This window comes from Rhamphochromis sp. 'chilingali', assembly GCF_963969265.1.
Source record: "Rhamphochromis sp. 'chilingali' genome assembly, chromosome: 18".
NCBI lineage: Eukaryota > Metazoa > Chordata > Actinopteri > Cichliformes > Cichlidae > Rhamphochromis > Rhamphochromis sp. 'chilingali'.
In genome coordinates this window covers 9572221-9689823 of record NC_137945.1, presented here as the reverse complement: position 1 = coordinate 9689823, position 117603 = coordinate 9572221, and the positions used below count along the sequence as shown (strand labels likewise).

Sequence of the window (117603 nt, the reverse complement as noted above, 5' to 3'; positions counted from 1 at the left end):
GTTTTAATTTGGTTTTGTCAGAGTTTCAGGTTGAGCAGACTATTTCTTTTTAAAATCAGTGTCACACTCTGTTTACTGCCAATCTCCTGACACCCACATGAAAAGACCAGAAGTCTCAGCCAGGATATAATCCATTTTAAATATGTCACCCTGAAAACTACTGTCATGTCCTGTCGGTGTGCTTAGGCAGTCTTTGTTAGCGAATATACCCAAGCTGTCAACTCCACCAGGAAGATGATATTTTCTTCTAAAGGACAAGACTAATGTCAAGTGCTAAGGTGACATACGCACATGAACAAAGCAAATCAGCAGTTACAAAGTGAACATACAAAAGAAACATTTCAAAATAGGATAACAAAGGTCATCAGGATTACGAGGTTATTAATGGTTAACCAATAAAAACCAGCAAGTCAAAAAAAATATTTCTTTTTTTCTGGAACTGTGGTTCTCTGTGCTCTGTGCTTCTTTTGGGGTCCCCCTTTCTGTGATTGGTTCCCTTTGGTCTCGCGCTTCCTTCATCCCCTGCTACGCCTCCATAACCTATTGTGTTGATCAATTGTTCTCTTAATTCTTCAAACTTGGTTCAACCTATCATGTTCGGGACTCTCTAATCAAAAGGATTAGCCTAATTATTATTTATGTGTGTAAGCGTGTTTTTGCATTTACCCCTCTGTACTATAAGCCATTCCTATAAGCTTTTGACCTCCACATGACTGAGTAGAAACTCCTATGAGCACGATTGCAATGTGTTTATAAACAATCATTTATACATATATAATCTTCAATGTTATTCACTTGGGTAAACAGCACTTTTGACACCCTTTTAAGAAGCTCTCTTCTTCTCTTATCTGATCACAAACAAGTGCAAAGTTTCCAAGCAAACTGTCTTAACGTCTTGTTATCTGTCTCTGCAAGCATTTTGTTTTTACATTGACCTTTTACTACACTCTGTCACCTTTCACTTATTCTACTAAAAAAAATCAAAGAGAAAACAAAACAAGGATTTTCAATCAATTAAGTTTAAGCATAAAAGCAATTACTTATGAGTAAGTTTTATCATAGCTAAATTATCAAACACCCAGAAAGTCCTAACATGATCATAAAGCCCCTTATTTCAACTTAAACCCCAAATCCCCCCTTCCTGACACACTTTATGTGTCACTAGCAAACACGTTAAAATGATCTGGTGGTTTGTCTATGCACTTAAAACACCTCATAAAAGTGTCATAATTTTTTTATTTCATCACAGTAACATTAAATTTATATCCATAAAACTTTAGTTGTGTATGATACATGGTTGCGCCTCAACATTTTAACAGTAACATTACAGTTATACTCTCAAAATCTATATTAGGACATGACATATTGGCCTAAACCCACTCAGCAATGGGCTAAAATTACCCTTGTCTTCATTTATCCAGCTGTAGGTCTTTAGAAATCTCATTTCTTATTACACAGTTGGTTAACATTACAAACAAACCAAACAATACTGTAGCGTCGGCATCTATCAGTAATATTAAGACACTTGCACTCCTGTTGTCTTTTGCTATAACAGATGGAGGCATAAGTGATAAACCGAGTTTGGACAGGATTTTTAGAACCTTTTTGATTTATTGCAGTGTTTTTTCAAGACATTTTGGGAAACATCACAATAAACAACAAACGTATGATTATTTCCCCCAAAAGCAGTACAGCTGACCTTAAACCCCACATACAACATTAACAAAGGAAACATTTATTATTGTATCAATATAAAGTATCAATATAAATCAGTGGTGAACAGCTGAAGTGTCGCCACAGAGTTTATTTGTTGCTGAGATGGATTCCTCGAATTTATATTCATTGTCAATAAAATGTCCTTTTTAACCATCTACTTAACAGAAAAGCAGATAATATGCTAAACAGTATGTTGTAATTGTAACACAAGTCACTCACTTCTAAAAGTCCAGGTAAATGGTATATTATCTGAAGCAAGACTGTCAAGAATATTTGAAATTGTTGTATAAATTATGATTTAATTGGAAAGATAAATAAATATTTCTGTTAAACTACTGATTGGAGGAGAGTTTATAAAAACTGAGGCATTAGTATCTCCAAACATGTTGGGATTGGGGTTGTATTTTGCCATTCTTCAGAGTCAGTGGGCAAGTCTGTGTCTATGAAGATTATCTGCTTTCCTCTCCGCCTGGCTGGAGAATCCTGGAAGAAAACAGGCAGATAAAGGCATGGTGAGCGATTTTCTTTGGCTGCTATCAGCCGTCTCAGAGCTGCCGACCTCTGACAGACTGTCTGTGACGTTCTAGACGATGAAGAGAAGGCCAGTTTACTACTGGTAGCTGAAATATAGAAACATTCTCATGCGCAATTAGCGATGCTGACCCTTCAAAAAGCCTGCCTCATATTCTTGAAGTAATAAACAAGAAATCCATTTTTCCAAGTTTTGCTTTGATTTTTTGTCTTCGGCTAATGTTGGTCAGAGATTTGCTTCTCAGCTCTTGGCCAAAAGTACTTGGACAGCCATACTTTTCTCTACTTCACATCTGGGGTTCTGTTTTGTAAATTGAGGCCCATTCGCTCCTGTAAAGGAAATTCATAATGCTGCTGTAAACAATGATAATTTAGTTAATAAAGTGATCCAACTCTGTGCCAGCAGTTTTGGGAAATTTCCGGCCTGTTTCAGCAAGGCAGTTTCCCCATGCATGAAGCCAAATTCATAAATAAAAGCGTTTGCCAGTTTTGAGTGGAATTTCGTGTCCACAGTCCTGTCCAATGCTTTTTGCACAGAGCAAATCCCTGCAGGCAGCTTCCAAAATCTTGTGGAAAACCTTTCGCCAAAGAACCTAGGCAGTTTTAGCAGCAGATTAATATCCACAACTCTGGGAAAAAATGGTAAACAAACACAGATGGGTTTGACTTTCAGGTGAACACTGGAATGAAAATTGCTAGAGGTGCTGTATCTGTGTCTCCATAGTGTGTTCTTTATAAACTGCATAAAGAACTGATAAACAATAATAACAATAATCATGATAACAGATGTATGAGGATAGTGTTTATATAGTTTATGTAGATGCAAGCTAATAAATATCTATGAACTTCTATTATGAAACCAGTTTAAATTTACATTCTTTTTCTTTTTCCCTTGTGCAGAATACTAAACAGCTAGTACGTGGCTGCTGTTGTTGTTGCTGTTTGGAATAATTTTCCATGTTAAAACTTAAACCAGCTTCTGCTTTTGTTATTCCATCTCTTCTCTCCCTCATTTAGAACACCTACACAGCACACCCACGTGGCTTGGGCTGGGCACAGCAGCCGCAGTGCTTGGATATTGTGGTTTCTGTGTCCCGCTGGGAAAGTTGCAGCACAGACTGCCACTCAGCGCTCACACTCATTTTCTAAAACACACACACACCCATAAAGTATAAATATAGCATCTGACTCAACCTGTCCAGCCCCCACACACACAGAGGCATCAACACACACGATGCTTGACCCAAAAGGCTGAGCGGCCCACACTGACTCCATGTGGTGAACTGCAACTACTGCAAGTAATTATTGCGTATCCTCACCAGCACCATACAAATGGCACACATTTACAGAGATATGAGTAGACCAATTTGAGTATCCGGTTAGGGTACGATGTAAAAGATATACAATAGCACCATTTGTTCTCTTACCATGCATCAAAGAGACATACTTTAGCTAATATCAGTGTGTGCAAAGTTGAGGTAAAAAAGTAAAAATAAAAATAAAGCAGCGCTAAATATTTATTAAAAGACACTATATCACAGACTGTAATTGTTGCAAGATGCCAGTGTGACTTTTTAACTCTACATATCTTTGCTCTAGACAAAGATGTGTTTGATATTCTTACAGGTGTCTCTCGTGGTCATTCATGAACTCTTCAAACAGTTTGGAGACATTGTCAACTCTGCACATAACCCTTCTTATATAGTGGTTATATAGTGAGGATTCTCATATTAAACACGGTCAGAGTTTCAAGTAGTAAGGGTCAGCATGAGTCCAAGTAAGCTCAGGCTTCAAACTGCTCTAAACAGTTGGCCTCCAGCTGTTTTTTTTTCTGCTCTTGGCCCTTTGTGATGTTAGTGAGAGTGGATCTCCCTAATATGGTTACCTCAGGCACATAGCTCCCATCCACCTGCTCCAACTGTGAAAGTTTGTTCACTGCTTATCCATTCTTTAATTAGCCGCAGTGACCGACAGCTGGCTACACTAGGAGGAGGTTAAAAAAGCGGGGATTAAACCCTAGAAACCTGAACTGCTTCAAGGAGAAGTATTTTGTTTAAAAACAAATCTCAGAATGCAGCTCAACTTTCAGCTAGGCTAATGCTAAAAGATGAAGATCTATAAAAAGCTATGTAGACAAGTGAATAGCTGAAGGTGTAATTAGCTTTATGTCGCTGAAATGATGTGTTGTATTAATATTCAGGCTGAATGGCTTGTGACCACTGTTTCATGGAAGACAAATAGCGTATTTAAATTTAACTAAGCAACTCTTGTAAGCTGATTTTAATATGGTAAAAGTGACCATGAGCACTTGGCAACTGCAGAAAAGCATTATGCTATACGTAACTCTGTATCCAGTGTTTTCAGGCCAGTCAGCATTTCAGAAAATTTCCCTCACCTATTAAAAGGGACGCTGTTTTATAGAGCTTGTGATTAAAAGACTAAATCCACTGTTTTATACCACAATTACAAGGTAATGAGCATAATATTTACCAAATGGAAAAAATCTCCTATCATCTTCATTTTTGTGGATGTTTGCGTTTTTCACTCTCATCTTCTGGGTCAGATTCTCAGAAGCTGCTGATTCAAGACTGCTTAATTATGTTTTCTAGGAGGTTTACAGTTTGTTTTATGACTCTACAAGAAGTAACTTTTGTTTGCAGAAACAAAGGCAGCCAAGTGCTGACTTCAAGGAAAGGTGGCATTAAAGGAAGAGGACAGTGGATTAACTGAGGAGTTGCACCAAGACAGATGTAAACCTACTCTGGTAGAGTCCAAGAATAAAAGTACAGAGCTAGAAATGAGGTCAAGTTTACCCTAACTTGCAAAACCACACTCAGTAACACTTTCAGATAGCCTCAATAAAACTGAATATTAAAACCCCAATGAATGTAGGATTTACTGCAAGACTTAGTTTTACCTAGATGTACCAAACAAAACAGTCTACTTCTATTAGATCTAATTCCAAAAGGATTGTACAAAGAAATCTTACCAATAATTGATGCATTCAAGGTAGCTGTAATGAAACCACTACTGTAAAAAGCCTTTACTTGACCCAGCTGTCTTTGTTAATTATCTCCAACCTTCCTTATTTCAAAAATTCTTAAATTGCAGTCCTGTGAGACCTCAGTGCAGCATTTGATACAGTATCACTGACCACAGTATTTTACTACCGAGATTAGGATATGTTAAAGGAAATGTACTGTCTTCACACACGAAAGGGAATTTTGGAGTTCCACAGGGTCCTGTGCTGGGTCCAGTATCATTTATCAAACATGCTTCCCTTAGGCAATATTTTACAAGGCTGTTTTCTTGCATTATTTAAGATTTAGGACCTTGCATAATCTAATCAGAAACAATTTGTCTCAGAGTGATACTGAAAAGCTAGTTCACAAATTAATTTGTAGATTGTTTTAAAATTTACCTGAAAAGACATTTGTTAATCCAAAACACTATAAGGAGAGTACTGACAAGGACACGTATATTTCTCCTACATTAGCTTATCTTCATTAAATTACAGTCAAATTTAAAATCATTATCCTTACATACAAAATCTTCAATGATCCCATCATATCTTAAACACCTCCTAGTACCATATTATCCTAACAGAGCACTTTACAGGCTTGCTTATAGTTTTAAAAGTAGAATGGGAGGCAGAGCCTTCAGCTTCCAGGACTCTCTTCTAAGGGAATCAGTTCCTAGTTTGGATTTGGGAGACAGACATCCTCTCTACTTCTAAAAATAGACCAAAAACTTTACTTTTGATAAAGCTTATTGTTAGGGCTGGATCTGAGCCACTACTGCTGCTGTGGGACTTTGTGTGGTGGACTGAGCACTTCTTCTCTCACGTTATTTCACTCCCCACATGTTTACATACCGCTGCAGTGTGTCAGAGTTTTGTCTTCTCTCTCTCTCTCAGCTTGTGTTTTCTCCTGTCTGCCTTTGCTTTTTTCTTTCCCCTCAGTCAACAACCAGTCACAGCAGATGACTGAGCCCGTTTGTATTGCAGGTTTCTTCCTGTTAAAAGGGAGTTTTTCCTTCACAGCTTCACAAAGTGCTTACTCGTAGAATTTTATGTTGGGTTTTCTCCAGAAATTTGTATAGTCTCTTCCTCCTATACAAAATGCATTGAGGTGACAGTTGTTGCAATTTAGTGTTATATAAATAAACTTGAATTAAATGAAAAAATCTGAATTGGACAGGAATTGTAGACATGTCTCACATGTTAACTGTGGAGGACTTTAACCTTAGTATTCTTCACTTTTTCTCAGTAACATCAAACACAGTATGCTTCTCTGTCTTTATATGTACACTTTTGTACATACATGTACACGTTTGTCACGTTAGCAAATGATTGACTTTTTTCTTGCACTCAAACTGGATTTGCATCCTCCACAAAGTATTTGCAGTATTTGTGCTTCCTTTCAGTAGTTTGGTTGCAATTTGCATCTTTTAGTCTGGACTTTATAAACCCAGCCTATCTACATCACGCATCACACAAAAGACCTGCATTAAATATCAAATATTAAAATAAGCAGCTGTTACATAGTATCGATGGAAACTTTAGTGCTGTCAGGAAAGGGTTCTGATAAGTACGCATATTACCAGGTAAGGGACAAGTAGAAATTGTATAAATGGCCCCTATTTTGAATTTAAGCTCCTTATAACTCAATGCACAACCATACTTGCAAGCGTGATTGAAATCAAACTTTTTACTGTTTTTAGGTACTGTGTACCTACTCAAAAACTAAAGCTACAATACTATTGGTACTGCATTTTATTTAAAATATAGTTTTAGTGTTTTTCTTCCTGGTTTTGGAATTTTTCCTTTTAAAGATTACATTAAAAATTTAACTTTATGGAAGTTTAGAGATTAACTTGCACATCCTATATAATATTTTTAGAAAATAATTTTCCTTTTTATAGTGTATTGATGAAGTTTTATTTTCTTTGGAATCTTGCAAAAATGAAGGGAACTACAATCAAACCTACATGTTACTCCTTGGTGACCCATCGTAGTTCACTCTTGGCGTTTTGTATCTCTGAAAGGTTAACAGCAGGCCCAGGTAGCTTCACTGCTCCTGGCAATTTCTTCTCCTCTGGTGACTGGGTTGCAGCGCTTGGAGGTGAAGGATCCTGATTTAAAAAAATAAATTGTGTGTGAGGTGATGGCAGCATTGCTTTTACCTATATTTAAAGAGAAACTTCATCATCTTATAAAGGGACAGATTGCAATGGAAGCTGCTGCTTAAGATGCCTATTCATAACAATGTGAGCTTTTAGGAAAGGCCTTAAAGAGACAGCAGCAAAAACTACCTGTGTCCGCTAGAGTATAAACTGAAGAGCCTCATAGAAGGCCAATATAAGATAAGTAAAATAAGAATAAAAAGGTGTAGCTAGAAAGTAGCTTTCTAGTTCCTTTTTAATGTCAATTAAATGCAGTTCTCAGGAAATTAATTTTGTAGTTTTTTGTTATATCTTATATTATACTATATTGTGTTATAAAGTGATCACAAAATAAAATCTGCTTAGAATAAGTAAACAAAGTTAAGGAAATGTTTCTTTTATTGCCATGCCACACACTATAGCATTTATAGCCCAAGTTAATTTGCAAAGCTATTCCCTAGATTGGCCTTTTAAATATGTAAAACTCAGCAACACATACACAGTAGTTAGTAAGAAATGCTAATTGTACAATAAAAGCTTACATTAGAAGCACAAAAGTGGAATAGAGCCAAACTAGGAAATGTCTGAGTTTATTTTTTTAGTTTTCAAGACGATATTAGCATACATTTGTATCCATATTCAGCTCATTTGGGTCAGGAAAATTCAAGTTGTAAATATATGCAGATCCCTGAGGTGGTCATGCGTATGTTGAATTTACAATTTAAATGTGACCACATTGTGGGGGGGGGAAAAAGCATCAGCTCCACAAGCTGGCACAAGCTGTGTCTGTCTTGCCCACTGGCATTAAGGTGTGGGTAGAGTGGGGATGAGGAAAATGCAGACCAGTGGACTGGGTGTGAAATGTGTTATCTCACCTCTTCTGTTTCTACTGTGTCCTCTCTTCTCTTGACAGGATGTCCCGCCCCTGGACGCAGAGCTCCCATCGGGATGTTCAAATTAGCCTGAATGACAGCAAAAACAGCCAATGAGACCCTTTCAACACTTGATACTCAACTGTCTGCGGTGTGTGTGTGTGTGTGTGTGTGTGCGTGCGTGCGTGCGTGCGTGCGTGCGTTCAGGCTTCTGCTGTTTCCTCAAAACCCAATGTTTTGATTATGACCACTGCTTCCTTGTTATCATCATGTCCCTAAAAAGAGACTTGTGTTTTTATGAAAATTGGGAGAGACATGCTTAAACATAGACAGACAGACAGACAGACACACACACACACACACACACAAACATACACACACACACAGATAAGAACGATCTACCTGCTAACTCGATGTTCTACTGCTGCCTGCCCCAACGTCCAACCACCTGGATTTGATGTGTTTTGTATTTGTACTGTAATGTATTGTATATAAGCTCACATTGTACAGCTGTACAGAGTGGGAGTGTGATGTGTGTTAACGATGTCTGTGGATGTTGTTCTATGAAAGAGTTATATATTTTACAGACGTTAAGGTTTTGAGATTGGTGAGGGAAGGTAAATCGCCTCATTCGCAGCATGTTTGCTGATATGTTTGTATCACTGTAACGTTGCTTTGGCTGGAATCGTTTGTTGTCTTTATGCTTGGCGTGCCGTCAGCATTCATGTCCTTGCACACCACTGGCACAACCCAAAGATTAAAGGAATATTTCACCCCAGAATGAAAATTCAGTCATTGCGCTTCAAAATCCATTTTCAAGAAAACAAAACCACATGCTGTAATTCAATCTGAGCCTCCCATGCATAGGAAGAAAATGTTTATTGCAGCTCAGGCTTTTATTTTTCCACCAGCCATTAAAAGATCATGAACTTTGAGAGCAAACCAGTAGATTTACCTGATTTATTTGGATACGAAAATGCCCAGTTGATCCCCATAAACCATCTCAGTTTCAGTTTATCTTTGTAGTTATGTAGTTTTGTTTATGTATTTGACAACAATAATTTTAAATGTCCACTAGTATCAGCTTTTCCCCCCTGACTTCCTGTGACAGTAAACTTAACAGCTTTAGACATTTGGGCAAAGCAGACCAAGCATACATATCTCAGTAACCTGATTTTCTCTCAAATTTTTAAAGAAAAACAACAAAACTATTAAAACTATTAATGATTCAAGTAAGTTACTCCCAGTAATTTGACGAAAGAAAGTAATACAACATGAAGTGACATAAAGTCAGCCAACTAGACTGAGCTCCTACATAACATGGGGACTGAAATTTTAAGGCATTTGCCACATTTGGCCAGCTGGAAAATCATTATAGAAACTCACGTTTAACTTTTACGATTAATGAATTGAGGTTTAGATAAACATGAATTAAATATTTATCTGATTGCAAAGTTAAGTATACAGAGTTCTAAGTTTAGAAAACATGTGATTTGGCATGTTCTCTTTTGTTCAATACCTCTTCAGTACAGCACAGAAACACATGCAAGATATAATATAACACTTAAACAGCTGATTAAGAGGTTAAGTCTGTGTTTTAACCTCATATGTTTCCCTGTGCATGTACAAGTCTTTCATTCATTCCTCATAAAGTTTAGATCCAAGATATTTTCTACTCATCATTTTAATAATTCTAATAGTCTTAGCAATAACCAGGCAAGAAAACACTGGTAAATTCCACATTTTGTAGGGGCACAGCTGTTGCATAAAGTAGAGTGTATGTGTGAACTTTCGCCAAACAGCTTATGCAACACACGTCAGACCATTTTTTATCTAAATAACAGCACCAACGCTCCAAACCTCTACTTATTTATCACCATTAACCTTGTTGCTAACCACATCCACATATACAGTATGTGAAGTAGAAGTGTGAGAGAAGCTGTCTGAGACGATACCCTATAAAGTCAACACTAGCTGTGAGTCTGGGAAGAGGCTGAGACTGAACTACAGTATACCTCCGCATTTTGATTGATTCTGTTAATGTTTTTTGAAGGTGAACTAATCCTTTAAGCTTGCCTGCTGACTAGCTGTTGTTATAACTTTATGTGAACATGAAAGGAAAGCCTAGATAAGAAGAAAGACCTCAGTATCTGACAGGTAAATGGAAGAAAAACAGACTCACAGACTAATCCTGTTGAGAGAAAAACAAACAAACATACAAATAAGCTCAATAGCCAGACTTCTTGTTACTTCCACATTGTAGTACCATTATGTCTGTATTATATAGGAATATGTTAAACTGAATTACCAAGCCGAGTTTAAGACTTGAACTACAGATTTGATTTAATTTACTTGACTGTCAACTGTTTTCAAAAGCTTAACAACTGAATTCCCTCAGACAGCCTCTGGTTTCCATTTCTTGCGTATGTGTTTTTAAAGTTGCTTTCTTAGTCAAACTGTTGCTGCTCTCTGAAGCAGCTATAAACAGAGCCTGTTGTGAAAACCTGCTTTTACTGATGCTCAGCTGACTTAGTACTTTACCCCTATAATATTCTCGCATTTATGCTGGCCTTTCTGATTCCACATCATCTTCTTCCTTTTACATGGTTGCTAATGCTCCTGAATCTCTGGCAACCCGTGAGGTTGAAATATTAGGGCAACATGGAAAACGAAGGTGCCAAAGCCACTTGAGGGTGGCTTCAAAGGTGATTCATTCCCTCATAGAGTTACATGTTTAACATGGTCAACTTTAGAGCACTAATAAACATTTGCACCCTGGTATAGAAAACTCCTGTAGTGTTTTGGGTCTTTCGAGCTAATTCATCCATTCATAAGAGCTGTACAGAGTTTTTTTATTTGTTTGTTTCTTTTTTCAAGTAATTCTAATATTACAGGTATAGGTAGCATGCCAGTCATAGATAGGCAACCAGATGCTTTCTGCAAGGCTGATCTCCATTAATTTAAGTCATGACAAGGACCTGTCCACTTTATTAGTGTTGTCGGTGCCTTCAAAGCATTTTAATTTAATAATGTGGTCCACTGTGTGCGGTACAACAAATCTGTTTGGTGAGTGAAATCTTAGTACTTATTAGTCTTTTATTTAACAATAATTAGCAGGTAAGTATGTCTGTGTACAGCTTATGAGGGAAGTTTGCTTTTGAGGCATTTTGTAATATAGATATCTAACAAATATTATGGTTTGCTATGTGGTTTATCTATTAATGGCCAATTACAAAAATGTCTTTGTCCCACTTTTTGTTAAGTTAAATTCTAGTGCTATATTTGTATTTTACTTGTATGCACCAATACAGCCTATGGTTGCAGCTTGAAGGGTGCAAATGTTTCTCTGTAACCATGTCTACCAAGGCATTTGTCATTATCACGCTTATTCTGTAACAATGCAAAATTTCCCTATGGGTTCATTTTAAATGTCTTTATTCAAAAAAACACAGAACATGTTTAATTTACAACCTTTTATCCTTATTTGCAAACTGATTTTGACTACATTGACTTTGTATAACCATCATCTTTACATGACTATCGTCCATGCATGTGTTGGCTCTTCCCAAGATCTTTGTTCCTTGACATTGAATTGGCAACAGGTTGCAAATAGACATCCTGAAAGTTCTAGACTTGTCTTACAGACTAAGAGGAGGCTAAGGACAAAAGTTGAATTAAAAAAAAAAAACCTAAATGCAGAAAATCATCATCTGATGGAATATTAAAGGGTATTTAGGCAATAATTAATAAATGGAAAACAATAGCTGTCTGCAACCACCTTTTGAAAATGTTTGAAGCTAAAGCAATTAAAAGATTTGTTATTGATGAGCTAAAACGTGCAAAGCTGCTGACACTGAAGTATAAAGAGGTTTTTATCATCCAAACATTTATAATGTGAAATCGCATTGCTTTTTTTCTTTGTGATAAAGTGATGATGGACTCTTTGGTGGAAACTGAACTGTGAACCTCATGGTTGTACTGTTAATAAAAAAAGAAACTCTGTTCTGATGCCTATCCCATGGTTAGACGTGAAAATGAGCACAATGAGAAGTGAGCTGATGGAGGAAACACACAGAAAGCCACCAACACAAAGAAACTGCTCTGCATATGTTCGCCTTGCTAAAACCCTGCACTAACAACGCCTTGATAATGTATATGCACAGTTTAAACTCAGCATTTGCCTTCGTGAATAAATACTTTAATGTGGAAACCTGAATTTGTCTTTATTGAGGAGCAGGAAGAGTTACTGTGCATTTCAGTTGTCTTCTATTCTGCCTTTACTTTTGTAAAGTTAATATCATGCAGGAGGTAACACACAACCTTTTGAAGACACATCCACCTTACTGTGCATACAGATGGAAAAAAACAAACTTTTACCTGAAGGGCCTTAACGTTGGTCGAAGGTTTGGACATAATCCCCCTGGTGAGTCCGCTGACCTGCAGGAAGCATAGATCACAGACATTCAGGTGTGTTGGATCTTTGTTCTGTGTACTTGTGAGCGTGTGTATGCATGTTGGGGGCACTGGTACTCAGTTCCTGTGGTTTTCACGGCCTGGGATACCATTTCAGTTGCTTAGCGACTCTTGGGGAGTTAAGCAGGCAGAGGAACTGTTCTCTGAATCATTCATGAGAGGGAGACAGAGTGACTGCCAGTATAAAAGTACCTCAATTTCACTTTTGGGATGACTTTTGGATTGATGTAAAGGTAAAATAGAAAAAAAAAGGCAAAATAGAAAAATTTCTACTACTACTGTCAAATTTCTTCTTGGAGATTCTGTAGTTTGGTAATGTAACACGGTACACAGCAGTGTGAATGATAAACGTCACTTTTGTACAGTTTTTATTGCTATAAAGTTGTAGCTGAAGAGGGAAACTCTTCAAAATTCCAGTGTGCTGCTTCACCACCTTTACTGCTATGAACTTTTTTCAGCCAAATGTATTTATATCACAACACGAGCAGAACCTACGACAGAAACAGCTGTTTTACCGGGGCGAGCAAGGCACGTATTGGTTATTTAGTGCAATCTAAAAATAGACATCAATTAAAGTGTAGGAAATTGAAAGCAATCTTGCTCCTTTCATCTCAAACAATGTTGTGTGTTATAAGCTTATCTTATTGTGTGTTTCCACTATCTTTTCAATTACTGCCATGTGTGGACATAGCTGTCACTGCGTCTTTAGTGGCTGGATTAACTCTAACTCATTCTTACAGTCAAGAAAGCTGCACCCCACTTACAAACCAAAAATTCCCATTGGTGCCACCAAATTGTTTGCGAAGTGGTAAAGCCAATGTGTGACCCACTTGACACTGCGACATAGACTGTAATATAGAGTGGTAAGTTTAGGTAAGAGTAGTGAGTAATATAAAAAACTAACCAGCACCTACCAGTTTTAATATAAAATTCTTTATTAATATAAAAATTGAAATAAAAATCACTTTTATATAAATGAATAAAAATATGGAAATATGAAATTGTACACATGGAGTAATTTCAAATTGAATCTTTATTACTGCAACCCATACAGTACCGTCCTGGCCCATTAGGGGCTGACATTTTTGGAATCTCTGCTCTAGGACATGGACATCTTCATGGACATGTCCATGTCCTGTTAACAAGGATTAACCAAAAGAAAATGCTAAAAACAATGTATGTCTATATCCTAATCAGTTAAACTGAAATTAAGACAAATCAAAAAGTCTAAAAGGAAGAAAATAGCCTGAATGTAGTTAACACTAGCAGTGGGTTTTTATCCCATGTAGGTCAGAGTCTATATGCTTGTACTGAACGAGGTTATGCTCCTGTCTAGTAGTTAGGGCCGCTTTGGAGTAAATGGATGCATATCTATCAGCAGCATAGACAGTTGCAAGTAGTGATGGTCTGACTGTGTAACCTTCCACTACAATAGTGCTGTACTTTGATGTCATTACTTATTCACAAACCAGTATTATTTGTTCACTAATAATTGGTTCACTAATATCTCACGTCCTCCAAAGTTGACTGACTCCTATAAGAAAAAACAGAGAAGTCACTAAAGCCTGTTTAGATGGGGTGAAACTGAGCACTCTGGTAATCTAGGAAGTGAAGCGTACTAGCGCATGTTTAATGTTGTATAAGGGAGTATGTTAACCCAGATGATGGTTTTCCAAACCAAATATGGTTGAGATTAGAAGTAAGCTAAACCAAAATTTCTTAACCCAACCAAACAGCAATTAAAAATAAAACTTTAGTCTCCTTGTCAAAGGTCAAAAATCTGTCTTTGTTTCCTCCACCTAACAATCATTCGTTCTTGAAGTAGAAACACGTCTGTGTGTCTTTTAAGGATCACTTACATGGGTCTTTTCAAATGGAACAAAAGTGTCTCTCACCACTTTGCAGTTATTTTTTACTTGCTCCCCTCCTTTTAACTATAAATAAACTACAAATCCACTCCAAGCAACAAGTGGTTAACTATCATTAAAGTTTCCACGGCCTATTTATCTTATCTCCTAGTAGCTACGAGGGCCAGATGTCGACTGGTTTCTCCAATGTCCTTGGTACAACAAAACGAAAGAAGGAAAAAGCTTTTCTGCCCTTGTGAGTAAAAACATGGACCCCGCTGAAATACACAGTACACACATTTCCACTACGTGATGATATTAATGTTGGCTGCCCGTAGCAGCCGCCTCAGTGACGCCACACTGCAGAGTCTGAAAAGCCCTTTCACTTTGCACACTCATGTCTGTCATGCAACGAGGCAAAGAGGCACAGGTGAATATATTATTTATGCTTTCAGGTTTTTTAAACCAGATGCAACACAGTGGTATGCCAGTTTATTTCATGAAACCTGTGAAAAAGTCTGTATGCCTGCATGTTTTTGCTTGAACATCAATAAAACTTTAAAGAGGTGCAGCTGTGCATATAGGTTTGTCTCACTTTGATTACAGATATGAAACACAAGAACAGTTTCAAACTCATGTGTGAAATACCAACATAAATAATGCATAAAACAATTCATTCTAACTTTAAATAAAATTCTTTCCTTTCTTGCCAAGAGTGTAACAGAAAGATCAAAGCCGCTCCTAAATCTGTACGCTTAATATTTAATAGGAGATGATTGGCTTAGCATAAAGTCTGATTCTGCAAAGTGAAAACATTTTGAGGTTTCATGGACTTTAGACTTTCATGGCTGGAAACCTAAGAATTTCCAGTGATTGCTAAGGTAGGCTGACCTTGGGACACTGACACTGTATCTTGCATCCCATTCAAATCCTTCAAATCCTCCTCTTTCTCCAAATAATGAATCACATAAGGTCATTTTATTTCCCAAGTTGCTGGCTGTTGATTTATTAAGAATAAATGCAGTACATCAATTGCTGAATAACCAAACTCAATAAAGAATTTGGCTTAAATTTTTCCCTGCCATACTCTGAGTTCTCCTTAGAAACTTACATAATAATCCTTTTAAAAGCCACAGAAAGCTGAATGACTTTGACAGTAATGCCATCAACTGTCATGCCAATAAAAACACAGCACATAGACATAACATTATGTAAAGGAGACTGAACTTACCAGTCGATGAAACAACTCTTTCTTCTGATGCTTGCTTTTTTACACCCACTGCTCTTGTTTATTTGACTCCTCACGCACTATTTGCCTGTCTTCTCTCCATCTCTTTCTCTTCCTTTCTTTTCTCTCCTTCTCCCTCTCCCTCTTTCACGCTCACTAACTCTCTCTCTCTTTGCCTTGTAAGTGGTAGGAGGATTCCTCTCATATCTGGGATTTGTTCTCACTATAAATAGACGAGTGATACACAGAAGGGACCTGCTTTCTATCTATGCTCACATGGACACACACAGCGACGGACCAAAACACAGTCAAACAGACGCACTGAACACTGGAAACAGCTTAATTTGCATAGATTTTAAAGGGTTCTTTTTTTAAAACTACATTTACAAGATTAGTCAGGAGCAGCAAAACACATTTAACTCCAAGACCATAGTGACTTTAACACTTTTTACATGTATTAATTCATAATCCACACTCATTTTAAAACTCTTCAAATAAGATCCAAAAGTTTTTAAAATTTTTAAATGCAGACCACTGAAATGCAGCACCGTCTGCATATATGATGTTTACATATTTTTAAGCTACAGTGAGATCTTTGTAAACTTAAAAAAGATGATTTTTCTCGTACCTGACTGGGCCAAACACCATTTAAAAATCTGATGCTTTAACCATGAACCAATCAAACACAATGTTGCCAGCTTCTGTTATGGCTGCTTTTATGATATTTGCTGATGCAAACATTTACTTAAGTTATATTTACAGGGAAATAATGCGAAATAGATTCAGGGCATTTCAGCATGAACCAGAAGCTCTCATATATTGTAATGTTCTGATTGACAAAAAATAAGGGACTCACGTTAGGATCAAACTTAATTTTTAAAAATTACGATCCAGCTTGTCTGCCAATGTAATTCAATCTCATTCAGCAATATTTATGATGACTTGATCCCTAATTTCAAATTGCTTTTAAGGTTTTAAACAATTGCAGAAAAATGCTCCAGTTAAGAATGAACCATGAAACTGTCTGCTAGATTATCGGATATTCATTCATTCATAATGAGAAGTGAGGTCACTGATTTAAGCATTTGGATTTTTTTTAATCTACTCATGTAGCAAAATGTTCCAAAGAGTAAAATAATTTCACTGCAGCTTCATTCAGAAAATAAAACATTTTACTCATGAAACTCAAATCTATCTGTTTATATGGCATTCAGAGATGAGATGCATGGTAATTTTTAGCTCTTCATCAAACCCTGACACTTGAGTCCCGAAAACACCCTTTCCTAATCTCAGTGACTAAAATGGGACTGGCCTATTTCTACCCCGACGCACACAAACACACAGAAAGAAGCAGTCATGCTGGTATATCTGCGTTTATACACTGATGTACAACCAGAAGCCCAGAGGAGACCTGTGATCCCACAGAGTTAAAGGTGCGCATGTGGCTATGAATGAGTGTGTGCTTTCTTACCTCCTGGTGTGCGTAGCTGCTCTGCCTTGCCTGTGCGCTCTCTGAGGTCCTCTTCGGCTACCTGACCTGTTTCCGCTTGTCCTGATTGGCTTGCGAGACAGAAAACTCCTCCCAGAGTGGAACCCGACCCAGCATCAGAGAAGTAAAATGAGTTTCAGCCTCTGTGCGTCTGTGTGTGTGTTTGTCTTTATTACATTGTGGGGACAAGGACCTGTTAGCACAGTCATGGGGTGGGAACCAGAATAAGTATGGGGACCAAAGAAAATAACTTTTATATTTAATCAAATTTTTTAATTACAAAATACCTGACAAGTTCCCAGAATGCGGTTTCTAGTCTGGTCTAATTTTTCAGTGCTTTACAACCAGCAGAAAAGTTAGATCCCACGATGCATGTTTTGGACAGGTGGCCCTATAATGTAACAAAGACAAGGATAGGTGTGTGTGTGTGTGTGTGTGTCCGTGTGTGTGTTTATGTGTGTGCACTTCTGTATGTTTGAAGTCATTATGACACATTCAACCTACCTTTCTCTCTGGATGTGTTCTTCAAATGAGGCTGTTCACATTTATTGCAGCAAAGCACAGCGATCGTCAGGCTTGTTACACTGACCTGTTGTGTCCCTGGGTAGTAAAATGAAGAGGCTCAAACTGAAAGCTTGTTATATATTTCAAACTATGCAAATGCAACCCACACACACAGGTCTCAACTGTTGGGAAGGACCGTCCTGGTCTATTATAGATAAACACTTTCATCACTGAATGTGTTTATTGTGTTGTTGCAGAGATCGGGTTGGTGGAGCCCAGAGGAGGGAAAATCCAAGGCATAACATTTCTCGACATGATCTGATTAATTGCAAATTGGCTGTATAAAGTACAAAGATCAAACATGACTGAATCTTGTGGTGCAGGAGAAAGTCAAAGAACTTTTTATGGATATGTAACGATGAGGTTTTTGTCAAGTTGTTTTTTCTGCCTTGATAGAGCAGTCTGTAAAAAGTTCTACAGTATTGTGAAAAAGAAAGTAGACCTAAAGGATTTAAAAGCTTGCAGAGAATTTTGGCCCACTAGTTTTTACAGTGTTGTTTCAGTTGATTGGGGTTTGTTGGGATTTGTTTATGCACAACTCTCTTAATAGTCACCACAGCATTTCATTCGGGTTGTATTCTGAACTTTGACTGAGCCACTGGAACACCTCGATTCTTTTCTTTCTCAGCCATTCTGTTATAGGTTTGCTGCTATGCTTCGGGACTGTTGAACTGTTGCATGAACCAGTTTCAGTCAAGCTGTGCCAGCAGTACTGCTACAGCTTGGCACATTTGAGTCTAGAATACATTAATTTTCGATTCAGTTGGTACAAGATGCCCAGTTCCTTTGGTTGAGACAAAACCCCGTATCATCACCCTTCCACAACTGTGCTTGTCAGATGAGGCGGTCGTGCTGATATACTGTGTTTGGTTTTCACCAAACGTGGTGCTGTGCATTATGGAAAAATATCTCCACTTCATTCAAAGGACATTTGAAATCTGGTGGTTTGTTGTAAACACAACCTTGCAACCAAGTCGTGCAGGTTTGTTATTTTTCAAAGTTCTTCTGCTTTTATAGATGTGCTTAAACTTGCTGATGATCAGTTAATCGAATGCATTTGATTAGCAGCTTCTGGCTGCTACTTACACACTCAATTCCTCTGGATTGTACTTAGTTTTCCAAAGAACTGCATGGAGTCCTGAGAAAATATTCTTTTGCACAAATCTATAATTGAAAGACTTTGAGTATTATTATAGAAAAAACAACTAGTAGCAGAGCACTGGGGTCATATTTCCTTTTTGTGTTGTAATTTTAGTTTCCGGATTTTTTTATCTTGGAGCTGGTCCAGCCAGTCACTAGTCGCAAGTCCCTCACTTTTAAACTTTTGACCAGCCACATGCTTATGAAGGCCATTAAGCTCAACACGGCAATATAAAAGCAAGATGGCACACACTGAAACCCCCCCCCCCCCCCCCCTCCCCGAAGATAACTGAAAAAACAAACAAGCAAACTCTACAGGTGGTAACTGCAGCATCTAATAGATATTCAATGTATTGCATAGAGCTAATTGTATTTGGGTGTTGCTTTTGGCTTTTGGTTATAAATGTATCATGAAGGAAGTGAGAAGGTGTGGCTAATGTGCTCATTTGTTTTGGTCTGTGCTGTGGCTCTGAAGTTGTTTATGCTGTATATCACCTTTAAAACAAAGAAAACCTGTGGAAAAGTATCATCATTCAATAATGGGAATACTGTAGAGCTCAATCAATCATTCATTTCACCTGAACAAAAACCCCATCAAATATGTTCTTTTTTTTTTTCTCCATTGAAAACATTTACCTTGTTGGAAATCCAGAATCATGCTCCCATAATAATACAGACTCTGTTGATATTTTTTTTAATGGGAAAAGTTTAAATGTTGTTTAAAAGGCATCTGCTAGTCCAGTGTAAGGTTCAAAGTCTGACAATCCAAGGTGACTTAAAGGTGATCGAGTTATTTACATAGTCCTGAGGAATAACCATTTACATAATCCTCAGGACTATGTAAATATCTTCCAAACTAACCTAGAAATGCCAAAAGGAAGTTTATTTCATAGGCAAATAATGAAAAAAGGAGCTTTACAAACAATATAATCTGCCTGTCTGTGGATAAAATAAATACACCATGGTGTGTATAATCGGTATCACTAAGCGCACAACCACAAACTGTTGCCGCAGGGCCTAAAAGGAGATAAATGTGGCTGTGGCAAAGTTTGATATTACTTACTTTAAGAGTAAAACCTCATAAAGGAGGAGGTAAACTGAAATTGGGGTTTAACCTTTTAGAGGGGGGTTTATTGCACCCAAATAGACAGTTTTCATCTGCAGCTGTGTCCTCATTAAGCTCAAATAACACAGTTATTCTGAAAGGCTGAAGGCTCTGTAGGAACTGATGTACAGCAACATGTTGGCCTTTATCCACAAGCAGTTTTATGTTCCCTTGGCCACATTTATGGCTTAATGAGTCAGACTGGGAGCTTATTTTCTTGTTGCGCCTGACTCTGGCAATCCACATTTATTGGTTTCCTTTTACCCCCATTGACCTTTTGGCAGGATGAAATCTAATATCCAAAAACAAACTTTCATTTTTGTGTCTGCAGCTGAGCCAACTGATTATGCAATTCTCCATTTTTAGGGTTACAGCTCTGTGCCCTATATATAGTAAGCACTGGGACAATCCACTGTGAATTGTTTTTTTGTTTTTTTTTTATTTACATTAAAAAAATTCTCTCTATCAATTTCTGCCATTTAATTTATTTCTTTTTATATGTAATTTCTATAATTATATTTTTTACTTCTTTACTGGTATTTAGAATTTGTGAATTTTTAAAAATACTTTTTATTTTTTACTGCAAATGTAATTATTTTTGTTTTAATTTTTTAAATTAGAAATTTGTAAAAACTACCCAAAATGAAAAGTGAGATGCTGCAGTTGAACACCTGATGGCGCAATATTGGCAGGGACAAAAGAAAGTGTCGAAGAAGAAGAAGAAGAAGAAGCCGGAGTTTTGTCGCGCAGTGCTGACACTCCTTCCGATTCACGGCATTCGTGAAATCAAACCTTTCTGTCTGTTTGCAGTTCACCGTAAGTGACGGCATTTTATGGCAGCGTTGGACGCTAATGACGGCGGCCAGCTGCGTGACAAACGGCGGGCAGAGAGAGTGATGAAGGCGGCGCGGTGTGGAGTCCTGTAACGGCTGCACCATGATCCCCGTGTCCCTGCTGGTGTTTGTGATGGCAGGCTGGTGTGCTGTCTATCTGGCGGACACGCTGCTCAGGGTGAATATTTGCCTTTTTGTTTTTCTTCCTGCTCAGCAGTCTGTCAGCTAACGCACGTGAATGGATTTAACCATTAGAAGGTTTGAGCTGTGGGCACTCGTGTAAACAGGCCAGAGCAGCCCTGGAACCGCTGGAAACCCCGCTATTAAACACATTACGGCCATTACTTCACAATGTCTGTCCATGAGATGCGTTTAATGCTTAAAGTGAGCAGAAAATGTGGGAAATATAAGACCCTGTCTATCTTTAAATGCTATCAGAGTAAACTATAAGCGAGTACCTGCAGTAGTGTAGAGTATAACTCAGGATTTCCATGTATCCTGGAAAACCTGGCAACCTAGAGATCTGCTCTCTAACCCTTAAAATTTCGTGGAATTACAAAGCAAAACACAAGTAAACAAGGAAGAAGAGAGTCCAAAGGTGCAGCGCAAAAATATATTAAAATCAGGTACAAACAAAGAGGAAACTGCCATTCACAATAAAAACAGCAGGGGATAATTATACAGTGGGGCAAAAAAGTATTTAGTCAGCCACCGATTGTGCAAGTTCCCCCACTTAAAATGATGACAGAGGTCAGTAATTTGCACCAGAGGTACACTTCAACTGTGAGAGACAGAATGTGAAAAGAAAATCCATGAATTCACATGGTAGGATTTGTAAAGAATTTATTCGTAAATTAGGGTGGAAAATAAGTATTTGGTCACCTCAAACAAGGAAAATCTCTGGCTCTCACAGACCTGTAACGTCTTCTGTAAGAAGCTTTTCTGTCCCCCACTCGTTACCTGTATGAATGGCACCTGTTTGAACTCATCATCTGTATCAAAGACACCTGTCCACAGCCTCAAACAGTCAGACTCCAAACTCCGCCATGGCCAAGACCAAAGAGCTTTCGAAGGACACCAGGAAAAGTATTGTAGACCTGCACCAGACTGGGAAGAGTGAATCTACAATAGGCAAGCAGCTTGGTGTGAAAAAATCAACTGTGGGAGCAATCATCAGAAAATGGAAGACATACAAGACCACTGATAATCTCCCTCGATCTGGGGCTCCACGCAAGATCTCATCCCGTGGGGTCAAAATGATCATGAGAACGGTGAGCAAAGATCCCAGAACCACACGGGGGGACCTGGTGAATGACCTGCAGAGAGCTGGGACCAAAGTAACAAAGGTCACCATCAGTAACACACTACAACGGCAGGGAATCAAATCCCGCAGTGCCAGACGTGTTCCGCTGCTGAAGCCAGTGCATGTCCAGGCCCGTCTGAAGTTTGCCAGAGAGCACATGGATGATACAGCAGAGGATTGGGAGAATGTCATGTGGTCAGATGAAACCAAAGTAGAACTTTTTGGTATAAACTCAACTCGTCGTGTTTGGAGGAAGAAGAATACTGAGTTGCATCCCAAGAACACCATACCTACTGTGAAGCATGGGGGTGGAAACATCATGCTATGGGGCTGTTTTTCTGCCAAGGGGACAGGACGACTGATCCGTGTTAAGGACAGAATGAATGGGGCCATGTATCGTGAGATTTTGAGCCAAAACCTCCTTCCATCAGTGAGAACTTTGAAGATGAAACGGGGCTGGGTCTTCCAACATGACAATGATCCAAAACACACCGCCCGGGCAACAAAGGAGTGGCTCCGTAAGAAGCATTTGAAAGTCCTGGAGTGGCCTAGCCAGTCTCCAGACCTCAACCCCATAGAAAATCTGTGGCGGGAGTTGAAAGTCCGTGTTGCTCGGCGACAGCCCCAAAACATCACTGCTCTCGAGAAGATCTGCATGGAGGAATGGGCCAAAATACCAGCTACTGTGTGTGCAAACCTGGTAAAGACCTATAGTAAACGTTTGACCTCTGTTATTGCCAACAAAGGTTATGTTACAAAGTATTGAGTTGTATTTTTGTTATTGACCAAATACTTATTTTCCACCCTGATTTACGAATAAATTCTTTACAAATCCTACCATGTGGATTCATGGATTTTTTTTTTTTTTCACATTCTGTCTCTCACAGTTGACGTGTACCTCTGGTGCAAATTACTGACCTCTGTCATCATTTTAGGTGGGGGAACTTGCACAATCGGTGGCTGACTAAATACTTTTTTGCCCCACTGTAGCATTATTAGTGTGGAAGCACATTCAAGGATTAGTGAGAAAAAAGAGAGAAAATTTGTTATTAACCTATTTTTTTTTAAAACTGAGACATCCATCAGGGCATCCGTCCACTTATTAGTTTTCATTAACTGGCTATCCTAATTAGTGTTGCAGGCCTGCTGGATCCTATCCCAGCTATTAGTCATATATTTCGACTTCAAAAAACTATAACTGGGTGAGCAAAATTGAATTTATTTAGGATTTTCTTGACTCGACACGGGGTTTGGTTAAATGACCCTTAGCAAGTTGCAGTTGAATCAGACACTTTTGCTAGCCAAAAGTATATCCCCATGTAAAAACATGTAACATCTTGTCAGATCTAAAGATACAGAGGAGCCAGTGAATGAGGCTTGTAATATCAACATCTGCTCAATTTCAGCTGCATTTTGAACAGTGTACAGATGAGTTAATGAAGACTTTGAAAGCCTTTAAATATCACTGCAAAATCAATTTTAATGTTCAGTGGAGTTTAAATCCCAGTTTCAGATTTGAGAAGCCTTCGTTTTATTTATAAAACATAAAAACCTTATTTCCTACCAAGTTAGAGGCAGTCTGCGGCCTCATTTCTGAGCTGTTTTGTGTGTAAACTATTTCAGTCGGTCCTCCTCCCTCGACTTTTCCTTTTCTTACAATGATTAAGCATTTGGCTGCTTTTATCATTACATGCATCGGTGGGCAATTTTTAACATTGTAACCCCTTGTAGCTTATATAAAGTTAGAGATGAATAGTGTAAAATTCTCCTTCTGATTGGGGGTTTCAATATGCAGAACCTTTTCTGATTACAGCTTATTGAGGTCCGGACATTGGAAATATGTGAACACTATAAGCTCTTACAGAATAACTCCAGTTAGACGTGCTTTCTAAATGTGGATGTGCTCGTGCGCTGACTTTGTTTCTGTCCTGTAGTCATCGGTGACGCATCGGATCAGCTATGAGTCATGGCTCGCCAGTCGTGGCCTGATGTTGTCTCCTTTTCACGTGAGATGGCAAACCACCATGTTCAACCGACTATTTGCATACTGCGCCCGCATCAACCCCCGGGCTCTTTACATGTGGTACGGTTTCTGTATATATAATCCACTCAGCTGTTCCTGTAGTCTTTCTGAACTTTAATCGAGTGCAGTTAGTGTCAAAAATGGTAGAAAATGTGTATGTTGTGACACACAAGCCTAAACTAACATTTACAAATGTGTACAAATGATTTGATTCAGGTGCTAGTGGAAAACCGGGACATCTGAGCTTCCTCATGTGTTTTTCAAATAAAACAACGTTTTGTTTTTGTTTTTTTTTCCTGAACAAACAAACAGCCCATCACTCCTCGACTACAAAACATACATTTACAAGTTACAGATACAGTACGCACAATAAATAAGTACATTTGCAAGTTAGTTTATGCTTATGGATCATAACACGCACGTTTGTAAAACATTTTGAGACTAATTTCCCTCTATAAACCTTGTCCACACCTTCAGATTCCTGCTTCCTTCCACTTCAGTTACAATAAAATTATACTTTTTTTTTCTTGTAAATGAGGCGCTGTGTTACTTTTGACTTTGATACTTGATGGTTTGGCTAAAAGCTTTCCTCAACCTTCCTTTTTCATCATAAAAGCATTTGGCAATTTAATAACATTTCTAAAAACGTCTTTTCTGCAGTAAATGGATTCAGAGAAGCTGTTGACTTACTTTCACGGGACATAATTTGTTTCCTGGAAGAAAAAGACATTTTAGAGGATTACATTTTAATTGCAAACTGAGTCTGCACTGACTTCCTATAACCAGCCGTATGACAACCGAGCCTTAAAAGCTAAAGTCGGCAGCAAATGTAAAAAATAAATAGCTTGAGATGTTAGCAGACATCTTTCCTCCTGCAGATGTCCTCTCTCTTTCTAAAGACTAAATGGACAGATAGACATGCATCATACATGCTGAAAGTAAGTCGATTTTTGACTTTTCAGTAAGCAAGTAACATTTACAAAGCACTTCTCAATAACATAACATCACATGGCTCTTCACAGTAAGATGAAGACAATGATGGAAAAAAAATAAAATGGGGATAAAAGCTGGTCTTAAGCTTCCCTTAAAGGTATCAGAAATGTCCACAGACCTCAAAAGCTCCTTTCTTCCTTAACCTGGACTGTGGGACAGCTAGCGGCACTGAACAATAAACTGTAATGTCTTGCTAGTTACATATGGATTTAAAGGCTGACTAATATAGAGGGGCATCTGACTGTCAGAGATTTGAAAGAATTTTGATTTGAATCCTAAGCTTTAATTCGAAGCCAATGTAAAGCCAGGACCATTTAGAGGACGTGATGAGAAGCCTCACAGCAGCATTCTGGACTGTTTGTAGGCGATGAGGTCCGGTCAGGATTTGGTCTGGATTGTAGGATTTAAACTCTACTCTCAAAGGTAAAGGTCCTAACGCTATCTGCGTCTGGTCAAAGAAGTTGTTTTCCCATGACACAGTTTAGGAAGGAACCTGAAGGACAGGCCAGTTTTTACATGTTTGTTTTATTGATTCATATTTTTTATGCTAACACCCCCAAACTTTTGGATTTATAGTAGATGACTTGTAGTAGTGACTGTTTTTAAAAATAATACTCTTAGTGTGGAACTGACTTGGTGTGGCATTTCTGAGTTTCTCAATTCCAGGTGTTTTTCCCGTTGTGTAGCTTTAATAATCTTTAGTTTTTTCACATTTATAAATGTGAAAAAAGTACAGCAAAATTGCACTTGTTGAATTTGCATCCCATCTGTGTTTCCCAGGTTCAACAGTGGTCTGGTGTTTGGCATCGCTGCCATGTTGGGCTCAGTGGTGCTGCTGATAAGGACTCTGCAGCAGACCATCGCTCAGATGACCACAGACAACCCACGGATTGGAGATCCACAGACCCTGCAGGTGGTGGTAGGTTGACTTTAATGTGATTTCTATACATAAGTTACATCAGCTGAATGAAAATGGCAAGTATTCATCAGATTTAAATCTGTAAGCTTTTGTGTCTCTTTTCTGTGTGTAACTGGATAAAAACATCCTTCAGAGTTGATCATAAGCGTGTGAAATTCAAATGTCTGTGCCATGAAAAAAAAAAAGACCCCTGCTTTTCAGAAGTGTTTCCCTGTTCACTTTTTATTCATTATGGTGTCAAATAACCGTGCATAAATGTGAGCCCTATCCCCAGTGGAGCTCTGTAGGTGATTCATGGGAAGCTATTAGTGGGCCATTTATATCCAAGAAACTACAGCTTATTGCACCAGCAGCATCTGCTCTTATATAACTATCATTAGCTTACAGCTTTAAGCTTTTAAGGTGCTAACTAAAAATAAAGACAAGATGATAGTTTATTCAATTTTAATGAAATTTGCAGATTGTTTCGGTAAAGTTTAATAAACTCCTTGCTATCTAAAATATAACAGGACACCGGAGTATATTCTCCAGCATCTCACACTTCTGATAATCAGCTGTCTGCTTGACGTTTATTCAGCTGTGTAAAAACTATAACTTTAATCTCAGCCAAACCGATTTACTCAGGAACAAATAAAATACAAAAAAAAAAAAAAAAAAAAAAAAAAAAGCCAAACAACAACATTTTTAATTTATCTAAGTGACTCATATATATTTAACCTGAGTCGCGAAAGACGGCGGTGGGTTTGAAAACAATTTGCCGGGAGTCCGGTGTTCTCACGGCGCTAGTGACCTAGCCCCCGGCTAGCTATCGAGCTAGTGGGTAACAGACGTCTCCGAAAACGTCGGAGCGCTTTTGAAAATATGTGGTGTCCTGATAAACTGAGCCGATATTTGAGGTTTACACAGCTACATTCTCGCCTGAAAATATGTTAAACGTTTATTTTGTGACCCAGAAAGAATAATAAGAGTAATATTAAAACTAACTAGCTACCGCCATTGTTGGAAACTAAGCTGGGCCGCGCTATGAATTCTGGGACACAGCTGCTTCTTCTTCTTCGGGGTTTAACGGCAGCTGGCATCCTTGTACATGCTGTGCTGCCATCTTCTGTTTCAGTCCGTTATTACACTCTTAAATCCTGCTATTATTCCTGCGTCTTTTGCGATCTTACAAAGCTTCAAACGACACGTCGACTATTAAATCAGTCGTCGACGATTTTGATAGTCGACGTAATCGTGACTAGTCGACAAATCGTGGCAGCCCTAGTGGTGATACAAATTAGAATTTTTTATTTGGGAAGATGTTACACTGTGGTTAAATTGGCTCTTCATTTTTAGGATAAAACTAACCATAAATGCTGATTTTTAACTCTGTGAATTATGTTTTATGTTCGTATCTTAGTCAGTTTCTTTTTTTTTTTTTTTTTTTTTGTCTCTGGTGTGTCTTTAGGTCCCCGGCGTTAATCTACCCACAAGTCAGCTGGCCTACTTCTTCATCGCCCTGCTGCTCAGTGGAGTAATACATGAGCTGGGCCACGCTGTGGCAGCACTGAGGTAATAACCACACCGCACCACATTGTAGTGTCAACATAGCATCCAGCATGAATCCATCATGATGAAGAGCATTTGTTTTGTTGGTGGATAATATATTAAACTCCAGAAAGGTGAAAGAATACAAAGACTCCAATACTACAAGTGTGTTTGCAAGGAGGACGTTGTAAATGTATGTCAGACTTCTGCTCAAAACGTTTGAAGCCTGGTCTTAAAAGTAGAGAGGACGTCTGTCTCTTGAAGCCAAACTGGGAGCTGGTTCCACAGGAGAGGAGCCTGATTTATAATCTTGTCCCTTGATAACCTTTCGGGATTAAGATAAAGGATTTATCTGAATCAGAGATAAAGGATTGTTAAAGATGGGACAATGTGCCTGCAGACATGAGCCAAATATAGAGCCCTTTGCCTTCTATTCTGCTTTAAGTAGAATGTGTTTCTGCTACTTTAGTATTTAAATTTGACCTTAAAACACCGGTTTGATAAAATTAGAGTGGCTTAGGCTGTCCAGGTACAGTGGAAATTAAATGTGTTTTTTGTATTAATCGCATGTTTGGATGTCAAATTCAAAACCACAAGTTGCTGGTGATTTTGTTTCATTGCGTTGTATTACTTGCTCACTTTGTGTGATTTTGATGAGCCCCAAAAAATCCCTTTAATTCATTCCTGATTTTTATTTCATGGTGCATTGGTTCTGATTACAGTTAATGATTAGGTGGATTGTGCAAATCCAAACTAATGAATTAGTGTGCATAGCACATGGTCCAGATGACCCCTCTGATCTGCTGCATCATCCTATTTTTCACAAAGCCACTGATTTCAGACAAGTGATTTTTAAGTGAGGAGCCTCAAAGACTTCTTTCATGTAAGACTGTGATTAACCTCTGCTGGAGGATTTTTTTTCTCAAAAGGGTTGCACTTATTTTAATACAGGATACAACTTGTGTACAGATAAACGTGAAGGCAGTAGGGGGCTAGGTTCCAAGTACAGTGGTATGTATTTATGACAAATATAGGAAAAGAATTAACATTTGAAAAATATGTACATCCATAAACAGTCAAGTCAGTATCTTGATTCAATCAAACAGGGGTTCAAGGAAGCCAAAAACTAGTAGTTTTTGTACTAGTTTCCACCACACCAAAGGGCAAGCCAAAGATTGTTTTGATTTTTTTTTAAAGGATGTTTATTGCAAATTCTGTTGCACTAAATTAACAATGAATTCTTAACTTTCAGTCCAATATATACTGGGTGTATCAAAAAGAGTTGTTTGATTTCAAAGTGCTGTAATTCTGCAGCTGTTCGCCTGTAACAATCGAAAGATGCGTTGTTACAAAGAGGGGATCCATGAGTTTCATGTGGTTGCTGGACATATGCTGTTTGTCTAGAAAGGGACATGCTGAGCAGTTGTGAAAATTGCAAGTTTTGTATATAAAACATCATATTCAGCCATGTATTTTAAAATGTATTTCAAGGTTCTATGTCTGTTACTTTAACAAATATAGCCTTTTGAAATTGGATGGTTCTTTTTGATGAACCCTGTATATTGCAGTCGTATTTAGTAACCCCAAGTGCTGCTGCACACCTGAGGCGAATAACGTTCCCTTACTGCACATTGGCTCTGCCCTAAGTACACCCCGCTTTAATTACATATCAGTTAATAACCACATAATCTAAAAAAAAAATTAGATTATGAAATTACTAGCAAAATGTTTACTGAGGTCAAATATCCAGTGAGCGCCAGAATAGATTTTCCCATAGCTTCTTATACAAGCCGGCTTCTGCTTGGAGCCAGATGTTTCCCCTTGCTTTCTATTTGAAGGTTTAAGGTACCTCCAAACTTCCCAGAAGCTACATCTATGTTTGCCTCTAAATATTCACAGACACAATAGTGTGTTTGTCTAAATGGTCTCAAGACTTCTTATACGTTTAGTGGAGTCTGGTGTGTCATTTGAGTTCAAGGGCAGCGAAGCCCAGTTTGATCTCACATGAGCTCTGCTCTTTGCCTTTTTCTAGTAGGTGTGCCCTATCTCATGTGCACATCCATGGTATGTCATGTACCCCCTAAAACACCTAATTACAAGCCTTCAAAAAAGAAAAAGCATTCTTACCACATGACTCCCATCAGGAAGTGGTCCAGTCTGTCATATGCTTGTCACCAGTCTATCTACCGTTGAGAGCGTAAATCAAGTCTGCCATTTCTTATGTATCTGTCATACCTTGGATTTTGAAGATTTTCCCTCACTGTGCCCAAAACCTGGAAGCTGCCCAGCGTTGCCCAGGAGCTTCCACCACTTCAGTTGTTGGAGTACCAGCTGTTAACAAAGATTCTCTCTTAGCAGGAGAGTTTACCCTCTGTTAAATTCAAGGACCAAAAATTGGCTTGAACATTTGATTCTAGGTGAAAATTGAATGAATAGTGCAATATTTTGCGCTGTTATTGTAAGTACAGTGTAAGTGCTTTCTTGAAGTGCACTGTTTTCTGTGCATTTGCTGTTCTTTTGTATGTTGTGGGCTTTTGTGGTAAATGGTAAAAGGACTGGGTCTTATATAGTGCTTTTCTACTTCACTTGAGCACTCAAAGTGCTTTATACAGCTTGCCTTGTTCACTTATTCGCACCCATTTATACAAGGACTTTTTTTCTATGCCTTCACACACATGACACTCCAATCAACACATCAGAGAGCAACCTGTGGTTCAATATATTGCCCATGGATACTTTGACATGCAGACTGGATCAAACTACAAAACTGATTAGTAGGTGACCTGCTCTGCCTTCTGAGCTCACCGGTTTTGTGTATACAATTGTAGAGACTGGCCTCAGGGCAAGTTCCTTTGTAGGGTGTCAGACAGGGCTAGACCAGTAAAACCACTTGATAATACGCTGTATGTATAAAGAAATACAAGTACTGTTGGAATATTTTCATTTGTATTGAATCAATCCAATCAATCCGATCCATGATGGCAAGGCTGAAATAAATAAAATGAGTGGGATTCCACTGTCGCTTCTTTCACTTTCTGGTAGTCTGCAAAGAAATATTTCCATCATAGCTGAAAGAAAGCTTTGGCATGGCTCCTTGTCTTCTAGGTCATGATAAAAATCCAAAAATGATGACCTCCTTTATCTTCCTTCTGCTCCGGCCCTCAGGCTGTATGTTTGACACCCCTCATAGAGTCTGTTTCCCTTTAAAATCTAATGTTTCTTTGTTTTTTTTTTTATTTCTGTTCTCACGCAGGGAGCAAGTGCGAGTGAATGGATTTGGGATGTTTGTGTTCGTAGTTTATCCTGGTGCATTTGTGGACCTCTTCACCACACACCTCAACCTCATATCACCGGCTCAGCAGCTCCGCATCTTCTGTGCCGGTAAGACTTTTTATCCTGAGATGTGCTGATAGCTCCTTACGGCAGCCTGATTGTGTTTCCAGCTATTAATCACAATTATTACAAGCATGTTGTTTTGCCAGCAAAGGTCACTCTGAGGAGTTTATTGCTAAGCAGCAGACAGCTGCATCGCATCAAATCATTTCACTCTGCAATTAAGAAAATTAGAGCTTAATGAATTGAATGGTAAGCTGGCAGTCATTCGCACATGAATGTGACTGATGTCTGCCATCGCAGATCATCAGAGGGAGCTGCTTAAAGCCTGAGTATTTTCTGTGTGTGGTCTGGTTTGGAAGAAAAGTATTGCAGTTTCATTAGAAAATAGTCAAGTAGTTAGTTTGGAAAATCCCCATGCTGTAAGAATTGCAGTAGAATTGTTATATGAAACATAAATTAAACGTCAAGCAGAGACTTGAACTTGATTTCCAAATTAACACAATGAAAAACAAAAAACAAAACATAATAGATTAACATTAGAAGTTTTTCTGCATACAACTTGTAAGTGTTGCTCTTAATATTCTTGTAAAGCAGAAGTTATGAGAGCAGCATCTTTTGCACTTTGATAATGTATACCCATGCCCCCTTACAGAAAGTATGAAAGGATTATGTGGACTTGTTAAGGCCCTGGTCATACAGGCCTAGAGTCTGGTTGTTGACTGCTTGGTAACCACTGGTTACTAGGGAAAAGTGAGTATTCCCAATTAGTTGCAAGTGGTTGCTGGCAATCTCTGTGAAATAGATTTTTTTTTTTTAAGCCACAGTCATGCACCAAGAGGCCAATCAGTGAGACTTGGAGTATCCACAGGTCTGTTTGATGAGTGGTTGCTGGAGGTTGCCTGCTGCTGTTAAGTGAAATTGGTCACAAACAGGTATACGGTTGCTAGCAGATTGCTTTGGTTAACTTTAGTTTGTATGAAAGATGCTGACTAGTCTGCAAACACTTGCCAACTACTCTCAACCATTCGCCTTAAAAGTAAAAGTTTATTTAAACGTGTTATTTTCAGTAGAGAGGCGAAACTTTCAATTTGAAGGCAAATGTTCTTAGTTTGCAGTTTGTATCGCACTTTAGTTTTAATACTTCTTTGTAGTAAAGTGTTTGCAGAGGAGTCAGCATCTTCTGTGCAAGCCACAGCAATCTGCAAGCAACCGTATACCTGTTTGTGACCAGTGTCACCCAATGACAGCAAGCCAACCTCCAGCAGCCACTCATCCACCTCGTTGTTGACTGGTGTCTAGGTCTATGTTACTCAGGCCTAAGGTACCGCATTCCCTCCATCATAATGCACTGCCAGGCAGATGATTTTTCAGATGCATGGTGGATCAAAATCTGCTGGTTTCTTTCTGTGTTCATCAATTTTGACAAGATCTCTGACATCACTGGCTGAAATGCAGCCCCAAACTATGACCGAGTCTCCACCGTGTTTTAGTGATGGCTTCAGATACTCACTATTATGTCCCCATGCACATGTTGATAACAAGTTTGAAGTTTGAACCAACAATTTCTGAATTTAGATTCATCACTTAATTAAACCTGTTGCTGCCGATTTTCAGTGCAGTTCTTGTATACTTTGGCAGACCTCACCTTTTCTTTGTTAACTTAAGAATACCTTCGTCACAGCCACCTTTCCACTGAAACCATTTCTGATGAGGCTTTGGGAGTTTTTCCTTCCCACTGTCGCCAAAGTGCTTGCTATTAGGGGGTCATATGATTGTTGGGTTTTTCTTTGTATGTATTATTGTAGGTTCTACCTTACAATATAAAGCACCTTGAGGCGACTGTTGTTGTAATTTGGTGCTGTATAAATCAAATTGAATTCAAATTGAATTGGACAGTATGGGAATCAACCATGATTCACACAATGCTGAGAGATGCTAAGTTTTCAGCTAGTAGTTCTTTAGGAGTCACCTAGGCTGAAGGTGATACAATTTAAAATGGGTTCTTTGCTAAATTGTCTAATATGTGTAAATGGAATGGGTTCATCACTTGAATTAGATGCCTTTTTGTGCATGAATTATTCACAGGTCAGTGTTAAATGGCTTATGAAATTTAAAATACAAACTATTAAATAAGATTCTCCTGGAAATGGTCCAGTACAAGGACTGGATTGAAAATGAGTGGAAATAGCAGCCAGTGTCTAACCCCCCCAAAAAACTTGGACAACAAGGTGAAACCTGCACAGTACTATACATGTGTAATAGCCTTATCAATACAAAGGTCTGGCTAATGTGTATTAAAAGTTAGCAGATTTAAATACTTACATTAGTAAAATTATGAAGGTATTATCAGTTGAATACAGTTGATGCACTCATTATGTAGAGCTGGGCCATGCATACTGTACTACATGTGATGTTTTATGTTGTGTTATAGGATTATTTATTCTATTGTCTTTGTATTGCTTCTGACTTGTATTTGGTCAATTCTGAAGCAATTATTCTGTCGGGCAGTTTAATGGAAAATCCCAATCACCCTATCTTAATGAAAGCATTTCTCAATATAATGAAGAAAGGTTGTAGCTATAAGAATGGGGGAATGAAGCCTGTTATTGCGGTAAAAATATAATGTAGGAAAAAAAAGGTTCTGACATTCTTCCTGCTTTGTGATATTTTGTCGCTTTATTAGAGAATTTTAATGATTCAGTCAAAGATGAAAATTGGATTAATTTTTTTAATTTATTTTTGCACTTAATCATTTCCACATTTTATAGATTGAAGACATGGAGTAAAAGTGCAAGAGTAGAACAGAACAAGACCACTCAGGTAAACAGAGCCACACCTTAATTCAGAGTGTGGCGATGCTATGAATAATTTTTCCAGCCTTGGAAATGTCACGCTGGTCTGGTCGAGGCTGAGCTCCATACAGATTATGGTACAGCTGGCAAAATTTCATACTGCTGGATTTCCCTTTGCTGTTTGCAGCCTTTAGAGGGCAGTGAAGAACTGTTGTGAAACAGTCTTTGTCTTTACCTATCAAGTGAAAAAAATTCCCTCAGGCTTTGCTGAGAAGAAAATAACTTGGTTGGGACTCCAGATGCAAAACTGAGATGTTCAGTCAGTTCACGTGACAAAGTGAGAGAGATGCTTTTCCCATTAGGAGGGTGGTGACGTAATAGCGTGCTGTGTTTATTGTTTTTTTCTCTCGCTGTCCACAGCCGAGATTGCCCTGCGTGCAAGGGGGGTTGTCAGACATAACATGTTTATTATTTATTCCTGTAGAGATAGGTGCTGAAACTTTAATAGTTTGTTTACTGCATATATCAATATTTGAAATACACTGCATGAAGATTTTCCTTTTTTCTTTTTTGCCTCTAGGGCAGACATTGACTTTTTTTAAGATGTAGTGCATTTTTTCCAGCTGTACATTAAAAATCTTTTTTTTTTTTCCTTTTTTGTCAAAAAGGTTTTTCCTCAAAATACCATGTTTTTAACTTCCCTCTGACCACAGAGTCTACCTCTGTCTATGTCACCATCACTATGTTTGAGTGATACCGTTGAGTGCTTTGACCTCATCAGGCCATGCAACGTTTCCTCCTGTGGTTTTTGGGAGACTGGCTTAGTTCTCTTGCATAATTAAGATGGTATAGACTGCTATTTTTAGGGAGCCGTGGTTACTGTTGTGGCATGAGATCCTACATTCAGAATATGTGGCAAACACGCAGGTGGTTATTACAGCAGCAGCAAAACTTTACCATACAATCCTCACATTACGAAGGATGTTTTAGTCTAAGCTTTTTGAAGGATGCGAAGGATGAAAAGACTATTGTTGTCCACAAAGTGATGTGCAGACTACATGAGCAAGATACTAGTATTTCTTCTTATATTTGGAGTTCTTCCTTTGTAGGTCAAAGAGAGACACTCGTTAGCCAGTCTTTTTAGTGCAGAGTGATTTTGTAAGGAAAATGAAATTGCATCACGTTTGCAATATTTTATGTGTTTTTTAAAACTGTGGTCTGTTATTCACATTTCCATTTGTGTATTTATAATCTTGTGTCCTGATAGAGTGGCATTTCAGCATTAGTAGACCAAATAATCGCTATTTTTATACTATCAGTTGATTAGATGTCTGAAATGAGCTGTGAAACCAAAACCTCCAGTTTCAATGTACTTTGCCATTGACAGAAGGGTTTAATCAGAATCAGAATACTTTATTGATCCCTGGGGGAAATTATTTTTTGTTACAGTGCTCCATTTTAAACCAACATTAAGACAAGACAGACAATACGCTAACTAAGAATAGTACAATATATACATATATATACATACATACATACATAAGTCACTTATAAATAAATAGTTGGAAAAGAAACATGTGTAGCTGTAGCAGCAAACGGCATGTGGGTGGGGCATCTGCACACTCAGCAACAGCTGTGATGACCATATATGGGATATCTGTCTCAGTGACATAATTAAGAGATCCCCCCCCCCCCCCCCACCCAAAAAAAGTCTGAAACTGAGCATACACTGACCTCAATATTTAAAATTTTTGTTCATAGAAAATAGCAGGTGCACTACAGTTTTCTTTGAACCATTGGACAAACAGAAACTTCCCTTTCTATGTACTTACATACTTTAAGATAACACGGTAAGAAATTAAAACGAATACAAGAGCTTGTAGTTATAGCCATTTAAAGTTCAGACACCGAGGCAATTTAACAGTCATATTTCCACTTGATTTGATTTAGAAGGAGTAATTACTGCAGCAGCTGGCTGGAAAATGTGAGAACCTGTCTTCCACCGCTTCCAATTCGAAATGGAGACTTTGGCTTCAAGTGTCTGCCAATACAGAGTTCCTATCAATAACGCTGTTAAATTAATAATCTGTATGCCTCACTGTGAGAAAAAGACTGGGTATTAGGGCTGTGCGATATGACCAAAATCTCATATCCCGATATAAGAATTCTATCGTCCCGATAACGATATAAATCACAAAAATGTAACATTTCCTGAAAATTCTGTGAATCTCAGCTGCGCGTCATGTACCTGGAGTCGAGTGTTTTAACAGATGTAGAATAACGTGAAAGAGCAGATTATTTATGGATGAGAAGTAAAAAAGAGCCGACAGGTGCAAAAAAAGAAACCTTAGACTCAAACGTTAGAACAGGCTTTTCCCCGCAGCACGCCGTGTAATAAATACTCACAAAGCAAACGGCGGCCGTTACAACTTATGTCTAAAAATGTATAGTTTCATGTTTATTTTGAAAAGTCTCAACAGGATCTTGAGCTTTATTGTGAAAGGTTTATGTGGAAGATAAACAAGCGGACACGCGATGGTGTTACCGTCGTTGTTGCTAACCACAACGCATAAAAACAGGCGCTTGTCCGTAGTGTGGTTATATAAAATATAAGAGAAAGAGAGAACTTTAAGAAATTCATATAGCCACTACAGTGACCATCAAAACGATGAAACAATAATGCCCTAAAGAGTTTATTTTGCGACACCACGAAACAAAGGATAGTGTAAAATGAAACGATAGACGTTTTTATATCGTCATCCGATATATATCGTTATATCGAACAGCCCTACTGGGTGTGTGTGTATATATATAGAGAGAGAGATAGATATATGGAAAAAAAACATCAAGTTCGACTTAAACAGTGAAATAATAAATGAAGACAGGTCCAGGAGAAATACAATGGGGGGGAAAATAATGTATTTGTCTTGTTCAACTAATTTATTTTCACTGATCTTATTTTGGATCAAAGTGAGAGTCATGAGGCCGCAAACTGCAGCAGGTGTGCAGCTGACAGGAGACAGCTGCAGTGGAATCATATTTAATTGCGGTGACAACAACATTTTATGTTAACATAAGTGTAATAAAAGCTTACTGACAGGTGTTACACCAACCCCTACTAGCTTCACGTGTAAAGACTCGAACATGACAAGAGTGAAAGTAAATGATAGTGAGCATAGTTGTCTCATCTTTTCAGCCATGTCTGCTTACTTTGATCACAGTTTGTATGTTTGCAGAAGTTTTTTATGTAAGTGGAAACAGCAGCTATTGGTGTAAAATGCCTCCAAAATGCCAATATCCTACTGTTAGCTTCCTCTGTGCTATGTTAGCTGTGTTGCTAGCTGATGGCTTGTTGGGTGAAGAAAAACCACAGCAGCACAGAACTGAAATGAACATCTCCATCTATAGATCGACTTGTTGTTGACAATATTGTTTTTAACGGGATTAAGATAAGATAAGATAAGATTTGCTTTTTAAACCCAAAGTTTTAAAAGCAAAACTACACAACTGAAATGAAGATAAAAATGAGGAAAAACAAAAAAATATTTTTTGTCTTCTCTTTCCAGGTGTGTGGCACAACTTTGTTCTGTGTTTGGCAGCGTTGGCCTTTCTCTTCCTGTTGCCTCTCCTCCTGTTTCCCATGTACGCCACCGGAGCTGGAGCGCTGGTCACAGAGGTTGTGCAGGTCAGTGCCTCAGTTTCACATATCAGGTAAAGGGGTAGGTCGACGTGATAGAAAATCCATTTTCCATAAAGTTACTTGTCGTTCCTCTACATGAATTAATTTTAGCTGAGCTTAGCAGAAAGCTGCCCTGCCTCTGTCCCAAACTGAACTGATGTGAAGCCTGTGAGCAACAAACCCGCTGAATGTTTCATTTTCTGTCTGAGGTGGGAATGTCATTGTCATAAATTAATCAAATAAACACTGAAATAAACCACTGCTTTAATGCTGCATAATGCTATTACATCATCAGCCAGATTACAATCGATGATGATGAGGATTGTTGATTTAAGATGAGAAAGGCTACAAAACACACCTCTGTTTACCTGTGGAGGTGAGGTACATCAGGTGAACAGCTTAATAATATTACTACTAATAATATTATCATCAATAATGTTATTTTTGGGTAATTGAGCCTTTATATATGTTTAAAAAATTCTCCGTGAATTGCTACCTTATCGTGGTGGAGGGGTTTGTGTGTCCCAGGGATTCCAGGGGCTATGTTGTCTGGGGGCTTTTGCCCCCTGGTAGGGTCTCCCATGGCAAATTGGTCCTGGGTGAGGGACCAGACAAAGAGCGATTCAGAAGACCCTTATGAAGAAAACATCGAGGGAAAAGTTTACCCTGCCCGGGATAGGGTTACCGGGGTCTTGCTCTGGAGCCAGGCCCGGGGAGTGTGCCCAAGGGCGAGCGTCTGGTGGCCGGGCCTTAGTCCATGGGGCCCGGCTGGGCACAGCCCGAAAAGGGGACATGGGCCCATCCTCCCGCGGGCCCACCACCCGCAGGAGGCGCCATAGGGGTCGGGTGCATTGTGTGCCGGGCGGTGGCCAGGAGCGGAGGCCCTGGCGGACTGATCCCCGGCTGCCAAGACTGGCAATTGGGACATGGAATGTCACCTGGAAATGGAAATCAGGGGCAGTACCCCTGGACTGGCAGACCGGGGTGGTGGTCCCCATCTTTAAGAAGGGGGGGCTGGAGGGTGTGTTCCAACTACAGGGGGTTCACACTCCTCAGCCTCCCTGGGAAAGCCTATGCCAAGGTGCTGGAAAGGAGAGTTCGTCCGCTGGTCGAACCTCGGATACAGGAGGAACAATGCGTTTTTTGTCCTGGTCGCGTAACACTGGACCAGCTCTTTGTCCTCTCAAGGATACTTGAGGGTGCATGGGAGTTTGCCCAACCAGTCTACATGTGTTTTGTGGACTTGGAGAAGGCATTCGACCGTGTCCCTCGGGGTGTCCTGGAGGTGCTGTGGGAGTATGGGGTGTCTGGCCCATTGCTACGGGCCATTCGATCCCTATACAACCGTTGCAAGAGCTTGGTTCGCATTGCTGGCAATAAGTCAGACTCGTTTCGGTGGGTGATGGGCTCCGCCAGGGCTGCCCTTTGTCTCCGGTTCTGTTCATAATTTTTATGGACAGGATTTCTAGGTGCAGCCAAGTGGCGGAGGGCTTTCTCTTCGGTGGCCTCAGAATCTCATCTCTGCTTTTCGCGGATGATGTGGTTCTGTTGGCTTCATCGGGTGAGGGCCTCCAGCTCGCACTGGAACGGTTCGCAGCAGAGTGTGAAGCAGCGGGAATGAGGATCAGCACCTCCAAATCTGAGGCCATGGTTCTCAGCTGGAAAAGGGTGGAATGCCCACTCCGGGTCGGGGAGGAGTTCCTGCCCCACGTGGAGGAGTTCAAGTACCTCGGGGTCTTGTTCGCGAGTGATGGGAGAAGGGAGCCAGAGATCGACAGACGGATTTGTGCAGCGGCTGCAGTGATGCGGACGCTGCACCGGTCCGTCGTGGGGAAGAGGGAGCAGAGTGTAAAAGCGAAGCTCTCAATTTACTGGTCGATCCCTACCCTCACCTATGGCCACAAGCTGTGGGTAGTGACCGAAAGAACGAGATTGCGGATACAAGCGGCGGAAATGAGCTTCGTCCAAAGGGTGGCTGGCCTCTCCCTTAGAGATAGGGTGAGAAGTTCGGCCATCCAGGAGGGGCTCAGAGTAGAGCCGCTGCTCCTCCACACCAAAAGGAGCCAGCTGAGGTGGTTCGGGCAACAATACATAATCCCCTGTAGTAAATAGTTAAGTAAAATATAGTTATAGCCAAGTCTGTAGTTGGAGTCTATGCTCTTTATATGTTCTTTACCACTGCTAGTGTCCCTTTATTAGCTCATTTAATCCACTTTAAAAATCCATGTAGGGTGCTTTATCTGCTCATCAGTGTAGCAGCATTTAAAATACTTGAACAATGACCAGAATACTGACTATCACTAATCTCCAACCAGGAAAGAAGGGTCAGAAAAAGCAAAACCAGGCTAAATTCATGTGTTAAGTTCTTGTAAACATCCACAGAGGGGGAGTAGAAGACTAACTGGAAGCTCTGCAGTCTGGAATGTACGCTTTGTACGGTCAGAACAGGAATACCCTGCAGTGGGTGACTAAAACCACCCAGAACGTCACTAGTTCCTGTGTGTCGCTGATACTGATGAAGCGAGGTGTTTGACCAGACTCCAAAGGAGATAATAACCAGCCCCGTTGCCATCTGACAAACAGCACAATAGTATCAGCTATATTACCACTAGATTTCTTTCCTTAGGCTATGTGACTTATGAGCTCATCCTCCCCACTTAAATCCACGGTAAATACTTTTTTAAATTTTATGACTTAATCATTTATTATTTCATTAATGTATTTATGCTGCAGCAGTGTAGCCACAGTTGGTGACTGTTGCTCAAGAGCTTATTGTATTTGTCAGAGTTTCCCAACTATTGCAAGCTTGCAGGACTGAAGCCATCAGATTTCACTTGTGTGACCTTTTGCCCATTTAAATCAAGATTTATGTCTGCGTGTGTATTTGGTCCAGAGCTCTGCAGCTGACGGTCCCAGGGGTCTGTCAGTTGGGGACATAGTGACAGGCCTGGAAGACTGTCCCGTCAGGGGAGTGGAGGACTGGACCAGCTGCCTGTCTCACCTCGCTCACACACCACAGACGGGATACTGCGTCCCTGTCGCCAGCCTGCAGCCCAGCTGGGCTCATGGACGAGGTGGGTGAGGAATTTGTTCAGCAAGGCCACCGGACTTGCTCTATCAAGACATAAGAAAGCCGTATTATTTCATAGTTTTGTATGTACGCCTCCAATAAAGAGCCAGCTGAGTACCTCTACCTGGAGACTTGACTGTATTAAATCGTAATAGCATCATAAATTAACGTCTTTCAAAAGGCAGCTATTAAACTACTTTATTAATCACTTGATTTAAACATTAATTGACCTTGTTTTGTCATCACTACAGTGGGCCACTTAAATATTAAACGGGGTCACAGTTACAGAGCAGCAACAGGAGCTCCGATTGGCCAAGTGTCAACTCATGTGGGAGGTAATTGTGTAACAGCTGGCCAATCCTAGCTCCTGCTGCTTCTCTGTGGTCTAGAATTTACTCAAGTGATTTAGGAGCAGATGCCCTTAATGTTAATTTTCTATTATAGTCCTAAATTTTTTTATTGACATAACAGCTTAGAGATCAGACATTTATGTCATTTTATTTGTCCTTTGTCTTTCAAAGTCTGTGTCTTGGATGGTTATCGAAAATAAGCTGAAACAAGTTATCACTGGGGATTTTGCTTATGATACTCTTCTTACTCTGGCATTAGTAATTATTGTCATATTAGATATGCAGAACAGAGTCTTTGGGGTTTTTCGCCTGAAGCACACCAGATTAATGTGCTTTTTACTATGCAGAGTTAAGCCAATGACCTTTTAAGGAGTCCAGAAGACTTTTTAGTCATCGAATAAATGGTGTGATATTGTGTTATTTTTATCTAATCATCCATTTCGAGTCCACCTACTAACAGAACATCTATTTTTAAGATTCTTTTCAGAGTTGTGCTATATTTTCCATTTGTTTCTCTCCCCCCTGTAGCTTTCAAGCGTCTGGATGGAACGATGGACTGCTGCAGCAACAACAGCCTGACCGACCTCTGCTTCTCTTACATTAAATCACAGGGCAGGAGCAGCAGAGAGAGAGAGGTGACACACACTCACTGACAGATGTGGGGGCTTTTTGTGGCTGGTTAGTCATACAAACAGGTCTCAAAACCTTTTAGACAGTCGCGGATATTTATATTACTTCCTTTGTTCACTTCCCTTTTATTTCCATGTGTGACTTTCCATGAGTTTTCAGCTGCGGTGCTGTGAAAAAAGTTTGACACTGTTCGAGTAAAGTTAGGATTTCTATTAGCATTTGGTGTGAGCACACTTTGTCTAAATCACCAGTTCTTCTTATCGCCTTATTTTCTTGAGTAGCCACAGTTCTTCTGTGGGTTTTTATGCCACTTCTGTTACGTTTTGTTCTTGCGATTGAAGATTACTCTGTGTCAACCTTACATGCTGAAGTGACCCAAATCTGATTGGTTTTGCCCCAGAGTGACAGAGCTTGAGCATCTGCATTCGAGGGCTGCTTTACATGAGAGAGCTGGTTTTATGACCCCTATTGGGACAATGAGATTGAAATTTTTCTGTTTTTTTTTCTTGCCTGTCACCACCCACAGCTCTGTCTGGGCTGATGTGCCACCAAATGTTGGCAACACAGCAGCGGTTAAGGCTTATTCTTGTCTTGTCTGCTTACCTCTACAGTAAATTATCCTGAATGTGTACAGTAACACAGTGGCGGCACGGTGGTTAGCACTGTTGCCGCACAGCAACAAGGTCCTGAGTTCAATTCCACCATCAGGCCGGGGTCTTTCTGTTTGGAGTTTGCATGTTCTCCCCGTGTTTGTGTGGGTTCTCTCCGGGTACTCTGGCTTCCTCCCACTGTCCAAAGACATGCAGTTTGTGGGGATAGGTTAATTGGATAATCCAAATTGCCACTAGGTGTGCAAGTGCGAGAGAATGTGAGCATGAATGGTTGTCTGTCCCTGTGTGTTAGCCCTGTGACAGACTGGCGACCTGTCCAGGGTGTATCCCGCCTCTCGCCCAATGACAGAGTTAAATGAAACCCCAACCACTTGTGGCTAAAACCTCTTTGGGTGGAGGTCGCAAAAATCTCTGTGTAGGAAAGCCCCTTCCCTGTCATCTCTACTTATGTTGTTACTGTTGTATAAATTAAGGTTTTGTTGATGTTCTTGTGGCTGTGGGGCATTTTCCAAACCCCCATCTGGAGGAAATGAACACCAACAATTAAAGTTTGAATTCTGATACATTTATTTCATAAATTCTGGTGAGTTAGAAGTGTCCCCCAATGACAGCTGTCAATTATCAGTACTGTTTTATTGTTACATAATCTTGCCTGACACTTGCAATGTTGCCTAAAGGGTAAGATGTTGCTTGCTGTAAAGGGACTTAATAAAATTAATAAAGGTTTTTCAGTATTCAAACAAATTTGGCTTCAAGGCCTGCAGTGTGAAGGATAGCCTCTGAGTCTGGCTGTTTGCTCACAATAAGAAAATTATGATTGAATACTTTCTGTTTGTATTTGCTAAAAAATTAAATTCCGCTTACAAAAAAACAAACAAAATACACGTAGCAGACTTCTAAGCGGAACAAACCGAGCTATCTTTTCCAATCTTCTGTTCTCCAATTTTGGTCAGCCTGTGCAAATTCTAGCAGACAAGAATAGGACTCCGTGTGGTCTTCTGCCCATGTGCTTCAAGGTATGCTCTTCTGCATACCTTGGTTCTATTAAGTATTTATTTGAGTTACTGTTGCCTTTTCTATAGATCAAAACACACTGGCCATTCTTCTCTGACCTCAAAATGTAATTTTTACCCAGAGAACTGCAGCTGAGTGGATGTTTTCTCTTCTTCAGATCAGAAAGTCATACAGATGGTTGTGTGGGAAAATCCAAGTAGATCAGCAGTTTTTGAAATACTCATACCAGCCCACCTGACCCCATAACCATGACACTTAAATCACCTTTCTTACCCATTCTGCCATATGATTGGCTAATTAGATATTTGCATTAACCAGTAGCTGAACTGCTCTACCTATCAAAGTGCCTGCTAGGTGTATTTCTGAAATGTCTGTGTTAGGGGATGTCATGAGTTGAGTTGTAGTCACCAAAAATAATCATCTCCTATTTTGCGCTGCTCTCTATTATCGCATTCAAGCTGCAATGCCAGTGTCTCCTCCCAGTCTCAAATGGGGGCGCTTTCATAACCTTGTAACCTTATTTACAGAAAAGAATAATTAGATATACATTTTGAAATACGAGCTGAAAGTGTTTGTGCAGTCGTGCTTTGTATGGAAAAAGACACCGTACCAAAATGAATGGGTGTTAATGGTGGAAACAGAAGCTAGCTAACATGGAGAAAAGCTGCATGTAACTGAACAAAACTGTAACTGAAAATCGGTTTTTTACTTCCTGTGTTTTTTGTGTAATCCTGTGGCTTCAGTACGCCTGCATGCCAGTACGTAAGATGGTGACGGGAACGCGAGTGTGTCATACAGATGACGACTGTGCTGCACATTCCCACACTGCCAGCATTTGCGTCACGCCTTCTCTGGAGAACCAGACTCGCTTCATCCGTGTCACACACCCTCCCAACACGCACATGCTGTTCGTGGGATATCCGCCACACCTGCAGTATGCAGGTACGTACACTTATGTCACCTCCATTTGTGAATGTAGGACATAATTAGCTGAAGCAACCATTTGTTGAACATATCATTTGTTTAAATCTTGTGTTTTCAGTTTCAAACTTGTAATAAGCAACTGCATTTACTGTAATAAGCAAGTAATTGGTGTTTACAGTGTTCTGTAGATGTTGAACTGACTCTGGGCAAGGCAGAGGGAGTAATCACGAAGAGCCTGGATGTTTTCTCAGCTCATATTTAAGATTCATAAAGTGTTCAGTGGATCAAACTGAGGACCTATATATCCTGTGTTTTCTTATTTCCACAGTGAGTCTGACTAACTTTGTCCCTCGCTTTGGATTCCTCCACCTGGACCTTCCTGTATTCCTAGAAACCTTCTGCAAGTATCCTTTCAGGTTAAAGGGACTACAGTCATAATCAAGGATGGGTGTAAGAAGAATGAACCCTACTCTTCTGTCACTTTAAATTATAACATGCAGTGCAACATTTTATCATGTGTTGCATGTTCTCAGTTTCCTCTTTTAGGATTATATAGCATAAAAGTTTCATCTTACTTGATTCCAAATGTCTTTTTCTGAATAAAAGACCCCTTTTTAACATCTAATCAGCACAGTCAAGAGGCCAGATGCACTTTAAGATTGCCTGAATGCAGCCCTTAATTGCATTGCTGTGCACATTTCTGATTGCAGTTCAACCCTTTTTAAGCCGTTTTTACATTTTTGTAGGTCTGTTTTTCTTTGTGACTACTTAACAAAGTAGTTATCTCTTGGCACTGCTGATTGGTACTTGGATTGATTGAAAACGATTTTTATTTGGGCTGAAAAGAACATGGTCTCATTAAGGTCATTAAGTTTATGTTAAGATGACGGTGAAGGCTAAAACTGTTTCTCGTTAATGTGAATTCACCTTTTTATTTGTAAGGGTAGGGTGAGTTGTTTCTTCTTGTTATGTAATGCTTTGAAAGTTAAAAGCATGCTCTTTGGTCTTGGGGCATTTTGGATGATTCAACGTTGATATGTTTTTAATGGTGATCTTTTGAAAACCAGCACTGCTCATATTTGACCAGGTGATTGTAGCGTGCCGCCTTTTCTGATTACTACTGGTGAGCAGCTACCTGCTCATCTAGTCATTTTCAGCTTCCAGTTCTTCCTCAGTAGGATTTTTTTCCCTAAAATCTAATTATATGTTTTATAGTTTTATATCCGTTGCTTACACGTGTACATGCAGTGCTAATTCAATTATGGAAAAAATTCTGTATATAAAGGATGAATGCGTCTTTGGTTTCTAAAAGGTGAAGTCAATGCAGACATGCCTTAAACATTCATTCATAATGATAAAAAGCCAGAGGGTGATTCCTTTGGTCAGACGTTCAATTGTACTAACATGCATTTGGGGAGGGGGAGCCTTTTCCACACTTGATCTGTGCTGTCCTTAAACACATCCCTGTTGGGTTTATGGGTTTATTTCTGACTGACTTGCTAGTTTTAGGTCATGTCAAATCCAGCATCTTGTTCGTTTTTCGAGTTATGTTCCCATTAATGTCAAAAAGGAAGATAAAGAATACAGTATATTTTATTTCCTTTTTCTTTCTTGTGTTCGACAAGAGTGTGCAGTGCCCTTCAGATTCACAGTCAGATTGACTTTGTGATGTACTGTTTCAAAAAGCCAACATGGCAACGGCCATAATGATTAGTTTGAGAGTTCAAACACCAGACTGCACAAACCACTGAGTAACGTCATGGTGGATCCCTTTATTTTTTTTATGGACAGACACTCCAAAGTAACAACTAATTGAGAGTATATTCTAGATAATGCTGTTTCTACTGGTTCTCACTGATGTGATATGCTTTGGCTGAATTAAATGACAGATGTTAAGAAGATGCAATGTAAAAACGTATCTCATTAATCTTTAATTAATAGTTTAATTCCCCTCTCCAACTCCAGTCCTCGAGAGCTGCTGTCCTGCAGCTTTTAGATGCATCCCTGCTCCGACACAGCCCTATCAAATGGTTTAATTGCTTCTTCAGCTTCAAGTTTGACAAAGGCCTGGTAACAAGTCATTCATTTGATTCAGATGTCCTGGAACAAGCATGAATCTAAAAGCTACAGGACAGTAGCTCTCGAGGACTGGAGTTGGAGTACCCAGCCTTACAATATAGATAGAAATGTCCAACAATCACAACCTGTGAACAAGCAGTTGGTGATGGTCAAGAACTCCTGTTTCACAGGAAGAGTTCTGGCAGAATCAACCTCATGGAGGCCACTGCAACTGGTTGAGGAATTAAGGGAAAGTAAAGAGTAATAATGAGAAACCACAAAGGGGAAAGTACTAATGGTATGCCTTTGGGAAGTGTAAAGTAGAGCGTCGTGGCAAAGGGCAACTTTTTTGTTCATCATCTGTTTATCATCAACAGCCAGAGCTTATAGTAGCATAACTATGGGACTGTTCAGGGCCTACTGAAGGGAATTTACCAAAATGGAAAGTTTAAGGTAGAGAGTGTGTCTGTGTCCTGAGCCCAAACTGGGAGCTGTCTCAACAGGAGAGAATATTTCTTTCAGACAATTAACCAAATTGGAGTTTTTGAGCTAACTGTAAAGAATGGACTGCTACTGTTTGCTAGCTGTCCAGCAGACAGAAGTAAACTTTCTCTGCTTCCATTGCTCGCTGCTTAAACTGACACTTAAATAATTGCCTGTTACTGTGTTTGTTTTCCTGAGCTGCCCTTCCTCTCAGATACGTGGTGTCCCTCTCTGGCGCATTAGCAGTAGTCAACTCTGTGCCGTGCTTTGCTCTTGATGGTCAGTGGATGCTGAACGCCCTGCTGGAGGCCACGCTGGCCAGTGTGGTAATAGACCGTCAGAAGCGTGAGCTGATTGGTTTCTTCCTGCTCCTGGCAGGCAGTGCCCTGCTGGCGGCCAACGTGGCGCTGGGCCTGTGGATGGTCACGGCACGGTAGCCACAGCGGTCAGCTGCCCCGGTGGACTGAGAGATGTTGTCTCAGGATGCGTTTGAGTGTTGTGGACCATTAAACTGTGAACAGACTGCATTACTCAGAAGCACTGCCCACCTTGTGGAGACTGTTGAGTATAACATCACTCTGCCTTTAAAATTGGACCACCAGGGAAAACAACTTTAATCCACCTTGTTGCTGCCATAAATCCAAAAGCACACAAACAAGTTAACAAATGCACTTGCTGTAAAGCACTGTCCTATGTGACTGTTTACAAAGACTGTACTGATGAAACATGTGTGTTTGTGTTTTTCATTACGTTGATTCCAAAAATGCCATATTTTCCTGAGGTATTGACTAAGCTAACCTGTGGACACAAAAACGTTTAAGGAGCTTTCTTTTGTTTTCTGGTGAATGCATGGCAATATAATAATCTTGAATTCCTTATCACTGTTGAAAAACTTTACTACCTACTGTTCATGAAAACATGAATTATTTAATTAAATGAATGGACTCCTATCAATTTGACCCTATTTAAATGGCGTCTATCCTTCAGATTGATCTGGCATTGCAGTGCGAAAATTGCTTTCTTTTTCACTCACCTTTTCTTTATGTGTACGTTTTATTTTTTATTATATGTCTGCCATATAGTTGCAAAAGTCAATTTCTAGAAATTGTGAAATAAAAATAACAGTTTTTCCTCTTTCTTTCCTTTTTCTTTTGTCTGTTGAAGACACTGTTGGTATGTCTGGCAAGTGTTTTCCCACTTTATACTTCTACTACACATGTCTTACTTTTATTCATCAATTTGTCATTTAGTGACAAAACATTAGATATCATAATTTATATTTAAGCAAAAAAAAAGATCATTTTGTGTAATATGTGCAATTTTCCCTATGAAGCAGTTAACATTACCTGCACTGCAGCAGTGACAATACTGTATACTGTCACAGTGATAATACTGCATTTACAATAAAACAGCAGCAACAAAGATATGACAAGAAAATTGATTATAATGAAACACAGAAGTGCTTAGGATAGAAAAGTCCTCACACTTCAGTAAGATTTAAACAATGAGAAATTAAACTCACTGACCACTAAAGCCATGTGCACATGTTCAGCTTCTTGTTAATGCTAACATCTAATCAGCCAATCACATGGCAGCAATTTGGTTAATTTAGGCATTTACATGTGGTCCTCGTGATGCTAAAGTTCAAACTTCAAAAGGGAGTTGATTTATATGACTTTACATGTGTTCTTGGTGCTGGTCTGAGTATTTTAGAAACTGCTGATTTACTAGGATTTTCTGGCCATCCCCAGCAGTAACTCAGATACGCACTTGTTGGCGAAGAGCATCACTGAACACACAACATTTAGATGGTAGCGCCAGAATTGTGCGCAAACAACATGAAAGCAAGTGGTGTAATGGTATGGTGTATATCTTATATGTATATCTTAGTACCCTCAGTACCAACTGAGCATTGTTAAATCACCACAGCCTACCTAAACATTGTTGCTGACCCTGTCTGTTTCTTTATGCCCATATTGACAACTTCTGAAAGCTGTTTCCAGCAGGATAATGCCCCATATCACAAAGCTCAAATCATCTCACACTGGGTTCTTGAACATGACAATGAGTTCACTGTACTCAAATGGCCTCCACAGTCACCAGTTCTAAATTCAATAGAGCAGCAGGATGTGGTGGGACTGCAGACTGGCTTCATGGATGTTCAGCTGACAAATGTGCAGTAACTGTGAAACGGAACCAAATTGTCTGATGACTTTTTCCATCACCTTGTTGAATCTGTAAGTGTGAAAAGAATATTAAAATAAAAGAATTTACATAGTGTGAGTTTAAGATTTAAGCTTGGAAGGCATGAACAAGTTGCCTTTTTCATTATTATGCTTTTGGCTATGATACGCGTTATCTTAATACAGGGTGTTCGCGTGCAATAAAACATTTTTCTTCCCCTTACATAGTTTGATGGAGCCAGTGGAATATAAAGTATTCAGATCTTTTACTGTAGTAAAAACAGCCATACCACTGTGTAGGAGTACTCTGCTACAAGTAAAAGCTGTGGTCGCTGTGGTCTGTCAGGGTTGCTAAAGGTCATACGCCTGATCTTTCTCTCAGGAGGCTGCAGAGCACCTTTCTAACTTTATACCCGGCATGTTCCCAGCATATTGGCCCATTGTATTCCTCAGATACTGTAACAAAAGCACACAAGCTACACTTTTAGTAACAGCGCCAAACCACAGTGTTTTCACAGAGCCGTGCAGTGATTATGTTTCTTGAGTGCGTGAGCGAGAGGATTGACACATTGTAATTTGGAAGGGTGTTTCCCACAGACTGTAAATACTGATTGGCCTTGAGCTTAGCCACAGAGGTGTGTTTAGTAAGATGAGCAGACACCTCTGTCAGCAGGTTCAACATTGAGGCCACTTTGGAGACTCTTATCACTGAATAATTAGTGCAGTGTATGTCTGTGGGAAGATCGGACCATGTTGCACGCATGAGTCTGAGGACTTGGCGTCTTTTGCGTGTGTACATTCGTCCTCTGATAAGGCACATTGGAAGCTTATTTTTTTTGCCAATCTATGCAAACAGATTGCTTATGTGCCCTTGTGTGTGTGCTTCTGTTGCTTATCTTGCACTAATGACAGCCTGCAGGGATGCTTGGGTAAACAGACATGGGAGGATGATGAACAGTAGTGAGGGAGAGGGCAGAAAAGAGGCATGTTCTGCCTGTCTGGTTTATAGTGAGAAATTGCCCCTAATTTAATGCTGCAATCTCCCCCATTTACCTATAATAAAGGGCTGCTGTCATATTTTAGTGTTATTATTCTTACATTTGTTTGATAGCACTAAATACAAATGTGGCTGCGACTAATGGGGATGTCATGGGCCATTAAGTATTTGGCTATGATCCAAATTATTGTACGAGTTGAAAATTTGACCCCATGATGAGACAGAATAAAATGAATGGATCACCAGTGTTTATTACAAATCATTTTCTATGGTCTTCACCAAATTCCATGACAAGCTATCATAACATTGTTCTGTTTTTTTTGTTTTTTCCCCCACTACAGCTCTATAAACTGTAGGCTTTAACAGAAGAAAGTCATTAAAGTGAGATCAAACTTAAATATCTGTGGAGTGTCTCTGTAACCTATCCTGTGGTTGTTTAAATTCTCCAATAAAAACACAAAGAACACTAGATGGTTAAACTAGAGGAAAAAATTATAAAATACCTCTGGGGGCTGAATGAGTAGCAACTCCCATCCAAATCTGTTCAGTAGTTGTCCCAATGTTTATGTAAACATGCACACAACATCATGTTGCTGCTAGGTTATTAATCCTGTGGGGAACACTGATATCTGTGCTAAATTTAATGATAATTCATCCTGTAGCTGTGAAACGACAACCACAAAAACAGCAACACACGACTGATCATTTCATAGTGACGCAAGAGGAAAGACCCTGCATTGCAATTTTGCAGTGCTTTTAATAAAAAATTAAGTTTTTAAACTTAACCCTCTCGGGAACACGTGTCTACACAAAATATCTTAATGGTTCATCTTGTGGGGCGATCGTGGCTCAAGAGTTGGCAGTTTGTTTTGTAATTGGAAGGTTGCCGGTTTGAGCCCCAGCTCGGACAGTCTCGGTCGTTGTGTCCTTGGGCAAGACACTTCATCCGTTGGCTACTGGTGGTGGTCAGAGGGCCCGGTGGCGCCAGTGTCCGGCAGCCTCGCCTCTGTCAGTGCGCCCCAGGGCAGCTGTGGCTACGATGTAGCTTGCCATCACCAGTGTGTGAATGTGTGAATGAGTGAATGTAGTGTAAAGCGCTTTGGGGTCCTTAGGGACTAAGTAAAGCGCTATACACACACAAGATGATGAACACACCCACAAGATGAACCATTAAGATATTTTGTGTAGACACATGTGTTCTCCAGAGGGGATCAGGCCATTTACAGGCCATTTATTCAAAAAACTCAAAAAAAGATACAATTGCATTATGCTGCTAAGACAATTGAAGGGTGCTTTGTAACAGTTAGTTTAGTGATTTAATCTGTTGGGGGACCATGAATATCTGAACCAATTCCACAACAATCCAAACAGCAGACGATGACTCTTTGCAGAAAAACCATAAATAATAATTTTATAGTAGCTTTAAAAGAAAGGTAAGACAGGCTCTAGATGAATGTCAGAACTAAAATTCTTGACAGTCTTTTCAAATTAAATTAAAAAAATACCCATAAAGACAGTTAATGGTGACACTAGAAGAAAAAGAGAGCTGATAATCAGAATCTGTAGACTAAGTGCTCTGGGGAGTATTAATATATCAATCAAATCTCACATTAGTCTATCCAGATTTTTCAGCACTTTTAATAGTATTTGTTGTAACTTAATCTTATGGGCAACACAAATATCTGTATCAGATTTCACACCACTCCTTAAAGTAGCTGATAATATTCAAAACAACTCCTCTGTGGACCACAAAGATGGCAAAAATATAGCTTTGACTGGTCATTCTGTATATGATATTTTAATTAAGTTAATTTAGATTTTTCTTCATATTAGTTACAAATTACAGCTCAAAGGCGTTTCAGGATTGGCTGCTATGTGTAGAGACTTGCATCTAGAAGAACTCTGATTTTTATTTCTTTTCTTTTGACAGTTTAGCATTGTCTTTTTTCACTTTTGGAGGTTGAAATGTCGAGCATGAAGTATCGGTTAGACAAATCAGCTCCACCGCAGTGGTGATGCCTCTGACAGCTTCTACAGTAATTTAAAACATATCTTTGTCACAAGTGAGTACAGCTCTTTTTAAATGTCCAAATCTTTAGATGTAATTTCTGCTGTCTTACACAGATACACAGATGTAGCCCTACCTGTGAATGGAATTTTCTTTAGGTTTATTTAGGACTCTTGGTTCAGGTTTCACTTCTGGAGATGGCTGCACATTCTGTTTGTAAGAGTAGATGGAGACTTCAGTAAGTAACCACAGGCTGCACCCCGCGAACTACTTCGCCTTGGTGATCACTTGCCCTCAAAATAGACACGTAGTAATGTGTATTTGTTTGTTTTGTATGTGAAAAGTAGAAACTGTACAGTGGCAGCTGAAAAATCCTGTTTAATGATAATTTCATAATCTCTCAACAACCCTCAAACTAGGAAACATTAAGTCAAAAAGATTTGACCCAAAAGGTTGTTGGACATTTGCAAAAAACACTACATTTCTTTTACTGTGTGTTTTAAGATGTTGATCTCTTAATTGTTTATTAACTATATTTTTGTTATTCTGTGTTTAGACATGTTTTGTGGACAGGAGTCAGGAAAATCAACGATGACAATCCACTTGTCATCTTCCTTCTTGCTAAGTTAGCGGAAAACTGTTTTCCTTAAAGACAGACTGTTACTGCTGAGTAGCATTAGTGATTTTGTGCTCAACACTAAGTGTACAAATTGCTGATTGATGTGAACCACAGGATATGCATCTGCTATTAGCACTGATGGTGAAGATAATATTGAGAATAAATTCAGATGACAGAAACAGGACGTTACTGGCTACTTGCGGGTGTGCTTGTACTGAGAAGTACATCTTTTGGATTTTTGGTTATCAGTTTTTTTAACTGTTGTGTAATTGTTATATCTCTTGTCCACGAAGGACTCCTCCCAGGATATCAGGTAATAGTTGTTTCTATGACCTTTATCTAGGTTTTAGGATTTAGTTAGACTATATTTAAGAGCATGATTAACAGAGGACAATCCGAACAAGGAGGTATAGCTGCCTCATGACTGTAGTTTGCTATCAGAGACCAGTAAAGTGGTCTGTGGGAAGGACAGACCTCTAAAGGGAAGTGGTCGTGGTTCTCTCTACACAACTTGATCTTTGGTAACTGATAAACTACCAATGGGAAGGGTGGTGGCTCGAGTCCAGTAACAGTAAATGGGAAAGAGACACCAAACCCACTGGGAAACACTTTATATTTAAGTGATGTTGCAGGCTTTTAAACCACATCTGGATTGGTATGTGCTAGCAAAAAATAACACTAGTTTATAGTAATATCTTGTGATATTTTCTACTCTATGAATATATAAACATATCAGGTACCATCAATGAAGATCATCCACAGTGCAGTACTTGAACAAGAGGGTTTGAGTGCTGTAGTGCTGTCAGCAAAGCTTGGGTGGTTAGCAAGTTGTCAGTTCTTTCAACGATTTCTTCCTGTTAAAAGGGTTATTTTTCCTTCCCACAGTCACCAAGTGCTTGCTTATTTGGGGGGTTTCTTCTTACTATTGTACAGTCTTTACAATATAAAGTGCCTTGGGGGGACTGTTATTGTGCATTAGTGCTATATGAATTAAACAGAATTTAATGGAAATTAATATTTTGTACAGGTACAATTCACAGACAGATACCTGCTAAATGGAAACCTGATAAATATCAGTCTAATAAAATACTAAAATTACACCTACACCAGTTCTTCTTGGTCAGTTGATTTTACAGAACAAGGCATATTATTTGTCAGATAAGTCTTTTAAGATGTTTAGGAGCTGTCAGTCAAAGCAGTCACACAGTTACTGTAGCTTTAAGCCTTTCCAGTATCCAAATGGTGCTAAAATATGTTATAAAGTGGTATACGATCAATATAAGGCAAAACTGTTTTTATTAGCAGGTTGTGAATACTCTTAGATGTTGGAGCCAATGGGATTCCTGCTTGACTTCCTTTTAAGGCCAGCTTCAAGTGGCCATTAGAGGAAGTACAGGGTTTAGTCACTTCTGAACTGCCCTCAGTTTTTAGTTCCAGAGGTTGCTGCTTGGTTGTTAGTGATATACTGTTCTTCACTTTTTTTGCTGCTATCGTGACTATTTGGATGATGTTATCGTGATCATACCTGCTTAAAAACTGTACAAGCTAATAGGCAAGCATACATTACAACTGAGAGATAGCCTGCAGCTCTGAAACTGTAATATTTGGAAGTTACGCTAGTTTATTGTTTTCTTATTACCTTCTGTTGAATATCTGTATTCCTCACAATTAGGTTACACGTTGCTAAGTTATTGATCTTATTTATGCAACTTGAGACTGAAGGATAACTGAAGGTTAATGCATTCTTGAGAAGGGCTTTACATTCAATGGATTCAATGGACTTCAATGGATTTTTGTTTTGTTTTTTTAATAGCTGGAGCAACAGAACCAGCTCTTGATTGCCAATCTGTAAAGCAACTGAAAAAATTAGAGACTAAAAGCGGAGCAGAGGCAATCAAAACACTATGAGTAGGGTCCCAGTTGAGAATTGAGACAATGAGATATAAACAGGACACAAGTGATTGTTAGTCAGAGGGGTGAACAATAGCATCGTGGTCTGTGTTTGATGAATGGGTGTTTTTAGCAGCACAGGAAGTCGTAACTATATAAGGGCTTTGTGGCCGACGCCCCAAACCCTAATGAGCACGTGCAGAAAGAGTTCTCACCACAGTGAAGGGGGTGAAGTTGAAGGCCAATCAGGAGTCTGCGTTGTCACGGTCATCTGCACTTCAAAGAGAGTGAGAAAGTAGACAAAAACAGTGATGTATTTTTACAGACAGCAGCAACACCACCTTCATCATCAGATTAATCTGCAATAATCGGTGTCCTGTGAGGATAATTTGGTTCTAGTTCACTGGCTGTCTGATCTGATAAATGTTTCAAGCAGAGCACCCTGCTGTTCTGTACATGAGGTTAGGCACACACGTTTCACATGTGCGCCATGAAGAAGATGTGCAGCTGCCAGTGCAGACACATGCACAGATAAGGTCCTGGTTCTGGCCAATGATTTTGTTTTTGTTTTTGTTTTTTTGTTTTAATATATGACCTTAGTTCATGTCACTGGGAAGACTGGTCTGTAGTTTTCTGCAGGGAAGGAGGAAGGACAGAAGGGAAGGTGGGTGCAAGGCAGGGAGGAGTGCTGGAGGAGAGGAGGAGGGATGGAGGGAGGAACAGTCTGAAGAGCCAGAGTGAAGTTTGAGTAGCTGCAGATAGACAGAGAGCAGCAGAGAGAGCAAGACAGATTGGGAAACTGATCCGAGTTCGGGCTGTTAAATTGAGGGAAATTTTAAATTCTCTGAAATTTTACAGAGATGTTTGTAAGACTTTTGGGCATTTAATTTTTGCCCAGATATTAGACTTTTGGGGCCTATTTTTCTATAGTTTGGGATTTTTATTTATTTTTTGCCAGTATTTAGATGATTAATGTCTACTTCACCTCTCAAGATTTTTAGACTGTAGGAGTAGTGTTTTATCTGTGTGTGTGTGTGTGTTTGTGTGTGTGATATAGTAAACCATGGAGCTGGAGCATTTAGGCGGCGGGGGGGTTAAACCCGAGAGGGATAGCAGTCGTCTCTACAAGATAGCTCTGGCCATGTGTGTGTTACTCTGCGCCGCTCTGCTTCTTGCTCTCATACTAGGTAAGTCCACCCCAAACACACACATATATTTATATATGCACACATTTTCCTTATCCTACATTATAATTAGTTAGGAATCCAACATATGAGAATGTATGCATGGTGTCCTCAGATTATAGTACATGCAGACTGTAAATAACACATGACCATGCGAGTGGGAGCAAAGGTCTTTGTGGAGGTCTCGCGGGTAACTTGTGTAGAACTATTTTAGGTTCATGTAAGGTTTCATACACGCCCACTTGCACACGCACAACTTTGTGCTCTCCGTAATGCACAGTGGGACACAAATCGGGACACTAGTGGAACAGAAAAGAATGTGTTTTTCACAGCTCTTCCTGCAGAGTGTAGTATTTTTTAGCAGGGACATGTGTAACGGTTTGCAAGTTATTTATTTACATCAATTTAAGCTGGTGCTGTAAAAGATGGTAGGTGCTGGTAGGTGTGCTAAACCAGTAATTTGCATGCTTTAGATTAGATCTCACACATATCCACATAACACTGCAATAAAGGGGGCAAAAAGGAGTAAGATGAGTTTAAACAAATATATTTAACACCTGTCGCTTGCATGGGAATATATAAAATATAATTAAAAAGACAATAAAGCGTGGGTAAACATGGGTTGACTATGAGGGCTGTTATTTTGATGGATCCCCATGGATTAACACAATCCTAGAGCTGGAGAGCTTCTTTGACTGTTCTTTTATTCTAGGAGTAGGTTTAATCCATGTCTGGGGACTGTGTAAGAGCGCTGTATGCACTCTTAGCTGGACTTTTCCAGATGTTTCCTCCTGACTACGTTCACACTGCAGGTCTTAACCTCTTAAATGCTCAAGGTTAACCGCTCAATTCCGATTTTTTGATCAAATCCGATTTTTTTGTCTGCTTGTTCACACTACAAATAAAATGTGACAGCAAACGCGCTCTAGTGTGAACCCTCAAAGTGGCCCACATGCGCAAAAGACGACGTCACACACAACGTCACACACAACGTGCTCTGTTTAGACCCAGAGCAAACAGTATTGTTTGACTGATGGCCTTAATATAAAGACTTGTTTCGGATTTTACGTTTCCCAATTTTGCTTTAAGTTATAAAGTTACTTTGTTATTTACAAATGGCCTAATAATTATCCTTATTGCTGTTTTAGAGAAGAGCGGTGCTTCAAAGGATAGTTGGAAATTTCTGTCAGAATCTGCAGATTATACAGTACAAATAAAATGTTCACGTTTCTCCAACGTAGTCTTCCCAACAGTTTCACTGGATGGCCAGGAAGCGTTCGCGATGTCTTCTCCGGTGCTGATAATTGCCGTCTGTCTTGTGTCAGTGATGTAAAAGACGGATTTAATGACATGACCATTCAAACAGCAGTCGCTTTCTAAAACATCAGATATGTATAGGATTCAGTACCACATATGAAAGTGACCCAGATCGGATTTGAAAATATCAGATTTGTGCCGTTCACACTGTCATACCATGATCAGATATGGGTCGTATAGGGTCAAAAAAGTCTGATTTGATGCGCTTTCGCCTGCAGTGTGAATGTAGCCAAATTGTTTGTTCTCCAATTCATTATTATTTATTCATTTTTTATTTCTGTTGAAACAATGCAGTCAGTTCCCTCTGCACAGAACATGTGGACCTTCTTTCTCAACAGTAAGATTAGTTACTACTCATAATAAAAAAAAATAGATTTTTATATGTATTATATTATATGCATTTCTATAATGGTAAAATTCTCAATTTTTGCTCAAAAGAAACAGTTTGGAGAATAAGAACATGCTCACTCTGATATTTAGAAATATTAGAAGTGGGCAAAAATACTGGGCAGCTGTAGCTCAGGAGGTAAAATGGGTGGCCTACTAATTAGACAGTAAATGGATTGATCCTCGGATCCTCAAAGTACCTTTCCGCAAGATATTTAACCTCAAGATGCCCCCAATGCACCTACTGGAGTGTGAGTGTGTGACTGTTAAAAGCACTTAGGCATGATGTGTGCGCTACATCAGCCCATTTACCAAATAGCTAGCTTGCTTTTGTCTGGAGTGAACAAATATGTCTATCTGCTGTTTGAAAGTTGTGGTTTTTACATTGTAGGAAATATTGCAGCATGGCTCCAGAGGAACTTTAAAGAGAGCCTGATTAGCTATATGCTCATTTTTTCCCAGTCTTTCTGCTATGCTCATAGTTTGGATTGGCATCACTCATGTGCAACTCTGCCTTCAAGATTTTGAGGAGAACATTTGAGTAATGTGAGTGTTGCATGGCTGTGAGGATGCTGTAGCAGGGAGGGGTGCGAGAGTAAGTATTGTTTTTTTTTTTTTAGTTGTTGAGGGAAGGCAGAATTCTTGTGGTTTCATTGAAGTGTAATTACATTACGAGCCCATGTATGCAGTCCCACACACCCACACTAATAGAACCCCCCCCCCCTTCCCCATCCATGTGAATGACCACACACAGGAATGCTGCTTTGATTTTTTTTTTCCAGATATTTTTAATGAGTTTAAAGAGTGTGAGTCTTAAATGTGTGCTTGTGTATCTGCATGTTTGTGTTGGTGGCTTGTTTGGTATCTCAGTAATGGACATAAGTTTGGTTTTAGCAGTGACACTGGAGCCTCAGTCGCGAGTGTGTGTGCGTGTTTAAACCCCTGTGTATGGGCTTCTGGGTGAGAGAGCGCCTTGTTGAGTTTGTTCCAGGCCAAGCAGTTCATGCAGGGTTGAAGCTGTTCTGAAAGTGGCCACAACTCTCAACAAGCAGCTCTAACTAGGCAACAAGGCTGGTGGACCTCAGAGGTCAGACATTGCGGCGCAGCACCGTAACGCTCCACTCATCCGTTCACAATGGGGATTTGGTTTCTAAATCTGTCCACGGATCCACATCACATAACAGCGGTTTCTGCCAGGAGGTTGGAAAGGCAGGTTTTTGCTCACCTTCTATGAAGGGAAGTGAATGGGTAAACCTCCAGTTACAATGCAAGTAGCTTAAACAATGGTGTGCCTATTCTGTTTGTTTTGTGGTGTTTTGATTGCCTTTCGCAAAAGCGAGCGAGTAATGTCACACTTATTGCATCTTTCAAGAGTGTGGCAAGCATGACTATTTACTCTGTCTGAGCGCTCTGCAGCTGTATCAGCTTTACTTGTTTATCTCGGTTTGACCCTTTTTCCTAAAGAGTGGATAGTAGAAATGTCCTCGACTACATCCTTCTCCAATAAGTACTGTCATTTTGGGGTAATTATTGCATAATCACTGGTGGGGGAGTATTCAGAGGCTGAAATATATGTAATAATGCTTCAGTATAGTAGTGCAGTGTTCCAAGGTGGAAGTCATGCAGTCAAAGTTTTACAGCCCCCGTAGGGAGGGGTAGACTGTATGTTTATACGGTTGAGAATATAGTAATTTTCTTTCTGTTGAGTTCATTTTCTAGAGCATTTTTTATGATATATATCATTACAACAAAGAGCATGAAAAGTCAAGTTTGCACAATATTTTCAAACTTATACATTTGCTAATAATTCATCCTTGCATTCAGGATATCTTGTGAGATGAGGCAGAATTTCAAAGAGACATTTATGCATCAAATACACAATAACAATAACTGTTTGAGTCAAAGTTGATTTTTTGACTCTAGAACTGGTTTTGCTCAAGGTGCGGCCTTGTGAAAGTCTCAACTTCCCCCAATCTGATGCAGAGCTGAACTTGTTCGACGTTTGTGCGCATGTCTTCAGTTCTCAAACTTCACCAGCAACTCTTTTCCTCTTCCTCAGTGTCTCAAAAATCCAGTCAGGAGGAGTTCTGTCTGACCCCAGAATGCATTGAAGCAGGTGAGAAGAGGCGCTAAACGGTCCATCTTGTACGTTTAGCGGGTTACATATGGACTGTCTTAATTGTGACCTAAGTACCTTATGCTTAAATGTCATTGATGGAGGTGGGTTTTTTTTTTTTTATCTCTGTAGCGGGGTCTATTCTAAGTAAAATGGATCAATCTGTAAACCCCTGCGAGGATTTTTATGCTTTCTCTTGTGGTGGGTGGCTGAAGGAGAACCCAATTCCTGAAGATTCGTCCTCTTACGGCATCTACCCCTGGCTTAGGCAGCATGTTGACATCCAACTTAAAGGTTTGAGAATAAATTCCTCATCGATGTCCTAATAAGCATTTTGGTTTTCTTACAAAGTTTCAGAAGTTTGGAATAATGAAGTATAGATGTAAAATGCACGTACTGAATGTAAATGTATTTCCTTTAAGCTAAATTCTTGGCTGCAGACTGCTCTGAATAGTTTTCAATTTTTTTCTACTTTTGGGATATTGCTGCAGTTTTCTTTATATGGTCGTCTGGTACAGACAGAGCACACACAGAGCTGCTCGGCATTCAGGAAGTTAGCCAGTCAGCAAAAAGTGCTCTTTTAGGGAGAGGTAGCTTAGCAAGACAGGACCTATAATGGCTTATTTCAGACAGAAGATAACAATAAGATCCAGTATAATAATAAATGAAAATATTGGAATTACAAAACAGAAAAGGAATAGTGCTAGATATTCAATTCAGTGCAATTTTATTTATATAGCACCAAACAACAACATTTGCCTCAAGGTGCTTTATATTGTGCCTTGAAAACAGGTGACTCCCTGTGAGCAAGCGCTTGGTGAAAGTGAGAGGGAAAAACAGCCTTTTAACAGGAAGAAACATCTGGCAGAAGTAGACAATGATGCAACCTTTTTCCTTAATAGGAATTTCATTAAAGGTCATGAACAAGGTTAAGTGTTTCCATTCACTGGACTCTTACTTTCAGAGTACGCTACTGAAATAGCATAGTGCTCCAACAACACTGCAAAGCTCACATCAAATTTAAAAAAAGGAGATCAATACAGCAAGCATGTCATCATTTTAAATGGTAAATGGTGGTTTACCATCATTTTAATCCATACATTCTTTTTTTTCAATTCTACATTAAACATCAGCCATTATGCATCCTGACTATATGGCTAAGTGTGTTATCCTAGTGACGGGTAATGTATCCCTGAGCGGTTAGCCTCTAGCAGAGATGATGACTGGGCATTAGAGGTTTCTTTGAATGATGACTCCAATTTGCTCCATCAGAATTACTGCAAGCTCCTTCTGACCCTGACGAACTTGAAGCAGTGACCAAAGCTAAGAGCCTGTACCGCTCCTGTTTGAATGAAAGTAAGTCACAACACAGACGTTTGCTCTGTGGATTTGTGGGGATTTTGTTTATATGAGACCCTCAAAATTCAGACCCTACAATTAAATGTCCTTACAAAGTCAATCATTTACACAAAGACACAGTGACTCTGAAAACAAATAAGGTAGGATGAGCTTTTATTGATCCACACGACAGATCTGGGGTAATGGAAAAGCAATAAGAAACATGGGTGCAGCACAAAGCTAAAAAAATAGCCACATGAGCTGTAAAAAGAGTACAAAAAAAATCAATAAAGTTGTGTATACCATTTGTTGTGTGTCTGTGTACAAAGCTCTATTGGAGGAGCTGGATGCCAGACCAATGCTGAGAACACTTAAACAGCCAGAGTTTCGGTGGCCTGTTGTGGGTGACGGGCGCGGTGGGGAATATCAGTGGTCAGAGAGTCAGTGGAGCCTCCTGAAGACGCTGGCAGCGATGAGGAATCAGCACAGTAAGAGCGTCCTGATTCGCCTGTACGTCTCCCCTGATGACAAAAACTCCTCTCACTACATTATCAAGGTCAGACATTTTTCCTTCATAGCCCATCACATAACTCCACTGTAAAGCACATTTTTATAGTATTGCACTTGCATTGTTGGATTCAAGAACTTGGAGAAATAGAAGTCCATTTCATCTCACTATCAAATTACATTAATCCCATTTTTTTAGTTGCTTGTACTGAAGTACAAAATCCACAATCCCATACACTGTATATAAAAGATGGACATCTAAAAAGAAAGAAAGAAAAGAAATCGAACGAGGCAAAAAGAAGCCTTCTTTATAGAATCCATGAGTTAAGGACAACATGACTCTGTTTATCTGTCATAAACTCATCTTTTCCCAATTATACTCTATGATCACAGTTGGTACTAAAGTTATACAGATGTTTATTTTTTAAGTTATAGTCCTGTTTAGTCCTTGTGGTTGGAAAGTGTCTACTATGTGTCAATTTCTCAGTTAGATCCACCCTGCAAAGTTGGCAACGGCCAAAACAATTTCTGTAAACCAGTTTGTAAGGTCAGTATTATATCCATCTTTTATATACAGCATTTGGTTCCAATTTTGTAGAAGGACTTAAAGTTTAGGTTTAGAAATTTTCATTGTTAAAAACTGTGGGACCAGACGGGAAAGTGAGACCAGACAGGATAAGTACCTTTTCAACAAAGAAAATTAAAAAATAATGCTGTTATTCATTTTTGTTTACTTCATTTTTGTAATAATCAATAATCGTGTGCTCAATCAAAAGGCACAAAAACAGTTCAAATGGGCCAATCATTTTTATTTTATTTTATAAGAATGATGTGTACATGCACAGGCTATTCTTATTAAAAGAAATCTCCCTGTGCCAAATTATGACATTGAAAAGTGAATAAGAGCAATATTTTTGAACATACAACCAGAATTTAAAAGCTAATCAGTCATGCGAACAGATCCAAGTTTCAAAGCCAGGTGAGTTATTATGTATCTAGCTTAGCTTCACTAGAATATAATGTATCTGAAACCTCTTGGAACTGTTTTGAAAGACAGCAGTGTAAAAAGCAGCAGAGGCTAACCAGCACTTTCTGTCTTTATGTAGCTCGATCAGGCATCCTTGTCTCTGCCTTCCAGGGAAGACTACATCACCAACACCTCCTCTGCCCAGGCGGTGAGTTTCCACTTTGCCATTTTTCCATCTTACCTTTTAACCAAAACTTTCCGTCCTGGATGAGTGGTAGCAAAAAAGACTTTTCTTCGGAACAAGAGTTTCTATTCAGACTCAATACGTCCCCCTCTGTGTTTTCCTTTAAAAAAAAGATTTCTTCCTCACCTCAGTCACAGAGTTCTCACTCAAAAGGGATTGTAAAGACCTCATAAAGCACCTTTAGAAGCTATAAATTTAAATGGAATTGAAGATATCAAATAAGGCTTTTTAGAATCTCTATAACTGTGAATTCCTTCTTATAACTTCAAATCTAAACATTTATGAGTGAAGACCTGTTCAAGCCTTTGAATTTAGAGTAGTTCAAGATATTCATGCAAAACTTAAAATAGCAGAAATGTAATTTAAGGATAACAAAATCTTTTTGAATAAAACCGCTCTTGTATCACTTTCTTTTTTTAATTGTTTCTAATTGTTTCTTTTTTGTACTGATCTGGCTTTAAATATTTCTGAACCACTGATAAATGGATACATTTACATTTATATATATTAGCATATAATGCAAAAAACCTCTTTTGAGCCGAAACATTCTTATTAATAGTTTATCTGATCTGCTAACTTTAACACACAAATATTTAAACTTTCTAATGCTTTATAAACATCATCAGCGAGCAACACAGATTGGATTCCCTTTTTCAGTCACCATGAAGCTATACATAAATGTCCCTTTAAACCACTGAAGATTTTTCTGCTGCTGTGTGTCTCTCCCTCAAAAAAGGTAATAATAAAAAAATACGTTTCACTGAATACTGATACAGTAGCACAAGGGTATGTGAGTGCAGATGCAGGCGCTTGATTGATGTCTGATGATGCCTGATAGCTCAGAGCAATGAAAGAATGAAGTCTCTCTGTCTCTCTCTCCAGTATCGTGCGGCGCTGCTCAGTTTGATGGTGGATGTGGCCATCATGCTGGGCGCCCCAGAGAAAGACGCTCTGACCCAGATGGAAAAGGCTCTCGCCTTTGAGACCAAAGTGGCTCATGTAAGGACGTCATGTCAGATAAATATAATCCCGCTTAATGTATGAAAATTATTAAATAGGTCTCTGTAGCTCCAAAGCTAATTAAAACTCTACATTATTCTCTGTGAAATATGGCGGCTGATTCATCAGCTTCGCCAACAGTATAACAGGAAATCGTTTTTTGGACAAATTTAGGATCAGTCATGCTGATGACAATTGCTCTCTGTGTCTGCAGATCCTGATTCCCTATGAAAACCGCACCAGCGAGAGCATGTACCACAAATACACGCTCTCTCGACTGCAGCGCTCAATACCTCAGGTACTTTAAAACAATGCAGAAAAACCGCCAGAGAGAAATCAACCTTAGCATCAGTTGAGACCGGTTCAAAACCAAGTTGTACACGATGTCCTTGTCCGGTTTTTCCTGAGAAGTCTTCCTACCAAGCAGGGCTTTCTTCAATAGTACCAAACATTCCTGTTTTTTTGTGGACTGTTTTGTTTCCAAGGTCAGAAGAAAGATCAGTACCGCTCTGATGGTGAATTTGTAGCTACTGAGAGCAGAAACTCAATCAGCAAGTCAAGGAAACTGCTTTTATTGGATTTGTCTGAAATGTAACTACAAGCTTCATGATATGTTTAACCTCTATACAAACCGAATTAGAAACGAGGACTGCTGATATTTTGTATTTACCTGTGCACAAAAATGTAGTTCACAAAAGTTGAAGTTGAACTCTGAAATTGAAAAAATACAATGCGTGCAGGTGTTGCGATGCACAGAAACTGAAGTAGCTGGCTTGGTGAATATACTACATATTTCTATATAGTGTTAAAGACCTTTCGTGCTCTTTCTCCCTCTCTCTCTATTGCTGTAGTTCGATTGGCTTAATTTCGTAAAAACTGTGGTGGAGTCTAAAGGTGACCCGGATCGATCCATCTCCTCCTCTGAGCCTGTCATCGTCAGAGTTCCACAGTACTTCAAGGAACTTATGAAGCTCATCGAGGCCACCGATCCCCGGTACAGACTCCCTTTCTATCGTGGTGCCTTGTTGACACAATAGCTTAAAGACACTCTTCATACACACCCTATTAATAAATACAATTGTTTGGTCCCAATGCGAGCTAAATAGTGTAGAAAACTGCCTCGGGCAGTTTACGTGCATCAGCAATGCAGATGCAAAATCTGCAAGCAATAGGCAATAAAAGGGTGCAAAAGCTACATAGCCTCAGAGTTCAGATGCTTGGCTTAATGGCAGGATGGCTTTAAAGAAAGAGCAGCTAAAACAGTGAGGGGCGCAGTAGGCTCTGTAAAAGAAAAATAAGGATTATTATGTAGTGTATATCAGGCAAAGCTACTCTCGTAGTGTCAAAAAATTGAAGAATTGGCACCTGAGATAAACATTCAACTCCCCTATAAACTCAACCCAGTCCTCATAAGGGACAGATATAATGTAAACACACAGGCACAGACATGAGCCCACACTGGGGCTCGAGGGCACCTGTCGCTCAGTACAAGTATTTTACAGTGTATAATGAGATTACATGTAGGAATTGAATTAATGTCCCCGTGTCTCTCGCTCTCCAGGACGGTAGCGAACTACGTCCAGTGGAGGACAGTCTTTTCCCGGATAACCGCTCTGAGCCGTCGTTTCCTCTACAGATACCTTGACTACGCTCGGGTCGGTACACAAATCTATGTCCATATATGATCACTTTTGAATGTTTTGAAAACAACTGTATTTTAGAAAAGCTTAAGAAATGCAATATTTTGAATGTTAACATTTAGCGTGCTAACCGAGGCCTGTTAAATCTCAGATGTAGCTCTTGGGTTTTTCACAGTTTCTCAGAGCAAAAGTCTGACCTCGGGGTGAATTTATTAGGACATTCACTCCTTGGAAGTCTGGCTGCTATCTTGAATGTCTTCCACTTGTGAATAATCTTTCTCACTGCAGAATGATAGACTTTAAATTGTTTGAAAATAACCTTATAACCCTTCCCAGATTGGCTGGCACCAACAGTTGCTTCTCTGAGATCATTTCTGATGTACTTGCTCCTTGGCTAACACCATTGTGCTAACACACTAAAATCTTCCAGACATACAAAACTGCCAAAAATCTCTGCTTTTATAAAGGTGCTCAAACTTGCTGATGATTAGTTAATTGGGTGCATTTCATTAGCAGCGGCAGCTGCTCATAATTCTCTTAACGTACACTTTTTTTCCCTTTTTAAATGTTTTACACCTAAACCTAAATAACTACACTTGAAGGTTTCTCAGCTTTTCTCAATCTCTGTTTTTAGGTCGCAAAATTCTTGTCACAGTACTTAGTGAGTTGGGGAAAGATTTTCTAATTTTACCAGTTGGTAGCTTCAAATGTTTTAAACAAATCATCCCCCCTCCCCGACTAAAGTGACTCAGCGTGAGGTCTTAAACACTCTCGTTAATGGAAACTTGTCAGTGGAAGTTGTTTTTTTGGAGCGATGTCACCTTGAATTTCCGTCTCTCTCGCCCCCATTAGGTAACCACAGGAACCACCTCTCTGACCCCGCGCTGGGATAAGTGTGTTAACTACGTGGAGAACTCACTTGTTTATGCCACCGGCCGGCTTTTTGTCAACACACACTTCCAGGAGGACAAGAAACACCTGGTGTGTGTGTTCCCATCATATCCTAAATCCTGGCTCAGCTGTTTGAGTTTTCTGTAGCTGTGTAACAGATGAGTGCTGAGCTGTGATGTCTGCATCACTGTAGGTGTGTGTGTCTGTGTTTAGATGGCAATGATGCTGGGCCTTTTTGCATTTTTTATAAACAGCCTCACTTTGCTATAAGTGAGAACGTTCTAGGTTTGCGTCTGAAAATCTGAACATTTAAACTTCTGTTTCATACTTGATTTGTTTCTTAGATGGAGGAGCTGATCGACGGCATCCGCTGGGCGTTCATCGACATGCTGGAGAAGGAGAATGACTGGATGGATGATTTAACCAAGAAGCGAGCTGTGGAAAAGGCACAGTTTATTCCATCTTTTCTAATCTAAACTGTAAACACCACCTGGGTCTGGGTGCAGTTCCCCCCTCCAGGGGCGGGGGCACCTAGACCCGGTTTGTAGAGTACGCTTGGGGAGTGTGATCGTGTGTACAACGTCTCTTTATGTCTGTCTCCACGTTGGTTGAGTGTGGAGTAAGTGCATATGAGAGCATGAGGGTGGGAATGGATGTTTGTATCTGTGTGTGCCTGTATGTCTGTGTCTATATGTCAGGTTGGGTGTCAGGCGCCACCTCTCTGGGGACATCTCAGGCCCTCCAAGGTTTGGAGGCCTATCTCCCCCTACCACCACTTCCCCTGCCAGTGGCGGACCCCCTCAGACATCGGTGCGTTGGTGGTTCTTTGTGTCCGGGGATGGGCGTCCAGGTACACACCGGCTCACTCCTTGGCGGCCGCTTATCGGGGCCTGGAGCCTGGGGCTCGCTCGGGCCACTTCGGAGGTGGGGTGCCCCCGGCCTCTCGGCCTGGGGCTCGGTCACTCAGGCGCAGCTGGCTGCCGGCGGAGCTCACGGGCGCGTCACTGCAACTCCCCCTGGCTTCTGCTCCGCGGCTGCTGAGTGAGCCCTCATCTGGGACTCTCCTCAGCTCTTTCCGGGACAGTGGCGCAGCTGCCCCTCTGTTGGTCTTCCTTGGTCTCTTGTGTTCTGGGGGCCTCTGGATGTCTGGAGTTTTGATCTCCTCCACACCTGCTTCACGCCCTGGAGGACGGGGCTGTGGCCCCCCCACACCCTCTAGCAGATTATTACATGAAGGAACCTTTTAAAAAACAAAAAACAAGCGCGTCCATGCTCACAGGTGTACACACGGGTGATCACACCCACAAACTACACCCTTTTTGGCTCCTACCTCAAAGCACACTGTGTTCTGTTGATCTTATGTGCTGCACAATAATGTTTAATATTTAGTATTTACTGTCATATTCCCATATATCATTGTGATGTTGTTACTCTTGTTCTCTTCTGCTTGCTTTCTTTTTTCTTTCTCAGCAGGTGATCCAGGTGATTGATATATGCATTTTTTTTTCTCTGCCCGTTCTGTTGGTTTTTGTCTTTTGCCCTTCTCCCCCGTCCCTCTTCTCAGCTGTTTCTCTTTCCCTCTTTCTTTCTCCCCTTCTTTCCCCCAGTCAAGTCTGTCCCGTATTCAGTAAGTGAAAATAAAATAAACAATAAAAGGTGAATCAAATGGACCATTACGGCAAGGCTGGGATGGTCAGTTTGGTAAAGTAAATCCGTTGGGCATCTTTCTTTGCCTTTAGACAACAATTCTGATGGCAAAAGAGCCAAACGGGACAGGCCAAAAAAATAAATAAATAAAAAATAAAAAAATAAAAAAATAAATAAACTGTAATATTAAAAAATATTTGGATTGGTGATGTGAATTTCAAACTGTTTAATCCAAAACTGGCCCAACAAATTGAATGAAATACAGCAGTGCATTAAATAGTGAAAACAACACCCTCTCTGAACAGCTGTGTTAGTCACATCTAACCGTTAAAACAAAGTCTGACCTTACTGTAGTTGCAGCAGCTGGAAACAGCTGCCAAGCTAGAACAGATACTATTGTTCTATCGGTTCGGGAAATCTGTTAGTATTTACTGGCACCACTAAAGAATATTTATACGCAAAAAAGAAGAAGTCCTTTACTCAACAACCCAACAACAGTGTCTCTTACGTGATCCACCATAATCCTTATTTATCTTATAGTCAGCCTTGGTGAGGTTCTTAGGCATAAGTCATACGGGCCAGAGACCCGTGGACAATCCCCTGGCAATACCATAGAAAAATGACTATTGCCTGAGCAGTTGGCAAGTGGTTGAAGGAGGTGGTTGATAGTCACTAGGTGAAACTTGTCACAAAGAGATATATGATGTTCAATATTTTTTATTTTTACCACTTAACGAGCAGTTGGTAAGTCTTTGTGGACAAGTCAGCATCTTCCCTACAGGCAACAGCATTGATTTGTTAGTGCCCAAAGCAGTTACAAGGATGTTTTTGGTGCTGCACACTCTTTGTGACTGATTTCACCTTGCGACTCAAACCACTCACCAGTCAGTCAAGGAATACAAATTTCCCCTAGTGACCAGTGCTTTCCGGGGGGTTGCTTCCTGCTCAAAAGCCTTTGTTAGTGATGCTTTAATCCATCCTTTTATCTCTTCCCTCTTAGAAGCCACGTCTCCTTTTATTAACTTTTAACTTTCTTCTACTTGACTGCCCCCAACCAAACTGTGGTTCGGGGCCTTTTATGCTGTGACCATAAAAGGATATCTTCTCTTGCTGACATCAAACTGAGTGAAAAAAGAGTGTTTAGAGCAGCGTGAGCTTTTGGCTGACAGGGATTGTCACATTCTCATTGATTGCAATTTTCATGTGTTCTCACTGGAACTGCAATGATTGAGAGAAAATACATTATCTTAGGTTTTCATAAAGTCAGACTCAAATGTGTCCAGGATCTTATTGCTAACACAATTGTTTTCAGCTCCACTCACTGTTAAAATGTTTTTGATGCCTCTCAGCTTGAACCGAGCTATTTATCATTCACCAGCTTTGCTCAAGCTACAATACTGAAACCATTTAAAGAAATTGGGTCCACTTTATGGCAAGCATATAGACCTTCATAATTAAAAAGGATTTTGCTGTAGGGGCCCGGCAATGTTTCTGTGAAGACACTTTAGCCTATGACTCTCACAGTGCTCTCTTTTTATTACTTTAATATCATTTAAACTTACTCATTCAAACTTATATTTGCACTCACTGCCAATTAAGTTTGACTGAGAGTCTGACACACCTTTTTATGTTTAATTTAGATTTTATTTAAATTCTCTTATCTCTCTCTATAGGCACATGCAGTCCTGGCTAAGGTTGGCTACCCAGAATTTATTTTGAATGACACCTACCTCAATGAAGATTTGAAGCAGGTCTGTTTAAATTAGCACAGCACCAGCATCATGTTCCTGCAATGTTTTTTTCCCTTTTCATTCTGAAAATGGAGGAATGTTGCTATTTAGAAGTAATGTGTAATGTGTTTGTGTCTGCTTCAGCTAGAGTTAAAAGAGAATGACTACTACGGCAACGTGATGCAGACACTGAAGTTCATCGCTCAATCCGATCTCTCCTGGCTACGAAAGAGCGTCCCACGCACAGAGTGAGTGGCAAGTGTGAATACTTAATTAGGCACTGTGACATCATCCGTTTGATAAGGAGATACATGTTGACATTAGGTCCGTCCTAAAGTATATGCAGCTTTACTGCTTTTTGACTCTAATGGGCATTATAATATATAAAATAGACATGGTGATGTATTAAATGAGACTTGAAATTAGGGATACAGCAACAGGAGTCGCCCCCTGTTGGCCACTGGAAAGAAGGAGGCACTTCCTTTCTTGCCTTTCTTGAAGCTCCAGCGATCGTTTATAATCAGGCTATGGTTTTATGTCCTTATTAATGCCTAATGTGTGTTTGTGTTTCAGGTGGTTTACAAACCCAACAACCGTGAACGCCTTCTATAGTTCATCCACAAATCAAATCAGTAAGATATACATTCATTACATTTTGTTTTTTTAATCACTCAGTTAAGTCCTTACCAGACAGATCAAAGCACCAATTCTGGGATTTCCATTTTTGTTAGCAAACATAAGATTGAAAAGCCTTGACCTTATGCAGTAAAATATCCTGTTTGGAAAGAACTAAAGATACACAAAAAGAAAAATTATTTTTGGTCTTCTTGTTTAGGATTTCCTGCTGGAGAGCTTCAAAAACCCTTTTTCTGGGGAAAAGAGTATCCAAGGTGAGTCATCCCACCCAAGAGCTGACTTTATTTTAAAAGAAAAACCTCCTATTAGAGAACCACAGCCTGGGCAGCATTATTGTTCTCAACAGATCTATAAACTGTCCTATATTAAACATTGGCTTGACAGCTTGATTTTATTTTGTAAAGCAATTTCCCACAGCACAGTAACATTTGTCCATGCTTCTTCTTCTTTTTTTTCTTTTTTTTTTACCATATCTGAGACTGGATGACAAGCTATGTAACAATCTGCCCAGCTGGAATGGTGCTGGCTTCCAAAGCTTCTATTGCTTTCTTTTTATTGTGTTCTTTCCTCTTCCTGGTGTGTTGTTCTCTGAGTGATACTTTACATCATTAAACTAAAAGTTACTGAATGAAGAAAGTAGCTCATTAACTGCCTGCTAGCTGTCAGTTTTAATACTCTTTAGCTTGGCCGCTAATAGAAAAATAACTGCACACAGTTTATGTATGATAGGATCCAGTGGTGTGTGACGACTTTTACAAAAGCTCAAGCAGAGACAATGACAAACAAAAAGAAATTATCTTCCACTGTTTAACAAGACAAATTGTTGTTTCAGACTATGAAACAACCGTTTCATGATTTAGTGTTGCATGTTATGCATCTTGCAGCACTCTGTGTGGTCATCTTCCCCTTTGTGCACTTCTTGCTGGCTGAAGAATTATTAAATGTTATTACTTTTATAGTTATCATAAAAAAAATATTTGCTCTTAGGTGACAATGATCTGTGCCGGAGGAACATTTAAGAACATTTAGTAGAAGTAATAACACACTTTATATGCCACACTGTACATAAAGCTGTAGTATTGTTATGTAAATTTGATTGGTAAAAAGCAATATTACTGCTGTTTATGTTTGAGGTTGGTTTAAATATTTAAATATATTCTACTTGGTACTCAATTATATACTTGTAATTGTTCTAAAGGACCATTATAGCTAAATTAAAAGGCCTGTGCACTGTCAAGATCTACAGGAAGATTCAAATTATTAATGAAGAAATAAGGTAGCGTATTAAACAAAACAGCTGTCTAAAGATGATACACTCAGTATAGACAGCTCTCGTGCATGCTAATCTGAAAGTATTGGTGAAGTCTGCAACTGTTAACTGTGTTCAGAGCCTTGAACGCAGAGCCAGCAGCAACTTGTTTAGCATTGCTAGTCTCCCTCAGTCTCCCATCAAAAACCAGAGGTTTATCCACAATGCACATTCCAATGGAATCATAGTCAAGCAGAGTCAAATGTGCTTCCAAAGACAGAGGCTGCAGCCTCAAGATGTCAATCATTTAAAGAATGGATACAGTGAAACCAGAATAATTATGACAGAATTCTGTTTGAGATGTCTGTGTTTAGACTTCATTGAACAGGCACTGCTTGCATACTTCCCCTGATCGAGCACCACTGATAGAATCTAATCCTCTCTTGAAATTCCACAAGACGTTGACTTGTGCCACACTAAAATCTGTGTTGTTTTCCTTCAATTTACAGATCTTTAAGTTACGGTGCCATCGGGGTAATAGTTGGACATGAGCTAACGCACGGCTTTGACAATAACGGTAAATAATGTTTGCTAATAATGATTTCAAAATATAACATTTGCGATTGAATAATAATGAATTATGTGGTCTGAACAGGTCGCAAGTATGACAAAAATGGCAATCTTGAACAGTGGTGGAGCAACTCGTCCATAGAGGCCTTCAATGAGAAGACCCAGTGTATGATTAACCAGTATAATGGTTATCACTGGAAGGAGGCGGGCCTAAATGTAAGGAAGCAGTCTGAATGTGCAAAAATTTATTTAAAAAAAGAAGAAAAAACTGCAGATGTAGTTTAAACCACTTTTCTAAGAAACTGTCTAAAAAATGCCTGTGTATAACTGGATAATTATCAAAGTCAAGAAATAACTGCAGACTGTTGTTCAGTTCAGATGTTTCTGATGCATTACTGCCTTTGTTACTCTTTTGTAAATGTTTTGCCCTGCAGGTGCGGGGTAAGAGGACCCTGGCAGAAAACATAGCAGACAATGGAGGAATAAGAGAAGCATTCAGGGTATGATCTATGATTTAAGAAATGGTTTTCTACAGGAGCTGTCTACTTCGGACATTGTGAGCTATTGTTTTTAAAAAAAAAAATTCCTAATCCTAAAGGAATTTGTTCCCTTAGCAAAAATGATGAAGAAGAATTAACGACGTCATGTAAAGCAATCCAGATGAGAGAATGTTTATTTCACTGTTCTTGTGTAGGCGTACAGGCGGTGGGTGGATGAGAGAAGAGGTGGTGTGGAGGAGCCTCTGCTGCCTGGAGTTGCACTGAACAACAACCAACTGTTCTTCTTGAGCTATGCACATGTAAAGACACTTTTGCACACTGTTTTTCACTACGCTCTAAATGCAGTTTTTCTGCCAGTGTGTGTTAGATCTGAAGACCTTCAGTTGATTTGCAGGTCTGCATAGTAAAGTGATGATAGACAGGTAATATTTGGGCATTTTCCTATGGGAAATGTAATGTTTGGGCACTTTAACATAATGGTTGAATATAAACCAAACCATATAAACCATTAAAGTGGATTACATAAAAATAGTATATACATTAAAATTGTACTTCAGTGAAGTACTTGAGTAAATGTACTCAGTAACCTTCTATATCTGGTTCTATCCATGCTGGAGAATCCAATTGTATTTCCCATGGCCCCCTTGTGGACATGGGTCCACTTTATGGACCCATGTCCTTCATTTCTTAACTACAGTTTTATGCAAATTTAAAGAGTCGGTTCTTGTAATTCCTAAAAGTGTCAGTAGGAGGCAATGTTGCTCCTCTCACGCTGTCATTTACTGAAACAAATGTAAAATATAGTTGAACATATCTATTTCTAATGCTATCAAAACCATAGAGATGAGAAAGGTTTGAAAATCTATCACAGGGCTTTCATGCTGTGTTCCACATCTTGGGTACTGCTCTTGTTGAGCTGTTAGAGTTATTTGTTCCCCTTTCATGCTGTCTAGCCAAACAGGATGTCATCGTGTTTTACTGTTTCCATGTGTGGAACATGTCTGGCTACTCAGAATTATTGCATTTATAGAAGCATGCATGTGTGATTTTGCATTCAAATGCATTCCTGTCTGTGGAAATAATGAAATGGAATGGCCTCAAATGGAATGCTAGACAGAAGTTTTCCTTTCGGATTTTTATTGTAATATTGCATGCAGTGGCACATGTTAAGTCAGAAACTTCTGAATACGCATACGTAATTTTGAGTATCTAGCAAAGCATTTAATCGGTGTGTTTGTAATGCGCAGGTGAGATGTAACACATACAGACCAGAAGCGGCCAGGGAGCAGATCCAAAGTGGAGCTCACAGTCCACCAAAATACAGGTGAAGCCCGCACACAGACACACACATGGACACACATAGCAAGAACCCCTCCAACCTGACCTTTATCGTCACTCATGTCCTGCAGAGTTATTGGAGCGATGAGTAACTACGAGGAATTTCGGAAAGCATTCAAGTGTTCCGAGTCGTCGATTATGAACAGAGGAGCACAATCCTGCCGGGTGTGGTAACCTTCGACCTCAGCGTGATATCCCTGAAAAGGCTGATAATGCTGGATTTATCCAACATAGTTTACATTATAAGGGAACAACATTAAAATGAAGTAGAGTTGTTCTCACTGAAACACACTAATACATACACAGCGTTTGGGTTAGTGTGGATCTTTGACCTGAAACCACTTTCAATTGGCTAACAAGAAAAATTTAACTTTTTACAGTCATCTTTCTTCCTTATGTCACATAAATTAAGGTTGAAGATTCTTATAAAGGACCACAGTTACAGGGTTGGAGACAAACATGTTTTTGTGACATTACAACAACACAGCTATATGTGCTGTACATGCAGCTAAATAAAAGCACTGCATTTACATGAACTGCATTTCTTCTGAGAATTTATGTAATGTAAATGTACAAAGATGAGAACTTTTCTACTGATTACAAAAATATATCCCAGGTTGTTTTTTGTGACTGTAGGATACAGATATATCAGCTCAGCTCGCATTTATTTGTCAGCAGCCCAAATTCTGAACACTGTACACCAAAGATTAGCTCTTTAAGTAAAGTTATGTTACTTAATATTATTTTATTTTGAAAACCAGTATTATAGAAGCAAAGTGATCTTAATGTAACATCTAGCAAACTAGATCAGGTACTTTGTCTGTGAGTTGGAATTTGAGTGTGTGTGAGTGTGTGTGTGGGCCCAGATTTTCCTTTGACAGTCTTGCCTTCTGTTTTGCTTTGTTTCAATCTTGTGTCAGACATTTATATTCATTGCGCTGCAGTTCAGCCCGAGGCAAATGAACTTACAGAATTACAAGCACTCAAACTGCAGCATGCGTTCTCATTTGTCTTTGTGTCTCCGTCAGTGGACTGTACCGCTCAGGTGCATTCACACCACAAAATGATGTTTCTTGGGAATAACAGGAATACTGTATGATGCATAGTTTAAATATTTCGTCAGAAAATGGGAAAGAAGTATCTGTTGTAATGATTTGGCTGTGATTTGTTGACTTTGTATCAGCCTGCTGGTCTTTTTCTTTATTTAGCATTTTGTTTTTAATAAAGAAATCTGTAGTGAAATTACACTTATCATTCTAGAATTAAATCTACTGATTAAAATCATGAAACAAATATTAATTATTTGAGTTTTTAAAATTTCTGTAAAACTTTTTTTTACTGTTACTGCCAAACAGTAGTGCTAATGTTTGATTCTGTGCCAATTATACAGCTGTTGAGACCTGTTGGTAATCCTCCCTGCCAACAACTGGTTAGTAGGGAAAAACTGGTATTTCTGATCTGGAGAACAGTTGATGGCGGTCTCTACACTGTAAAAAATGTAAATAAAGAACAAACAAACAAACAAAACAAAGAATGTGCTGTTAATTTTCTGCCAGTACATTGTCTGTTTTTTCTTTGTTTCTTTGTTTGTTTATGTAAACTACAAATGGTAAAACAAAGAATGACTAAATTCCTAATAAATTTTCGTACTTTAAAATAGTACATTGTGCTGTATTTTTACAGATTTTTTTTTAAAGTGTCTATTAAATTGGTTAGAAAGGGAGTGCTACACACAAAAAAAAAACTGTTTTTCATAGGATCAGGACTAAAAGAAAAAAATATGATACTTAATTCAAAATAATATAAAACTGGATTAACTTGTAAATAACATCAATTTGAAATTTGTGATCAATGGGCAAGCCCTAGTCCTGTAACTTTACTGTCAGTATTTTAGTAGTACGATATCCACTGTAGAAATGATTAGATTGAAACCAGTGTATATCATTACAGGTCTTTGTCTTCCTTTTTTCATTATTATTATTATGTCTTCTGTTTTTCTTCGAATGTTTTTGTAAGTTAATATGTGACAAACTTTTCATTGTAATTATAAATTTGTATGTCGTCATAATGGTCCACTGATTCTGGTCTTCAGTTTTGTTTTGTTTTTTAGGTTCCAATAAAACTTCTGAGACATTACACTGTACCTCCAATTTTGCCGTGATTGATAAGAAGAGACAAAAAAAATATGTGTGCGAACAAGAGAGAGAGCCAGAGTGATGTAGTGAGCAGTGGGTGGAGGGTGCTGATGGATGGTGGACAAAAGACATAAAGAGATTGAAAGCATGTCCATTTATTGATTTTCCTCCGGACTCGCTATTACACACACTTACACCACATCACATCCCATTCATTTATGTCAACAGTTCCCATGGCAACTTGTTCTGTGTTACAGGAGGTGCTGTGTAGTCTTGTGGTATCCAGCAGGGGGTAACATTAATGCTTTGTATCTGTGGCAACACCAGCGGCAGTCTCATCAATTCACACCAATTAGAAAAACAGTCCACTGCTCCAGTCTGTCTCTTAGTGTGTGTGTATGTATGTGCATGTGTGTGTGTGCTGGGAGGTGTTTAGATGATTAAGAGACAAAGGTAGGAAGTAAGTGAGATGCTTTTACGAGCAATATAATGCATCAAGCACCTGGCAGGCATTCTTGTCTTCTAACTTAATGGAAGTTTCGATTACCGATGTGCTACACAAGAATCAGAACAAACAACGGACATTTTTACTTTTTATTTCTTTTATTGTTGCTTGTCTCCTCGTGCCCTGTCAAGTATTTGGACTCGACATTTGAGTTGATTTTATAGATTAAGACATCTCAACTTTTGTATACAGAAAAACATCATGACAAAATCCATTAAAGTGAAGCAGTAGAAAACTTTTGTCTCCTTTTTGTCTTCAAAACTATTTCACATTAGAAAAATCACACGGCACAAACAGAAATGTCACAAAAAGCATAGGCTACTGATAATATTTCCCCGTGCACCAGGCATAGCGGAATTGGCTTGATTTGTCCCCAATATACCTTTTACTACTCATGCTAGGAAATTCATCCGGGTAGGAATTTTCTCCAGGACCCAGGTCAGATTGAGTACTTTTTCTTTTCATATTGCTATTATGCGCTGCATTGTTTCACTCCCACCATGACTATGTAATTTCTTTTTCGCCTTCTTCTGTTTTACCGGCAGTTGGCAACCCATTTAATTGGAGCAAGAAATTGCACTGCCCTCTAGTGGAAGAGAATGTAATTGTTTTGCCAGGTGAAACCCGATAGTCTTTCACGGCACACCTGATCATTTCTCACAGCACACCTATGTGCCGCGGCACAGTGGTTGGGAAACACTGAGCTAACTGACTTTTTGCCAGCTTGTGTAAAATGTAAGTATCCCTCTTGAAAAGATTTTGTTCAATCAGATGGTTCACAAGGCTGCACAAAAAGGTTCAGGTGCTTTGCCCTAATTATAAGACTAATTGTTATAAGATAGTTATAGATTATTTTATTGATGTATTTATTTTTTAATAAATAAATCTTACATGGACTCCAAAGAGCTAAGTGATTTCAACTATTAGCTGTGTTCACGATAACTGTTAGAGTTGTGTTATGCAGCTCAGAAAGCCCAGGTTAGCTGTCAAATAGATATTTTGATGATAGCTAGACTAAACTTAGCTATACAAAGACTAATTTTTGAGATTGGGTTTTTGATTCTCCAGTTGTTTTACCTATATTTGTGATTAGAGAAGCTCTGAGCTCTGTTGGTCGCTTTTATCCAGTACGTAAGAGAGCACAATCACCCCTGCTTGACTCTCTCAGTGTTTGTCGAGCAGTTATGAGTAATAAGCCCATACCTGACTTGGTGCCATTACATCACTGACTTGTGATAAATCTACTTTAGTGGCCAGTGTAAAAATGACATCTAGGGTGATTAAACCACTGATTTGTCACCTGGAGGCTACCTTTGTTAAACACTACCACACTAATCTGCACACTTGAGTAAATCAACTGACACATTGACCCCAAGAACCACTGAAAAAGAGGCAATGTACTGTCTATGAAAGCATCTAATTTGTAAGATTTTTTACTTCTATTTTCTTTACTTCTGCAGGTTCCACAGAGTAAAGGAAAATTGAAGTGAAAGGTAAAAAGAAATTGTAACCTCTACATATTTTTATATGTCATAATTTTTAAAATATTTTTAAGTTCTATGCTCGTCCTAATGAAATGCTGAGTTTGCATAAGTTGTATCAGTAAGCTGCAGTAGATTGGCAACGTGTCCAGTGTGTACCACGTCTGTGTCCCTAGAACATCTGGGATAGGCTCCAGCCCATCCATAACCCGGATCTGGATAAGCAGAAGAAAATGAATGGATAGATAATTGAGTTCCTGTGTATTTTTCACCACAGAAAATGCATTTATTGCCTTCATAACAAAGCACAGCTGTGCTTTGTTTGATGTCATTATTAGCTTCCTTTTGTCAAACATTTGCCCTCATAAACATTTACATTCTGAAAGCCGGGCTTTGTTAATTAGATACTCGAATTGTCCAGAGGGACCTCTTCTGATGTTTATGTATCTGTGCTCCTATTATAGTCAGTGATTTTGTTGACTCATCCTGCACTCCAGGTACAAAATAACTGTCAGTCCTTCCCGTCTAGATGGTTCTGAAGAGGTTGGTTTCATCATACAGCTATGGTACCATTTTGCCCATTGTGAATAGATTCTAGTAATAGTATGTGAACAGTATTGTCTCAAATTTGAAGATTCTCAGCTAAAGTTGAAGAAAATTGCTATGTCACAATATGCAGATTTGATCCATTCTTATTGAGCATGGTAATCAGCCCTCCTGATTTGTCAAACTGAACAGCAAAAGGCTTTTGAGTGGATGTCTCTTAGCACAACATCAGCTTTTCTGCTGCCAGAGGCTCAGCCACGGTCTGATGTCTAGGCTGGCAAACAAACACCTTCCCTTTGTTGTTTACTACATTCTCCCTAAGTGGAACTGATAGCAAAGGTTACAAAAATGACAGTTTTTTTCCCTGCTGAGCTAAAACGTGTCCAGCAGAGGGCAGGGAAAACCTGGGGCCGTTTTTTGTTTGATGTACAGATTAAACTCTCTTTCTGATAGATGAAAATAGCTCTTCTAAGATATTACACTCTGACCTTTGAGCCAAGTGGATTTTTTTCAGACACTGCTGAAATCACTGGGCCTCTTCCAGTGTTTCTTATTAAATTTATGATCACCTGTCTCAATAATTTTGTTCTGCCCTTTTCTACTGCAATCATGAAGAGAAGCAGCGTGATCATGTGATACGCCTTTTATCTGCATCCGTCTGCATCAATCTTCTCTGTTTCTGTCCGGTAACTGTAATCAAATCTTTGAGTCTCTAAGAGGCCATGAAAACGACTCTACTGTATTTCTCCACCCATGCACCTCCCTTTGACCTCCCTCTTCCATCACCCCCATTTACAGCATCCTGCCTGGCCTCATGAGCTAATGCCCAAATGACATTTAGAAATTACAGATGCTGCTGACCACCGAGAAGATGCTCCGACTGGATAGACAGAAATAGCGGATATGATAAAGATGGATTGAAAGAGTGAGATGGAGATAGTGAAAATGATTAAAATGAAGACATTTAAATGAAGACAGAGACGCTGTGCTTGATGAGCAGAAACCGCCGTTAATAGTATGGTGTCTTAAAATTTTAAACATCACTTTCACGAAGATTTCTAATTTAAAATGTTATTTAAAATGTAAAGAGTCAGAAACTTTTGTTCTGCATCAAGAAGTTTAATTTTGAACAGATTAGTTATCCTGGAGTAACCACGAGACTGACGCAGCCATCACCCACTGGTTAGTGAAGTCCTGTTGTGAAGCCTCAAGCTGAGTGTTTTCACAGGACCCTTTGTGGTGTTTTGAAACTAGCTGTGACTAACAAAGGATGACTCTGCAGAATGAGTCTGCAGATGATTTTTCACCCAATCTCAATCGCACAATTGACCCGGCCTAAAGAAAACCCTACTTTATCCTCCTTTTTTACTCTATTAAGGACCATAATTTATATAAGCTCATCATATTATACTGAATGTGATGTGGGATAAGCAGCATAGGGCATAAACTCATGAGATCTCGGTTTATTGTTTGTAGTAGTGTTTAAGGTCATCTTCCCACCAAACTAAAGCTACATCCATCTTTCATATACAGTCTGTTCCTAGAGGCATATTTGGTTGGTTGGACAGTGAATTTGTGGCACCTATCAATAGTTCCCCCTTTTTACGGTCCCCCAAAGGGCTCAATCAATACATGTAAATTACATTGTGAAGATTGTTCACCAAAATAGGTTTGATCACTTTCAGTCATGTGAAAAAAATATTTTTTTACACAGGATTAGTAGCATCTAAGTGCTTCTAGTCAGATGCCTTTGATTAACTGATCATCAGCAAGTGTGAACACCTCTATAAAAGCAGACATTCTGGCAGTTTTTTCAGGTTTCTGTCAAGGAGGAACAATATCAGAAATGATATTAAAGAAGTCATTGTTAATGCCCATCTGGGATGGGTTATCAGTTCATTTCCAGAGAAACGGAAGTCCATCATTCCACAGTGAGAAGGATTATTTACAAGTTGAAAACAATCAAGATAACTGCCAATCTTCCCAGGAGTGGACAGCAAATTCACCCCAAGGTCAGACTGCAATGCTCAGAGAAACAGCAGAAAAATCCAGAGCTATCTCAGACTCTATAAGCCTCAATTAGCGTATTATAGGTTAAAGTTTATAACATTGCGATTAAAACAAAGACTGAACAAGTTTGGCTTTCTTGAAGGGCTTGCCAGGAAAAAAATCTGCAGCTAAAAACAAACCAACCAACAAAAAACTACAACCCTTCTGGAACAATGTTGCAATCTGTCCAACAGCTAAAGCTTGGTCCAGACTGGGTCTTGATCCTAAGAGCAGCAGCAAACATAATGTGTTCTAATGACCCAAAGTCCAAACCTCAAGCCAAACTTCAACCCAACTTAAATGTCAAGCTGTGCATAAATTAATCAAATCCTGATGAACAAAAGCAACATTTTAAAGAAAAGTGGGCCAACATTTTTCAGATGACTTTAACTGCAGATAGTCATTTTTTAAAACACTTTAATTAGACTTACTTCTTTCAGACCATCTCCAGCCTCTTTTGGGTTGAAATGTAAAATTCATCTGAACACCACCGAGCACCTGTTAACACCCACAATCTGCAGATTTGGTAGATGTAAATTGAAAGAGCTGTCAATCAGAGTCTATACTAATTGCTGTTATGGCTGTTTAAAAGATTGAACATGATTAGTCATTTGTTTTTAGAAGTGGGTAGATCTGCTGCGTCCCATTCTGGCACGCATATCTTCCCACCATAACTGGAGATAGATAAGTAAATAAATAATACAGAAGGATGGGAAATAGAAACGAAAAGACAGTCTCTTTATTAATGGATGGCCTCCACCAAAACAGATGGACTGGGGGATGGGAGGGGTGGAAGAAGAGGAGGACGGGAGGGTTTGGATAAGTACGAACTCAGACAGGAGCCCTTTCATGAATATCTGCCCGGTGTCCATATAGGTTTTGTTAGTAATGGAGGATAGACGTCACAGATGGGCAAACGTGAGGCAAAATGAAATGCATATTTCAAATATGGACACAAACTACATAACAGCCTGTAGATGTAAAATCCTTAGTGGTGCTGTCCTCTTGTCAGCCTGTGCCATATTCCCCTCATCTGTCCATCTTGTGCATGCTTTAGGTGTATGTGTTGGCTTGCACTTTTTAACCCCTGGAGGATTTCCCCCTCCTTCAACTCTGTAGGTGCAGAAAATAGCCTGACAACAAAATGGGGCTATATACTTTCAAAAGATTCCATTCATTCTCTCCACCTTCCTCTTTCTATCCTTCACACACGCTATTCTGATTTCTATTAATCTTTTAGCAACACTAATTACTACTTTTGTTATCAGAAACTGCCCCGAGCCCCCTATATCTCCGCAGTCCTTCATTTTCTATTCTGCTCTTCCGTCCTCCCCGGGGAGACGCTTATTCATTCCTTCACTGCTCGTCTCTCGCTAGACTGGTAATGGGGATTAAAGGCTAATTGAGGCCTAATTGAATAATGGATTAGGACATGAACATAGTTGTTTTTTTCAGTTTTATTGAACTTTTTCTAAGAAATTATGGCATTCTGTTTGTCTCAGCAGACTTTACCTGTAGCTACATGTGCATGAAAACTATTGAAATCCTGGTTGAATTGACAGGATGTGTAATTGTATGCTAACCATATTTTTTAAGTAATGTGCAAAAGTCTTGAGCTACCCCTAATGTCTTTCTATATTTTGCTTCCAAGGAATCAGACTTTCTTCTATTTTTTAATTATCTGTAAAACACATTGGAGGCTCTGCCATGGGTTAGGGCTGCACTTTATACAGTGGTATTAGGGATCGCTTCAAAATTGATGTAATTATTAATGCAGGAAAGTACAGTCAGATTTTGATCTACCATGTGATACCATCTGGAAAGCATCTGATTCAAAATGGCTTCTTTTTCATGACAATAATCCCAAACACAATGCCATACAGTAAAGGCATGCCTGGACAGAAAAACAGAGTGGAATACCAGTCATGGATTGGCCTCCCAAAAGCCTCCACCTCAACATTATTGAAGCATTGTGGGATCATCTTGACAAAGAACTGAACAAAAGACGGCCAGCATCCACAGAAGAGGTTTCTACCATAATATTGGATATTCTAACATGGCAGTCTATAAAGACTGACTACAAACTGTATGTTAAAAATATAGCCTTCATGACATCACCCACTATTTTTGGAATTTGCATTGTGAAGCTTCAGGATATTGTGCTAAATTATCAGCTTGTGAGCACAGAAGATGTCACAGTAACAGCAGGCAGATCATTGCTTTAACTCCATTTGTTTTTGCACCTGTCAGTCAAAGCAGCCATGCCCCAATCTTTTCACCAGGCTGTGAATACGTTTTTTTTTGTTTGTTTGTTTGTTTGGTTGGGGTTTTTTTTTTAATGGTGTTTAGCATTTCAATATGGGAGTCTGTTTCAATACACAATTTCAGGAACTGAAGTTTATGGCAGCTCAGCATTAGCTTCATCTTTCAGATCTAGGTGATAGTGGCAACCAAGATTTCATGTTACAGGACATAGAATTCTGTGGGTAAAAAAAAAAACCCAACAACAACAAAGACACAGAAAAACAAACAAACTCTTGTTTTTGTGATAAAGTAGTCTGGTATAACTAAAATTCTTTTTTCCATCATTTTATTAGAAATGGTGATCTGTTTTTATGTTGCACTCTGCACAGCAGTAAAACAACATGTGACCTTGTGGAGAAGTTGGAGATGTGCGGCCTGTTGCTTCCATCCTTTCATCTTATGGTTAATGTCGACTGCTCCGTATTCTTCCATTAGCTACTCTTTGTAATATTTTAAACCAATCCATTGTCAAAAAATGCTGAAAAGGCCAGTTATCCTACTTTGTAGAGGCATTTTCCCTGAACGACAGAGGTAAGCTTTACTCTTTCTAACAAACCTGTTGCATTTGACTGCTTTAAAAAGTCAGCTGGTACTTTGTCCTTGTCAAACATTTTTCTAATGAGAAATCTTCTGGCTACATGTGGTGAAGGTTTTTTTTTTCCACAATTAAAAGAAATCAGCATTGCTTCATCCACCTTAGCAGCCTTCCAGTTCTTTTTGGTGTTGTGGAGCTTGGTATTGCATTTCTTCTGTTTTAAGATTTTAAATTTTAAATTGTCCACTCCAAACATTTAGGGGGTCTGCTACGCGTTTCCCCCAACCTAATTATGGCCTACTTAATTTCCATTGACATTTCATGAATCATGATCCAATGTAATGAAGCAAAAAAATAAAATGACAAAAACTGCATCCAAATACTTGGACCTGACAATATGGACATACTTTGGCCAACGGTTTAGTCATAACTGTTACCTGATCAGGGATACCGCCATATATTTAGCACCTTCAAGTCTAAGGTCACAGATCACAGTTGTAACAATGCGGTTTGCCCATTCTGGGTTGGGAATGAGTTATTGCTGCTGAGCAGTTCAAATATATCAGGGTCTTGTTGAAGAATGGGGGAGAGAGTCTGGCAGCAACCGGACAGATGGATTGGCACAGCATCTCCATGGATGTGCTCCTCTGGATCCAAAGGAGCCAACTGAAGTGGACCAAACATCTGATTGGAATGCCTCCTGGGTATCTCCAGGAGTGCTGTTCTCGATATATTCAGCGAGATATATCGAGATTTTGGGAAAGACCAAGGACATGCTGGAGAGATTATGCCTCAGTGTAAGAGAACCTCAGAAAGTTTGGGCATCTCCGCTTAACTGCTGCCCCCACGAACTGGACACAAATAAGTAACAGGATAAAAAAAAAAGAAATGTATGGCTTAATTTTACTAGATTAAAATGTTTAAGATTGTCCCTTTAAGCAATTGTGGTTTTAGTAGCTCAAGATCTTCTAGTAAGCTACTACATAAGCGTATAACACTGAGATGGCCCTTCCTTGAACTGAGGGTTGATGGTGCCTTTGGAAAGATGAGCTTTTCCATCCATTCATCAGACCTCACGATTCCGATCAGTTGCTCACATTACCAGCATATCGATGTTTACTGTGTGACGAATTGGGTCTTTATATGTGCTAACAGGAAAAATTTGTGATATCCAGACATTTCATCTTGGATGTTAAATAACCTCAAATCAAACATACCAGATAATCAAACCACCTCTGACATACTGGGAGAAAACGAGCAAAAGACATTTAGAGGTATTGATGCTTCACAGGTTAATTGCATCATTTTTATTAAATAAACTAATTATACTGGCTGATACTAACGCATAACAGAGATACATGTTTGCACTGACTGGCACTAAAAGATAATTATCTATCACAGGTGTAACAGATGGCAAACCTAGACTTCTATTAGTGCTCAAATAACATAGAAATTTCCAATCTCCATAAATTGATATCTACATATTATAAGAGATTATGAAATGTAAATGTTTCTGCTTTCACTTTTCTGCCCTTCCAGTTTGTAAGTGTTACTGACCGCTCACATTTGAGCAGGCTTAGGTTGTATGCGGTCCACGTGGAGAGCAAAAGAAATCACTCATAGTCGGACAATGGCTGGCATCTTGAACCAGATATCTTCACTACACTGGATGGCCTTAAAAACTGTTCTGACTGTTATTCCAAGAGGCAGCGGTCTATGGGTTCTCAGAATGTTACATTTCTGACTAAAATTTGTTGTTTTTTTCACTTGAACATCAAACTAGGTTTAAAAATGCAATAAGACAAAGTGACAGTTTAACAGCAATCCTTTGGCTTTTGCACACTGCACAAAACCTTTTGCTGCAAACGTTTTTTCTTTCTTTAGTTTAAAGCGGTGCACTGTTTCTTTTCATTTAATCCAAACATGGTGAGTAAAGAGCATTTTTGTTGTTGTTTGTTTCTTTTCATTTTTTTGTGTTGTCTTTTGAGTCTGTGTTAAATCCGAACAGCCTTGATGTATGATATCTGGGGAGAACAGGGAGCCATTAGTGGTCCCACAAAGACAGAGCAGAGCCTGCCTGACTATTTGATTTCAGGGCTTTAAATACAAAGACACACAGACAGACAAGAAGAGAGTGATCTCTGTCTGTCTGCACTCATTATTTCCTCCTCTGCTCCTTGCTCTCTCTCATGCTTTCTCCCTCACTCTTATGGCTTTAATGCCACTGTATCAGACACCTCCACCACGCCATAAGCAGATTGGGAGTCAGCAGGTGTGTGACCATGTGTGTGTGTGAGTGTGTGTGAGTGTATGTTTGGGGGGATGGGTGGCATCACCATTGCCATAGGAACGAAAGCATATAAAAAAACAACACAGTAATTGTTCCGTTTCCATGGTAACGAGCTACACAACAGCAAACCTAAGAGATACTTTGTGTCTGCGCAAAAAAAAAAAGAAGTTCTATTTAACCCTGCAGTAAAAACACAAATATGTTGTAACAGCTGCACGTTTCTCTTATAAAAAAATCATTCAAGCTTGAAAACATCCCAAAACTGAGGGAACAATCACAGCAGTACCATAATATTAGTATGCACCGAGCAACTCTAATTCTTCTTTTTCTGATATAAAGACATCACAGAACCTGTGTAAACACTTGTAACATGTTGAATTCCTAGAAATCCTTCTCCACTCACATCGTCGTTTCTCTGCATCGTAGCGGCGCGGAACGGTGAGAGGCGGGGCCGAAAAAGGGGGCTTGGAGCGGGTCGTGAGGGCGGTGCAAAAGAGGGGGGAAAGCAAAGAGAAAGAGAAAAAGAGAGAGAGACGGTCCCCGGTTTGAAAGCCGGTAATTAGTGGCAGATGAACGGAAGCTCCGCTATACCACCGGAGCAACGCGGAGAGGAGAGGGTGGATGACAGCCTTCTGCCGCAGAGAAAAAAAGCCCAAATTAGGCTGATTTCACACGCAGCTATACCGGCATCCCCACTGCATGCACAACGCCTCACCTTATCCCATCTTGCGACTCTCACCTACCCACACACCCACCCACCTCGACCACCCATCCGGCTGTGTGCTGACTTGGTGATGCAGGGTGGAGCTGGACGCATGGACAGCCGGCAGGATAATATCTCGGTCTGAGTGCGTCTTAGATGATCTCCGTCATCACCGGGTCGGTACCCCCGCTCTCCTCTTTGGGTATGTACAGCCTTGCTTTGGTATAGTGCAACTACAACGTGTGTTCAGCGCGCGCTGCGAACAGAACTACTAGACAGTTTTGAGGGGAGACGCTTAACAAGTCTAATTATGAGATCACTTGGGCTCTGCGATTTTTCTCTTGCGCACAGAGCCCTGCAGTTTGCAGAAGGCGCGGAACGCAGCGGGGTACTGACTATTAAATTTAAAGTAGAGCTGGCGATATAATTTCTGAACGCAAAGCAGATAAATGCTAGCTCATTTTGCAGCCTTCTGTCCTTTGCGTTATTCCAGCGGATGAGAGAACCCCGGCCAAGGGGCGCCCCTGTGACCGGAGGAGGGTTGGATTCTCCCGGCTGGTGACCTCCTGCTCCGGGGGACAAATCCTCCCACCACCGGGCATCACCTCCTCTACCCCGGACAAAAACCCACGGAGCCCACCGATGCGTCCGGCAGCCCCTGATGCTCGGCAGTGCTCCGGGGCTTTCCGGTCGGTGGGAGAGGCTCGAGCCGCGGCCGCGCGCTAGGATGCTGCGCCAGGTGTTGCACGCGGGCCTGAGGACCTCGTTCCACGCGCTGGGTCGGTTCGTGGCGAGCCACCCGGTCTTCTTCGCCTCCGCGCCCGTGCTCCTCTCCATCTTGCTGGGTTCCAGCTTTAGCCGGTACCGCGTGGAAGAGGACGTGGAGAGCCTGCTCGCGCCCAAGCACAGCCTGGCCAAGATTGAGGGCAACCTCGTGGACAGTCTGTTCCCAGTGAACCGCTCCAAGCACGCGCTCTACTCTGACCTGCAGACTCCGGGCCGCTATGGGCGCGTGATCATCACCACCCGAAAGGGGAGCGTGATGGATCCGGTTCATCTGGACGCCATACTAAAGGTACGCACGTGCACACATGGCACAGACTCTCAACTCATTTCTTTAGTAATTGTGAATTTCAGCTGACAAGCAGTCTGATATATAAAATAAAATAAAATAAATGTAAAAGTATCTTTAAAGTATTTTCACGATTAATAAAGAAATGATAAAAACACAAATATGACAACGAAGCAAATAAACACGTACACAGGTGTCTGCTGAAGAAATAGGCTTCAACTAGTAGGTGCCAAGATTGAAATGGACGGAATGTGAGCCGACCTATAACCTTTGAATGGTCATTTTTAGAGTTCGAGAGCACATATAGGCCTACCCACCCACTCCGCGAGGAACCTGTGGCGAAATGCCAAGCGAAAACACACAGCACTTGAAAAGTACAGCATTTGACAAGTTAGCTACTGTGCCCTTTAAATCATGGTGTATACATCAGAAAACGAGGTGCATCTACAGCTTTAAAAACAAGCTCTCATTCAGAAACACAAAGAGGTGAAGGTCAGTATCTGTAGGCTGCCTCACTCCTCACTCTCCGTGACTGATATTCATTAACTGGAGTCTTATTTCAAATCACCCTGACAGCCTTTTGAGGTTATTAAGCAGGGTATCCTAATCACACGTTAACTGGAGCTTAGAGGTCTCTATGTTGGTACACCTAAATGGTGTTATGAGTATCAGCCTGACACCCCTAGAGCAATTAGTTTAATGATTTCATGAAGTTATTAGGCTGCTATCAGAGCTTGCTGACTCATATGCTGGACACGCCGAGCTCTGCTGAGGAGATTGAGTTTGTGAGAGCTCCATCCACGCATGCTTTTCTGTGTATGTGTTTATCAAAGAATGTTATTGTGGCCTACTTTACATACATGCAGAATTCAGCGTTGGTCCACAGAGGACTGCCACAGTTAGAGAGCTCAGAGCTGTGCATCTTTTGCTGCCAACGGGCAGCGAGTGAGAAACAGGTTGGTGCATAAAAGAGAGTGCTGTAAAAGGGTAAATCCACTGTTACGTAATCTTACAGTGTTGCATATCATCCGTGAGGTTCAAGACTCTGTAATTTTCCTTTTCCTGTGTCTTTGCTTGCTCTTGGCTTGCCCTCAGCATATGAGTTCTTGCATTTTCCCAGAAGCTTTTTTTGCATCCCTCTGGGTCTGAACTTGTTGCATGTAGTAAGTTAAAGCATGCGTCGGTGGAGAGAGCGATATCAGCAAGAGCGAGAGAAAGAACTAGACGGGATTTCCACTTGCAGTAAGAGTAAGATTTCTGAGTCACACCCATTGACTGCATCTACTGAAGTATTTAATCTGTAGTTGGTAAATAAACTGATTCACTACAGCTCGCTCTTTTTTGAGGTGGTTTTCATCCTTTGTGGGAAAATGTTCAGTGTTCAAACAACCCGTACTTTACTGTTATGTGATACTGCATGTTGTTTTTGAAAAGACAAAGCAAATATACAGCATCATTTCACTGCAGGGGCACACATGTGAGCCAACACCATGGTCAAGAAATGTCTTAACAACTGTTTACTGGAAGTATATTATTATGGATATAGACTCGGTTCCCAGAGGATACACAGCGCTGTGTTAATTGTGTTTTTCTTTTTTAATCTTTTTCCACCAGCAGGTTAAAGTCTCTATTTATCGAGTAAAAATTAGAATTTCTCTCGAGGCATTTTCTGTTTAAGTCAAATGTTATTATTTAGAACAAATCTCTGCTCTACAGTTCTCCTAACATGGCTCTAGTGTGGTTTTAGAGCCCAACCAATGTATCCATTTTCTTTACTGTTTATCCAGTTTCTTAGAGACTGGTCAGAAATCCCCTGGAAACCTCTGGTCGCTACGGGAAAACAGTGACTGGTTGGCGAGTGGTTACTGGATGTCAGTGAGTGAAATCAGTTGCAAAGAGGGTTCTGCGCCGTGACCTCCTTGTGATTGATTTAGTCCCTAGCAGATTACTGGAATTGCCTGTAGTTTCCATGGAAGACTGCAAGCACTTGCTAACTTACCATAAAGTGGTAGTAATGTTTGGAGAAAGTAATCAGAATCAGCATACTTTATTAAGGATAGCATACCCTAAGGAAATTATGTGGGTTACAGTTGCTCCAATACGCCAAGGGTAATAGACTAAACTATTAAAACAATCCAATATGTTACAGATTTACAAATTTAAGAAATAGCACTAATATATATATACAATCACTCAATGATAAATATCAAGGATTAACAGAGGTGAATATAAATGAATATCAAGAATATTGACAGGAATATTACAGAGTAGAAAAGAGTGTGTGCAAAAAGGATGTAACTATTGCAGTGTTTATAGTGTATTAGATGGAGGAGTTGTACAGGGAGATGGCCACGGGCAGAAAAAGTTGTGCTGCACTGGCTTTACTTGCTCAACTTTTATTTTGAGGTTGAATGGTCTCCATTTCCAGTTTGGGTCACACTTTTTACAGTTTCACAACTACTTAGAGAGTGATTGGCAAGTGTTTGCAGAAAAGTCGATGTCTTCCATGCAAACTAGGTGACTGCTGCTTTCTGCTAGCAACCAAAGCACTCACAAAGAGATTTTCAATGCAGTAGCATTTACCTTTTTTGTGTACCAATGTCACATAACAATAGCATGCAGCCTCCTGCAACCACTCATCAAGTGGTCTCAGAATACTGGTCTCTAAATCTTCGTGATTGGGTCTTTAACAGTAAATTTCAAAGGGATTGCTACCAACCTACAACAACCACTTGCAACAGGTTAGGGATACTCATTCTTTCTCCTAGCGACCAGTGGTTACCTGGTTTCTGACACCCAGTCTCTAGTTCTGTGTGACTGGGGCTTTAAGTTTACAGGAGGGCTGCAGGATATGTCAGTTTTCACACAGCAAAAAGCAGATACCCCCTTTATAGGTTGGCACAAAACACACAGTCTCACACCTATCATATATAGTAGCATCACAGATGGTTTTGCAAAGTTTCTAACTAGTCCATAAAATATGTTGCTGGAAAGTTATCCCCATCAAATATCTTCGTATATGTTGATGTTGGATTTTTTAACACAATAAAAGATTCCCAGCCATCTACAAGAATTAATTATTGTTTATAGTCTTGTTTTATGAATATTTTTTCTTTAACTCTCACCACCAGCTAGTTAGTGATCCACAGAGAATATAAATCTGAAATAATATCCACCTTTTAAAACAGGGTCACTTTAGTTTCTTTAACATAACAACCATGATAAGACTTTATTATCCCACAGAGAAATTTTCTTGGAGACATAATGCATAAACACACTTCATACACCTACGTACACAGTAGCTGTTTCATGAATTTTATATTGAGGATGATTACTAAAAACCCTTCTTGAATAATCAAAAGAAAACAATCGACTCTGTGTTGATAGAGCATGGTAGGTTTACTCTTGATAAAGATAACTGCATGCAAGTGGAAGTGAAGTTAACGTTCACTTGTAGTGTTCAACTATTAAAGAGCAGGCATCTGAAGTTAGTGTACGTGCTTGAGGCACCTACAGCAGGAATTTTAAGTCTCTGCCATGAAGCTGTCGACAATAATGATGACAGAGTGGAAGAATTTGCAGTAAAAGTTTATTTTACAATAAATCTTAGGACAGGTTGCTGCAGGACAGTAACTTTTAAACCAAAATTATAATAATTTTCAGGAGACATTCCTGCAGAATCACACTCCCTTTCTTAAGCCAATGCAGCAATCTGAGGTAGGAGAAAGCTTTTCTCGTGTTCACCATGGCAGAGACTGGCATCAGGCCTGTTGCTTAGTAACCAGCACTGTGGATGCTGGCACAGTTGTCCTCTCGCCATAGAAATGGAGGAGTACTCTGAGACAACTATTATTTCTCTGTTGAGTAATATATAAACACATACACACACACAAACACACACACTTCCCCAAATTTCTCTCCCTAGTAGTCGCACAAACAGGAACACAAAGTAGGTGAATGAGTGGCTGACACTCAGTTTGTGTGCTGCGTAGTGAAACTTTTCACTGTTCCCACAGTTTATCCAGGAAAGCCACCGTTAAGCTGAGCAAATAAAGCTCTTTCTCTCTTTGTTTTCTCTGCTCGCAGCTCCACAGACGGATCTACCAGATGCAGGTAACTGTGCCAGCAACAGGCTTCAACAGTTTCAACTACTCCTTCTCCAACCTTTGCCTTCTTGATGACAAGAATGTCTGCATCATCGATGACATCATCCGCGCCATGGAGGAGATCCAGTCAGCTCGCAACTCCAATCGCTCCGTGCCCGTCCTGAGGTACCCCATCACACAGCTGGCAGATGGGCGGCAAGCGTACATTGGCCACCAGATGGGTGGTGTGCAGGGCTGGGGTCCTGGGGGGGCGATGCGAGCTCAGGGAATGGGAGTGAGGGGAGAAGGTGTCCGATCTGCCAGGGCGCTGCAGCTCACCTACTACCTCCAAGCCCCAGGCGGCCTGATGGACCGGGTGGCCAGCCAGTGGGAAAAGGCCTTCTGTGCTGAGTTGCAGCACTTTGCAGAGTTGCACCCAAAGTTGGGCTTCTACCCTTCTACTTCATCTTCTCTGAGGACAGACTTCCAGTTCTCCTCAGTGCTGGCACGTCGCCCCCTGTTGGCCAGCCTGGGAGTGTGTGGGGTGCTTGTCATCCTTTGCTGCTCCATGAGGGACTGTGTGAGGTCCAAACCCTGGCTGGGACTGCTAGCTCTGCTGTCCATCACTCTATCAGGCCTTACTGCTGCTGGGATACTCAACCTGACTGGGGCCACCTACAACTCCACGTACTTGGGGATCCCTTTCGTCATGCTTGGTAGGTTTAACTCTGATATATTTGCTGTAGAAATAACAAATAATATCACAAAGTATATTTTACCTTTTGGGTGTTTATGAAATAATTTTCCCATTTATCTGGAACTGACCTGTATGTATAGGACGTTTTCAAAGAGTAACCGATGCTAATCCATGGCAGGTGGGAGCCGCACAGAACATTGGCATTGCTTTTCCTTCGCAGTTTGCTTGCCTGTACCTCGCAGCCTGCTTTTTCAGTACCTGTTGTAATAGATTTTTCAGATGTCTGCCTAAGGCTGAATGCCATTTCAGAGTAGACAGGTCTTCAAAATGACTGACAAGTGGTGGGGCATGAACTTGACTTACTGATAGAGAGGATGATGGTAACAACAACATGTTTTTTGACGAGTGACAAAAACTAAAACTAAAGGTTCAAAAAAGTTTTAAGTTGCAGCTGAAGCAGAGTCTTGAATGAGTTGTGAGATGGGACAGGAAGTTATTTTACATGCCAACAAGACCTCTGACTTTAACAACATTAACTTAACTCACCATATATGTCTTTATTCACCACTTTGCTTTCAATCATTAGTTGTTAATAAACTCTGGCTGTCTTACAGAGTGTGTCTTTTGTGTGTCTTTTCCTCCGCTCTCTTCTTTTCTACTCACCCAAACCAGTCATGACAGACTGCTACTCCCTAACCCCGGTTCTGACAGAGCCACACACAGATACATACACACATATGTAATAACACTTTACTCACGTTGTATATAACATTGTACACAGACTATCTTCCAGATCTTCAAACTGAAGCCCATGCCTTAAGCCTGCAGTTTTTTTAATGGCCAGCAGGAGGTGCCCCCTCTTTTTGCAGAAACAAGTCTGGTTGCATAGAAGTCTACAGGAAAACTACCCTACTGTTCACTTGATATGCGATCACAGTGAACACTTTTCTGATTAGTGCTTTAGCATTTCAAGTCTTGTTTATTACAAGATGTCTGTTGTCTAAATTATGGTATCAATTAGTGTGTAGAAGGATCATAAAATATGGTTTGCTTTAGGGTGAGCCTGCCGTGTTCTTGAGAAGTCCTTGCACAAGTGCACAGTTGTCCTTTGTTTCTCAGTAAGATCTACCCTGCACTTAGGACTAGTTTCAAGGAATAAAATGGTAGCCATCCATTCGCTTCCACTTATCCTTTTTCAGGGTCGTGGGGGGGCGGGAGCCTATCCCAGCTGTCACAGGGCGAAAGGCGGGGCACACCCTGGATAGGTAGCCAACTTCACTTTGGATAACAGTCGGTGATCACATCTTTGTAATTAAACCTGGTACAATTTAAGTTTATATTCTGTGAAGAGGCATTGCTGTGCTTTGTTTATGTCGCATCAAATTTAGTACAGCTGAAATGAAGACACTTTTAAAACTGTTTGTGCAACAATACTGCTTAATGTAATAATCACATTCTAGTGATGGAAGGAAAAACCTTTCAGTGCAATTTATAACCCTCTGTAAGTGTCCAAAGAGCTTAAGGTTGATTAAGGGGGCAGCCCCAACATGCAATTGATTTTGGAAGCCAGTGAAAATGCTGATTTACAGGTAGTATAAAACTTGGGTATCAATGTAATTATATATATATATATAAAACACCCAGCACGCCCCTGCGGGCGGTTTATCCTTCAAGCTCGGGTCCTCTACCAGAGGCCTGGGAGCTTGAGGGTCCTGCGCAGTATCTTAGCTGTTCCCAGGACTGCGCTCTTCTGGACAGAGATCTCCGATGTTTTTCCCGGGATCTGCTGGAGCCACTCGCCTAGCTTGGGAGTCACCGCACCTAGTGCTCCGATTACCACGGGGACCACCGTTACCTTCACCCTCCACATCCTCTCGAGCTCTTCTCTGAGCCCTTGGTATTTCTCCAGCTTCTCGTGTTCCTTCTTCCTGATATTGCTGTCATTGGGAACCGCTACATCGATCACTATGGCTGTCTTCTTCTGTTTGTCTACCACCACTATGTCCGGTTGGTTAGCCACCACCATTTTGTCCGTCTGTATCTGGAAGTCCCACAGGATCTTAGCTCGGTCATTCTCCACCACCCTTGGGGGCATCTCCCATTTTGACCTCGGGACTTCTAGGTTATACTCGGCACAGATGTTCCTGTACACTATGCCGGCCACTTGGTTATGGCGTTCCATGTATGCCTTGCCTGCTAGCATCTTGCACCCTGCTGTTATGTGCTGGATAGTCTCTGGGGCATCTTTACACAGCCTGCACCTGGGGTCTTGCCTGGTGTGATAGACCCCAGCCTCTATGGATCTTGTACTCAGAGCTTGTTCTTGTGCTGCCATGATTAGTGCCTCTGTGCTGTCTTTCAGTCCAGCTTTGTCCAGCCACTGGTAGGATTTCTGGATATCAGCCACCTCCTCTATCTGCCGGTGGTACATACCGTGCAGGGGCCTGTCCTTCCATGATGGTTCCTCGTCTCCCTCCTCTTTCTTGGGTTTCTGCTGCCTGAGGTATTCACTGAGCACTCGGTCAGTTGGGGCCATCTTCCCAATGTATTCTTGGATGTTCCTTGTCTCATCCTGGACTGTGGTGCTGACACTCACCAGTCCCCGGCCCCCTTCCTTCCGCTTAGCGTACAGCCTCAGGGTGCTGGACTTGGGGTGAAACCCTCCATGCATGGTCAGGAGCTTTCTTGTCCTTATGTCAGTGGCTTCTATCTCCTCCTTTGGCCAGCTTATTACCCCAGCAGGGTACCTGATCACGGGCAGGGCGTATGTGTTGATGGCCCGGATCTTGTTCTTACCATTCAGCTGACTCCTCAGGACTTGCCTGACCCTCTGCAGGTACTTGGTGGTTGCAGCCTTTCTAGCGGCCTCTTCATGGTTCCCATTTGCCTGCGGGATCCCCAGGTACTTGTAACTGTCCTCTATGTCTGCAATGTTGCCTTCTGGTAGTTCAATCCCCTCAGTTCTGACTACCTTCCCTCTCTTTGTTACCATCCGACTACACTTCTCCAGTCCGAACGACATTCCAATGTCATTGCTGTATAGCCTGGTAGTGTGGATCAGTGAATCGATGTCTCGTTCACTCTTGGCATACAGCTTGATGTCATCCATGTACAGGAGGTGGCTGACAACTGCTCCGTTCCGTAGTCGGTATCCGTAGCCAGTCTTGTTAATGATCTCACTGAGGGGGTTCAGGCCTATGCAGAACAGCAGTGGGGACAGAGCATCTCCTTGGTAGATCCCGCACTTGATGGTAACTTGTGCTATGGGCTTGGAGTTGGCCTCTAGTGTTGTACGCCACATCCCCATTGAGTTCCTGATGAAGGCTCTTAGGGTCCCATTGATCTTGTATATATATATATATATATATATATATATATATATATATATATATATATATATATATATATATATATATTAGGGGTGCAACGATATTCGTATCGATATTGAACCGTTCGATACAGTGCTTTCGGTTCGGTACGCATATGTATCGAACAATACAACATTTGTAATTTATTTTATCAACTTTCCTTCTGACGATGCTGTCTGTGTTGAGCGCTCAGTGAATCTGTGTTCGACTACTCCGCCTAGGCTGCACTGTCCAGCGCAGATCCACTGAGCGCTCAACACAGACAGCATAGTCAGGAGGAAGAGCGCAGGGCAAGCTAGCGAGACAGAAGTTAAGCTCTCCTTGCAAGATGGACCTCCCCCACCCTCATTCAGATCTGGCGTTTGGAATTATTTTGGTTTTCATGTGACATATGACCCTGAAGGTAAGCGAGTCATGGACTAAAGTAAAACAGTATGTTGAATGTGCCATGCAATGCTTAATTACATTGGTGTGAACTAGTGTGTTAGCGCAGTTAGCTCGTTAACGTGTTGGCCATCTAGCCCCATGCACGGGGCGATCGGCGGTAGCTCGTTAACGGAGATTTGCCGTGTTGTGGCGTTAAGGTCATTTCAACGAGATTAACCTGAAAGCACTAGTGGGAACACAACGAATATGACTGCACATTTACACCGACATCATCCTAGTGCAAAGACAAAAACAACAAGCATGCTACTAACTTTAGCCGAGTCATTTAGACAGCTGTTAGCACGTGATTCTCCTTATGCTGCTGAGAATATAGCCCAGAAGAAGCGGATAGTATAGCTTTTATTTTGGAAAGAGACATTTCTCTGTAATAAACTCTCTTTTCCAAAGATGAGTGATTCCTCAATCAGATACAGGGCTTGCAAAATCGCTAGCCCGACGTCCCGGAGCTAGCGATCTTTCCAGTCGGGCTACAAAAATCTCTCTGCCCTGCCCGTCGGGCTATTGTAGGAAAAATATATGTCAATGCTTTTGCGTTCTTTCAGAAATGTAGCTGGGTAATTATGTCATTGGCATCGGTGAGCCACTGTCAATATGTGACATATTGAAATCGCGTTTGAATTTGCGCTTGTTTTTTTGCTTTCACTTTGCAATGACAGCACTGATCTGTGAGTGATGATAATTTGTGCACCAATTCCTCTGACATCGTCTTATTAATCGTTAGCTTACTATGCAAACATGACAAGTGAAATCTCCCGCAGCAAGCTTAAACATGTGAGAGGTTGATCGCGCAGAGAATCGCTGAGCTTATGTGAGTCGTGTGTAAAAGTAGCAGTATATATATTTTAGTTCTGCTGAGCCAAATAAGACAGGTCGGGGTGAAGAAGTGACAGCCAAAGAAAAGCTTACCACAAAACGGAGAAGTTATGACAAATGAGACTATAAGGCAAAAAGAAAGTGCAGCTTTATGGTTTCATGGACAAAAGAATTTCTGTGGCTGCAATATGACGAGCTAAATAACCATAAGTGGTCCGCAGGTGCGCATTCGCTGTCAAAATAAAAAACGCGCACAAGGGTTAGGGTTAAATTTAAAAACTGTACTTTTGAGTTAAAATATATATTTATAATTTTAATAAATGACAAATTAAAAAGGCATGAACATTTTTTGTATCGAAAAAATATCGAACCGTGACACCAAAGTATCGAACCGAACCGTGAATTTTGTGTATCGTTGCACCCCTAATATATATATATAATTTAAGGATAAATACTTCTTTGGGGTATTGCTAAAAACAACAACTAATATTAAACAAAATTAACATTTTGTTTAACTGGAAATATTAAAGACATACAAGCATATTTTTGATTTGGTGATGACTTTTCCACATGCATTCATAACATTGTTGTAAATGGGGTTGCACAGTAGTATTTATCCTACTGTGTATTTCCTAAAGTGAAAAAAATCAATCAGCAGTTTAACAAACCTCTGCTACTGATCAGTGACTATTTCAGCTGCGTAATTGGATTGTCTCTGCATTCCTAATTATGCAGCACCTTGCATGTGGAAAGGGCCAATAAAGTTGTATCAGTGTTTGAGCATTCATTTGTGTTGCATTTGGCACTAAATTAATTAAGTAAATTTGTTTATTTGGTTGGGCAGGGATAAGATATAGAGAAGGAACAAAGAGAAAGTGGGCGAGGAAAGGCTGCTGTCAGGCTTAGAACAACTGCAGAGTGAACAGAAAGTACAGGGAAACAGGCAGAGAGGATAAAATATGAAATATCACTCCAAATGCAGGCTGAGATAAGGATTCTCTTAGCAGAAAATGAAGTTAAACTGTAGTTAGAAGGAAGACAGGCAGGCAGGGAGAAGGATCTTCTCAGAATGCAAGTGGGCAGACAGAAAAAGGTGGGAGGACAGCGTGAGGCGAGAGAGAAAGCTTTGTTACAGGGGAAGATAGGATTTGGATTAAGGAAGAATGCTGTATTTTTGTAATATCTTAAAAATGACAGAGATTTGTGTCTTTCTCTTTTAAAATCAATCACAAGAGATGTTTCACATTGTGCTCGCTAATTTAAAAAGTTGCACATTGATGGGATAATGACTTTGGGCCATTAACTCACCAGGTGTGTGATTGTGTAGCAACGAGGGTAAATTGTTAACGGTAAAGGATCATTCTGGTCTGCTTCAGCCTGCCATTACTGTCACTGCTGTGGCTCTGTGGGTGTTGCTAACTTTGCACTTTTCACCTCCGTTGTGGAGCTTTGGGGAGTTCTGCCTAACAGAAATGGTGCAGTGCACAGTACATCAGTGTGACAAGTGCAAGCTTCCTGCTTGTTTAAAACTGAGATTTTTTAACAGAAACACAGAAAGTAAATACAGTAATCCAAATTTTCCTGGTGACCCAATCACCATGTGAATTAATTTGGACCCCAGTTTGGGGGGGGGGGGACTGATAACTGATGGACCATTTTAGTCATTTTTTTATAGAAAATATCACAGTTGTACTTTTCTCATGACTTAATTTCAGGCTTTCTTCTGTTTCATAAACCTGCCAACTAAGGATTTTTCATGTTTGAACAGTTGGTCAGATGCACAAAAATGTTTCCTAGAGCTCTAGGAAAATTTCAGGCATTTTATAGAAGAGTTTGACTGATATATTTGTTGACCACTTGTTAGGGTACTTGGGAGGCTGAAGTTTTTCATGATTACTGAACTTCGATTTTGTCATTATTTATCATTTCTAATATTTTGGGTTCAATGTTAGAGTTTTTAGTCTTCTGGTTTCTGTCTGTGTTCAATAGTTGCTCTGTTTCCCCTGTCAGCTGTATCCCCTTGTCAACTGGATACAGCTCTCATAATACAGTCTCTGTGTTATGTTTCCTGTTTTACTTTGAAAGTCCGTGTCACATGTCAGTGTTTTTAGTTTTGCTTCCCTTGCCTCATTAGGCTTGATTTGTCCCAGCTGTGTTTCCCTCCTGTCTCCCATTCCCTGATTGCTCCCTCTGTGTATTTAAACCCTGCGTTTTCCTTGGTCTGTGTTGCTATTTCTCTCGTTTCATACTGTGTGTTCTGTCTGCCAGTCTGTTTTGTTATTTTGTTGTGTTTAGCAATAAGTCAGTGTTGAGTGTACCTTTTTATCTCCGTAAGTCTGTACTTTGGCTCCACCATTCCTGCCTTCACCGAGTACAAGAGACCAATATTGGCCTACTGTACATACTATAACTGCAGCTATGTTGAAAGTTTTGTTTATTTTACAGACAAAAATGCAGGGAAAAAGCAGTACAGTACAAGTAGGACAAATACTTCATATCAATTGTCAAGCACAGTATGGTGATTTGACCTGGTTTTGCAGTTGACCATGAACTCATCTGTTTTCCAGAGAATTCTAGAGTCAAATGTGAGGTCATCAGTGCAAGAGCAAACTTGGTCAGGCACCAGGGCAGGGGTGGCAAAGTCCAGGCCTTGAGAGCCGGTGTCCTGCAGGTATTAGATATCACCCTGGGTCAACACACCTGAATCAAACGATTAGTTCATTACCAGGCCTCTGGAGAACTTCAAGAAATGTTGAGGAGGTAATTTAGCTATTTAAATCAGCTGTGATGGATCACGGACACATCTAAAACCTGCAGGACACCGGCTCTTGAGGTCTGGAGTTTGCCACCCCTGCACCAGGGCAATGATCCCAAGCAGAATAGTTGAAAAAGAAAAGAATCAAGGTGTTGCAGTAGTCCATTCAACATCCAGACTTCAACCTTAATGAAAAGCTGTGGCAGAACCTTAAGAGAGCTGCCAGAGCGAATAAACTGAAGCATTGTTGCAGAGAAAAGTGGGCATAAATTACTCCACAATGATGTCGGAGACTAATAAAGTCATAAAGAAATTATTGCTGTTTCACAGGAAAACTCGTAAAACCAAGCTGCTCTTAAATTCCCCAAATTTATTTTTATTTTGTAATTTAACTAAAACAGTCATCCCCACATTCAGTCATTCCACATTAATTGATATGTAAAAATCAAATTAATGGATCATTTAGTTTTTAAGAAAATGTCATATAAGCACCTCATGAGATAATCTGTTTACCTTTATTTGTTTTACAGTATTGTAAGTTGTTTTTTCACATATTTATTTAGACAGTTATTAAAAACTGTCTTTGGGGGAGGCAATTTTAGAAGCTTACCATTAGCTTGATTTATCAATTTCAAAGCCAGTTTAGATATGTGTTTGGGGTCATTGTCCAGTTGGAACATCCAGTTGTGTCAAAGGTTCAACCATATAGCTGTTGATATGAACAATTTGCAGGTAGTCCTCCTGCTTCATTATTCCATCCACATTCTACAATGTACCAGTATCACTGCCAGCAAAACAGCCCCAGAACATGATGCTCCCATCACCATGCTTAATAGCTAGCAGTGCTCTTAGGTTTATAAGCCTCACCTTTATGCCGCCGAATAATTCCGAATTCCTGATTTCATTGTGGCCAAATAGCTTAATTTACGGTGGTATGCAAACGTTTGGGCACCCCTGATAATTTTCATGATTTCCCTTCATAAATCATTGGTTGGTTGGATCAGCAATTTCATTTTCCCCTTTAAAACCAGTCGGAGCGGGCATGCTCCGTTTTGCGTAACTATTTTTAAATCCCTGTAGCTCTGCAACCACGTAAGCTTGCGCAGTAATTTTTTTGCATAAGAAACCGGAAGAGTTGTACTTACATGTTATGCCATCAGCTTGTCCTAGGTCACGGTTTCCTTCCACATATAGCTTTGCAAAAACTGCATAAAAAGCACTTGCAGCAACAAAAACATAATATTCCAGAAACTCGCTTTGCCGATCTGATCAGCTGTTCATAACACTTCCTACGTTGGAACAGACGTCAGCGCGAACTATTGCATGTCCGCCATTACCTGCTTGGAACCGGAAGTGATTCTTTTTTTTCTTTTTTTTTAATCTTCGGGGCTTTATAAGCCTACACTGGTGTTTTCAAAAGTCATGTTTGACTTTATGACTTTCTGTATCGTTTCTGGGATGCTTAGAACTCAAATTGCACTGCTGGAAATAGTTTATTTTGATGCAAATGCTGTTTTTTTTGCAAATTTGCATTATAATTTTCTTTTCCATTTTTCCTGCAGTATATAAAAATTGGTGTATCTCAAAAATAAAACTATGAAGACACTCAAAATAAATTTCCTGTTGTTGGAAAATATTTTGTGCACCTTTTTTGTGTTTACAGTTTTGAGGGATAAACCTCTTAAAATTCTCTAACTAGAAATATATATATATATATATATATATATATATATATATATATATATATATATATATATATATATATATATATATATATATATATATATATATATATATATATAAAAAACCCAAAAATGATTTTAAATTTTTTGGTAGTTTATTGCACTTTTTTGCAATTTGTGTAGTTATTATGCACTTAATGCATACATATTATTAAAGTTTGGGCTATAACGGTTGTATTGATGTATAGCAACTTGAAATGCTCCCAAAAATGGCACTACAGCATGTAAAAATATAAAGATAAGCTCTGGCAGACTTGGTTCTATGGTAGGTCTTAAAGGGTTAAATATATCATGTAGCAGATGAACACAATGATATTTGAGAAGTGAAATGAAGCACAGAAAGTGTGCAATAGTTACTTAAGCTAAATTAGGCAGGTGTATAAATTTGGGCACCCTTGTGGTTTTATTGATTAGAATACCTTTAGCACCAATTTTTGGAACATAAAATTTGTTTGGTAAGTTCATTGACCCTTGACCTACATACACAGGTGAATCCAGTCATGACAAAGGGTATTTAGGGTGGCCATTTGCAAGTTTTTCTCCTCTTTGCGTCTTCTCTCAAGAGTGGCTACATGGGAGCCTCAAAACAACTCTCAAACACCTGAAAACAAAGATTGTTTAACATCATGGTTTTGGGGAAGTATAGAAAAAGTGATCTCAGAGATTTCAGCTGTCAGTTTCCACTGTGAGGAACATATTGAGGAAATGGAAGACCACAGGCACAGTTCTAGTTAAGACAGATCAAGGAAAATCTTAGATAAGCAGAGGCAAAGGATGGTGAGAACAATCATAGTCAACCCACAGACCAGCTCCAAAGACCTGCAACATCATCTTACTGCAGATGGTGTCGCTGTGCATCATTCAACTATTAAGCGCACTTTGCACAAGGAGATGCTGAATGGGAGAGTAATGCAGAAGAAGCCATTTCCGTGCACATGCCACAAACAGAGTTGTTTGAGGTATGCTAAAGCACATTTGGACAAGCAAGCTTAATTTTGGAATAAGGTGCTGTGGACTAATGAAACTAAAATTGATCTTGTTAAAGTTGAGGGTTGCATGGATTCCAGTCAGTATCAGCAGATTCTTGAGAACAATGCTCAAGAATCAGTCACAAAGTTGAAGTTGGGCCGGGGCTGGATATTTCAACAAGACAATGACCCTAAACACTGCTCAAAATCTACTTAGGCCTTCATGCAGAGGAACAAGTACAACGTTCTGGAATGGCCATCTCAGTCCCCAGACTTGAATATTATTGAAAATCTATGATGTAACTTAAAGCGGACTGTCCATGCTTGGAAACCATCAAACCTGACTGAACTGGAGATGTTTTGTAAAGACGAAAGGTCCAAAACACCTTCAACCAGAATCCAGACTCTCATTGGAAGCTATAGGAAGTGTTTGGAGGCTGTTACTTCTGAAAAGGAGGATCTACTAAATGTTGATGTCATTTTTCTGTTGGGGTGCCCAAATTTATGCACCTGCCTAATTTAGTTTAAGTAACTATTGCACACTTTCTGTAAATCCTATAAATTTCATTTCACTTCTCAAATATCATTGTGTTTATCTGCTATATGATATATTTAAATGAAATTGCTAATCCAAACAACCAATGATTTATGAAAGAAAATCATGAAAATTATCAGGGGTGCTCCACTGTATGTCTCATTTGACTATAAAACATTTGGCTTGTCCATATAGGCGGCTGAAAATTTTAGTTGAGGTTGAAGGTTTACATTTTGGAGCAAGGGCTTCTTCCTTTTTGGTAACCTCTTAGTCCATGGTGATGTAAAAGTTGTGTCATGGTTCACTTTGTGGCAGCCAGGAGGAAGGACCCAAATGCAGCTTTATTTGCTGGAAAAACATGAACACCAAATGCAGGAAACAAAACATAAAACTAGAAGCAAGGAAACACAGACTCTAGAGGGTACAACGTGACAACAAGCAGGGAAAGACAGGACTAAAATACACAGAACCAGAACCTACCCACATGCCAAAATTGGTATGGCCCGGATCTGGCCCACACAATGTGCTTACACATGGCCCACATACCGCAAAAAAAGACAGCCCTTTGGTGGCCCAGATCAGGTTTGCCAGATGTAATCCACACATGGGGCAGCACAAGGCCAGTTGCAGACACACTGGTGGTTCTCTGCAAACCTGATCTGGCCAAAGGGCCATCATTTTTTGCGGTATGTGAGCCATGTGCAGCCACGGGCCAGTTGCAGACACACTGCTGGCCCTGTGCTGGCCCAGAACAGTTTCAGCTCTGGCCCCAGATGTCAGCCTAATGTGTACCTTAATCAAGCCATGTAATAACAACGTGTGCCAGAACATAACAGTGCAAAAGTAACATGATGAAACTCTGTTCAGACAGTGAATGGACTGATTCTTATATAGCATTTTTCTACTCTCCCGGATTACTTGAAGTGCTCTATACAACATGCCACATTCACTCAATCACACACTTTCTCTAAACTGAGTGCTTCCTAACTACATTCATTCAGACTGGAGGAGCCAGGGATCAAAATGTGTACACTCACAAACCTGTCAAGCCTGCATTTGAAACATTGGCTACCATAGCAGTATAGTATTTTAACATAGCATTTGGATCTTCTAACTAAAATAGGAGAATAGGAACATAAATAGTGCCATCATTTACAGACCTGGCCCACATCTGGTTGACATACACCCTGCCATGACACCAGTCAGTCAGAAGTGCCAGCTTGATGCCGGATCCGGGGAAGACCTGTTTTCTATGAGCCTGGGCCACATAAACCAAACCACAATTGGCCAGATGTGGCATGCTATCACATAAACAGTGGCATCTGCGCCAGCCCTGACCCATATCTGGATGACATACCACTTACCATAGAAAAGACTAAAGAACTAAGGAGCTAGGAATACTTGAGACAGAAACCAAAACCGAGAGACTAGCAAAGACAAATCATGAAATCAAGGATAAATAATACAAAACAGAAAACATTGGGTCACCGTCCCAGGAGCGTGACAACGTGCTTCACTGTGGTCAGTGACACGGATGTCCAGCAGCCATGGCAGGCTTGAGTCTTGGTGGTTCCTGATTGTTCCTGAAGTGAATCCAACTAACTTGTCGTTACCTACAATTGCTGGAGCTGATTATTTTGAAATCTTCAGTTGTTCCTCCATGTCTCAAAGGGACCGTGGCAATTTATGCAGATCTACAGTTCTCCTTCTTAGATCTTCACTGAGATCCTTGGACTTCCCTATTGTTTTGACTATTGGTCAAATCATTCATCATGCTGACAAAGAGAAACTACCAGTTGTGGTAAATCATAATCACTAATGAGAAGTTAATAAGCTTTGGCTAAAACAAGGTTAAAAGACACTGAAGAATCTGCAGTAACACTTATTTAAAGATTAAAACGTGCATGCATATATCTGAGCCTGTATGCATACTTTTTACCCTGCGTGGATTAGAGAAAATCCAACACCAACCCAAAATTATGCAACCAATTCTCATGTTTTAATTCTTAGGATTTGAAAATCAACATGACATTCGTGACTATGATGAGTGTAAGTAAACTTCCAAACACAACTCTACATACATACATTATATCCCCCAAGGATCATCAGCAGCAATACTTCACTTGTTAAGATCGCTTGTTAAGATTTTTTATTTTCTTCTGCCTGTTTGCTCCATTTTTGCCATAGTTAACAAACTGACAAAGACTTTTCAATATCTGAAAAAAAAAACCATTTTGCAACACAGTAGTCGTATCAAGGGCAGACATAGTTTCAGGAAAAAGAAACATCCTTCTATGTTCCTCTAAGTGCTTCTATATATGTGAGTGTGTCTGCTTGTGTGCCTGTCTCCTGCTGGTAAATATCCTTGCACAAGTGCTGTCTCCAGCCTCTCTTTTTTGCTCTCATCTTGTCTCTGCAACATTAACCTCTGCACCTCTTTTCTCCGTCATCCTCTGTCTAATTCCCTCTCACAAGTCGCAGATCTGCAGACTTTCTCTGTACTCCATGCCCACGCCTCAAGTGTCGGTACAATGCGCCTCTGCTTAGGTGTTAAGTGTTTCGCCATGCTGAGGTCACTGGAGAGGGGGGTGATGGTGGTAGCGGTGGGGTGTACATGTGTTACTGGTGACTCACGGATGCTATGGCAACCACAGAAGGAAAAAAACCCTTAAAAACCATCTGCTGCACCTAAATCAATGTGTATGCGCAGCACGTGAGACTGGACAAGCACAAATTCATGGAAATGGGCACTAATTTGCTTTATTGAATCGACAATGATTCATTCCTTTCACTTATCATGTGAAAATTGTGCTGTTGTTTTAAGACTATTGGTCTCTTTATTGTTGCTACTGCAGGAGCAATGGCGCTTCTGGTATTTCTCACGTTGGGCATGTTACAATCAAAAGAAAATGGCATTTTCACAGTGTCTTACATCTGTCATTTCATGTATCTCCACTTCAAATGGGATTTTGGTGTGACCTCATACAAAGAGGGAATATTCAGAAGCACTATTGCACTACCTTGTGCAACACTGGGATTTGATGAAATGAATAAACTGAAGCAACAAGGCTGAAAGATCCCCAGTTTGAGATTGGGAGGAGACACAAATCCCTGGGAGGTTCTTATATAGTTTTGACCCCTTGTAAAGAAGAGAGGAGCTTTAATTTTAAGCCTAGTTACAAGAAAATATTTGTCTTTAATACAGGTGATGTCTTGCATCCCAATAAATTACCTTGGTTTTCTGCTAAGGGAACCATGAATTAAAAACAAAGAGGTTGGAGTTTGGAAAACAGAGAGCTAAGTATCTTCTGGTGAACTGTGAAGGTTCTTCAGATAAGTCAAGAGACATCATTTGCAGCAAATGAATAAAATAAATAATTAAACTAAAATAGTTAATTTATTTAAAATAAATAATTAGAATCTAATTTGTGTAATTTAGATAAAAAACCCAAAAAAACCAAAACATATTATTTATTCTTAATTTTCAGATTTGCTTTTTATCTGCAATTGTCTCAGTCTAATCAGATTGGAGGCTTACTTGTGGTTCTTGGGGTATTTAAATGTAGAAAAAGTGAGGCATAGCCTTCAGCTTCCTGGCCAGCTTTGGAACCAGCTACCAGTTTCCTGTGATTCACTGAATATTTCTTTACTCATCTCTTTTCTTTTTCTGTATGTTTATACCTGACTACTGTTTTTAGTCATTGACAGTATTTAAAGTTTTACTCTCTAGTTTCTATATAAGAAACAAGCCAAATAGAGCAGAAATAACAAAGTTCTGCTAAAGTAATTTTTTTTGGCTAAATAAGTGTGATACTGTTACAATCTCTTTTAAATTTGTTGGTCTAATACAAGATTCATTCTCATTGCTGTTCTATTTGTCCTCAGGTCATGGGCTCTTCGGCTCCTTCGAGATGCTGTCATCGTGGAGACGAACCCGTGAGGACCAGCATGTGAAAGAGCGTGTTGCAAGCGTCTTCGAGGATGTTATGTTGCGTTTCTCTGGCTCCACCATGATCCACCTGATGACCTTGGGCCTGGCCGCCTCCCCGCTCACCAACATGGAAGCCGTCCGGCTCTTCTGCCGCACTGCTGCTCTGGCCGTTACCATCAGCTATGTTTACATGTTGTCCTTCTACAGTTCCTGTCTGGTGTTTACAGGCTACCTGGAGACCGGGTACAGACATGGCTGCTTCTGCCGGCGAGTCCCCAAACCAGACCGTCTGGACTCTAAACCGGCTTGGTACAGGTGTTTAATGTACACTCGTTACCAGGAGGAGACCCAAGTGACGAATCCTCCACAAGGGATTGGTCACACTCACACACCAAACCCTGACCTTACTCACACGCACACACACCCTCACCCGCATACAACTAACAACCCCGCTGTTCGTGGACATGCTCATGTTGCTAACTCCACTCACCCACACCCACACCCTCACCCACATTCCACAGCAAGCACGGACCCTCATCCTCAGGACTCCCACCTTTTGTTGGGCTGTGTGCGACGTTGCTATGGAGACTGGATCACTAACACTTATGTTAAACCCTTTGTGGTTCTGCTGTATCTGGTTTACATCTCTTTTGGATTGATGGGATTCCTACAGGTGAGACACCTGGTGATTTCTCTTTTACAGAATTATAAAGTCTTTATTTGTGGCATGTAATAAAAATGTTTGTGTCGTCAACAGGTGACCCAGGGTTCTGACCCTAGCGCACTGGTTGCAATGGACACCGCAACAGTATTGTACACCCGAGCCCAGCAGCGTTACTTCAGCTCATACTCTCCTGTGATTGGATTCTACATTTATGAAAGTGCCCCTTACTGGAATGCCTCAGTGCAGCGGGATCTGCTGGAATATGCCAAAGGCTTCCAGAGAATAAGCTGGCTGGAAGCTTACCTGAACTACCTGTCAGATCGCAACCAGTCCACCAGCCAGCCGCGGGAAAATTTCACCCGCACACTGCGCCACGCCTTTCTCCGTGAGCCGCAGTTTGCTCACTTTGCAGATGACATTATATTTGCAGAGCGCGGCCAGGGCGAAGAGCCTGATGTGGCAGCTTCTCGCATCTTCTTGGTTGCCAAAACAACGGAGAACAAGCGCGAAGAGATGTCAGTGCTGCTGGACACGCTGCGACGCCTGTCACTGACCTCACGAGTCCGCTTCTTAATCTTCAACCCTTCTTTCGTCTACCTGGACCGCTATGCTGCAGCAGTCAGCTCCCCACTTAGACACTCACTGCTGGCGGTGCTTTTCCTGTTGGGTCTCTCCTCTCTGGCTGTTGTGGAGCCCCTGGTGTCTGTGTGGCTGGGCCTCACACTGCTCTCTGTCCAGTTTGGCGTCCTGGGCTTCATGACCTTATGGGGTGTAGAGCTGGATTGCATGTCTGTGCTATGTTTGATTTCAGCTTTGGGGCACTCAGCAGACTGCAGCGGCCCCCTCCTCTGTGGCTTTGCTGCAGGTCGGGGTGAAAGCAGGACTCGCTGGGTGAGAGTGGCACTGGAGAGACACGGTGTTCCCTCTTTACAGACGCTCATCTGTTACGGTGCTGCCCTGGTACCCGTTGGCTCCATACGCTCCAACCTCACACGCACACTATTTCGCTGCCTCACCCTGACGGCCGCTTGCTCGGCCCTGCACACGTTGGCTTTCCTGCCCACACTCCTCACCTTCCTGCCCCCCTCCAAGAGCCGGGGCCATGGACCTGGAGGGGAAGGACAGAGACAGGAGGTGGAGTGTGTTGAAATGAATGACAGCACCAGAGTTGTCGACCAGATCACCACCGTCTGAGCATGGGATGAGAAGAGAGGAAGACAGGTTTCTAGTGCACATGTTACCTGCTTGTTGCTAGTGCTGTGTGGCATGTGAATGAGGTGTTTCCTAAAAAGCTAATGAGACATTAAATTTAATCCAGGTTGTGATGTAATCACAGAGGAAGTGCCACACTTTTCACCAAAACTTGCTTTAGATTCAGTCACTTTGTTTGGCTACTGCTGTCTGTTCACCATATCAAGTTGCACAACTACAGTGACATGAGGCAATCATCTGTATGACTCGAGTATTTCTACTTTATTGCTGGAAAAATAAAGACAAAATAAAAAAATCAAGATCTTAGCATTGTGATTTGTAATATATCATCTTGTGGAAATATTAGCATTTAACAAAAGTCCCCTTGTATGGGAGTTTTTTCTTCTTCTTTTTTTTTACTCTAATTTGTTCATTTTCAGCTCAAAATTTCTAATTCTATTCCTGCTGGTGTAGCTTCACATGATCTACTTTTTCAAAATAATTTTATCTTATTCTGGGTTTTAATGCAGCCTCTCTGTACAACCCTTATCTACAACACGCCATTTTGGGTATGATCCCCTTCCATTTAAGTCAACGTTCTTTTGACTGGCTGCCCGTGTGGAGCTGTAAGCCCACAATGTCGTGGTCATTACTCAAGAGAAATTATGTATTAAAAGTAATGCAGTATGTTACTTCAATACTTGACCAACCCTATATCATGACAAAGCATGTAATAGACACACTGGTCCACTATGTCCATTTCACGCTTTGCCCCTTCAAAGCATGAAATGGACAATCATGCAGAAGTTGCAGTACCAGAAGAGGAAGATAATATATTTAAAGCAGTACAATCCAGCGTTGTTCTATGTCACAAACAATTAAGCTAGGTGGCTAAAATGTGTTTACATGTAAATGTGTTTATGATGAACTGAATGCAATGTCTCTTTAAGCGCTTTCCTGTGATTATTTTAATGTTGGCTTGAAATAAAACATCTCCCTCTGTTGGTACTGCAGGTTAGTGAATTACGGAATTTGGTACAGTAACACGCTGCATTAGTGTGTTATTGAAAGACGTAATGTGATTACAGTATCACATTACTTTGTAATACATTACACCCAACAGTGGTTACTGGGGTAACCATATGAAGGATCTCCAAGATTACTGACATGATACAGATCAAGGAGTTTAAATGAAAGTCTGAAACACTATTTAGAGCAGCTGAAGACAGAGCTTGTGGCACATCAGGATCACTTGTACACTGACCTCATTATTTTAGAGTTTGGCCTTGTTTAACTTAAGCATCAACCATTGTAACAGTATAACATATATAGTCATGTGAAAAAAGGGTTTTAATATGCAGTCATCAATCAATTGTTTTTTGTATGACTTTATCAGTCTCTGACATTGTTATGGAGGAATTGTGGCCCACTTTTCTTTACAATGTTGCTTCAGTTCATTGAAGCTTGCAGGTATTTGTTTAAGCACAGCTCTCTTATGGTCCCAACACAGCTTTACAATCAGTTTAAAGTCTGGATGATTCTGTTGTTGTAGATTTACTGCTGTGTTTGGGACCATTGTCCTCAAGCCTGAAGTGGAAGTAGTAGAATACTTTGGTATAGACAGTTCATGGTTGACTGACTGCAAAACAAACCCAAACCATCACCACTCCACTACTGTGCTTGACAGTTGGTAAGAGGTGTTTGTGCTGATATGTTGTGTTTGGCTTTCTCAAAACATGGAAGTGTGAATTGTGGCTTATCATCTCTTTTTTGGTCGTGTCTGTCTCAAAAGCCATACAGTAGTTCCAGAAATCTTGTGATTTGTTCAGATGCTGTTATGTTCTTTGTAGAGAGAAGAGACTTTCTTTTGCCAACATTTCTGAACAAGTCATACTTGTTAAGTCTTTTTTTCCAGTTGCCAAATGTGGCAGTGTGAATTATGACTAAAAAGCTTTGCTTTGGTGTTATCTGCTCAAAGAACATTGTTCCACATGATGATCAGTCATTGAAGTATATTTGATTACCAGCCCCTGGCTGCACATTACCCTCTAAATTCCTATGCTTCCTATTGAATCACAAGGTTTTTCACAAGACTGCAAACCTTTTCTTTTCACATGAATGTATATTAGTAGTATGTGTAGTATGCATATATTGTTTATTAAAAGACAAAGCATAATAGGTCTACAGTAAATGGGTCAAAAATTTTACATTTGGGCAAAAGGAATTTTAATAGGGCTTTGAAACTGATGACAAATGAATAGATAAAAGTTCATAATACTGACTTTTTTTTTGTAAAGCTGTCATCAAGTGGCGGCTCAGAGTGTAAAAGTGTATATCTTGAAAGGTCAAATCCAATACCAATCATTTTGCTCTCTTTTTATTACAATTATGCAATTGAGACACCGGCAATGACATTAAGTAGTCATCAAGAAGCATCTATTGTCAGAAAATGTCAGAAAGCATTAGTCAGCCAGCTATCAAATGTGCACAGACAAAATCCTCAAGCTTCCTGTAATCTTGCTCTATTGTACCGTCGTTACCATACTATATAAAGCCCCTTGAGGTGGCTGTTGTTGCTGAATAAATTAAATGAAATAGAACTGAATAAATCCTCGAAACAAACTTTACTTACTTCATGTGCTCGATCCCTTGGGGATGAAGAATTTAGTCAGCACCTAAACTAATGCTCATCTGGTGTTTTCTGACAAGTTTGGATCAAAGCATTATTCTATCCTGTTAACCCCCCTTCCTGAAGGGAAACGGCCTCTTTGTGTTTTACTCCTTAAGTCACAGATGTAGCTGAACTTCTGGGTGTAGGAGTACCTGCTATTGTTAAAGCGTGATCCTCTCTGATAATTGCTTGAATGAAAGTATTGTTAAGGCTCTGTGCAGGTGCCACAGCCATCAGTAAGACAACGAAACCCAGCTTCCCACCTGTGAACACTGCCAATTGGCCTTCGCAAGAGCGCAAGCTGGAGGGATCATTAGCTGTGATGCCTGCGTCATCTTTTGTAAAACGTCCCACTTACACACAGAGCTGGATGGTGTTCCTTCTAAAAATAATCAATGCTGAAAGTGTGCTGATGTGCTGCTTGCTCGGTTGAAATACCAGAAAAATGTGAACTGCTTTTTCTTAGAAAACGGTGTGTCTTTGATGCCGCCCTAATACTGAAATAAAAAATAATAAACTGTATAGTGTTTAAAAGCTGCTGAAATAAAACAAAACTCACAGCATGTTGATTTAACTTTAAGACTGAGCCCTCAGGGTAGAAACACACTGGGCTCTATTAGGTCGCCAACACCTCCTACGCTCACTTGTGCTGTCAGTCCAAATGCAGTTTACTGCTGCTGCTGTTGCTGCTTAGTTTCACAAGTAAAGTAGGCCAGTGTAGGAGCTGTGGAGTTTTGTGTTAGGTATAAAATAATGGGCTGCAGGTAGCACCTATGTAGAGTAAATCAGCAGTGCAAGGTGTCTGTAAATGTTTTATAATATAAAATTATTGAGACATCAGTTAAAAGACTTCAGGTTTTTCAGTCACACCAAAATGCTGGACAGAGCCGTCCTGTGATGCTGTTAAATTCACTGTTAAAACAGCGGAGCTGAGGATTAAACTTCAGCATTCATTAGTCCTGTAGTTAACTAGGTTTCTAACATTGTTTATTTGATTTTCCACCACACTCTTTCACTAAGACTCGAACAGTTCAGACACCGTATACCCTGCCCTAATTTTATCTTCCAGCCTCCGGGCAAAGCTTTGTTGTCGAGCTATCAGCCATAAAACATCTTCCGTGCCTTCAGTGCCTGTTGCAGTAGACTGGCTGGTATTGTCTTCACCTTGTGAGGGTATGTGTGAGTGTGCAAAATGGGCCTGGAGACACAAACTGTAGGGGCTTCCATCACAAAGTTGGTTTTTCAATAGGCAGATTAGTTAAAATGATAGGGCTGCAACTTTGCAAGACAGAATTACAAAACTTTACAGCCAAAGATCAGAGTCAAACATGTGGATTAAATGAAGTTTGCATCTATCATATTTACTGAACTTGCATACGTTTATTGACTCTCACACAAAAAGCTTGCCAGCTGGAGCTATCAGCATAGTTTGACTCTGCAACAATACCTGTAAAATCAAAAAGTACTAACCTAGAAGCAAGGATAAAGACTCAAGTCAATTTGATATTTCTGCTTCATGACCAAAGCATGGGTGTGTCTCACTGCTGACTGTAGCCTGCTACTGGAGACAAACACGGGAATATGATATTATCATTATATATCCTCCAACATAGAGAATGATGTAGGTAATTTAACCTCAAGGCAGGAGATGACTTTTGACTTAGTATTATGAACATTTTTAGCATAAATATGTTGTTTTTGGACGTTGACTGAACTCTCTGATGCCTCACATGATCAATGATATTCATCACTTGCATAAAGGTGGAGTTGCTATGTTGTGGGTGGAAGGTGAAACGTGTAATGTCACATCAAATTCAGATCAGATGGTGCTGACACTACAATTGAATTTTGCACTAAGATTGCAAAATTACAGGAAAGGGCTGCTAACATTCAGCAGAACAACATGCAAAGTTTCTCCGGAGTGTGGGAGAGAAACATGATGCAAAGTTTGTTCGACTGGTGTGCAAGCTTGAATACAAGACCAGTCAAATACCATGATACAGACACAAAACACATATTTGCATCTTTCCATATGACTTACACTTCCAAATACTTTCATTAACACGGAATAAAGACAACAAAAATCAGCTTAGACACTGATATTACTAGAGAATAATTAAACGTTCTTGTTTTCTTCAGTGTTAAAGTCATCTTGTGACTTCTCTGTGCATCCATGCCTCTGTTGCAGTCAGGAGCTTCTAATAGTTTGTTCAGTATATTTACAATGAAATTGTTAAGGCAAAAATCCCAAATAGTTTTTATGATGAATTATCTTCTGCAGGCTTGCATCCTTCTTTTTAATCGTCAAATTCATTCTCAAACAGTTTTATTTGATGGTTGTTTGCATCCAACAATAAAAGGTACATTTTTACCATGATATAACATTGATTACCTTGGCTGAATACAAATTACAGCAACTACCTAGAAAAGCAGCGGAGTTGGAGTTTGAAAATTTGCTAAAACATTGCCCAGAAGCGTGCTCATTATTGAGCAGCTCAGGTGATCTTCCAGGTATGAGCATGTGTTGTCTTTGAAGAGGTAAAGAAATGGAATTGATTAAGTGTAGCAGAAGATGAAAACAGAAGAGCTTGCTGGTGGAATTCAGATTTACTCAAGCCTGAAGTCTGTGCTCACACTCACGTTTGCAAGTAGCTCGCCTAAAAATGCCGCGTCACTGAAGACGAGCAGCAGCACGCTGCAGTTATGCTCTGCTTCACTGATCCGATACTGTTTCGTTACCGGTCAGTAAAAATGAACAAAAGCTGACACTTGATCCACTGTGGAAAATAAAGTTGTGGATATCTTCATTGCCCTCCTGTGGTCAACGGGTAGCTGTGTTACAGCAGGTTCCTCCTCACACTGCAGACCAGGAAAGAACACACTGAGATTTGAATAACGGTGTCGCCCCGAGGCTGCTCTTGTCTTGTTTGGATTCATTTTACGGCTGACGCCAGATGCCAGTGCTCAAATTCAAAGCCCTGCCATCATTGTGTGTGTGTGTGTGTGTGTGTGTGTGTGTGTGTGTGTGTGTGTGTGTGTGTGTGTGTGTGTGTGAGAGAGAGAGATGTTTGACCGGTTTGCCAACCTGCCCAGCATACATTTTTTGACTGTTTCAATTTTTTGCTCACCTCACACACTTTGCATTGGCAAATAGAAACATGTATGCAAACACACACATACCAGATAAAGGATAATACTCTTTGCAGGAACTGTCTGACCCCATATCCTGTATTCCCAGCTGTTACCCAAGAGTCACGCAGAGACAAAGACATAGACAGAAAGATAGATAGAACTTCCCTCCTCCTCCTCTGTGGGGGTGTGTCAAAATTGTGTCTATTACGTCCCAGAGGCAAACCTTGCATTTCAGAATTTCTGATTTCCTGAATGCACCTTAGCACACGCACATACTGAAACACAAACACACCTGCAAACTATGCCATCTGATGCCAGAGATGATGCTCCTGTGTAAGAAACAGGTTGCTACTGGAACAGCAAAGAGAAACTGAGGACAGAAAGGAAAGAGAAACAACAAGTTGTGAAATAGACGGTAACTGTGGCAATTTTTGGACTTATGAAAGATGGATGAATGAGACTATGGGGATAAGGAAGAGACATGCGCAGAGCAGAATGAAGAGGACAAGTCTCCATAGGACCCTAGGATACATATATAATTGCGCACAAGCATAAAAAGACTCTACAGATGCTTTTGAGAAGCATCAGGTAAGCCATTTAAAGTTCAAAAAACGTATTTAATGAATCTAAAATATAATGTAAAATACCCTGTGTAACGCTTGTGAAGGATGCACACAATATGAAAAACAGCGCTGTAAATTCTTAAATGAAAGACGAGAAGAATGTGTCATGTTTCGATTTCAAGGAAAGCCAGAATGTGGGAAAAAGCAGGGGTTAAGCAAGGAATAGTGCTGTTGCCATTCTTCAGAACAAAAAAAGTGATGATGATTTTATTTGTGCTCCATCTACATGTATAATTTATTCAGACACTCCAGTTGACATTCTGCATATTTCATGCAGCAAACCCTGTAGATTAACTTTTATTTTATCAGATTCTGTGTTATAATGAAACACGGTAAAGCGTAATGACTTTTGTGAATTGATTACAGAAGTTTTACTGGAAACATGTAGCTGCTTGTCTTTAGCCACTGAGGCCGAGTATGAAATTTTAAAGGAATAACTCACTCATAGTTGCTTTTGTCTAATATATATCAACAATTTAAAACAACAACAAGATCCATTTAGTTGTTTTTTATCTAACATGCCCATGACGTCAATGGGTTTTCAAAATGCACATCAAGCACAAAAGTTTGGGTTAGTTTTAAGGAAGATAATAACTGTTAATATAAAAGAACATTTGTTATGACGGTTGCAATAATAAAAAGAGTGGCTACACTAAAAGAAAGTGCAAAATCACTAACAATATTTACTATTGTCTAAAGAAGGAAAAGAAAAGTGTCTCGTCACCAACAAAGAAAATATGTCTCCCTTTGCTTTAGCAATCATTAGGCAGTAATTTGTAGTAATAGTTAGGTGACTGGATGAAACAGCCTAAAAGAAATGATGACAGTGTATATTTTCAGATAAATAATGGGTAACAACGACATCGCTACCTGACTTTGGATAAATGATGGGGCAGGTTTTCCAATGTTATTTGTTATTCCACTCAAATAAATCTACTGTCAAGTAGATCAAGTAATTGTCAAGTAATTAACATTTTCAATTAAAGTAACTCTGTTTCATGCTCGGAAACAGTGTTACTTTAATTGAAAGGGAGGTTGTGTATAGGAAATGAATTCCTGCTGTACCATGTGTGAAACAAAAAAATAAAAAATGTATATAATAAATGAATTAATGAATTAATAATGGCCGGTAATGAATGTAAACCCTTCTTTTGTATCTCTGAAAGGCTGGGATGCAGTTGTATTACTTAAATTCTCGATTACTACATAAAGCTTTTCATGTACAGGTAAAGATTTGTACTTTTTGAGCATACTGAGCAATTATCATTGAGCATTAAGTGCTGATGAGGCAGATGGCACATTTAAAAACTACAGGCGTTGGAAAGATTTGAGAATAAAACCTGCGTGACTTGAAAAAGCAGAATTATGTGAGATGATAGTTTGTTTTGCAAATTTGCTCAGTCATTTTCTATCAGTTATTCTTCACTTAAATGTTCTCTTGTCTAGTCTACACTGCATGTACCTCAGAATGATTTGATTTTATATTATGTTTGGAGGAAAATACTTCTATTTTGCATTTTATTAAAGATTCAAAAATGATTCTTTTTTTCTTTATTATGAATACAAAGAATATGCCTATTTTTTATGTGAGGAGACACACATCACTAATATTAGATCATTTTGCAGTTTGTCCGTTTTTTGTGTACTACATCCCTGATAGCAAGATTAGATTGAATTAATTTTGATTCTTCATCTGAATCATCATTATGGTCAAGATTGAAATCTCAATGCTAAATAAATGTTGAATCAATGCAAAAATACTAACCCACTTAATAAAGGTGGATTTATAGTTCACTAGGAAATTATATTGAAAGGCCACTGATTTATAGTTGAGTGGGAAATTAAAGCTATTATTACTTGGACAATTCCATCGCACCCCTCTTTTACAGTGGTCCACCCCATTTGTTCAGTAGTCACTGATTTATAGTAGACCGGGATATGATTTTTAAAAATCATGGATTTATGGTTCGATATCACTGAACCACAGAGAATACATCAGGTAAGCATTCACTTATTTTCTAATATTTCAATTTTACCAAATCTGTTCTTAACCAGTTATATTTATATAAAAATATTGCTGAACACTCACAGTGATACATATTCTAGATGTTTGACTGTCAAAAAGGTCATCAGTTGAAATTAGCTTGCTAATGTAACTGATTACTTAGATGATCAAATTATGTTAGCTAAGATGAATTAGAGAAAGATAGCGACATCTTGAGTAGAAAACATCAAATCTGAAGAAAGTATGCTCATTCCTTATTTTTTTCATTTGCTTTATTCAGTTTTTGGTTTTGTTTTCTGGTGTAGATTGGGCGACTCAACAAATGGAGGAAGTGACAGTCTGAAAGTTCTCCTTTATCTACAGGCAGTTCACAATTACAGTCCAGACCGGGGCAGGACATCATTCACTGCACGAGTGAATTCACCGAAAAGTATTTTAAACTAATGTGATTCAATAAATTAAATCTTTTTTTTAAATGATGTCAAGTTGTCTGTTGTCATTTATATGTTAAAACCCAGTGTTTAATGCAACAGTCAAAATGTTTTAATCAACATCATTACATTATTTACCATAACATTAGATAAATAAATTATATTATGCTAAAGTATTTTAAGTAATTTTTTTAACATCATTTGAAATTCCACTTCATGTCCTTTTGATCTTTAGTTGATCATCATCTCAGTATTGTTTTAATATTAACCGAGGTGTAAAAATGACCAAGAATTA

The 117603-nt window shown here is 39.9% G+C and overlaps 5 protein-coding genes across 8 annotated transcripts in view; 4 read left to right on the top strand and 1 right to left on the bottom strand.

Moving 5' to 3' along the window:
* Window positions 1–1591: 1591 nt before the first annotated feature.
* Window positions 1592–17352, bottom strand: smpx (small muscle protein X-linked). 2 transcript variants are annotated; one of them, XM_080864817.1, is made up of 5 exons: window positions 17302–17352; window positions 12660–12719; window positions 8286–8372; window positions 7237–7380; window positions 1592–2199 (listed from the first exon to the last, which is right to left on the bottom strand). In XM_080864817.1, exons 2-4 carry the CDS (start codon window positions 12693–12695, stop codon window positions 7240–7242), a joined length of 264 nt encoding a protein of 87 aa, XP_080720943.1. In that variant the 5' UTR covers window positions 12696–12719; window positions 17302–17352; the 3' UTR covers window positions 1592–2199; window positions 7237–7239. The 2 variants fall into 2 exon arrangements, with proteins under 2 accessions (XP_080720943.1, XP_080720942.1); XM_080864816.1 differs by lacking the exon at window positions 17302–17352 and adding an exon at window positions 15834–15991.
* A 3488-nt stretch (window positions 17353–20840) lies between these two features.
* On the top strand, window positions 20841–47807 carry mbtps2 (membrane-bound transcription factor peptidase, site 2). The gene is made up of 11 exons (XM_080864463.1): window positions 20841–21139; window positions 24199–24347; window positions 26061–26199; window positions 27647–27750; window positions 30980–31107; window positions 37421–37539; window positions 40427–40607; window positions 41482–41588; window positions 43952–44150; window positions 44461–44536; window positions 46888–47807. The coding sequence occupies exons 1-11, from the start codon at window positions 21065–21067 to the stop codon at window positions 47108–47110; spliced, it is 1500 nt and encodes a 499-aa protein (XP_080720589.1). The 5' UTR covers window positions 20841–21064; the 3' UTR covers window positions 47111–47807.
* Window positions 47808–55113: 7306 nt separating this feature from the next.
* Window positions 55114–76438, top strand: phex (phosphate regulating endopeptidase homolog, X-linked). Of its 3 annotated transcripts, none has more exons than XM_080865957.1 (22): window positions 55114–55557; window positions 59318–59374; window positions 59507–59668; window positions 60647–60730; window positions 61042–61268; window positions 62326–62394; window positions 63313–63429; window positions 63644–63727; window positions 64281–64423; window positions 64991–65084; window positions 65922–66050; window positions 66305–66406; window positions 69281–69358; window positions 69482–69585; window positions 69911–69969; window positions 70173–70227; window positions 71732–71799; window positions 71878–72008; window positions 72227–72292; window positions 72487–72591; window positions 73540–73616; window positions 73702–76435. In XM_080865957.1, the coding sequence occupies exons 1-22, from the start codon at window positions 55434–55436 to the stop codon at window positions 73802–73804; spliced, it is 2238 nt and encodes a 745-aa protein (XP_080722083.1). In that variant the 5' UTR covers window positions 55114–55433; the 3' UTR covers window positions 73805–76435. The 3 variants fall into 3 exon arrangements, with proteins under 3 accessions (XP_080722083.1, XP_080722085.1, XP_080722084.1); XM_080865959.1 differs by lacking the exon at window positions 55114–55557 and adding an exon at window positions 57784–57804 and having other exon boundaries at window positions 73702–76437; XM_080865958.1 differs by lacking the exon at window positions 55114–55557 and adding an exon at window positions 57834–57853 and having other exon boundaries at window positions 73702–76438.
* A 9574-nt stretch (window positions 76439–86012) lies between these two features.
* ptchd1 (patched domain containing 1) lies at window positions 86013–110214 on the top strand. The gene is made up of 5 exons (XM_080865707.1): window positions 86013–86380; window positions 86672–87253; window positions 91337–92051; window positions 106546–107264; window positions 107349–110214. The coding sequence occupies exons 2-5, from the start codon at window positions 86840–86842 to the stop codon at window positions 108447–108449; spliced, it is 2949 nt and encodes a 982-aa protein (XP_080721833.1). The 5' UTR covers window positions 86013–86380; window positions 86672–86839; the 3' UTR covers window positions 108450–110214.
* A 4300-nt stretch (window positions 110215–114514) lies between these two features.
* The window catches only part of adgrg2a (adhesion G protein-coupled receptor G2a), a 35864-nt gene continuing 32775 nt past the window's right edge, over window positions 114515–117603 (top strand). Inside the window, exon 1 of the mRNA XM_080865150.1 lies at window positions 114515–114837. Coding sequence (XP_080721276.1) covers window positions 114818–114837 — 20 coding nt within the window. The 5' untranslated portion in view covers window positions 114515–114817. The remainder of the gene's footprint in view (window positions 114838–117603) is intronic.

Bases quoted from the DNA above. Each gene is read 5' to 3' on its own strand.
- mbtps2 (XM_080864463.1), top strand. From the start codon at position 21,065: ATGATCCCCGTGTCCCTGCTGGTGTTTGTGATGGCAGGCTGGTGTGCT. The intron at 27,751-30,979 runs GTAATAACCACA...GTTCTCACGCAG, and splicing joins CACGCTGTGGCAGCACTGAG to GGAGCAAGTGCGAGTGAATG. The intron at 44,537-46,887 runs GTATCCTTTCAG...CCTTCCTCTCAG, and splicing joins TTCCTAGAAACCTTCTGCAA to ATACGTGGTGTCCCTCTCTG.
- ptchd1 (XM_080865707.1), top strand. From the start codon at position 86,840: ATGCTCGGCAGTGCTCCGGGGCTTTCCGGTCGGTGGGAGAGGCTCGAG. The intron at 92,052-106,545 runs GTAGGTTTAACT...ATTTGTCCTCAG, and splicing joins GATCCCTTTCGTCATGCTTG to GTCATGGGCTCTTCGGCTCC. The intron at 107,265-107,348 runs GTGAGACACCTG...TGTCGTCAACAG, and splicing joins GATTGATGGGATTCCTACAG to GTGACCCAGGGTTCTGACCC.
- smpx (XM_080864817.1), bottom strand. From the start codon at position 12,695: ATGTCCAAACCTTCGACCAACGTTAAGGCCCTTCAG. The intron at 8,373-12,659 runs GTAAAAGTTTGT...GCTGTCATTCAG, and splicing joins CCAACGTTAAGGCCCTTCAG to GCTAATTTGAACATCCCGAT. The intron at 7,381-8,285 runs GTGAGATAACAC...TTTTTAAATCAG, and splicing joins ACACAGTAGAAACAGAAGAG to GATCCTTCACCTCCAAGCGC.
- phex (XM_080865957.1), top strand. From the start codon at position 55,434: ATGGAGCTGGAGCATTTAGGCGGCGGGGGGGTTAAACCCGAGAGGGAT. The intron at 66,051-66,304 runs GTGTGTGTGTTC...TTTGTTTCTTAG, and splicing joins AGGAGGACAAGAAACACCTG to ATGGAGGAGCTGATCGACGG. The intron at 69,970-70,172 runs GTAAGATATACA...CTTCTTGTTTAG, and splicing joins TTCATCCACAAATCAAATCA to GATTTCCTGCTGGAGAGCTT.